The sequence below is a fragment of the Squalius cephalus genome (assembly GCF_949319135.1).
Source record: "Squalius cephalus genome assembly, chromosome: 12".
Taxonomy (NCBI): Eukaryota; Metazoa; Chordata; class Actinopteri; order Cypriniformes; family Leuciscidae; genus Squalius; species Squalius cephalus.
The window spans coordinates 5,623,407-5,767,585 of record NC_137133.1 but is presented as its reverse complement, the minus strand read 5'-3'; the positions used below and the strand labels follow the sequence as shown (position 1 = coordinate 5,767,585).

Sequence of the window (144,179 nt, the reverse complement as noted above, 5' to 3'; positions counted from 1 at the left end):
AGCGGAAGTTTATACGCGGTTGTGAGGTATCTGAAAAAAATAGTTCCACTATAGCAAATAACACGGATTGAAATCCTACATTGCGCCGATATATTTGTTTTTAATCATCAACGAACACCACTAACCACTCGGTGAGTTGCACAGTTTTGAAAACAAACGTTAAGGGTTGTTTAAAGGACATGTTCGTGCATGCCCGCAGCCAGCCACTCTGAAACGGTCAAAGGCGATTCTAAACGAGTCAAAAAGTCGAGACAGGACCCATCGTCAAAATTTCTGTGTCCACCTCTCTAGTTCATCCAAAACAAACCAGAAAAGATACTCAAAGTGCTAAATACCGGAATTATCCTTTAAGCCTTGTCTGGGAAACCAGGAACAAGTCTCCTGAACTATGAAACCTGTTTTAAATTATTGAGAGAAGCATGATCCAGAAGCATCTGGATGGCAACATATGAGCACAAACAAATATTTATTTTTTTCAACAATATTCAGCGTGGAAAAACCAAGCTGAAATATTTCATACTAATAAAGACACATCAGATATTTCACATTGACCTTTTCTCAAAGCAAAGTGCTGAGTGTGCAGTTCAGCCCCCTCTGTCATTTAAGCTCAGCCCAACAAACACTTATCTTCCCCCGCAGCAAAGAGCCTCGAGTGTGTGTGAGTGAGTGTGTTCATGTGTCTGCATGAGTGAGCATAATATACTGTAATTAATCACAATGCAGCCTGTTTGACTCCAGAGAAATGAGAGATGTCTGGTGCTGTCTACGTCTCCACATGCTCAGGCTGTTCAAGGACATCCAGAACTATATGCATAATCATATTTGGGCTTTTTAATTTGGCTTATTTAGGGTTTTGTCATTCCCATGCTGCAATCTTAATATGAATTTAGTTTGTTTTGTAAAAAATAGTGGCATCTTTTCTCACTCTGATTCAATGAATATATGTGTCCAGCACATTGGACCTCATTCATAAAACACAAGCAGAATGTGAACAGTTTGTAAAATCATTCTTATGCATTCAATTTAATGCTTCGGAATGGTTGCATGAACAATGACATTTCTTCTGCATGAATGAGGTCCACTGACTGTATTTTATTTGGCTGGGGCACAGAAGGCCTGACCTGATTGCACTCGACTCCTGCAGAATCCTTATCAACTATGCCGACACAATTTGTCCTGCTATGGGCCGCTGCCTTAATCTGTGGAGAAACATGACAAAATGATTGGGGGGGAAAAACAGCTCAATGGAAAATCTCTGCATCTGCAGAAGCTATCTGTGCAATTGTACAGAGTAAATGCCAGAAAGTTTGAAACATGTCATTGAATGTCAAAATCCCACCTTGTTTTTTTAACCAACTGTTCCGAGGGATAAGCACATAGTGGAAGAAACGTCAAAGGAATATGTCAACAACGTTTCATGTGAATAGAGATAAGCTTCAATTCGTTTCTTGACTCAAAACATATTTTTTAAAATCAAAGACCAGTTGCTGCATGTTCCTGTATAGGAAAAATGTCAAATAAATATTTTAGAAAATATTGCCCATCAAAGAAGGACACATCAGGCATGATTATAAAAAAAAAAAGTATAATATAGCACTTTTGTTGAAAGCAGTGAAAAGATCTATTAAAAATCATTATAAAAAATTCTAAAATAATAGTAATTATTTGTAGTAGTATTACTACGATTATTTTAGATTCATTATTTTAAGTATAACAATAATTATGATCATATCCCAGAGCGGTTTCTGAGGTATGCAAGCAGAACTTTTCAAATGTTCACAAAAATGTTAGTTGTTAAAATATTATACTTTGTATTAAATCATTCCCAGAACATTTCTAAATGCTACTGTACAGTCTGTGCGGTGGAGTACTTATGTGTCTATGGACATACAAATCATGTTGGTCTTACTGTCAGCATTTGCTCACACCTTTGTTTTGTTTGCTTTAAAAATTAAAACAGATCTAGACAAACATTCACATGACAGAATAAGTATTTTCAAAACTTTTTATATCTGAAATGTCAGATTTGGAAATATATACGAGGCAAACGAAATTAGTCAAGTCACATTTTATATTGACAATACAATTCAATTATTTACTGTACCACTATTAGGTAAATGTATAGTATAGTATTTGTATATATTACTATATACTTGTATATAGTATTGTAATTACCACAATTATATTGTTAATATTTTATATCACAGCTAATGCAATGAGCTTCATTCTTCTGTAACCGTGTGTTGAAAATGCATGATGGCATCACAGTTTGGAGATTTGTTGAGGGTGAGTCACGTTGTTGGACACCGGTCGACCCCAGAGCCTGAGTCTGCTGACCCCTCCGTCAGGAGCTATGACCAGACGCACATGAGTCACAGGCCCACAATGCACCACAGACTCCCCAGAAAACAAGTGCCTGTGGTGTGCCTTCAGCTAGATGAGGAAGATTGTGATCACATTTACAGAGAACAAAAAGGAATAAAGTTGAAGATGAAGGCAAATTAATTTGGGGCAATTCCTACTTTTTGAGGAGGAAGGAGAATTCTCCACTTGGGGCTTTTGTCAGAGCGCCACTGGTTAAGAATTAAATTGTTCTCCTCATCTGGGGTCAAACTGCAGGCCTCGATCTTGCAGGAGTCTGGAAAATTCCCTAAGACAAAAGTTGTTTTTTAAATAGCCAATATAATAAACGAAAAAGCACATTTCAAGCTTAGAGTTAAAAAGTTTCAAAAGTTTGGGGTCAGTAAGACTTTTTAAAATGTTTTTAAGAATCTTATGCTAACCAAAACAGTAATAATATGAAATATTATTACAATTTAAAATAACTATTTAGTATTTTTATATATTTTACATGTATTTATTCGTGTGATGGCAAAGCTGAATTTTCAGCATCATTACTCCATTCTTCAGTGTCACATGATCTTTCAGAAATGATTCTAATACGCTGATTTTGTGATAAAGAAACATTTCTTTTATCAATGTTGAAAACAGTTGTGCTGCTTAATATTTTTGTGGAAACCGTAATACATTTCTCTCAGGAGTTATTTTATGAATAGAAAGTACAAAAGTTATTTAAGATGGAAAACATTTAGACAGAAAATGCATTAAAGTTAGAATTAGCCTACTTAAAAAAATAATAATACTATTGAATACTTCTAGTACCTTTAAAATGGTTGGTGTCTAGCTCAATTTTGCTTATGATGCCAGGATGTCCTAGTCTGAGAATAGCCCACTCACAGCCTGGTACCTGCAATATGCCTTTCTCGTCCACCTGGAAAGCAAAATATGGGACCTGTGTGGGGTATAACTGATACCTATGATGTTTCCTAAAATGACAAGACTGCTTTTACCCTTAAAATTTTAGGCCGATCCAGGCGTCTGGCTGTCTCCCACCCGTCACCCATGTTGTCAGCTCTCCCTAGGGCTATGGAGAAGCACACATTCAGACAATCACAAAAGTACTGATCTAGATCTCAAAATCTCCATAATCCATAATTTTATTCCATAATATTCTCCAAACAATCATTAAATAGACCTTAACTTATTTATTGGGAAGTGATGTTTAGTATTCATAAAAATGAAGTATGGATTGTTTTTTATGATACGCCTGATTGAAAGCAGAGACTGTTGTCTATAAAAGCGGTCTGCATTTTAGATGTATCTCTTGGCTCAACTGAAAAAACAAACAAAAAAAAACATACTGCCTCTTTAAAATGTTTCTCAACTTGTCAGCCCAGACAGCAACATAGTTTCGGCCCAGATCCGGCCCACATCTGGGCTGTGTGGAATCCACGAGTACCAGATGTGGGCCGGATCTGGGTCAACTCTATGATGCTGTCTGAGAGTCCAAAGAATCACTCACCAATCATATTGCGTGGGTGACCGTAGTGGGCATCGCTGTAGCCTACGCATACGCCTCCATTAACCAGGGCAACAAGATCCACGGGGTCTTGGCCAGGCACAGTGGACCAGTCCTTCATCCCAATGCCATAAACTTTCAGCCTTGCAATGCCGCCATCTGCAAACATCAAACAAAAAATTAAAGCAAATGCGAAATGTTTTTTTGACGTTGTATTTTAATATGCAGAAACAACTATAAATGGGTTGATATTCCAGTTTACAGTGTAAACGCTGTAGCAAAATATTGCTTTGTTTGTTTAAGCATCCCAACCAGCCCAACACAAACTCATTGGCTCAACCAACAGAGAGCAAGAGTCAATAGAATATAAAAGTATAAATAAACGTTACATATCTTGTTTCTATATAGAGTTAACATCAAATAAATTGTTCTATATTTCTCCATCGTTTTACATTAAATTATGTAATTCACATAATTGGGGTTTATGGGGTTCTTTCCCCTCATTAAAGCCATTAGGTCCTCATTCTTGTACCTTTTGTCTCGTTGTCAGATTTTCAAATACTTTTATGCTTCAAATCAAAGTTTGTCATTTTGTGCTTCACCTCGTAGCTGGTTCATAGCTTAATACATTTAGACTTTTTTAAAAACCCTGTGGGCTACTGAAAAAAAGTTGCACTTTAAAGTATGGTTTAGTTCAGGACTAACAATTTGACCGCAATGGCAGGCAGGGTGAATGCTAATATATTTATTTTCTGTTTGGTGACTCTATTACAAACTTCAGCTTTAATTTAGAGCTACAATTCTTTCAACAATTCATTGAAAGAATCTTTTCCTGTAGGCACCTTGGGCAAGAAATCATCCGCTAAGATAAATGAGTAAATAAAACACCACATAAAAAAAAATCTGGAAAAAACATACTCTCCAGTTTTAAGGTGGTATATAAATAAAACGTTAATATTTTATTATCATTTTACAAGCCTTCATTTGTATTCATTTTACAAAATAAATGGCTCTCTAAGATGTTGTTCTGTTGTAGCATCTCTCCCCAGGCAATTTTTTTTATTATTATGAATGATCACATTCTCTGTTTTGTCATTAAAATTGCATCGAATGATTCATGTTGCGGAACATGTATTACCTGGATATATGTTGAGGCGGATATGGGTAACTCTGTGTGGATAGGTGACACTCAGGTAGTTGTGGCATGATTCAGAGTAACCCGGCTTCATCTCTGTCATCGGGACAATCTCCTTCCAGCGGTCTGAGTTCAGCTGTTCAACAAAAATTCAGACTGAGTGCTGTTCCCTCAGAAACACAGACTGTAGATTTTATGCATGATCTAGCACACTAGACATATTTTACACCTTTGCCACAGCTTCAAACTGGCTTGGGGAAGCTGCCATGCCTGTACGATCTCCTTCAAGAGTGAACAATGGAATCCGATCTGATTTAGAAGTGACATATATTAGATATAATCAAGGTAACCTTAAACTTTATCCTTTAACGTATACTTACAGGCCACGACCATAGATACCTACCAAGACATGCCACTTGAATGGAGGCGTATGGGGCATAGTTCCCCGTGAAGAACGATGTGTCCACATCAAAGCCATGAATAACTCCTGGAACTCCTAACTGTACAATGCACCAGTCGTGACCTTTAACACAAGATGAGAGACGCATGCATCTTTCATGAGATCACCAAATCTGTTGTAAGTACAGACGGAGCACTCTTTGAGATTAGAAAACATGCCCTGAAAGCCTGATCAGATGAGGAAGCATCTCAGTGTTGCAGTACATCTTTCTCACATGAGTTCATTTTACAGATCTTCAGAGAGACTGGATGGATGATAGAAGGATGTAGCCCGCAGCTATTCTGCTCTAACTCATACAGGTTCAACGGAACTCGTCATTAAAGAGAAATGAGGAACACACAGAGCCCTATTTCAGTTTTTACAGTGAACTTTGATTTGAGAAAATGGACTAATACCTGGAATTCTTTTCCTCCGGGTTTCCCAGCCATCCATCCATTTCCCATATTCAGTAAATGCTGAGGCTATGAATTCTGGAGGGTCTCGCTTCAGGTCATTTTAGAACAACATTTTTAATATCAGATAATTCTAGAAAAGTTTGAATGCATGAATATTACCAGAGTACAAGCAAAATGACTTTACCTTCAAAAGATTTCTGGCAGAGGCAAACCACTCATCTGTGGCAAAAATCACCTTTAATGACAACGTTAGTACTTTATTAGCAAATGCACTGTAACAAAGAACATCCGCATATTTAAAATGCACTGTTTTTCACCTTTCCTCCAGCTGTTTCACATGCGAGGTTGTTGAACTGCAGGAAATGTGGCTGACTGCTGGCCGCCTTCTGTATAGGTCGATTTGCCATGTTTATGCCAATTAGATTTGAGCTAATTCTTTTTAGTTTCAAATGTAATTCTTGTTTAATATTACAAGGCCCTAAGAAGAGGACGGTACAGAAGCGCTAACTCGCTGCGATATAATAGGCTGACTGATAATATTTAACTACCCTCTGCAAAACAAACTCTATAACAGAGCGAAGTCCATCATTTTTGATCAACAACTGTCACGTTGAACATTATGAACGTAAAGAATAGATTCTTAAATACAATCGCGGGTCATCTGTAGTAACTCGAGTCAACATAAATGTGCAGTTTATATGTTGAATTTCTGGCTTAGGCTACTAATACTTTAAACTTTCCCAACCATTACAGTAATGTGGTCTTTGTGGAAAAACAGCGCCCTCTGTTGCACAACAATTAGTTTCTTTACTTTTGAATTTATTACAATTATTTTATAAATCTGAATATCTGTTTTAACAACCTACATGTGGTGGGATATTTCTTTACTATCACGTGACATGGCTTGATTATGCACATTTCGTATTGTCACGAACAGACTGGAACACGGCGACCACAAGGAGGGACATTACAAGCTTGAATCCGGGAACAGTTGTAGTACTTAACTTTTAATCACAGTACTTTAAAATGATCGTTTAATTTAGGATCTTTTAAAATAATGTGAAACAAATAACCTAGTTTACTTATATAGTATAGCTATGATCCCACTGAAAAATGAACCCAGGTTAGCCTACATTGACATCATGACCATTTCATAAAATAGGATAAAGTCTTGTTCACCTGTTACATTGAAAAGACGATACAATCTTTCAATCTGAACAAATGCTTTGATCTTTTTTTTTTTTTCATTCCAATACTAGTACAGGGCATTGATCAACATGCTATTGGTGTATAACTACTGAAAAAATGGTCACCACCAATAACCACTGATGGACCGGTTTAGATGCATATCTGTTGGGAGCCAGGATTAGGCCAGGCATGAGTTTGGGCACTATAAAAGATACCGATCATTGTGGCCTCCATAAAAACAGGCTCAAAACGTTAGCCTGGGAAAACCCAGACAATTTCCGGCAAATTCAGATTTGCTCGAGTAGTCTGGCAAAGAGCTCATGTTCAAGCCCATTTCCATGGCCTAGAAATCGCGGCACCAATCAGAAACGTTGAGGCGGGCTTAACACGATGATGATCGCTCTGATTGGTTTTAGGTCTATCCAATTGCGCCCAGAGGCATTTAAGCGACGTCCGTTCAACTTTTAAATGCATTATTGTATTCAAATTGCAAACACACGAGGACAGTCTCCATGAAAGACCCACTGGCAGATGAACGTGCTACTACATTTCTCTCCGAAACAGTAGGAAATTAAATTAGATTTAATAGAGGATTTTAACTGTGACACAATGATTGACAGGGCAGTTAAAGTGACAGGATGCACGCGACAGATCCGTCCGATAAAGATGACGAAGTAGTATGTCCCAAAGCTTGCCTACTTTTTTGCTACATTCAAAAGCAAATACCTTTTCTTAAAAAAAAAAAAAAAAAAAAAAAAAAAAAAAAAACTTATGGCATAGTGTAACTTGGGACACAGCTTTACACGATGACGATCGCTCTCATAACTCAGTTACTACTGAGAATGGTCTGGTTTTAACCAGGCTATCAAAACGTGACAATCTGATGAACATTTATAATGTGTAGACAAGAGTGAAGTCATAGCAATCCTTACCACTTCAGAACACTGTCTTTTTCGGCCACAATGCTTTCATGAACTAACATCTTACTCATAAGACCACATTTAAAAAAACTCAGAAGTCACTCAATGACTTGGTAAAAGAATTGAAAAAAGACAGGGGACATGACAGTAAACAAATTTATTTTGTCATCTGCACTTTACAGTTGGAACTCCGGGAATTCAAATATCACATCCTTGCCTGTGAGCTTCTTGTAGACACCAGAGAAGGTCTCAACCTGAAACAAGAACCACAAATTAGTTTTAAATTAATATTCAGTGTAAAGACTAATAAAGAAATTGTGACAGTCACTTATAAATTGAAATGTAGAGCTGAAAATAAAGCTAAAGCATACTAATTGATGGTTTTTTTTCAAAAGGTTAACATCTCCAGTTAAAGTCAAAACAATCGGAGAACGATTACATCACACAAATCAAATTAGGACTGCCTGATAATTCATCACAAATCACAAAATAGAAACCCAACTTTAACAATTAATAGTGTACACTGCATGGTTTACCTCCCCAGTAACGGCCCAAAGGGCTCTGGGAAGATGTAGGAATATACAGGACGCCGTCCACACCAGCCAGAGGCCGGGGACAAGCTTGCTATCCAACGTCGTGGAACGGGACTGTACGTCATGGCACCGAAGTGCTGCGCTCCCTTACGCCACACGGACAGAGCCACATGAGAGCCATCTCACAGGATGTCCACGTTGGGTCACTGCATTTAAGAATAGTACTCACTTTGTGTTCAACATTGTTTTGCTGTGCCTTGTCGAGGTGGACCTTGATGAGCCTGCTGCTGTCCAGTTTCACGCGAATCCTTTTGCCAACAATTTCGCTGGGGAAGACCAGGTCCTCAAGGATAGCATCATGCACATTAGTCAGAGTTCGGCTAAAGGAGAAGACACAGATTAAGTGGACAAGTTTAGTGTTCATCCACTAAACATTAGGCTCATGTCACCTAAAAACATGAAACATCCTAAATATAACAGATTTGGATGTACACTGCATGGTTTACCTCCCCAGTAATGGCCCAAAGGGCTCTGGGAAGATGTAGGAATATACAGAACGCCGTCCACACCAGCCAGAAGCCGGGGACAAGCTTGCTATCCAACGTCGTGGAACGGGACTGTACGTCATGGCACCGAAGTGCTGCGCTCCCTTACGCCACACGGACAGAGCCACATGAGAGCCATCTCACAGGATGTCCACGTCGGTTTACGATACACTAAGAGGCCAATCAGCACAACTCTGATATGGTAGGCAAATTCACACTGAGAAAGCAAGCACTACTAACCCTGACTCCGCAAACACAGCTTCCAAAATGCAACAAGACGACATTTACCTCCTGGGACGCTTCTGCTTGTTTTTTGTGCGGCTTTTCCTTGTGGGTTTAGGCAGGATTCTTCTCTGGAAAAAAAGATCAATCAAGATTAAAACCATTAATTTGGTTGTCAACATGCTAATTCTTAAGCAACATCACATTGTTGAGGCTCTAAATGGCATGTACACTGCATGGTTTACCTCCCCAGTAACGGCCCAAAGGGCTCTGGGAAGATGTAGGAATATACAGGACGCCGTCCACACCAGCCAGAGGCCGGGGACAAGCTTGCTATCCAACGTCGTGGAACGGGACTGTACGTCATGGCACCGAAGTGCTGCGCTCCCTTACGCCACACGGACAGAGCCACATGAGAGCCATCTCACAGGATGTCCACGTCGGTAAATCAAAATCACACTAAGGTTAAGATTCGTTAAAGTCAAAGTTTAAGAACCCCATGAAATGACTTGGCAAGTGTTATCTGGTCCAGTGCCAACACTGTGCAATTGAAAAAGGATGTTTGGCAGGATGTAAAAGGGCTTGTTAACCCTTTAAAAATATATATTAGGTCAGTGCAAGGTGAAGATGAGCATTTTAAATCTAAAGAGCATTTGATTTGGACAAATTAATTTTAATAGAACATACCTGCATAATGTGACTGGACAAATAATTTTTACTCTAGAGAGGACTGGGATTGGACATTTAAAATGTTTAGTTGTCCAGGCAAACTTCACAGGTATGCACAGTTTTTAAATCTTAAGAGCATTTGAAAGTTACATCTCAATGTGTAGAAATCACACTAGTATAAATAGCCTCAATCAAACAGACATGGACTAAAAGCCACAAATTTAACTTGGATTTAATGAGGTCATTAAAATTCCACCCCAAATGACAATTAAAAATATTGCACTAAACACTAAAAGGACAGTTTTAGCAGCAACTAAATGTACAACATCAATAAATACAAAGGACAGCAGACCTAACACTTGTTCGTCATTAAAAATCAGATGCTTAAAAAGGACGAGTCTTACCTGTGCGATGAACACCACATGCTTGCCGCTGAATTTCTTTTCCAGCTCACGCACGAGCCTCACCTGGATCTTCTGGAAGGACTTCAGCTGGGGCACCGGCACAAAAATGATGATGGCTTTCCTGCTACCACCAACCTCAATTTCCTGCAAGAAAGAGAGAATGAATAGTGTGAACAAGCACACAATGCATAAATCTACAAAAGACTGAACCTAATGTTCACCAAGTTTTACAGTGGAGGGCATGTACACTGCATGGTTTACCTCCCCAGTAACGGCCCAAAGGGCTCTGGGAAGATGTAGGAATATACAGGACGCCGTCCACACCAGCCAGAGGCCGGGGACAAGCTTGCTATCCAACGTCGTGGAACGGGACTGTACGTCATGGCACCGAAGTGCTGCGCTCCCTTACGCCACACGGACAGAGCCACATGAGAGCCATCTCACAGGATGTCCACGTCGGTTGGGTCAATTATCAATTCAGCTATTTATTGTACTAATGCTGTAGCTGAACCACTGCAATGGTAATCATCCAAAATGAATGAACCCAAGTGTTTACCTTAGCAGCAGTGATGTGGAGCTCCCTCAGCTGAGCCTTCAAATCAGAGTTCATCTCCAGCTCGAGAAGAGCCTGCATGAGACAGACTGAAGTTTATCATAAGAACGGTAGAAGAGGATACAGATGCATGCATATCACATTTATAAAAAAAAAAAAAAATCATAAGTTGCTTAATTATACCTGGGAAATGCCAGACTCAAACTCATCTGGCTTTTCGCCATTCGGCTTTACTATTTTCGCACTGGTACTGAACATGGCCTGTGTCTGAAACACAGAAACAGACTTGTAAGAATAAAAACACAACATAGTATAGTAAGATTAGTTCATTTATTAACCCTCACTTTGTTCCAAACCTGAACTTTCACTGTTACACACAAAATAAGATTTTAGGCAGAATGCTGCAAACTGACAGCCTCAATCTCAATTTACTTACATTTTATAAAAAATGACTGAACAGAATCTGAGGCTGTCAGGTCATAACATTACGCACATCTCCTTTTGTGGTCCACAGATGGAAGTCATGGGTTTGGAAAAACATGAAGGAGAGTAAATGAACAAAATTGAGTGAACTACCCTTCAAAGATGACATACAATCTGATGCGTCTGTACAGGTAACTTAAGCAAGGTGACATGCTATTCATAAGACACCGTAATTTAATAAATTAACCCAAATGTCTCGGCATTTAATCAAATTATTAATCTCAAATTTAAAATTCTAACTACGCCTTTTCAAAGTAAATCACCAGCTAGGCGGCTACCGTTAAGAAAAACTATTTCTACTACAAGTGTGTTCTTAGCATGCCGTTAGCATTGATTAGCTAGCACAGAATCACTACATTTACATTACGAGTTTAATTCTATCACAAATATAAGTCTTCGAGATATAGAACTTTACTTAATGGAGGCATTTTCGGGGATATTATAACAGCACATGGGCCGCAATAATACTGTAGTACAGCCACGTCTGCTAGCACATCTTAAACTTATAAATTCCTGTTTGTAAAATAGCCATCCATTTACTTATATACTCGCATCTAACGCATCTCAGTGAAAACATCACATGAAGCTCCCGCATGGAGGAAAATATTACTTATTTTCTACATTTTAACTTGATATCCCTTTAGCTGGGCACATTCAGTAGACTCACCTCTTTCAACGACGGCCTGGGAAGAGACCGTATTCTCGCGAGAGGCCGGTAAAAGCGCGTTGGTGTGTTGCATGATGGGAAATGTAATCATCATCCTCGACTGCAGAGGGCACCCGTTCTTCTAATTTATTATGTTGTGTAAAGGAATAGTTGCAATATTTTGTTACTTTTATTAACTGAAGAACATCATTATACAATATTATAAATAAATAGTTTCAGGGATTCTGGCTAGTTTTTTTTTTTTTTAACTGACTTGCTATCATGATGAAGTTTAAAAACACATGTCTAATCATGTTTTACAGTTTTCCTCTCAAATGGAGTTCCGTTGTGATTTAAAAAAAAACAAAACTCTTTTTTTTTTAAAGTTCGCGAGTACGACTTAATTTCCTTTTTTGTAATCATCTAACAACCTACATGATTTACAACAAAGATCCGCTGTTCATACGCCATTTTTTACAGTCTGTTCATAAGAGTCATTCATTCGTACTGGTGTGCTGTGTGTTTACGAGTCACTAAAAAGAACCGGTTCATACGAGTCATTCGTTTGGGAATTGAGCTACGCTGTTGCTCCGTATGTTTGTGGTTCTAAAAAGAATCGGCTCATAAGAGTCATGTTTTGAAATCGGGCTGTACCAGTCGCGCTGCATGGTTTCGACTCACTAAAAATGAAATATCTCTCTGAATGAGTAGCATCTAACATAATATTGCTCTGAACGCCCACTTTTAATAAGACCGAGGCCATTATCTCAATGTTTTATTGCTGTTTTTATTATTATTATTATTTTTTATCTCAGTGTTGTCTCCTTCCTTCTTCCAACATGTCCACCACACTCCACTTCAGTTGGTGGCGGTAATACACTATGAACTGGATTGGGGGGGAATTATAAAATGAGAAGAAGAAGCTGTGACTCTGAAAAGCGTTTGGTCAGCCGACTGTTAACGTGGGTGCACATTCTGTGGAGGTTTTGCTAACGAAAGTGAAAACCGTTGGACCCATAAGCATTTTGTGAAAGTCTTTGTCAGGTTATTTTTATGGTTATTGTCATTACAAATGCCACGACTAAAGGATATTGTAATGTTAACTCTGCTCTGAGCAGAGACTATGTTGAGATTGCCTGGGTTTTTCAATGTTGTACGCAGGACTCTCTGTAACGCCGCAGAAGATATGGGCAAGAAAGGAGCATTTTTCTACGCTGTGAGGAAAGGATTTAAACCAGGAGTATACCAAACATGGTGAACAGGCAGCTATATGACTATTTTCTGTACTTGTGAGCGCTTATTGCACTGCATTGCATGACCACGCATTATTTCTCTCCTAAAGGGAGGAATGTAAACATCAGGTGGATAAGTTTCCCTATGCAAGTTATAAGAAGTTTGCCTCTGAAAAGGATGCTTGGGCCTTTGTGAGGAGCCAATCTGCAGCACCATCTTTTGGGAAACCAATTGGTAATATCAAAGATGTTATACACCCCTTATAAAGATCTGCCATAATGATGCATCATCAATATTTCAGGTGTACAAAGGAAAGTATACAGGAGGGAGAGGGGTAAGATGTGCCTCTATTTGTGTCATGTGATATGGCCATTCGAGAGAGCCAAATACAGCATGCTGAAACACTTTTATATATATATATATATATTATATTCTTCATAGCAAGTCATTTTATTTTTATGTGCTGGTTATATTTATCCAGATCTAAAAATGTATACCAAACATGTTGGTTTACAGATTCACCATGTAAATTATTTTACTAAAAATTAGCCATATGAATTTAAGCATAAATGTAAGACAATACAATACCGTTTTTTAAATACATCTTTCATTCATATATTCCAAATATTAAATGTTTTTTTTATTGCTAGTTTATGGAAAGATTAGAAATATGTATTTGTAAATAGTTTTTTCTCATATGTTCCAAGTTTTTTTATTTGAAATGTAAATCCTTGCCCAATACCCCATTATAAGAGACCGTTTACCTCTAATATTAGCAGATGTCCTGAGATATAATTAATTATTTAATTAAATGCATGTATTTGTGCCTATATGACAATTTATGTAAAGTTGTGGCACAGCTTACCCCACTCATTTTTGTCTTATCTCTTATAGCTGGTCACAGTTTCTTTGGTGTTTTTTTTTTAACCAATTTAATCAGCTTTTTTGCCTTCACTAGTTTATAAAATGGCATAACTAATGAAATGTGCCATGGGGTCTCTTAATAAATATGAGGCCATAAAATCTGTTAATGATAAAGAATATCAAATATACATCGCAGTAATTTACCCCAAAACTACTACACAGATAAATGCTTATCTATGTATTGATAGGCTGCTAAACTATACTACAAAGCAAGTGATTGCCATTATATTATGTTTGCATTTAAGGATGTGACTATGAGGTCCTGCCTCCTAGAAACGTGCCTGATTCCTCAATGGCTGTACCCCTTGGAAGTAAAAGAACCCATGAGGACTCTGAAGATGAGGGACCTTCCTGTCCGAAACGAGTGAAGCTCATTGAGGTCCCACTGCCAAAGACAGCTGCAGCCAGTAGTGATGGATTTACGTATATGGGTAACTATTGTGTGTACTATAGTCTTATAGTCTTGAAATCAAAACATAATTAGTAGACCAATATTAACGTTGTAAGTTTTACCATAGTTAAATGAAATGGGCTACTTTTTGCTGGGGATTTTTTCAGGTGATTCTGTAGTGGTGTACACGGATGGATGTTGCTCCGCCAATGGAAAACGAGGAGCACGTGCAGGAATTGGTGTATATTGGGGTCGTGATCATCCACTGTAAGTCATCTGTGATTAATGGCATTCTGGAAAAACAAACAGTGCAACTTCAGACAGCAATGCTTTCATATCCAGTGTTCAACAAATAATTATAGTTGGATTTTTACTTGCCTCACTGCAAAATATATATTTTTAGTTTTATAAATGTAAATACACACACACATACACATATATACTTTTTTTTTTTTTTTTAATTGTTTGAACTTTTAATTCTTTTCTCAGTAATGTGGCTGAGAGGCTTTCAGGGAGGCAGACCAACCAAAGAGCAGAATTACAGGTAAAAATTGTGAGGTGCTCACAAACAGAGTTCTTTCTTATACTCCGCTATCGATAACTGTATCATTAAACATTTAATCACAGGCTGCATGCAAGGCACTCGAGCAGGCCAGAGAAATGAATTTTAAAAAGATTGTGCTATACACGGACAGCAAGTTCACCATTAATGGTATGCACTCCCTGCTTTTCTGTTCAAAAACTTGGTAAGATGTCTGGTCATGAATCAATGTAGTACTGTTTTATTTTTAAATGTATTTATTGTTATAATATATATGTGCATGTTCAATTATTTAATTTTTACTTTCCAAAGGCATCACAAGTTGGGTAAAGACCTGGAAGTCTAATGGCTGGAGACTTAAAAGTGGTGGGGTCATAATCAACCAGGAAGACTTCCAAAAGCTGGATAAACTAAATGCAGACCTTGAGGTCGTATGGGTATGTTTTACCTGAACAATATGGCATCTGCTATTCTGTGTGTATAACTTGTGTGTTTCAAGCATGATGTCCCAACCTTAGTGTATAAACATTCTTTTAGCATGTAAATGTGCAGCTTAGACTTTCTCAGTCCATCAATTTTGATAAACACGCAATGAGAGATGTCTTGCATCTCTTTGAATCATTTTTGCTAAAGCTGATATCTCAGGTGATTAAAGGGTTAGTTCACCCAAAAATTAAAATTCGTTCATTAATCACTCACCCTCATGTCCTTCCAAATTGTAAGAGCTTCGTTTATCTTCAAGATATTTTTGATGAAATCCAATACGATTTTTTCTCTTCCGTGTCAATCTCTGACGCTGTTAGATAAACAGTGTCAGATAAAATGAAAAAAATAATAAATTCAGTTACAGAGTCCAACTCCAACAATATGAAATCAATATATGTAATAAATCTAATTTTCATCTATTGAAAACTATGCCATAACTTTGAAAAGTTGAGAGATACCTTCAGGCTATTTGTTTTAATTTTATATTTACATTTTTGAAGGAACAATTGTGTTTGTAGCATATCACGTATTTCTGTGGTACAAACATTTTTAGGAATGTGCCTTCACATCACAGCACTAAACATCAGAACCCCTCTGCTCGCTTTCCAATGTTGTCATCGGTGCTTGGCATTATACAACGAGCAATAAAACAAATGCATGGCATAGCCAGTAAAATTTCTCTCTCTCAGTGAATATCTCTCTTATTCCTCATTTCTAGATGCATGTACCAGGTCATGCTGGGTACACAGGCAATGAGGAGGCAGACAGACTGTCCAGGATAGGAGCAGCAAAGCCCCCATGTTAGCGCACTGTTGTCACATTCATTTTATAATGATGCATTATGTTTTAGGTGCCTAGGCTGTGGCTCTAGTTTGTTTATCCTTGATGGCTAATGCACTTTTTCATATTTTGATCTTGTTTTGCTAGTGTTGTGATGTTGCAAACAACACTTGAAACTATTTTCTGAAGAGTGATGCCTATCTAAAATGTTTGTTTTTGATTGTTATGTCAATTAAATTGTCATGTTCCTGAGATTGATTCCTTGTACTTATTTTTCCATCTCAGAAACTCTTTTTGCCCATAAGCACTTAGGACATTTTTTGGGTGCATTACAAGTGACAAAGAATATTTGTATTGAGTGTGCCGCTGTTAGTTTCCAACATGACTAATATTGTGCCATGGTAATGTATTATTGATCCTTATCTTTGAATGTGTCATCTTGCTCTTTTCACAAATGTGTTTTCAGTTAAAAAATGGTCATTGCTTCAAAATGCACTAATGCTGAAATGCCTCCACACGAACAGCAGGTGTCAGTGCAGTTCATGCTGATGGACTAGATCTTATCTTTACAAAAAACAAGCTTTGCTCTTATTATTAGTGAGTCTTTCCTTTTCTTCACTTGGGTTATTTGAAGTACATGATGGTTATCCTAATTAAATAGTTTTTAATATTTTTCCTGATACCTGGGGATAGCGTCATCACATTCCATCAAATTGTTTCACACGGAAGGATTTCTAAACTTTACAGGAATATTTTACCCAAAAATGTAATTGTTTACTTATCCCCATGTTCCAAATCAGTCTGTACAATGTAAGACATGCTTATGGGCCTCAAAGTTTATCAATAAAAAAAAAATACCTTGTGTGTTCTGCAGGGATAGAAAAGGTATGGAATGACATGAGGGTGAGTATATGATGACAGAATTTTCATTTTTGAGTGAACTTATCTTTAACAATAAACAGTGAGAGTCCTAGACTGTTGTCCATGTTCAATGTTCCAGAAATTCTCTCATTGTCATTTTTTCTCAAGCTTTATAACTGTCCTGTCCAATTCTCTGCTTTAAGCCTGCGTCTAGACAGAAGCCTTGAGTGTTGTCTTAAATACAGATAAGCTGCACAGCAGGCTGAGAATGAGTGGAGGCATCTTCTCTTTTATGAAATAAACAGAGGTGAGAATCTCAACACAAGGGCCTCAGTGCGGTCCGTCCTGACCTTCGCTTGCAGGGCTCGGCTCCTCTGAATTCCCGCTGAGATCCAAGACCTTCAGAGCGGGATGTACGGACAACAGTTATAGGTCAGGAGACTCAGACTGTCCTTGCCTGGTGAAAACAAGGAGGATTTAGTGCTCGTAACCTTTCACAGCTTTAGGTTTCTTGAGCCTACCTAGATTCTCAGATGTCTAATGAAAGTCTTATCTTGGGATCTGAAGCTGAAAACTGTCCTCAAGCCTAATGGAGAGTGTAGATTAGCTCGTTTTGTAATATTTATGGAAGTTGGTTGTTCCAACTGCTAACGTTTAGATCTCATCTGAAGGCTGTTTGATAATCAGACACCGTGATAATTTGTTGGAGATTAAGGGAAGGAGGAGGCACACACACCAACAAAAAAAAAAACACACCCCATCATTACAGCACATCTGGTCTCTGCTCTCTTCAAAAACCATGTCACAGCTGACTCAGGCCCTCAAATCTGGAAGGAAGTGTAGGGGAATTTCCACTAATGAATCCAACAATCACACGATGAGGGCTCTTTGTGCAGGGACTTCAATGGAAACCACATTCGGAGCAGACACAGCGAGTCACAATCAAAGCCGTTACCACGGGAGCAAAGCTGCAGCTTGTAACCGAACAGACATCTGTTTCCATGACAGCTGTCTGGAACGGCATCAGCCTAACTAACTGCTGCCTCAGAACTAGTCTGACTGTTTGATATCTCTTGCGATAAAGACAGAGAAGATTCTGTCAGAATCCCTCGCAGCTTCTTGTTGTGATGCGCTAATGCGAAGAGAGAAGTTTTCATTTGTGTTTATTTTGTTCTTCTTTGAAGCTGCCGGAATCAGAGGCTGCAAAATAGTGGAAAGGAGAAGAAACACCCAAGAGAAGTAAACATATGGAGCGAACTACCCCGGTGAGCTCGACGGAAGCCTCTTCAGAGCGGCTGAGCTTCTGCGAAGGGTAGCTACAATAAAGACAAACAACTTAAATGCAAGTTAAGCTGAAACGACAACATTTGTGGCATTATGTTGATTACTACAACATTAATTTCCACTCTTTTCTTTAAAAAACAAAAAAACATCTGAGTTGAGAACAATTGAGGCACTTACAATGGAAGTGAGTGTTCCAATCTGTCCCTTACTAAAATTAACCATGGTTTAACTACAAATAAAACAATGGTTTTGCTACACTAAGTATTAAGTAAGTTAACCACAGTTTAACCGTGGTATTTGTAGTAAAACTGGGTGTAAATGGTAATCAATCTGCCAAAAAAAAACATGGTTACTACACCATGGTTAATTTTCCCAAGCAGTAAACATTAAAATACTTATTAAAGGAGAACTCCGGTCAATTTTAACATTGAGCTCATTTTTTGTCAATTTGGAGTGCTGTCAATACAGAGAACAACGACAAAAATCGGTGTTGCCTACACCGTGTTATCCTCTTTTTAAAATTTGCACCCTGTTGACTTCAATGGGGCAATATTTAAACCTGCTTTTAGCCTCTTAACATCCTTGATGTGTCATTACAAGTGCACAGGTCATGTGAGTGATTCCTTCAGAGTGAACACGAGTGAATCTGACAGCAGTAGATGTGAAAGAAATGGATAAAAATGATGTTATTTAAGCCAGCGCAAATACCTGTATTTACATCCTGTTTTCGGTTGAAGTCCAAAGTAGTCGATTGCCGAGTTCACGCGCGTGATCATAGGTAACTAAACCTATGCGCGTGAACTCGGCAATCGACTACTTTGGACTTCAACCGAAAACAGGATGTAAATACAGGTATTTGCGCTGGCTTAAATAACATCATTTTTGTCCAAATTGACAAAAAAATGAGCTCAATGTTAAAATTGACCGGAGTTCTCCTTTAAGTCACCAGACGTGTGCACCATGCAACAACTATATGCATTGTAACACAATTTTAGTATGGAAAATTGTGGAAATTATGAAATTCACATATGCATTTATTATCTATGTATCTTAATGATCTTATTGTGAACAATTCGTCCACGCATAGACTGTTTTGGTTTGTTTTTATCAGAGTGTAATTTTATATCAGAATGTCTCAATCTGATCTTCCGGTCTGCTTAAGAGAAACTCTACATCTTTTTTCTTTTTAAATATAACTTACTTAAATATTTTGCTTGTGCTATCCCTCTTTAAAATGGAGATGACTTGGTTTGATCATTTTATTTAAATAATATTCAAAAGCTTGAATTCAGATCTGCCTCTCTTCAATACAAATGGGTTGAACCAAGTCCTGTCCTGCGTTTTTTTTTAATTTTATTATTATTATTCTATGATCCGTTTCACTCAGGTGTAGGTCTACTTCACAATATGGAAGACTTGATCTGTCGCTACTTCCATTACATTGTGACTTTAAATATTTTTAAAAAATGGTCCGATTTGCTTCTAACTACCTCACTCTAACCTCCATTTTTGCTTTGAAAATGAGGGTCGAGTCAAAATAAATTTTTGTGGCATCAATATTTCGCATTGATGTGTTGTCGGTTGAGCTTAACTCTTACCGAACCCAAAACATTCATTTTTAATAAGCCAGTGTTTCCGGTTCTGCATGGTTTAGATGCCCGCCTGGTGGTCTGCTGTTTGCAAGGGCAAGGCCTTCCCGCAGAGAGTGGCTTGACAAGGTGAGCTCCAGCACTGCGGCACTCTGCAGCTTTCGTTCTCTCTCGCTTCACCCTCCCTATCTCTCAGACAGTACACCTGCTTAGGAGCTCTCCCAAACCCTCACTACTCTGAGATACCACCTAGCATTAACCACTGCATGGTCTTATATGCACATCAGAACGCAAAGTCCTTGACCCAAATAGTGCAGATGGCCATGCTCCGAACTGCCACTTAAAATCAGTGAGCTCAGGAGAGTCTGCCGTGACGCCTGGCCTTCAGGCTGCCTCAGACTGTGTGCGTATGAGTCTGACTCATCAAGCTACCAGAGAACTCAATTTAATCCCACAGCAGGAGAATAATTCTCTTAAAGCTGAAAGTTCCCCACCACGTGCTCGCTCATATATCTCCTCACACGTAACGAAAGCGAACCAGTCGTGCTGGATTTTTAATGATACATTTGTCAAGCAGCTACCGAGCAATATTTTCAGCAATTGTAGTGGAGAAAAACAAAAGGAACATCTGTGTCTCTGTCACCCTTACTTGCACAAAAAGTTGTTAGATCGTTAAGAAAATCTTTCCTTGCTTTTTTTGCCTTCTTTCTTTCTTTCTGTTTTTCTGTGTCACAAATGTCTGAATGTCATTGTGTTACACATCACAAGAAAATCCCAAATCAAGTGGCATCTGTAAAAATATTATGTTGGAATTTTCTCAAATTTAAGTTCACTTAAAAAATATTTTTGTGCAGTTTGACTTGACTGGTCATTTTAGTGGATATGTTAAGTCAATATTATGCAGGTTTAGTTCTCACAATTACAACCAACCAAATAAGTGTCCAAATTTTTTATATATATGCTTATTTGGTTGGTTGTAATTGTGAGATATATATATAACAAAATATCAAAACAAGTTGCATTAATCATAAAGAAAGATAATAAGCAACAACAACAAAAAATATATTATAATAATATTAATTAATTATTATTATTATATATTTTTGTTGTTGTTGTTGCTTATTATCTTTCTTTTGATATTTTGTTATATATTGCAATAATATTCATACATGTGCCTTAAGTCTCTACATACTTTTTAGGGCTGTATATACTTTATATATGGTATATTTTGTAATCGTGCAGAAAGGAATATATGTAATTAGTTTGGAAATGTTTATTAAAAATAATTTTGGATGGACTTTTACATACATTTTCAGAGCAATCCACCTCACTTGGTTGTGTAGTTACTAGATAACTATCTGAGTCCTCACCTTGACAGGGCTGCCAGTCAGACTTGGCGTGATTTCAGCTGCCCTTGACCATGAGACGAGATACCACAGAGAGGAAAAGACAGAGAGTTAGAGAGAGAATGGTAGCGGGGGTGACAAGGTGAAGAGCAAATGATGCCATTAAAGGCAACAGCTGCTTGCTGAAGCAGGGGCTGGACTGGTCAACCCTGCCACCCATAATGATAACAAGGTCAGTGGGGTCACACTGCTCAGCATCCTACCACCCCACTCCCCCATCCATCAGATTTCCTACCTCTAATTATGCAGCCGCCTTCTATCCAAGCATGAGGTATTATTACACTTAGACGAGACCCCCCTCTCCTTAGATGCATAATGAATTATAGTGAGTCGTCTGTGAAGGGAGGCAGGTTGTGACGACAGCCAAACGCAGCATCACTGAGATGGTGCAGCATTATAGCATCTCTTTTTCAAGCTCAGAAATGCACCAGCATGGGCTCGTGAAGATATCTCATCCTCAGAGTTGTTTGTAGTCCTAAAACCCAAAAGAGAAAAAGCTTTTTTTTAACCATGAGAATTTCGGGGTTTTAGGGACCTAAGGAATACAATGGTATCCGATTCAGAAAGCATGTAAAACATAGGGCCTGTCCAAATACCCACTTCATTGCACTTGACCACTTGTCTACTTCCATGACGCATTTCCGGAATTTGGCCAAAGTGTTCAAGTGTGCGTGAAGACCGCAAATGTTTTCATTTTCACTTCATTTTCAAACGTTTTACAAACTAAATATAATCGCTGCAGTCTCTGCACCAATAAAATGTGCAACACTAAGTTTTACAAACAAATGATATGCAACATCTAATTAATTAAACTTACAGTGGAATGTTTTCCTAGACGTGATGCGAAATCTGGGCACGCAAGTTCCTGAACGTGATGATTGATGGGATACACTTTAGCCTCAAAGACCGCTCCGAAGCGGTATTAGAGATAGTGTGGATTCAGTGTGGATGCACTTTGGCATTTTTCAGACCTGGGACAGTCTTGCGCACTTACTTCTTGTTGCGTGCACCAGCTCTCAAGTGGCCAAGACCGCAAGAGTAGGTATTTGGACTGGCCCATTACTTCCATGTAGTAGTCCTAGCAACAAGTAAGCAGCTTACTTTTAAAAGCACATGACAGTTTCAAAATTCATGTTTGAGGTCTGACTGTGCATAATTCAAGTCTTTTGAGAGGATGGCTCCCCCAAAAAACACCATTTATAAGTCATTCCAAACCTGGATGACTTTCTTTCTTCTGCGGAACATTTTAAAAAATAAACATCTTAACATCTTAAAATGTTTTTTGCCCATAGAGTGATGATTTGGACCCCATTGACTTTCATTGTATGGGGAAAACAGTTAAAACATTCTTCAAAATATCTTCTTCTAAAAGCCCTTTTGAAATTACCAAGGAAGCAGAATTAGCCTATTGCCATGAGAATTGACACGATGACAAAATATGTCAATTAGATAATCTGTCTGAAATGGAAGCCTTTGTGATTTGTTTAGATGTAGAAGACAAACAGCCTAGGAAGAACAGCATATATTTTTTTAACCCACTTGTTAGGAATTTGCATGAGGAACACTGTGTTGTATTAAACACTGAGTCGCGCTCATGTTCCTCCAGTGGCACCTGAGGGGCTTTAGAAAATAAAATCATAATTGCCACAATCAGCTCATGAACCTGGGTTACCTCCATGCCCACAGCTCTGCCTGTGCACTGGTAGAGTCCCATGTTTAATCTTAATGAGCGTGAGATGCAGGCAGACACACAGTGGGGCGCAGGGCCCTGCTGAGCGCCAGAAAAGAGAGGGAGATAGCGAACAGCGATATACAGCAGAGGAAGCATGCAAAAACATGACAAAAGATGAGAGCATAAGATTTTTAATGTTTGGGGGCTCAGAATACATAGTTGTAGGATGTGAAATCAGGAAAGAGCTCTGCTGGACATGAAGCATCAACTGACAAAAATCCCACAGATATTTAAATACTCCAAGGAAATACTTCGTAGTTAATTACTTTGTTTTGTTTTTCTTTAATATTACCTAGCATTTGATATATTCCACAATATTTGTAGGCCTGTCTAATTATGTTAATTATGGTTTTAGCTGTGAGATCACTATATGACCAAAAGTATATGTTTAGCTGTTAACCTTCTAAATTACAGGTTTGTTTTTACCGATCATTCTTACCGATACACAATACAATGACTTTCTAGAGAATTATGTGCTTTCAGATGTGTTGCCTGTTGCCCATTTCTACCTCTGAGTAAAACAATTATTGTGAAATGATTTATTATAATTGTGACTTTGTATTACAATTTCAACTTTTTCCTCATAATTGCAAATTAATTGTAATTCTACAATTCTTGTAATTGTGACATTATATCATATATTACCTCACAATGTAGCTTTATATCTGACAGTTGCAACTATATTTCTCACATATGCAACCTTTTCTCGTTATTGTGACTATTTCTCATAAGTGTGATTTCATATATATCACAATGTGACTACGAAATGGATGTAGATGGTAGAGAGCTGTATATGCTAACATAAGAACCAGACATTTATTTAAAATGTATTTTAGCAGAACATGATATCTGGCGCATTAACAGCTACTTTTGTATTTAATAAATTTATTTCAATTCAGATATTTGAATAAATGTATAAAATGCTGAGCTTATATATACAAGATGGTTAGAAAATATACCCATTGTAAAAATTTTAATTGACCAATAATCAGTTCCAGGATAAATATTGTCCTTTAATAACGTTAATTTGTGATATTGCAGTATAGTGATGATATAAAGTAGATAAAAGAGGTGAGTAGAGCACAGCTGTATGGAGCATTTAGGTGGCTAATAGGGGATCTCTGGAAATTTGGGATCACAACAAGATCAGTGATGTCTATTAAAAGTTTAAAATGTGTGGCTTGCCTGATTTGAGTCGCTATAGAAAAACAACAGGCAATCTGGATGCAGCTGAGAACAGCACGATATGGGTTTAAAATGAGATGAGGAAGAGTGCTCTTGTGTACCCAAGCTGAGGGAGCCTTTCTGCACCATCGCCATGTTTTTCCCTTTCCTCACTCTCACTACAAAAGACAAGAGGACAACAATTGTTTTTAGTTGTTCTCTGAGGTATTGCTTAAATTGAAAAAATCAACAGACCCAAACGTTGAGACTTGTTGACTCCTTTAAAGAGAGAGGACCTACAAAATTGGATCCATTTGCCCTGAAGTCAGTTGTTGTTTTTTTTTGTTTGTTTTTTTTTGGCTAGTTAACATGGTCCTGTTAGCTTCTGCTGTTGTCATGCTATCTTGTCCCTTTGTAGAATCCTATCACCTTTCCTCAAACAAAATAATTCCACTGGCTAAAACTAAACTTTTTTTTATGGCTACTCTATACTCTATTTTAAATATAAGTACATATATGGCCATATATTACATTTTTGTAATATATGGCCATATATGTACTTATATTTTAAATAGCATGACATATATCTATACATATATTTGACTTATCTGAGAACACAATATATGCCTGCAACATATATGAACATTTATGTCCAAACATGTGAAGAAAATATTTGAGTTCATCCATATATGATACCATATATCTGCATATATTACAGTATAGTATTGGTTTCTTGCATATATGGACAACATTAAGTATAAATATGTGACATATTTGTTTTCCACATATTTAATAAATATATGTAAACATACATGCATGTGATACTGATGCATTTTTAAAGCTGTGGCATATGGTTATAGTACTTTGTGGATGTTTTTGTCAAAAATGACAAAGAAAACACTGCATTATTGTATTAAAAATACTATATTTAAGTGAATAATATATAGTGAAAGTATGTACTATGGAAATAAGTACATATATGCATGTATACATATATGCGTCTTACATATATTTCACCAAAGAACGGGCTGATTTCACATATATGGGAAAATTCGTATATGTGAAAGATTCTCAGCTAGATTCTCAGCTTTCTTTTAAAAAACATGTGAAGAAAGTGATAAACACAGTGAAATTTAATTTAGCAAATTTTAGATTTATTAGAAATTGCTTGACCACAGAGGCAGCAGTGCTATTTATGAATTCAATGATTGTTCCACATATTACATATTGTATGAGTACCTGGACAAACACATTCAAGTCATTTCTTAAGCCCATTGAAAACATATATAAACAAACTCTCAAGGTTTTAGATAAAAAGCTAAATAGTTTTCATCATTGTAGTATTTTAGCAAAGTACTCCCTTTTAAGTTGGGAACATTTGATTCAATATGCTGATTTGATACTTATTTTTAAAATTTTGAATGGCATTGCTCCTCCGGTTTTTAAGGATTATATTGATCAGCTAACAGGACGGTATACACGAGCTGGTATTAGGGGTGATTGTAAGGTGCCATTAAGAAAAACTACCTTTGGCCAGCTATCTTTGGCTTTTAGAGGAACACATGAATGGAATAGACTTCCAACGGAGTTGAAAGAATTAAAACAAATAACAGGTCATTGTGGTTTCTCAAAAAAGCTGAAAAGTTGGTTAATGTTAAATCAAAATTGTGAACATTTATAGGTATTTTGGTATGGTAGTTTTCTATTTGTTATTTTTTTTTATATTGTGCTGTATATGTCCTTAACATCAACCTGCAGAAGGGACAACGGATGAAAATTAGCCAGTGTTGGCTAAATCTGTCGCATTTTACATATTGGCTATGTATTATTAATGTGTATTGTCCCTGATTAAAAAAAAAAAAAAAAAAAAAAAAATATGGCACTTACATGAAACCGGCCATTTTTGCTATATTTTGAAATATATGTTTCATATATGTCTATGTGTTTTACATATATGAATTTTGCATATATTCTCATATAGGCAGCAGACATATATGGGCACTGACATTATATATGTAATTTACATATATTGACATATATTACATTTCTGTACGCTCTGCTTGATTGGTAGTGAGTTTAATTTATAATGTAATGTAAAGCTTTAATGTATATTTATGTATATTTATTCTTATTCATGAAAATGTTAGTTTTAAAACTGGTCTTTTAAAATGCATACAGTCTCACATTACATTACTAAAGCTAAAAATACTCAAATATCTCCCTTTCTTTGTTTTCAGTTAGCTTACTAGCTTAGCATTGTGCTAACTGGTTATAAAATCTCTTAATTAGCTAGAACAAGATAATGATAATGGGATACGTTTTTGATCAAGCATTGTGGAAGGCAGATATGATTTTGCTAGATGTCCACTGACAGCCATTGAATTGAATTGCCATTTATTGACTAAATAACTTAATAACTAAATAAGTGCAAATAGCATTTATTGCTAATTTTTCATTATTATACAGTTCAACTGTATAATATGTTTTACTAATGCTCACAGTTGTTTTTATAGGGTTCCTACAAGTGAGAAATAGACTATTTTTCCCAGTGAGCTGCTTTTCATTTCACAGCTGGATATAGTTGCTTGTGAAAGTTTTGTGGTCGTTCTTGTAGTCACACCCATAGACTGTAAAAAATATGACTCACGTGTTATGATTAGTCGCATGATATTTATGTCTAAGGTAATTGGTTAAAAAAAATATTGATACGTCCTGGCTTTCTCCATGGCTGTATGTGTATCATTCACTATTCGCTGCATTACTCCAATAATATTCCACTCAATGATTGAATGAAAACAAATGACTGAATTCAGACACTGAGTGCATCGGAAGTGCTGCGGACATCTTCTGGCGAGACACGGGGAATAAATTCAGACCAGCATTAACAGTGCATGTGTATTCTTTAGCGGTAAGCCATTGAGTGTACATCGGTTGTACACTCGTTATTGAGGTGCATTATGGAACTGAATGAGTGCACTCGATAATGTCTGCTATGGTTTCAAACACCATTACAAATGGCTGTCACCTTAAATAGTGCACTATATAAGCATATGGGGCAATTTCAGACGCAGCCCAGATACTCTAGAAGTGTGCATCACTTCCCTACTGATATAATAGCATGAAATACTCAACAGCGCCCCCTATCTACCCTCTGACTTCTCACAACAAGCTCTAGGTCTGATTTATCCATCTTCACACTCTCTTTCAGTCTCTCTTTCTTCCTAATCTTCCACTCCTAGCCAGTTATGCATGAACGACAGACAGTAATCTTCTGACAGACAGAACCGAACTATATGAAGGCAGTGCTGTAGATAATACAGGCAAGTTATGAGAAATCAGATGCTGGCTATAGTCTGAGTCTCTGCAGCTCATCAGCAGACAGCAGGGCCTGCCTTCAACTTAATTAGCTTCCCCTGAGATCCTCGTCTGACGGCATCAACCTGAATGAACACGAGCATGTCCGTGTGTGTGTGTGTGTGCAAGCGACAGAAAGAGGGAGAGAGAGCGACAGAGTGTGCAGATCATGTCCGGTCAAGTGAACGGAGAGAGGGGCACCATTATCAGCCCATCAGATGTGAAGGAATGTCTCCCCGCTGTGGGGCTGGGTCTCAGAGTGGTCCTGACATGCAACGATAGATGGATGGAGGGAGGAAAGCGAGAGAGGGAGGTTGATCTTGGCCCACATCTAGCTGTGCAGTGGGGAAGATGCAAAGAGAGGGAAGGAATATTGTCTCTGTTTCTTCTATGAGATGAGTCAGAGGGTTTGTTGTGCCTCATTTTCTGTCTCGCTGGAGCATGGCCTTCTGCAGCACAACTGCACCAAACATGTGGGCAAACAAGCAGACAGTATAGCACACCATTATTTTCTTTTTTTAGAAATGCACTCCCATATTTCCATAACTCTTAAATGAAAAAGAGATGACTGTGATCTGCTAAATAGAACATACTCATTGATTCTTGTTGGTCATAGGTGTATTTGAAGCATATAGTTAATGGTTATATATATGATCAAACGCACCATGGTTGGTTGCTTAATTCATATATAGCCTATACACACACATACACACAATGTATAAATTACAAGTTAATTAGCCGATTGTAACCATAGTAACAGTACACTGCTTAAGTGCTTTCCATTGTAAGTATCGGAATGTTAGTGCTGTCGTAATTTATCACATTATTATACATTAACAGAATACAAATATCAATGCCAAAAGACAAAATTCCTCAAAAAAGCAAAGCAACATCAGTCTCATATTGTTTTCACACTAAACAGTGTGTCTGCTGCATAACAGAGCTGCGGCTCTATGAGCATTGTGTTGTCCTGCACTCTCTGCCTGAATGAATGCTCCACCCCTGCTGGTCTACCAGTGCCCACAGTGTCTGATGTGCCCGCTGTGCCCGCTGTGCCTGCTGTGACCCCATGGATAACTTTGCAGTGACCGCAACCACTGCTGATTGATCATCAGAGAGAAAGAACGAGAGAGTGAGGGAGGGGCATTCCACTCATATATAATGTTAAGCTGCCAAGTTGAGCAGATGGCACAACTCAGTGCATGAGTATGCGTCAATTCTCTCTCTCTCTCTCTCTCTCTCTCTCTCTCTCTCTCTCTCTCTCTCTCTCTCTCTCTCTCTCTCTCTCTCTCTCTCTCTATCAGCAAAGATTATAAAGGGCATTATGGGGTAAAGCAGTAGCCTTGTTTACTACATGTTGTAATTTTGCATGCTTTCAAACTCTAAGAACATTCACCTCTATTAGCTAAAATGCTATAGTGTATGTACAGTATATATATATATGTATATGTATATTTGTATATATATATGTATATTTATCAGTGGTGTATTGTATTGTAACGAATTAATAATACTTCGTTACAGTACTTGAGTATTTTTTTGGGAGAATCTGTACTTTACTTGAGTTTTTATATTTCTGTGATGGAGCAATAGGGGTGCTTGTAACTGCTCTTGACTACGCCACTCCAATTTTGGTTGGGTAGGAGATCCCAAATCACTACGGGGTTTCCCGCTCGGCTATCCAATTAAATGAATAAACTTAAGGCAAAAGTGACGATCAAATCAAAGCATAGTTTTTATTAAATACATGAATTCTGGTCTCATTTGATTCCACTCAAAAGCTGGCCAAACAGTACAGGATGGCAATACGAGTAACTATGGAGGGTAACAACACTTCAAAAAGAAAATATACACAACCAATAGATAAATACAATAACCCCAAAAGAAATCAAATTTCCTACACAGCAAACTTAATGCACAATTACACACAAAAAAACTCTTTCCATACACTGTAAGAAAAGATACACCATATCTACTCAATAAAAATGAGGCAACAGATTACAAGCAATATTATTAATTAAATTTCACAAGGTTTGGAATTGAGTAATTATTAATTAAATGAGACTCTTAATAGTTATCCATTTAATATTAGTAGATTTGAATAGATTAATTATATAAATTAATTAAAACCTAAACAAAAATATTGAGTTGATTTGAAAAAGATAAACTCCCTAATGTGTAAATAGTACTAATAAAAATTAATTTAATTCTACATATCATAATTGAGTAATTATCATCTACATTAATCTGCACATTGATTCAAATTCAATCAATGCAATGAATTAAATCTAAATCCTCATTTCTTCTGAATAATATGGCCCAGAAAGTACAGAACTCAAATACTCAAATAAGAATTTTATTAACAATTAACTTTTGTGCTTTCAACACACTGTAGCACATCATTGTACACAGCAACAGTCTCATTTCAAGCCAGAAGTTGGATCTTGCATTTCAAACCAGACATTTGAAAAGGACAGAATGCTGACTTCAACTATTTAAACAAAAAAGACCAATAAAGATTTTTAAGAAAAATACTCCATAATGGCATGTGCCAAAACATAAATTATAAAAGTGCATAAAAGTTCATTAGTACAACAATTGAAATGTCACGAGATTCGTGGGACAAATTAGTGCCAACTTACAAACGTAGCACTTTCAAATGTGCAATTTTCAAGCTCTGTAGAAGATGGACATTGTGTAGCACAAAAGTCTGCACTGCAATACAGTCTCATTTCAAGCCTGAAGTTTGCTCTTGAGGGACTGGACTTTGTTTGAAAGCTTTGAATCATCCAGTTTCAAGAAAAGTTTTTTGTACTTCAGCTGTCTGTGATAATCGACATTCAGCGCGTAGGTCAAGCTAAGGAGGACAGAGCAAGCCCTTGCAATATCTCCAAGTCCTGTGATGACTTCCATGCCCTCTATGACGATCCCAATGTTCTTTGGGCTGTTGCTTGTAGAAGGTCCAGGCTTTGGGGTCCCAGTAATGGCCATTATGACCTGTTCAAGTTCCTCCAAGTTCTCAGTGTACTGCAACAAGAAATTGTTATTGTCTTAGTATAAAACTGTTAGAAATATATTGCAAGCATATCACATTACTAGAAAATTCATTATTGTTTTCATAGCTTATAAATCTATTTTATTAGATTTTATTTTCTCACAGGCCTTGGTGTCAAATTATTCTTTGTTTTGTTTTATTCTCTATTTTGATGTTTTTGTACAGGGTTCATGCAGGTTACAATAAGTCAAATTTAAGACCTTTTTAAGACATTTTAAGACCATAAAGATGTCAATTTAAGACCTACACGATGCATTACCAAAAAAATATTCAGATCAAAGAAATTCTGAAAAAATTATCATTAATTTACAGATAAAGCAATCACATTAGTAACCTTCCACACCCAACAATGTGCCAAATGACCTTAGGCCCAAAATGAAAATAGCCTAAAACAAAATTTCAAAACGTACTAATACTACACAATGAAATCAAATCACCAAATAACAAATAAAATTAGCATCAAAATGTACTTTTTGCAAATCAGATATGAAACAGTATTCTGTTACTAAAATGTTTTCAGAAACTTTTAGTGTACGGTTTAGCTGTAAAATGAGAGAGTTTGTGCCATGTTAAGCGTCCTCCCCTCCTGCTAAAGTTACGTTAGCTAACTACGTTAACTTAACGTTAAGTGCTAGCCTCTATGGACGGACATTACCACACTAAAATGAACAGATTTATGCATAAAAATAAATAAAATTGCGGCTCTAAAACGTAACACTGTTAATAGACTGACTTAACGTGGATTTAGCTAAGTTACCTTCACATTTGCAAGTTGAAACAAACAAAACAGTGAAACAACAGAGAGAAGTTACGTTACCTGCCTCGGGAAGACGAGCTCCACACACGGGAAGTAAAGCCAACGGAAGTGCGTCAAGTGCCGTCTGAAATATAAGATGCTCTTCCAGCGATAACCCCAAATATGTCTCTTTATGGAACCTTAAAATTAAACACAACTTACTTATTTACGCAATTTCATAAAAACATACTGAGGATACGATATTAACACGCAAAGGACCTAGGAGGAACCATGATAGTGGAAAAGCTAACTCACATCCTTCAAAATAAAAGTTTGACTTCGATACATAAGAATTCTTCCAAAATGTATAATGCTGTGTTCATATTATAGCGCAACAAAATCACACTGCTACATTAATATATAGCCTTCCAACAGAAACCAACTTTGTGTTGCTGCTGAGTCTCTCTTTCTATGATAACTCATTTTATATTGTAATATACCACTAACGTTACATGCATTCTTCTTACTAGCCCAGTGATAACAAAAGAAGTTTTCTTACCTTAGTCAACCAGTTAAATTTAGCAAGATGAGCAATGTGGAAGAAGACGAACATTCACTGTCTGTAGCCTACTCTCTTCAAATGTCTTGTGGTTGTGGCTAAGTAGCCTGCTGCATTTTTTTTAAAAAAAGGCGCAATTTGACAGGAAGTGCTTTTCAATTAAAATTTGCCTGATTGCATTGATTTGAATTCACTCAATATTCTCTCAATTTGGGATTAGATAAATATAATGCTTAAGTTTTATTCAACTACAATGGGTAGATTTTATTCCAAACATTTTTATTTGAAATTTAATTAAATATTTGCCTCAAAATCAAAAACACAATTATATTGAATACATTTTAACCAAAAACATTAATTCAAATCTACATGACCACAGAATCATTTCTTACAGTGTACCACACTTGATGAATCAAAGTGAATATCTTCCCCCCTTAGTTACAATAATGGAACATGTAGATAATGACCAAGCTTTAATTCACAAAATAAACCTTATGAAAAATATATATACAACCGATTAATGTCTGGGCCAACAAACAAACAAAGATATAATTATAAATCACAAAACCATACAAAACAAAAAATAAAATAAAGGCAGGGAAAACAGTGATCAGTTGCACAGGACGAATCAAACTCTACAAAGAAAAGACAATAGTAAATAAAGCAAAAATACACACATTAAAACAACTGTAATTATTATATCTAAACATAACATTGAAAACTAGCACCACATTTCTCTCAACTTTTACTAGTTTACTCCACTACATTTCCAAAATAAAATGTATACTTTTACTCCGATACATTTCCCCAAAGCATAGGCCTATTCGTTACTTAGGCCTACTACAAAAAGCTCGGAAGAACACAGACTGCAAGCAAGCATGTCTCGCAGAACCTCGGTTGCGTCCGTTGTCCGTTGGGTCGCTGCGCTGTCAGTATACAGTACAAGAGCGGCCTCTAGAGGCGAATTAAAAACGATCACTTCGTGGTGTTTGTTTTGACACGGGACATGAGACTGCGCTGCACAGAACGGGACACTTCAAAAACGGATTTTAAACACAGACAACCAAACGGTATGTTTTATACAGTCTACACTACAGTACATATTTTCATATCATTATAAAGTAATTAGTTTATTGATGCTGCATTAGCGGAGAACAGTCATCGAGGCTGAGAGGATGCTTACATTAGCCTTCCTCAAACTGTTAAAACAATGACAAAGATACACGGCTGACCCAAAAGTTTAATGTCACGATTGTTACCATCTATTTGCATTAGTTTATATCCATTTGTTCGCTTTTATGCATTCGATATGCAGCAACGTTGCATATTTAAAGATAATGACTGTATCCTCATGCAGCCAACAGAAACATTACAAGTCAGAAATGCATTTGCCTTCAGTTCTTTTTTATCGTCACTGTAACACATGTTTTGATTAGATAATCAAGTGTTCTAAAATAGAAGCAAATAACACGTATGTGTCTAATTTCAATGCTATGGCCTTTGTGTAGATATTTGAAGATGCCCATTTTTAAGGATGACTGTTAAATAAATTGTAACACTTTACAATAAGAGTCCATTTGTAACATTAACTAAGGAATTAACAATATTGTTAATTTCAACATTTACTAATACATTTTCACATTTTAAAGTTGTCTCTTACATTTGATAATGCACTATGAATTAGCATGAATGATCAAGGTATAATTAATATATTAATATTTTTTAAACTTACAAAAAACATTTTGCTATTTTTTTTTAATTCAAAGAAAACAAAATGGAATAAACTGAACACAATCTTGCTGCTCAAACTGTGTATAGAACTATTTTTAATAATATTGTTGAGCTTCTTTTGTATTTTGCATTTATATGTACTTTTACTTTCAATATTTAAGTTAAAAAAAAATCATACTTAAGTACAATAAATATTTTCAGACTGAAGTAATGGCTGCTGTAAATTCAACTTTGCCATCACTAGAAAAAATTACATTTTAAAATATATTTTAAAAACAGTTATTTTAAATTGTAATAATATTTTACAATATTACTGTTTTTAATCTAGTTTGATCAAATAAATGCAGCATTGGTAAAACTTGGAGATTGGACTTTTAGCCAAATTTGTATTTATTTTTTAAACAAAAAGTTATATCTAATAAATAATAAATAATCTAATATTTATCTACTTAATCATTTATAATAATTTGTAGTAGTTTGGACTTCAGAAAAGCTTCTATTGTGTTCCACAGGCATACAAGTTTGACACAACGTGCAGGTAGGCCTAAGTAATGACATTGTTTTCAGTTTTGGGCAAACTAAGTTGTTAAATCTAATGTTGCAAAAATATATATATATTTTTAAATGCATCATTTTTAGCATGTTATTTAAGCAGTTTGACTTAAAGCTACAATATTAAAAAAAAAATCGCCACTAGGGGCGCCACTAACCTCTTACAAATATCAAAGGCATAGATTGATGACAGTGATAAGCGGAATCATGGAACTTGCCTTCATGCAGATGGATCTAATAATGTTTATGGATGAGTGAAAACATTCATGTTCTTTTACATGACTGTGGTATGAAGCAGAGCGAGATTGCTAATGAGTGACAGATATCAGCGCCACACGCGAGTCCCGCGGATATTAGGGATGTGCACGAATTTTCAAATATTCGATCTGTAATTATTAATCGAAAAATAAAAAACTATTCGAATTTTACTACGTTGCTTTGCTGGCCGTTAATGCAGTGAGTCCATGATAAATCCCAAACACTAACTCACAGTTATAATTAAATTTTAAGTTGATTTTTAGCAAAAAACACTTTGTTCTTTCAAAATTATACGTTCTCATTAATGTGTAATCACTTCAACCAACTAATTAAGTATTCTCGTAAGCGTAGAATCTGCCATTTAGAATACATACGAGCGAGTCGCTCAAATGGCGGCAGCCATGTTGCGCCTCCATCTTGAAAATACATTAGCCAAAGAGGGACATACCTGGAAATTCAAGCTTCGCCTTTCGCGTTTTGACACTCAGTAGCACCGTGACGAATGCTAGAGGGAGATTACTCGCGACTGCCGGCAGATTTGAAATAATACGGCCACCGTAGGAGTTAAAACGCCCTCAGAATGGGAGGAGCTAGAAAGTAATATTCAGTTGGTACGGTAGTCATATACAATTTCACTGCTAGATGGGAGTAAATCCTACACAGTGTAGCTTTAAATGCACTGGGTGGCGCTGTGGAGCGTGTTTAACAAGTTGATTGTATTTGATCACATAATGTTGTCGTCTGCCTCGCGAAGTTTGGAATTACTTAGATGAAAATGATATTACAAAATGGAATTACTTTTAATCAAATGAATGAATGAAATGAGTTATCATAATATCACCACCACAATGAGAAATCACATGAAATCCAAACAGCAGTCAACTGAGGAAAGACAGCTGTCCATCACTGCTGTCCGTCTCTGCAACGTCTGTCAGTGCAGCGCGTTTTCTCACTCGAGCATGTGGATATTATTGTTTTTCTCAACATGAACGTGAAAACATACAACAGGATAACCATATGCTGACTCGAGTGCATGTACAGGTTCTGTACGATAACAGCGTAGTCTGCTTTATTAGCGTTTTTTCCCGTTCACACTGCTTGAGCTTATGGTTTTGTTCTCTATATTTTTTTGTTTACACATATTGTTTAATGTTTTCAACTAAAATAAAACCTTACGATATATAGTAAGCTTGTTCAGAAATGGTGACAAAAACTTTAAAAAAACGTACTCTTTCTCGTTAAACGTCATTTAAAGCTGCAGTCCGTAGTTTTTCCTCTTTGTCGCCATCTCTGTTCGGAATCTGCTATTGCAGTTATTCGCGGAATTATCAACTTTACGTGTGTTGTGCCTTGGGACGGCACTGCGCGGATGAATCCAATGTTTTGAGGAGAATGTGCGGCTGTCAGACACCTGTGCCGGTGTGGATACTGTCATTCGCAATCACAGATTCTACTTTTTGGAAGTATGACCAGCATAAGAACTTTCACCGGAAAATGTTATCTGAACAAGTAAGTAACATCCATTTGTTCTGACCAACTATGGGAAAAAAGCATTGCAGTAAATCGCGCTGATTAAATCTAACGATTGCATATCATATCACGTCAAACCGTGCAAATTATACTTTGTTCTCAAATTGTTAATGTTAACAACATCAGCATTGCGTGACTTCATTTAATGCCCTTCCGATATTTATCCTTGTTTTCGCATGGGCTGGTTGCAGTCTCTTTTTTTCTCCGGAGTCCGTAGTCTTTCGCGTTTGTTCGGATGAATCTCCAGTTGTCACTGGTGATTGTCGTTTGAACCTTTCTGGATCCGCCATCAAATTGTAAGTTTAATTATATCAAGTGCTGTGAGAAAAGGCTATAAATCTCCACCTCCAACATCCTCACACGCAATATAGCCTACTAGCCGAGACTCCTTCTTTATGTGGACAGATGTGACGTAATGACGCAAAGACATGCTCGAATTTCCCGCGGAAATCCACCAGTACCACTGGAATTAAAAACATTATAACAAGCTTACCGTTTTGAATCGAGCTAAGGCAAGCAGATAGTTTTGAACACTGGCTGGTTATGTACTTGCTCAATATAATAATTAATTTTTATATTGAGATAATTTATATTGGATAATTTTTTTACCCAAAAAAAGCTACGGACTGCATTTTTGAAAAATGGCCATCCCGTCGGATAGAAATAAGGACATTTCATTCTACCGAACTACCCACAAGTGCTGAATTCTCACACAGGTCAGTTTATTTGACAAATGTTTCACTTGGTCTAACATTACACTGTCATACTAAACAGCATTTGAGTGTGTTGAAAGTTATAACGTTATTCTATGTGTTAGTTTGTTGGCTATATGAGACTAGCAGTAAGCTAGATCAAAATTAGAATAACATACTGATCATTTTCTAACATTTCATCATGTTGAGCTATATAACATTGATTTGTTTTTTGTACATTTGCTCACCTGTCTAATAAAGTGCATGCAAGAGCGGCGTCTCTATCAAGTCGTGAAGCTCTGTCAAGTTGAAGTTTGTTGCGAAGCTCTCGGCATCTCGAAAACGCCACGCCGATATTGATCCTCATTTTAGTTCTCCTTTTGTCCCAAAGTCTGCTTGCAATGATCCATGATGTTTGAATGAAACAACAACAGCGTGCCGCTAAACATTACGCAGTTGTCCACATCTGTCGCCATGGTTACTCTGGCAGTACAAGCGGAAACCAGGGATAACGCGGATATTACGTCACTGACAGGCGACAAGTGACAAGGGACGGGCACTATTTAAAATTGTGAATTTCTCTGAATTTACAAATTCTTGGAAACATTTAGGATAATGTAAGTACATAATTGAAAGAAATTAGGGCTGTCAAACGATTAATCGCGATTAATCGCATCCAAAATAAAAGTTTGTGTTTACATAATATATGTGTGTGTATGGAGTATAGTTATTTTCTATATATAAATACACACACATGCATATATATTTAAGAAAAATGTTATTTATATATAAAATATTTATATATAATATAAATTATATATAATATAAATATATATAGACAGTATATACATGCAAATATTTCTTAAATATATACATGCATGTGTGTGTATTTATATATAGAAAATAATTATACACCGTACACACACATATATTATGTAAAAACAAACTTTTATTTTGGATGCGATTAATCGCGATTAATCATTTGACAGCCCTAAAAGAAATATATAACATTATGCAAGTGGTCTTTGGATATTTTGATACAAAATTCTAACAAATTGTACCTTTAAGTGAAGATCAGATCAAGTTCTTGCATAATTTTATACAGAAATGCATGCCAAGGTTCACATACTTTTACCTGCAACTGTATATACAGCTATTTGCAGACACTGACTAAATTATCATCTCTATGTAGCCTTAACAACCATATTCCTTTGCTGATTAGATTTACGCGCTGATCGCTGCCAGACACAGTCAGGCTTGTGTAAGCATCTGTGCCCACTTCTGGCCCTGGCATGGCGAAAAGCGGCTGGCACGAACCGAGCTGGTGTTGATACAGTAGTAGAAGGTGTGCGCCGCAGGTTCACTCAGGCTGAAGAGGAGCAGAGCAGTATGGGTAGCATGAGGTCATTCAACCGCTGCCCATTCATCAGCCTGCGCCACCAAGCCCCATAGCTCCTCTGTCACCTTGACAACACAGCCCACAGCAACCTGCCCTGCATGAAACCTAGCTATTGATTTCTTTCGCTCGTTCTCGCTCTGTGTTCAGCCGTTCGTTATTTCTCTCCCTCATTCTCTTTCCTCTCCTCACCACAATGTCCCTTTTTGTGTTTCGAGCTCTGTATACTACCACCAACATAAGCGAGCATTCTCTTTGTTGATTTGGGATCAGTTTCAATTAAGAACCAGAGGAGAGATTCAGGATCGGAAAAGCTCGTTCTCTTAGTTTGGCTTCAGGTCTGAAGTCAGTCTGACACGAAAGGCAGGAGAGCACTAAGAAGTGCCATTACCAACTGAGGGCACTGCGGCATTTCAGATGGAAAGTCACTAAGGGAGAAAGAGTGGGAGGCCAGTACTTGAAAGATTTCCTACTAATGGGATGGGATACATGGGATCACATGCAGCAGTGCACACGTACCTAGTCTCGTGTTGACTAAAAAGCTAAAAATCTGGTCCATATTGCAGCATATTGTGGCCAGTCTTAAATAGATAGGCTACTACTACAATAATAGACAAACAAACAAAAATGCCTTTAAATTAGTGTGCGGTTGTACAGAAAACACTGGAAAATTTTAGAAAATGTGAACAGACTCAGAACAGGATTTTGAACAAAAGTAGTAATAATTGATTTTCATAGACATTATTCAGAAATAAAGAAATAAAATATATGGTTCATGGATGTCGAATGCTACTTAGAGCTTCAAAATTCATCTTTTTTGTCTCTAAACCTGTAAATGTTTGCATATCATTCATTGTGAACGACTTTGTAGACTGTTAAAAATCCCTGTGTTTACTCAATGGAACTTAATGGAAGTTGTCAGATTCGAAGAAGTGCTTTACAGATATTTTGTTAGCGATGTAGAATATTGGATTTTTGCAGATATTTTTCAACTCATTTTTGAGTTGGGGGGGGGGGGGGGGGGTGACAAGTCTCTCCTGTGCAGGAATTATAAATTAATTCTTTTTCATTTCACTTATATTGATGCCGATTATTACTCACCCAGATGTTTACTCAATATTTTAATCATCATAATTATTATTTTTGGGCTCATCTTCAGTTTTGGTGGTGAAATCAAACCTTTACACTTCCGTTCAAAAGTTTGTTTTATTTTTGAAAAGTATTTAAAAAATGTCTCTTATGCATACCTTAGCTGCCTTTATTTGATTCAAAAAAGATATACAGTAATATTGTGGAATTAATATTATTTCAATTTAAATGACTGTTTTCTATTTTAATATATTTTAAAATGTAATTTATTGCAGTGATGGCAAAGCTGAATTTCATCAGTCACATGATCCTTCAGAAAATAGTCAATGATGAAAACAGTTGTGCTGCTTAATATTTTGGTGCAAATCATGACACATTTTTTTTTCTTCCGGATACTTTGACGAATAGAATTTGAAATAGAAATCCTTTGTAACATTATCAATGTCTTCTCTGTCACTCCTGAACAATTTAAGGTATCCTTGCTGAATAAAAGTTTAATTTCTTTAAAAAATACTGACCCCAAATTTTGTACGGTAGTGTATATCAGTAATTTCTTTGACTGCATTAACATTGTGTGCAATATGCATCAGATGGTCAGCGAACGCACTGTCGACGGTCTATTTACTTTCATTCTAGATGTAAAACTCAAGAATCCTTTTATCCTAAAAGCAATGAATTTGCATTGCAAACGAACAACTGTAGCTTTCACATTTCACTCTCTGCTCTTTTCTAAGCTTAGCCCTGCTGATGTATTGAGATGCGCTGAGCTGAAGGTTACGTTTTGGTCACATGACTACCGGCTTTGTGGGCGTACAAATCAATATGTGACTTGTCGGCAGCAGGCGCGCCCTTGCCGTAGTGCGTTGAGCTCAGAGTGTTAAAGGTTAATGTACATTTGCTTTTGTCACAGTGGCATTGATTTACATCTGTGTAACATGTGAGAAACATACCACTGTTGGTGGAATGCAACAGCACACCCTTGTCCAGGTCTGGGAACAGAGAGAAGGGAGACTGTTAAAGGGAAGAGTGTAAAGCTGTGCCCTTGCTTAATGACCTTTTCCTCTTTCGTTAGTATTGAGCGCCCATCTCCTCTTCGCCTGAACAGCAGCCGTCTGGGCTGCCCACTGCTCCAGTGTCATCCAGCCTGGCTCATGGATCTTTATTAAATGTTAATCAGCCTCCTACAGCCTCACCCTACAAGATTTTTACTCTCACTCCCTCTCTCTTCTGTGGGCTTGCTCTCCTTCACCCAGCTCTCATCCTTTTGCATCAGTTTGAGAGCAGTGGAATTTATTTTGTTCATTGTAAAGATGCCAGATTGATTATTTTTTGTCTTTTTCACAAGAGAGATGTTTATCTGTAACTGCACAGATGACCTGCTAACTCTACATGCACTGAAAGAACCAACTCAGACTGGCAAAAGTTTCCATGCTGGTCCAGGCTGGTTAGAGCTTTTCTGGTTTTGATCGAGCTGTTGGAGTCAAGCGGTTAGGGATTGACTTGTTAGTATGGCAGTATACCATTCTGTTTGTGTTAGAGCTTTGCATAACTAGAACTTCATTATATAACTCTCCATGGCAGATACAAATTTGATCCTTAACCATGAATTTTCTACAAGTAAGACTTTTAAAATTTCCCTAATATAGATACTATTTGAACCCTGGTTCTTCAAACAAACAAACGAACAAAACAAAAAACGCTATTAAAGGGATACTTCAGGATTTAGCATTAAGCTTTGTATTAGTAGAAAACCTGTAGTATTTTCGAATTACCGTGCTTTCCACCCTCATATCCCCCTTAGATGAGAGATTTATGTATTTTTTGTCTGGAAAAAATCCTCCGATGACGCAAAAATCGTCATTTTGCGTCATCAGAGGATTTTTTGGCCAGAGGATAAAGACTACAGCCAATAGGAGGAGCTGTCCCGCATGTCTTCAACCCGCCCATAGAGGGTGGGATCTCACTCACAGAATGTACACACAGTATCAGCCGTCTTTCTTTGGAAGCTAAGCTAGCAGGCTCTTGTTCTGTGGAGAAAGCTGAGTAGTAGGGGTTACCAGTAGGGGTTACCATCCTCCTTTTCCCGGACTTGTCCGGCCGTCGAGATCGTCCAAAATGTCCGGGATTTGTCTTTTGCTTTCTGCTGTCGCCATTCATTGTTTACATGCACACTTTTTGTTTCAATCTAACTGAATTCATTCCGATCGGTGAATCTGAATGTAGTGTTTACATGAACGCTAAACAAGTGATCGGTTGATGTGCGTTTTACCATTGCTAAGAAAATTCCCGCTCCTCCGTGAGAGATACGAGACCGGTGCGTCTCAGTAATCACGCCACCGGCCTCGCGCCATTCTCCCGCGCCCCTCAGCCTCGTCCTGCTCGCCACAGTAAACATAATGAATGGCGACTCTAGAACGCAAAAGCAGAATCCCGGACATTTTGGGTGAAATCCCTGTCAAACTCGTCACGGAGTCTCACGAGCAGCCTAGCCTTGTTGTTTTCAACTGCGCTCTCTTACCGGTAGGCGTGGCTTGGGAGTGGCCTCCTAGGGCAGCGAAGCAAGTGCATTCTGGGAGTATCCACATGAGCCAAAAATACATTTTCTGGCTTTTCTCAGTCTAGAAAGCTCCAAATTCAAAAATAATTTCACATTTCTTCTACATAAATGACCTATTTTAAATACACATTCATCTTTCCAGAGGTGAAGTATCCCTTTAAGGAGGCAATTTAAAATATTCACTGCTTAAGCTTTATATTTTTTAAGTCATCCAGGCCCTGTTGTAAGCTTTCTGAGGCTTGGTTTAGAAAAACTGATTTAGACTATTGGCTATTTATTGGTTAATATGGGTGTAACATGAAATATTGGCTTATCAGTATTGGGTAAAACTTTAGAACAATGGCCTGTCATTAATAGGTAACTACTGTATGCAGGAAGTAATGCAGGACAAAAGAGTACTAATTAACACGTGAGCTACTATTAACTAATATGGAAACAAGATTAACTAATCAGTAAGTAATATTAAATTTAGGAATTCATTTTTAGGTTCACAGTAATTACTGAATGAGATTAGATTAGCCTCATTAAGAACTATTAACTATGACAAATTATAAAGAATTGGCAGATATTCCTAGAAAAACAACGAACAAATTATTTATGCTGCAAATAAGACCCAAAATATCGCGACCTGCACCTGCTCACTTTAGTAACCACTGATCTATATAGATCAATGTTAATAACTTCATAAACTTTATTATAAGTGTACATGGCAACACTACTAGAGCGTGCTCTGTTAAGCGGTCTTTTCAAGAATAAGCCAAACATGATGACTCCTTTGACTGTGCTTTAGTTAATATTGCTGAACATAAGTATTTTGTCGCTATAATATTTCTTTGATCAGTATAGTGGATACCAAACACACAAGATGCCAGAACGTTGCTATGGTTACCAGAGTGTCAATTATTGCAGTTTCGAGAGTGAGTTGTGTTCCATACACACATGGAACTATAATTTATAGGACTCACTCCTGAAGCTTTACAGTCTGCACGTGGCCAAAAAGTCAAAAAAAGAAGAAAATTGGCCAAAAAATGTGACTAAACCATTATACTACAGCTAAATACAAATCGACCTTGTCACTAGGTGGTGATAGTGAAGCTGAAAAAAGCAACAAAACTTGGGAGTTTTGTGTAGTTTTTGTATTCGTTGCAGACAGATACGTTTGCAAACATCTTCATTAACTCCCATTTAATGCAGTGTACTTTATTCTTGATTTTATATTAATTTTAGTTCCTGCTGGCTGAGCTACTGAAGCAGCCTGGCACAGACGCCAACACACCAGCATCCAAACACGACATATGCTGCCGATCATTACTTTGGTCTTTTCGTCAGTGAAGTATGAAGGTTTTAGGTCTTTCTTACCAGCCAGTTGGCATAAATACCATTTACGTCACTCTCATTCACAGCTTTTGTTGCCGCAACTCTCTGCTCTACGGCTCCCCTCACAGTAACTTCAATTCCTGGTGTATTCTGAACCACCTCCAAGCACGATTGTTTCATTCTCGTTCAGATGACCGCCCGAGTTATTTCAGTGCGTGCGTGCCGTACACCCACTCACCCATCAGCACTATTCTACTTCAACACCTCCACTAATGATTTCTCTCATGTACCAGTAATGGTGTTGATTACACTGACTAATTCCTATAGAAGATCTTGATTATTTCACAAGTGATTATCCTAATTTTGACACACAGTTGTAATTGACATGCATTGCAGTGGATAAAGCTGCAAAGCAGATATTCAAATCTATTAAGAGTTGTTTTTCTTAGGAAGATTTTTTTTTACCCTGCTTTGAAATGTATTAAATGGCAGTTGTGTTATCTTAAAGATGTGTGTGTGTCTTTAAATGATACAGAGAGAAATAAAGGGCGAGAGAGAAAGATCAGGGATGGTGTCGCTGCAGGGCTCCTGGGATTGATTGATGGCAGCCGTATTTATGCCATCAGGTTCCCTGTGTGGAGCCAAAATGGCTGCCTGTTCCCACCGTGAGTACAGACGCCCCCCGCTGCCGCAGCAAGCTAAAAAGCACGCTGACTTAGAACCATAATGAAAGAGAAATATGAGCAAAACTCACAGTTTAAACCCCGAGAACCAGGGAGAATTTGTCGTAATTTCACGCAGGTTTGTAGGTGCCATCAGGAAATGTAGGCATAATGAAAGCTTTCTAAGGTTATTATTACTAATATGATTACTGTTATTAGCATTATATCGCTATACAGTATAATCGCTAAATTTTGTGCATCCTTACAATTTAATTTTGTAATAAAATGATCATAAAATAATGATTATTATTGTTGCTAAATAAAAAATATTAAACAAATTAAGAAATATTACTATTTTAATATTTGTCAAATAAAAATAAAAAGACTACTATACTGCTACAACGACTACTGCTTCTAATAATAATAATATCTAATATTACAATAACAATACTAATATTCATTTGCTGTCTAAATTTATTAATTTTCAAGCGTTAAACATTAAGCTTTCATACCAGAGAACCCTTAAAGCTTCTCTTTTGTTGCTGATTTATAAGTGCTTCTCATTACAAGTTTGGTAAGATGATTGAAGCATGTTGCGTTACTAAGTGCTCTTTATAAGTGACCCAAACTCACAGTAGATGTAGAGATGAGTTCATATGAAGCAGCATTGTTGTAAACCGAGTCGCTCTGAGACATTGAAAACACCAGGGGCCGTGTTCACAAAGAATTTTAAGGCTAAAAGTAGCTCCTAACTGGCGAATTTAGGAGCAACTCCTAAAAATAATGGCCGTGTCACTCGTAACTTTAGGACTCCTAATTTTTTTGACTAAGAGTAATTCACGAAGCATTTTAGCCCTAAAAGTAGCACCTAAGCCTGGGACAGCTTAAAAGAAGTCGAGAGGACTCCTAACTCACTAAGACCTATTCACAAACCGCTTTTTGTGGCATTTCACGTTGCGATGTTTTGAAATGCGTATATGCGGCGGCTACAGGAGCTTCCAATCGCGAGGAACAATTTTGCATTGTAGGCATAACTAGGGATGCAATAACGCCACCAACAACAACCAAAACTAGGCTACTCATTGCATGTAAACTATTTGTAATGTTTCACTGTGAATTAAATTAAAATGTTCTTCTCTTTGCAAACATAGGCAGAGGCATATAGTGACAGATTAATTCAATAATGTTGCAAAGATATTGCTTCAATCCATATGTTTCATTAGGCTACTAGGCTATTTGTTTTGCCTTACTCTTTATTCATTTAGGCTATTTATTCAGTTATTCATCATCTTCCGTCCTTCGCACTACTTGTGTAGCGCACGCATTCTCAGACCTGTCACCTGTCACTCATCATCGTAGGGGAGGTGTTAGGAATCATTCCCGCGTTACAATCATCAGCCAATCAAAGTGGTCACTTCAGTCAAGCTCGTGCATGAGTAATGACGTCATCCATAGCAACGAAGACTCACTCTTAGTTTAGGAGTTGTCATTTTTCTTTACTAAGAGTAGGTCTGAAAGGCATTGTGAATAACTTTTAAGAGAAAACTCCTAGCTAAAATCTTTTAGTGCGATTTAGGAGTACTCCTAGTGGTAAGAAAAAATGCTTTGTGAATACGGCCCCTGATCAAGAACCGCTGGCATGTAAAAAAAAAACAAATAAACAAAAAAACACCCAGTGCCACGCTTCACTGAGAAACACGCAGCACATATATTTATTTAATTAAATTGCTGCCTTTGCGATTTGATTATCATACTAGCCTATATCGCGATTTCCGTTTTATTTCGATTAATCGTGCAGCTCTAGTGTAAATCTATTTTGGTACATACAGGGCTCCTGGGTTCCATCGCATGCACTGCTGCATCAGAAACCAGACCTGAGCATGACTATATCAGGGAAACGGAGAGGTATCTCCACTCCGGTGGAACGGAGCTTGATTTGAGCTTTAAAAGTTGCAGCCGGCTCCAAACTGAAGTATATACAAACTGAAAGTGCAGCAGTCTTGGCGAGAGCTTCCTGTCATCAGTATTCCTCCTGTGGGGCTTCCTAGCCGCAGTTCCATGGTTATGCTGCAGTTAAGCACTCTCTCACACTGTCTGTCGCTTTCTCTTTCTCTCTCTCTGTGACTGTCGGTTTGGGGGGTGGGAGAGAAGGAAGTGACCTACATAGCACCGTTCCCTCGCCTCGGCTGTCTTTTGCATTTCAAGGGATAATGAATAATTTACAGCTCCTCTCCCTCCTGTGAAAACGTGACAGCCTTCAATACAATTAACGAATTTAACAAGCCCCGGTGACAATCAGTGCACTGCCACTCAAAGGACCCGGATAGAGGCTTGGATCCAAGAGCCCGAGGCACATCATTGGAAAAGAGAGAGAGAGAGAGAAAATAACAGTGCCACAGGTGAGACTTTATTGGGAGCAGCTCACAGGAAGCTCAATGGGGCTGTGCAGCACACAAACATCAGAAAGGTTTTTACTATTCAACACAACGCCAGCTAGAGAGGAGTAAACACTTTATAGCGCAGCTACTGGAGAATTACAGTCTGCTTTAGCAAGCCTTGTTTGTTTCTGCTCGCGTTTGTGCATTCGCATGACTCCGGCCTTGAGGAACATTATCAGGTTCCTCGGTAAGGGATATAAATTTTAACTGCGCTTTCCGGTTGGAGTTCAACTGAAGTCAAGGATCTGTGCCAGTGTCACCACAGCCCACTGCCTCGCTGGATTCCAATTATACTGCAGTGGTTGGAGTTTCTGGAGTGGTTTCACAGTTTCTGATTCGGAAACAAACACGCACACACACTCGTGTCATGCGCCGCGCACACACTGAATCGCTGGGGGAGTGTGTAATAGTTTTATCAGGGTGAGCACAGGCACACAAGTTCACTCCAGCCTGCAGCTATGGCTGGGCTCCATGGGAGAAAGTCAATTACGGCAGGATGAGCCAGCCCGGGGTGAACATATGGGAGAGAGATAACGCAGGCAAGATGGCCGCTACACACTCCCAGCAGCCCCCGGTGCCCAAGTGTCACGTGCCGCTGTCTGCCCTCCTCCATATTTACCTCACACCGCAGCACCAAACAAAGACCATCTGGAGACTGTTGAACAGAAATACAAATTCGTAGAAAAGCCACTTTTTATTTATCCATTTGGTTTAAAGGTGCATTGTGTCATATTTAGGAGGATCAGACAGAAATGCAATATAATATACATAACTATGTTTTCAGTGGTGTATAAAAACCTTACATACTGAACCATTATTTTTTTATTACCTTAGAATGAGCCATTTCTATCTACATGCACCGCGGGTCCCCTTACACTGAAATGTTTCTATGTTTCTAAACGGACAAACTACTGCAGAGCGCGTTTCGTCATTATTCGTGTAAAGAAGCAAGCGAGTAAAACACTGACACAATGATGAACAAGTAACAATAATATTCACAATAACATATTGTTTTACTGAATAATAAAGTAAACATCATTTCTTAATTTATCTTTGTAAAGAAACCTCAGTGCTTAACTGGCTACTCTCTGCTGTCTCAGACCATGAAATCTTTTCCTGTCGGCCACCGTAACTTTTGTTGTTTGCCATTCGTAACCTCACCACTAGATGCCGCTAAAAATCACACACTGCACCATTAATGTAACAAAAATTAAAGTTGGACCTTAAAAGATGAAGGGAGGATACATTTTATCCTTTTTTCCCCTCATTGAGCTCATCACCAGTAGCCTATATTATTTTTTGAATGCTAGTGTTACTAACATAACTCTGCTGTTGTAGGTAGTTACTAATATAGACATCAAATGATTATGATCATTGGAATGTAGCCAGTTAAGCTAACTGATAGCTACATCATTCCCATTCAATTATTTTGATCATTCTGATAAAGTTAGTTAAAGGAATAGTGTAGTTAAAAAAATGTTTTTGATAATTTACACATTTCATTCCAAACATCAATAGCTCTCTTTCTTCTGTGGAACACAAAATATGTTTTTGGAAACACAAGGAAAAAAGACAGATTTTTTATTTTGGTGTGCACTGTCCCTTTTAACTAGTAAATAATTGCCACATCACTCTCATAAAATGATTCTGATCATCCTGATGTAGTTAGTTAAAGGGATGGTTCACTGAATTTTTTTTTATTATGTCATCATTTACTCATCATGTTCATGTTCAAAACCTGAATAACTTTCTTTCCTCTGTGGAACACACACACACACAAATGTTTATTACATAGACGGAAGTTGTATTTTTGGGTTAATTATCCTTTTAATCTTGTAACTAGTTGCTACATTATTGCCAGACAATTGCTAAATTCGGAACCGTATACTAATCTTACTACTTTAACAATATCTTTCTATGACAGAATTAGCAGGAGTAGTATGCTAGTGTGTGACTAGGATTAGTAAAGCTAGTAGCTAGCCACATCAATGATTCAGATCTTTCTGATGTAGTTATTAAAGTGCTGATTCACCCAAAATGAAACCCTAACAGTCTACTAATACTCTGAGATTGTAGTACAATTACTTATAGTTAGTTGAATGTCTAAGGTGGACTATCGAAATAGTGTAACCCAAAATAGTTTGAAAAAAAATTGGATGAACTATCCTTTTAAAGTTGCTAGTTGCTACATCATTCCCAAAGGATGATTTTGATCATTCTAATTTAAGTTAAGCTAGTAGCTAGTTGCTAGATGCATCACAATGATTGCAATCATTCTTATAGCTGGTATATAGTTGCTAACTGGTCTAGCTAGTTATCCTGCATAAACCTTCTTGAACTAGCAAGGACATTTATGCTGATCTAAGTTGTGATCTAAAAATGTCTTGGTATCCTGAGGCCTAAATGTTTGGATGCTCAGCTGACAGTCTTATAATAATTGCGACTTCAGTAGCTTTAGCACTTATCGGCTTAGAAACCATTTGCTGCATTGTGTAACCGAGGAGAAGGTCTTTGTTCTTCTTTGCTTTCTTGTTTGTTTGTGGGTGATAGACGTGAGTTGCGATTCACTGCACGTCTCATCATAGCCAGCTCTCAAACAATTATGAGGAGAGAGGATGAGAAGAGTTATATTCTCTCTCTCTCTCTCTGTTTGTCTCTCATACACACATGGATGCAAACCCGTTCAAGTCCACACACTTATCCCTGTTAAACGGACACCGAGAGCTGCCCGTTGGCACAGTGAACAAAGTGGCGGGGGGGCTTAACCAAAATTCCCTCTTCTGCAAAACCATAAGTTCTTCAGTGCTTTGGATTAGCCTTCTTCCATTTCATACTGTGCCTGATGTAGATTGCTCCTACAACAGAAAACAGGGAGAGAGAGAGAGAGAGTGAGGGAAGCGGAGAAAAGAAAAGCAGCATGTCAGAGCGTGAGTCTGTCAAAAAGCAATCAGCAGCGTGAGTGCCTCGCCTCCTGCAGACCGCTGATTATGGCATTAGGCTGAGCCCAATTCTTCCCCTTGTGAGGCAAATCATTCCGCCTGCAATAAAGAACTCTGAGACAAAGGAGAAGTTAATTAAGATTAATTAACTTTTTTAATGACGCTTGTACACTAGAATTTGTGCGTGTGGCCAAAGGCGTTTTCAAGAATACTGCCATACCTTCATATTGTTCTCTCTTTCCCTCCCTTCCTCTCTCTGTGCTTACCTTTGTTTTATTCCAGTTATCACCCCTTGGTTTTATTCGGCAGTAAAAAGACTCTCAATGCCGCATAACTAGTTAAAAATCTACATTACTATAAATCTGGTTAGCCTTGTTCTACTTTGTCTGCTTCACAGTGCTGGAATGTTCCTCCACAGGCTTTAATGTGCTTGTCTTCAGAGCCTGCTCAGTGCTTTTAATGAAGCCCACAGCACTGGAAGAGCAGTAAAGGCAAATGAGACCCTCCAGCTAATTCCCCATTTCTTGTGCTTTCTTTCCTCATGGTCAACTGATAGTGGTTTTTGTACACTCTCTGGAATACTGCAGGCTCAGAGAGAACATTTTCATGTAAAAAGTACACCAGACAACTGCGTTCACATAAGTCACTTTGCAAGTAGATATCAACTTATCCCACTAACCCTAACCCTATCCTAACAGTCTACTAATACGCTAATGAGAGTTAGTTGACATGTAGTCGCAAAGTTATTTATAGTTAGTAGAGTGCCTGAAGTGGACTATCGAAATAGTGTAACCCAACATAGTTTTTAAAAAAATTGGGTGAACTATCCTTTTAAACTAGTAGCTAGTTGCTATATCACTCCCAAAGATCATTCTAATTTAAGTTATATTAGCTATTTGCTAGATGCATCATTTTCATACAAGGATTGCAATCATTCTTATAGCTATTAATCATATAGTTGCTAACTGGTCTAGCTAGTTATCTAGCATAAACCTGCTTGAACTAGCAAGGACAATTATACTGATCTAAGTTGTTGTTGTTTATAGCAGGGAATTGTTCCATGTCTTGATATCCAGGGGATCCTGAGGCCTAAATGTTTGGATGACAGTCTAATAATAGTCTATTTGTGAACTACTTTGCAGTGCATGTGCACACACTGCAAAAAAACATGGGGTTAGTCTAAAATATATTAGTAAATTTATCAAGAATTTTTTTTAGTATTTTTATTCAGTAAGGGGCGCAAAAACTTTTACATTTTAAATTTTCTTAAAAAAAAAAAACTGTTCAAATGCTTTTCATTTAAACTTTGTATTTATCAAAAAATCCTGGAAAAAAATACTAAGCAGCACAACTGTTTTCCACTTTGATAATAATAATAATTTCTTGAGCACCAAATCAGCATTTTAAAATGATTTCTAATGGGATCATGTGACACTCAGCTTTGCCATCATAAAAAGTAGTTACAATTCAAAAAATATTAAAATAGAAAACAGTTTTACAATTTTGCATTGGAATAATATTTCACAAAACTATGTATGTGTATATATGTATTTGTGTGTGTGTGTGTTTGTCATTGAAATTCATCATCTATCCATCTTTCTTTTCAAAGATTCAAAATTGAAGTAGAAAGACTAAAATAGTATTTTCTTTTAAAACATACTCCAATAATCTTTGTTTCATTTACAACTTTGAAAACTATTTTTTCTAGTGTACATAAAAACAGATCTAGCTGAGCTTTGTGCTGTTGTTTGTGTTTTGTGTATTTCCATCCACACATTAGGAACCCTTCTAACAGTTTTCCAGTGTTTACATGCCACCGCGCTCATACCAGCTCTCAGCCCAACTGACTGTCCGAGATGTGAAAAGTCTGCAAAGGGAAAATGGCTTAATGGCTTGCCATCTTTCGATTGTGTAGTTCTACAACATTTTGCACAATGATTTAGCTGGCCCTGTTTCTGATCATTTTACTCTTACAATCCTGTTTCAATGAGTAAAAGAGAGGAGGAAGGAGATAATATGAGGGAAAATGGTGTGTGTGTGTGTGTGTGTGTGTGTGCGCTATGTGTTTGTGTTCATGCCTGTAGGGGGCTGGGACAGCCGCTGCACCCCAGTGTGCCTGCTGCTGCTTTACATTCTGCCGGTGTAGGCTGAGTCTCTCACAGCAGCAGTAGCAGCCAGCCAGCCATGCACATCCCTCATTCAGCCTGGCTTCTCATTTATCAGCTCACTCAACCAGCAATCTCTCTGTCTCTCTCTCTCTCTCTCTCTCCCAAATATCCTCTCTTTCTGTTCCCATTGTTCTAAACCTCCACATCCATCGTGGTGTGTGTGCCTGTGTGTGTTCATGCCTGTATAAATATTCAAGCCTCTTTCACTCGGTTGATTCCTATTTCACAGAAAGGAATTCTAACATTACTGCCCCCTTGAGGACAGACAAAGCAATTACTCAATATGTTTCTTTTATTAAACATTCTTCCATTCTTCCTCAGCAGAGCGCAGTGTTATCCAACGCGAGCTCTTGCTTTGCTGCAGGCGGCTCCGTCCCAAACCTCAGCCCTATCTTGAGCGAACATCACACAGCCGAGATGAAAAAGAGGGAAATCGATCCAGGGGAGAGTGCGCCGTGTAGAGAGCCTGCTTTGCTTTGATCGAAGGTTGACTGACAAGACCTTCAGCCCTGTGATCTCCGGTATTATGAAGGACCGGAGCCGTGGTGGCACAACAACGTGTGTTTGTTGTATTCTGTGTGTTGCTGGTTTTGTGTATTTGTGTCCATATGATTCTTTAAAAAATATTTACTGCAAAACCTAGCAAGCCGCCTACGGAGCCGGCATTTTAAAACTTCATCGGCGGTCTCCTGACACGAAGTCTTTTCATAAGGTCATCGTAATTATGCCAAAGATATTCTTTCTTCTGCTTAACACACACACACAAAAAAGATATTTTGAAGAATGTTGGTAACAAAGCGGTTTTGGTTCCCAACGACTTGCATCCTGTAGACAAAGTACAATGGAAGCCTATGGGAACCAAAACTGTTTGGTTACCAACATTCTTCAAAATATCTTTGTGTCGCTACATACGGTAGTAGACAATGAGGCAACTAGCTAGGTTTTGGAACAAGGCTATTTATATAGCCTACGTAACAAAATTGTACACAAACACACAACTGGCACAGCCAGGTGGGTCAGGACAAGCCTGTACTCTCTCCTCTTGCCTTTCCATTTCAGACGAGTGCAGAGGGGGTGTGAGACAGAGGGCTCTGTCTGTATTTAAAGCCTGCTGGGAAAGGCCATACTCTCATCTCCCACACAGTAGAATACATATGCACCAAAATCCTCTTCACTTTAAAACAACCTTCCCCTTCAGCCTCCTCCGGTACTACCGACTAGGGAGGGAGGGAAGTTTTACGGTCGTCTGATGAAGCGTGTCCTCTTGTCTACCTTTGCTGGGGATGGTGACCTCAGCTGAGGCTTTGAGAGATGCCTTGGCCCAGAGCATTGTGGATACTCTAAGAGTGAGTGACACACACAGCATAGAAGCACTGGAGACGTGCTTTGCTGAACCATGTGATCCATGTCACTGCCATGATGGGAAATATACAAATATAAATCCACTGACATTTACCTTGCACTGATGTTTACATACAAGAGTTTTCAGATGAAAAGCTGCATTACCACCGAAAGAGTGACCATAATGCGTTTTGGTTCAGAAGATTCATGTCTGTCTTAGCTTAAAGGAGTACTTCGTTGACAAAATGGGCTTTCAATAAAACTTTTTCAATAAACCTTCATCACCCATAATGCACTGGGCATGTTCCCAGTTCAAGACCACCCCCACCAATCTGGATGCGTTTACCAGAGTCAAAAACCGCCTCGCTTTAGGGAGGAAATACTTCTCGGCAAACTTTTAGTCAAAAAGGTGTCGACTTGTATTGTTCCCGGGTGCAAGAATTCAAAGGGAACGTTTAGCGGGAATGAGTTACTTTCGGTTTCCAGTGGCAGTGGCTAAAGGCTGCAAAGAATTGGAGCGAATGCCGCAACAGAAAATATGAAAAGCCTCTGTTTTTAGTCAACATTTCAAGCTGGATGACCAAAAAAACAGTGTTTTAGGCGAAACGGAGGGGAAAATCTGAAAGAAACTGCCGTTCTGTCAGTTCCGCCCAACCCCCCCGAAGCAAAACGCTGTTGTAATAAACCTGTTGCCATAGCTTTCAGTCTTTACCATATGCATTTTAAAGAGTATACATAGTAGCCTACAATAAAAAAAATTGAATAAACCTATTCTTAACTGTTCTGTCCTCTGTCGATCTGAACATCTGTAGACAGGGATACAAAATCGCGGAAGTTTAATCTGTAGTTTTCACAAAAAAGTGGCAGACATTTGCTGAGAAATAAATGTGAATTTCTCTGTCCAGGTAACACGGAGAACAAGTAAACATTGTTCATTTACATGTTTTTGAAAGAAGTCTCTTATGCTCACCGAGGATGCATGTATTTGATCAAAAATACAGTATAACTGTAATATTTTGACATATTACTATTTAAAATAACTGTTTTCAAACTTAATAATATATTTTAAAATGTAATTTTATTCCTGTGATGGCAAAGCTTCCAGTCTTCAGTGTCACATAATCCTGCAGAAATATTAATTGTAATATGCTGATTTGGCACTCAAGAAACATTCTGATTATTATCAATGTTGAAAACTGTTTCATTTTTAATATTTTTGTGGAAACCCTTATATGTTTTTATATTGGTTTATAGATAGAAATTTTTAACTTTTTAACACAAATATTTGTCTGTTTCCAAACAGGTTTCCCAAACACTCCAAATGCCTTTGCCCTGGCCCTGTCTTCCAGTGCGCAGAAAAAAACAGGTAGTCCAAATGGCTCACTTCTAGTTGTCTATGCATGTTACAGTGTATAATATAAGAAGAAATAATATTTGATTAACATAAAAAAACACCTTTAAAATAAATTTATATTTTGAAACACTGCTTTCAGTCTGCTTACATTATCTTATGATCATACACGTCATCATATACACCAGGTAAACAGACAGAACCCTTTAGCACCCCTGGTTTCAGACTGATGATGTGGGTCATTTTGAGCACGTTAGTCTTGCAGCCAGGCGCCTCTAAACACCATGGGCAAGAATCTCACACAGAGAACAGACTGAGTCAGTGGTATTACTGCAATTATCCAATTAGCCACCATATGTATTAGTCAGTGTGCACCTACACCTCTTGAGCACATATGGCTGTTGAATGAGACTCCATGGTGCTGCTTAAACCTTCTTCACACATTGCAGACAGACACAGGGTGGGGCTCGAGAGCTTAGGGTTAAATGAAATATATTCTCCAAGCTTTATGCAAAACGCTTTCCTTTTTTAAAATCTTGCTAAACAGCTTGAATGTACAACTATCACAAGTGATAAAAGAGTGGCTTTCTTTCTCTATGTTGTCTTTTTTTTTTTACTTTTTTGAGTATCATATTTTGTTATATCAGGCTTTTATGGCTCATATATAGTGTAGGAGAATATGGAGCTCACACCCGAGGAGGAAAAATATATTTGATTTCACAATTTCTCTGAAAATTATGTATGGATATTTAAGTAAACCTAAGTTGCTTCAATCCAGTAAGTGGTTATCTTGAAATATCACTAGCAATATAAAAGTTACTCTTACGCTGAGTTTTTAAAAGTCATTAAAGATTTCACAGTGTACCATGACCTGAAGTCCTTTACTTGCTAAAAAAGTATGAACTATCAATCAGAGAGCAGAAGGCTTGTAGAAGATTGTGTACAACAGGTTTTTCAAGACAGTTTTGATCACGTTGATAATTTAGAGGCTTTAGTATTATGCGTATCAAACATGATATTAGGCTTAATGGGGTCAACAACATCCTAACAGCAGATTCTATTGAGATCAATAGCGCATCAAGTCTCCCATGCTATTCGTAAGGAGGGCAAAGTTGCTGCCTTTTTGTAGAAAATTCCAAAAATATCACTTATAAGGTTCCAAGATGGCTAGGATTAATATGTGCCTCACTCAATCATCTTCATCTGAAAGAACGGACATGTTTCACCAGCAAAGTGAACAGCAAGGCTTGTCCTACTGCTAAAAATTCATACTAGTCTGGTCTTTTCAGCAGGGGACTTAAAGAGGGACTCATGTTAGCAGAGGTGACAAGGAGGTGCTGTGTAAAGCAGCATTTGTGTGGATGCTCGCGAGCCGTCTGCACCCCCTCCCCTCCTCCCCTGCACTGCAGACTGTTAAAGACTAGGGGTGGGGGGGAATTCGATTCTTAGATGCATCGCGATGCGGACTATTCTGAATCGATTCGAAAATGTAAAAAATCGATTTTCAAAAATAAATAAATAAATAAATAAATTCTTTCTAATAACGTAATATTGACGGAACTCTGAAGCACGGATCAGTGCAATCACAAAAAGTTACATTTTGACTGTGCTTTCTGCAGATTACTTTTTTGTATAACCTGTTTTTGGTATACAGCAACAATTTCAAGTCATACGTCTTAGACTCTTTATTATTTATTTGTGTATAAGAGCAGCTTTGTATGTTACAAATTTTTCAGAATATGCATACGTCCACAAGCATTATTTTTGTAAATAATTCTATATTTTTGTATGAAAGCTGTTTGTGATTTTGCTACAACAAAATGTTTACCACAAGTATGCTGCTAGTACAGGCACACATTTCTTTTCCTGTTGGTTCTTTGCAATGTTGGGACATATGCTGGCAAATTTAACCTTACAGTTGACTTGCCAAATCACTTCAATTTGTTTTATTAATAAAATATATTGGAAGTAAATTCTTTATAGGTCATTATAAATACTTTGCTTTAAAAGTACCAATTAGTCACACACACAAAAAAAAAAATGCATCGATAATCGTTCTAGCATCGCATCGCAGCCCTCTGAATCATAATCGAATCGAATCGTGAGGTGCCTAGAGATTCCCAGCCCTATTAAAGACCCGGGCTTTCTTCTCATATCTGAACCCTGCTCTAACGCCCTTTCTTTCTCTCCCTGCCTCATTCTCTCTTTCTCGCTCTATCCAGCTTTGCTTTTAACTCCACGCTGGTGGAGACTGTTTGTTGACACTGAGGCATATCGACAGAGATGTGTGAATGACAAACCGTTCTGTGGGTTTCTCTGCTTTCCTCCTCCTCTTGCTCTCTTTTTCTCCCTCTTTCTCACACTCATTTCACTCTCTTTCTCTCACGCCTCTTAGCCCCCTCATCTCTCTCTCTCTCTTTCTCTCTCTCTCTCTCTCTCTCTCTCTCTCTCTCTCTCTCTCTCTCTCTCTCTCTCTCTCTCTCTCCATCTCTGCGAGATACATTATTCAAGCCAGGCAGTTAAAGTAGGTCACACCGCCATAGCCTTCAAACATGCCTGGATCGGGGAGGTAGCAGAGGCATGTGCACACACACAAATATACACACACAACACGTTCTCTCTCACGCACAGAGGTGGTGTCTTTTCCAACTCCCTTGTTGTGAATCTTCACCAAATCACTGATTGATGTGTGGAGTTCAATCGCACAAAAACAGGGCAATAGTGCAGGAATGAGTGGGGGTGTGTGTGTTTGTGCATGTGGAATCACCGTTCGCTGCATATAGAGGAAGTTCATTTGACTACAGAGAGGTTGATCGATAGATAGATAGATAGATAGATAGATAGATAGATAGATAGATAGATAGATAGATAGATAGATAGATAGATGAAAATGAAATCATCCATCCATCCGTATTTACATCAGTCACTGTGCATACAAATGTATACATATGCACATAACTGTATGTGTGTGTATATAAATACATACAGTATATTTATATATAATCTATATGTGTGTGGGTGTGCATTTCTTATGTATTCTGTGCACACAAATAAAGAACAACACAGACTCAAAAGAAAACTTTACATACTTCCACATAGAAGACAACAATTTGTTCCGTCTAACATTCACTTCCTGTTTACAAAGCTTCATATGCTTTCTCCAATACCATTCACAGTAGGACCGAGCCAACACAAGCTATAATCATAAGAAAAACGCAATATGGTGGATGAAACAGACATAGGAAGACACTCGCACACACATCCAAACACGCACACATACAATGGAATGCTAAGACCAGCACCTGTCACTGTCACATGGCATCCAAACCCAAAGCTGATGATGGCAGTTGGGTAAATGGATCTGAACCACCCTGCCTCAGCCAACCCCTCACACCTCTGACACACTCTACCCTTTCTCTCCACCTCCCTGCAGCAAATGAGTGTGAGAAACGCTCCCTCCTCTCTCCTCCATCATCATCTCTCCAGCAGGCCATCTGTCAGCGCTAATGAATGCACACTCATTTGCATGGCTGATGAGCGCTCCTCGTTTGGCGCAGCCTGAACGGAAGGTCGCGTTCTGTCGCTTCTGCAACAGCAAATTTTGGCAGCGAAAAAAGAGAGGGAGAGAGAAAGCGAGGCAAAGACCTACAGAGAGATTAATGATGGAGAAGACGAGAGGAAAGAGAAAGAATCGTGACTGAAAACGGATCTACATCTTTGAAATATATCATTTCTTAACATGCCTCTGCTAATATATAAGTGTTGCTTTCCATACTTCATATATGTATTTTTATGCGTGTGACACTGCGAGTAGGCCCATGTGAATGTGTGTGTCTGTGTGTGAGTGTGTCACAGCCCTACGAGGCGTCTGTGGAAATAAATCAGCTCCTATGAGGCTTCCCAGCCTATCACAATGCATTTGTCTCTTTCACTAGGGAAGACATGTCTGCACCCCTCCGCTCCTCTCCCTCGCTGCCTCAGCTCTTTCCCTTAGCGTGTATGTGTGTGTGTGTGTACATGTCTCCTCCAGTCTCCTCTCCTCCCAGCCTCCCCTGCCTTTCTCCTTTAATTACCGCTCTTTCCTCTCCCCACCCACCCCTCCACCCCCCCCCACCCCACACCCCCAAATCCCTTGCTCTCCATGGCAGAGGCTGCTCTCGTTCCCCCTGCCTCTTTCCGCCTGTCTCCTCACTTCCCACCACAAAGCCTGTTTCTGCTGGTCCTAGAGCAGTGTTTTTCATTTTCTCGGGTTTAGGATTAAGAATCTGATTTCTGATCCCACACCATCTCTTGCAGAACGTCGAGATCTGTTGGATCGGTGGGTCCAGACAGGCTCCTCCGAGCACTGCGGCTACGAGAGCCTCGTTATTGGTGTGATTTGAACGTGCGCGTGTGTGTGTGCGAGTTTGTGTGTACGCTCACGACTGCGTTCGGAGTCTATCGATCGGTCTGTTTTTCCAGGCAGACAAGGCGTAGGCCATTCTAAGAAACCCACTATGGCACGTGCACATTGAACGACGCGTGTCGCATGTTCCTCGCTTTAGAGAAAGCCGGCGTCATGCATTCATAGTCACAATGGTTAGCCTTGCTTGTGAATACTGAATGCGAGAGACATGGGTTCTGGGATATCAGCCAAGTACATATGCATTTCGTCTAATGGGAGTCTGCTCTCGTGTGCGTAATTGCCACAGGGTTGCGTTTCACTGCGGCCCCACAAGAGCAATGCCCATGAGGAACAGCACCCTTAACGCCTGTCCCCAGCACCGGCATTTTAGACACTCTCCCTTTCCATTAATTAGCTTCTCCATTTTCTGTTGGCCACTCTGACATTTTCCTGCTGCTAATTCACTGATTAAACCTATTAACGTGATTAGGGAGGCATTTCCAAGACAGCTGCCATTATATGTGTCACGCCGTTGAGAGGCAACTAGGCTGCCTTGTTTTTCTGGGGTTTACTTGCATGGGTAGAGAAAAGACTGGACTGATTTGTTTCAGGACCAAGAGCTGTCCAATATGTTTGTTATTTCAGCACCGGGAGCTGTCCAGTGTTCCCCCTTGTTTCAGCACCAAGAGCTGTCTGTTTGTGTTTCAGCGCTTGGGGATCTCCAGATTATGCAAAAAAAGGTAGTCGTCCTAAAACGCTTTTCAAATCGTGTCGGATGGGTTCAACATTTCGAAAAGCACTGGAATTTTTTATGCTCATCCTTTTGCATCTTGCTTTTTGATTAAAAATAGAACCTAACTAAATCAGTTGAGATTTTATTGAAAGAGTTTGTAAATGAAGCCATTGTCAGCAGGGATTTAACACAGACGTGGCCGTTGTATACCACGGTGTTTGCTTAATTTTCAATGAGGCACATTTTACTGGCACATAATTCATATTCTATATCAAATACAGACTCCCACACAACTGCACACGCTAGCGCACTCATATGGCTTTGTAGACTCTGTAGTCTGTGGGGAGAGCAGAGCAGAGAGTGACTAGAAACAGACTGTCTACAGCTGAATTAATATGGGAGAGACTGATTAAGGTTATACATTTCCAGCCTGCCCTTTGTTCTCTGGCTTCGGGCAGACTGGGTTTGTTTATTTCGCAATGCATTTCCTATTTCTTTTTAGCTTTTTAGCCTGGCAGCCTTTGCGTCTCCAAAGCCGGGGGTCTGTGCTGTGCGTCTGTCGGTCAGATGAGGTGGGTAAGTCTGGCTCTGCATGCTCCACACTCGCTGCTGCTGCAGTGTCGCGTCGCTTCTGGAGACTGGCTCACACGCTTCTCTCTCTACCACCTCACACATTCTGCTCACAGCTCCCTCCCTACGCTCCAACTCTCTCACTCCCCTCCTCCCTGTCTGTCTGTGTCTCTCCCTCCCTCCCTTCCTCTCTCTCTCTCTCTCCCGCTCTTTCTACTGCCTCTCCAGAGCGGCTGCAGTTCCCTGCTCCTCCACTCTCTCTCCCTCCATCTCTCTAAGTGCTGGCGGAATACCGAGCTCAGACAAAGAAAGCTCAGGAGAACAGACGAGAGAAGTGAAAGAGTGTGCTTTGAGGGACAGAAAAAGCATTTTAAAGAGAAACAGAGAAAGACGGGTGCAGACTTTCAGACCTACGGTTTGTGAGGAGACAGAGGGAGGGAGAGAGAAAGACAGTGTCGCCATTTCAGTAGGTTTCACTTTGTTTACTTCTTGTTCTACTTGTTTAGCCATGCTGGCATGTCGTGGCCTCATAATCTATGTTCGTTTATGAACAAGGAGTGTGCATGTTTGTCTGTGTGCGTGTGTTTTTAAGAGAGGAAGACGTTCTAACGCGTTCATGAAGACATCACTTTTGCATTCCAACACACAGAGCTGCAGAGTAGCTGTCTGACAAAGTAAGCTCCGCTACCTCTTTGCCTTTCAAACTGCAATGCTATGGCTATCTGACCGACTAATGGTTGTTCCCAACTACATATACGCATGACACTCAATAATTAGCGACCATAAAATTGATTTTTTTTTACCTTAGTCTGACAGTTGAATCTTATGTAATACTTTTAAGCAAATCGTGATTTTGAACACTCATCTTTTTGGGCTAATCGTGCATGTTTCGGGGCGAAATGAAACGTCTGTCTTAACCATCTTCACCTCAGGAGAACGACCGTGACTCTGAAAGTTGAGTGATTTGAAGTTGAATGTGAGTTGCGGCAGGGCTTTTCTGGATGGGGCTGTTGTTGATTTACCTGTGGAACAAAGAGCAGAGAAGAGTTGCTTGTACAACTGGGGCTCATTAAACAGCCACTGATAATGCAGCCATAGGTGTGAGTATATTGCACAGAGGTGTTATATAATGTCAACCAGTGGCACGGCACAGGCCGATGTGATTTAGTATGCACTGGACCTCCATCATGGACAATTCACATTTTTTATGTTTCCTTTATTATCTAATAATAATAATTATTATATTATAAATAATTATAATCATTTATAATGATAAACTTTATTATTATTATTACTATTGTTGATGTCACAGCTGTTATCTGTATAAACAAATTATAATAATTTATAATTAACTATATTACAGTCATTATTATGAATACTATAATCATTTAAAAGTATTATGGTAATTTATAATGATTCACTTTTATTATTATTTAAATATGATAATTACATTAAAGTAATGTTTATAAAATAAAGTTATGTAATTAAATCTTAAAATCAACCAACAAAAATAATAAAGCATAATTTATATTAATAATAATCATTCTTCTTGTTAGTTGGTTGTAAGATTTCTTAATGATATTAATGACATGTTTGCATAGATTATCGGGTGTGCAAATCTCACACACAATGATTGAAGCCAGTGCCTATCTGCATCAGTGATGGAGTATAATTCTAGAGAAAGATTTTGTGCATTATTCATACAACCATCTGAGCACATGTTTATGCAATGATGGGTGATATTGTTGACTGGGGGTGTTTTGACGGTTGCCCTTTTCAGCTGATCTGAGAACAGTCAAATCTAGTCAAATAATAGCTAAGGAGAAGTTCAGGTGGGAGGTTCTGGACCTGGATCAGCAGTGAGACATCTCAGCAGGAGTTCAAGAGAGAGCTGTCACACTTATGAATACTGTATGTGATCTCACACGATTCCAGCATATGATCTCATTACTCTTATAGGTACCTAACGATGCTTGTTAGTTAAGTTAATCTTACCATAGCAACATTCTTAGAAACGCAGATATGACGGTGACAGTGTCGTTACACTTGCAAAATGACGCGTTTCTGCTTCTTTTTTCACTTCTTTGTATTCTTGTTTTTCCTTTAGCTCCTGGTTTGGTTTGGGGAACTAACGGGCTAACTACAAGAGATGACATTAGATTATTGCAACGCTTCAGTAGAGAAATTACCATTTAAAATGGCCTTACTTGTATGTTTCCTGTCAGAAAAGTGCCGCATTTAGGATCCGAACCTGAGCAGGCTGAGGGTAAGCTTGGGTTTGAGGTGGAGAAAGAGTCCTCAGGAGAAGATGTGATTTGTCTGGCTAGAATCTCCATGACCCCAGAGGGTTTCCTTTCCTCAGTGAGACATTTATACGCTGAGGAAGAGAAAGGCAGTGAGAAAAAGAGAGGGAGAGGGGAAACAGAGGGAAACCTTGCCCATTTCACAATCTTACAGGTTTAATGAGTCGCCAACCAACCCCCACCACCCCTTAACCACCCCATACACACACACACACACACACACAAACACTAACCACTCTGTCTGATGTGTGGCATTGGCTCAGACAAAAATAGCATCGTTGGTGAAGGCAGCTTGGGAAAGAACAAAATTGAATGGATTTCATTTATGTGTATATTATATATACATGCACATAATCCTGACCTCATGTAGTATGTTTAGTATGTTTTGCTCATTTGTCTGTAGCCTTTTTTCTGAGTTTGTGTTTTCAGATTATTCAGATTTTTTTTTTATAGTGATACAGTAGCGCATGGACTCTTTTTTGTTACATTCATTGGAATGTCACAGATGTCTATTCGGGAATCACATTCTAGTCATAATAATGCCATCGCAATGCTAACAATTCATTTGAGTGCATTTATATGTACAAAAATCAGCTTGTTATAAAACCAGAAAACATGACATTTTTTGGATGTTAAAATGTAAACAGACATGAGAACATTAAGTTGAAGTTCAGAATGAAACTGAGATAAAATGCATAAATATGCCTCAGTTTTCAGATTATTTCGCATAATTGGCTATATTGGCTCGTTGTTATGCTGCAGTCTTATAGGGCGATAACATAATGCTATAGCATTATGTCAGTGCTAGTCAGCGCTTATGCTGTCAAAGTGAGTGAGATTGACTTATTCCAGCCTACCTATCAAACTCTGCCAAACTCCCGTCCAATTCCCCCTGTTTCCAGCAGATGTTACTTCAAGCTGGAGTGAGACTCTTCAAGGCTTCTTGGTGCATGGTGCTAAGCAAGCCATTTAATAATATATTCATGGTTTAGTGTTGAAGTTGAAAGCTGTCACTCAATCTACTGTGTGTGCGGTACCAAAAAGTTTACAGGAAGTTGAAGTAGCTCTGGTGGTATTAATGGTGAAGTTTTGCTGAATCATGTGGTGCTACAGGAATGTTGTCAGGCTGACAGACAGACTTTTATTGGCTGATGAGCATGGACACACACATACACACCCAGCGGGCCATTCAGTGCTCATACCATGCTCATTAAGACTGAAGAACCACAATATCTCAATTGCTTCTTTTTTTTTTTTAACAGTTTATGAATATTTATATGGGAATTTTTGGCTGAATCAATGAATTTGGTGCTGGCGAGTTACATGACTAAGGTATTCACTCTGCAGTAGTTTGTGATGATGATGTTCGTACATCAAACATAATTCTTAAGGATATTTTACAACAAAAATACATGAAAATGTGAAAGAATTTAAATAAATATAATTACAATTATAATAATTTTTTTTATAAAGAAATAAAATCAAATATAAAAATACAATATTTTAGAAAAAAAAATCCTTTACATATTTATTCAAAGTAAATATTAGATTCTCTTAAATTTGCTTTCACTCTGAATGATTTAGCATCACCAAATATCCTTGACAGACTGCAGTAGTGAATGGCAAAGTATCACTATATTGAATGCTTGAAAATGAATTGAAAAACATCTTTTATTCTGAGAAGAGAAATCCAATCTTACATTTTTTTTTTTACTTTCCCACTAGTAAATTATCTCTGTGAACAATGCAAAGGAGAATTCGGTAACGAAAAAAGACCAAGCACTGAATCAACAGTTGCATTATGAATAAAGGTGGCTTTTTATTTATATATGGGTCATGGTGTAGACTAGAGGGTTCTTGGTTCTTCGGAAAGCCATGAATCTAAGATTTTATCACATACAAACATGTTATTGTATATGAAGGCTATAACACTCTTTTAGATTATTCTATTGCCTTTTTCATGGGAAGCCCTGATCTATATTAGATGCTACTGTGACCTAGTTGAGTAGAGGGAGAGAGAGAGGGAGGTAGAGGGAGGGAAAAGAAAGAAAGAAAGAGAGAAAGAAAGAAAGAGAGAAAGAAAGAGTGAGACAATGAAAGACGGAATGAGAGATTTGTGTGAGCGTGAATAAAACATTCAGGATCAGCAGGCATGCAGTGTAAACAAACCCAGACTTTACCTCTTACCCCTTGTAAACATCTGCAGCCCAACAGTGTTTCAGGCTAAATTAGGACCATGCCAGTTTTAAATAACAATATAGCTTCAAAATTTAATTTCTTTAATGGATAATTGTTCTGTTCAAGGGAAACATGGACAATGGGGAATATTAGGAAATATCTAATCAGTATCAAGGATTCTAAAGGCTTATAGGCTTATAAACCTTTTTTAAGGTGAAAAATACTATCGTCAAAGACCCTGCGTCCATCTAATGGTATTTTACCTAAATTCTTCAGTCACATGCTAGAAGCAGCCAAATTACAGTACTTTAATGGCAACATGGACAAGTTGAATGACATGGGAAGGGTAACACTTTATTTTGATAGTCCAATTTTGCAGGTTTAGTCCACTACTTACTATAAGTAACTTTGCAACGGTATTTCAACTGGCAGTCTTTAGAGCAGAAGTGTAAAGAGTACCTGAAAGCCATACCTGAGAGTGAAAGTACAGATACCTTACAGCGAAAATATTCCCATTACAAGTTACAAGTCACCAATTCCGATACAACTTTAGTAAAAGTCTTAGAGTATCTGATTTTAACAGTGCTTAAGTATTTTACTTATACTAAACGTAGGCTGAAAGATGCGCTAGTCCTCAACACCTAAGAGACATGTCAGTGAAAAACAAGAAACAGTTGATTTGTGAGGAGAGCAATCACGTTTATTTTAAAATGGAAATAAAACTGAACACCACTATATTGCAGCATCTATACTCAAGTTAGGCTCAAGTGCTCAAAAAGAACATAAGTAAACCAATATCCTTTAAAACATTCTCTTCAATATAACGAATAAATAAAATGCTAAGTGAAATTAAATTGTCAAAGCCTACTAGAACTTGGTGTGCTGGTTTCTGCCTCATCACTGGCTGCATGTCCTCATCTCATATATGAAACACCTGCGATTCAGCAACTACCTGCTAATGCACTCACATATGCATAAAGTACACTTTATTTTGATGTTCCCCAAACAGACATTCTTCTGACTGTAAGAAACTTTGTACCTACATGTCAACTTATTCTACTACCTAACATTAACCCTAACCCTAATCTTAACAGTCTACTAATATACTAATGAGAGTCAGCTGACATGTAGTTGCAAATTAATGAGAGTTAGTTGACATGTTAGTTAATGTTTAAATTACATTAAAATGAATGAATTAATTTTGTTGCAAAGTTACTTAACAGTAGTTAGTAAAATGTCTAAAGTGGACTATCGAAATAAAGTGTGACCGAAGAAGTTAAAGATCTGAGTTGTGTCCCAAATGACATCTGGCATCAGAGCAAGATAGCTTCACTTCGGAAGTAAAGTTGTGCAAGTGTCCAATGTTCCTTTTTTTTAGATAAACTTGCAAAGTGCATAATTTGGGCAGTTGAAATGTAAAATCTTGTAATTGTCAGTGTTTTCAAAGTCAAAGACAGTAGGCCTCCCTTTGGACACAAAGTACTTCTGCTTTTTATTTTCTTTCTTTATAAATCTAGTGTGTCAGTAACTTTAAGCAGTCCTGCGCTGTGTGGACACATTTACATACAGCCATCAATTGACACTTGTCGCCAGGATGTAGAGCCCTACTCATTCGTGCTGTGCCTCCCCTGACGTGCCCCAGACTTTGAAAACCCCTGAAATAGAGCACAAGTAGACAAACTGGGATTTACCTTTGCTCTCACAAATACAGAGTCAATCGTTCTCCAGCCATATCCACGAGTCTGATCATCGGGAATCTGATCATCGGGACATTGTAAAGTTGGTTGCAGCCTTTGAAAACGAGCATTGGTATATAAACTCCCCATAGACTCCCATAGACCCCCCCGTTCCCCATAGACCGCATACACTCTCCAAATCAGTACTGACCTGATTTTCCCATATATGCACAGTGACTCAGGAAAGCTATCGAGTCTGTGTTGAAAGCGCAACGCATACACACGGCTATCCGATAATGGCGATGATTCACTCCAATCGGTGAGAGCATCTCACAACATGAGCTGGGGCCACATATGGAGGCCTATTTCCTGTTGCATTTGCAGACCCGTGGAAGGGAGGGGGGAGTAAATGGAGGGGCCTCATCATCTTTCTTTTTGAATGTGAAAAGGATTCCTTTTGTATGTGTGTTTGTACAGCGGGGGCATTTTCCTTAATAACTAATCTGGGGTGATTACACGAGTTCAGCTCTTAAGAGATCATCTGGTTTCTGCTCACTCTTTACTTTGTGTTGTTCTAAAAAGAAAGTAGGATGGAGTACATTAGAGAGCTCAAATGGGCATGAGTATTTTGTGTCTGCAGACATGGACACGGGTTGCTGGGGTTGTTGTTGCAGGAGTGTGTTAACAGAATACAAAGCATTTTAAAGAGGTGAACAGGTTCTGCTGCCTTGGCATAGGAAGAAGATATGGCTCTCGAATTCTTAGAAGATGCCAGAAGGATGTTTTGTGTGTGTGTGTGTGTGTGTGTGTGTGTGTGTGTGTGGAAGTGCTGTCTTAATTGCTTTTTAATGTTTATATAATCAGTCACGCTTCCTATTGTGCACTGCAAAAAATCATTGTGATTAATCAATCAATCAGTATTTTTGTCTTGTTTTCCAAGAAAAGCATCTAAACATCCTTTAAACAAGATCAAATTACTTTAGAAACAAAATTGCATAGGATATTAAGATGTTTAGTTTATTTTTCTTTCTCTATTTGAAAATCCGTTTCAATAAACCTCACTTGTTTTGTCAAATTTATGCTTAAAACAATTTGCCAGTGTGGTAATTAAAGTTGACAGGAAATGAAAATATCTATCTTCTATATTTTTTAAATGCATGCTATTGATCTTATGGTAAATTCATCCATGCACCTTGTAATTTTTAGCCAAAACGTCATAACTCGACAGACTTCTCCAAACGTTTAGTCTGCACTCTGCCAGAGCTTGCATTCACATCTTCCTCATCCAATCAACAATCAATGGATAGAACCAAGTCCCCACCCTAAAAAAAAAAATGTCCCCAACCTACAATTATGGATTTTAGCTGTTTTTCTAGTCTGTCACAGTAAGTCCGGTCTCTAGTCTGACTAAATCATGTGCGCACTGGTGGCATCTGTGTTCCATCTGTCGTTCTCACCTTCGGTTGTCATTGTCGACCAGCCCGGTGAAAAGTTACATAACAACATCATACTGTATAACAGGGCTGGCATGATGCTTCAGTAGAGCATCACATCTTGCCTGTACCAAGTAGCTATGGGGATATTTATATAAAATGTATAGCAGCACACACACACACATAGGTGCTAAGGAATGACCAGTCAGTAAATTAAGGAGTTGGCTCTAGGGTTTCTTTCCAGACACTGTTTGGGAGTGTCGGACAGAGAGCTCATAGAATGAGTCATGAAGTGGGAGAGCTGTTATTTTTAACACGCGCGCTCACGCACACACTCCGCCGTGCCTCACACAGGCTGCTATGCAATTGGTTCACTGGGGACAGTCCTGTGATGGAAGACGTGAGGCAACACCTCCATTAGAGTCCAGTGCAGGCCCTCCAGCACAGTGACTCAGCTAAAACACACTGCTAATTATTCATTAAGACCAAATGTGCCCACAGTACACAGCCTGAGTACAGCTCTAAGCACACTGAACAACATCAGATTCCCTTATCCCACATACACATTGTGGTGGATATGGGTTTTTAACAAGATGAGTAATTTTTGTCATCCTTTGGTGAAGGAGAGCTAGATGAAAATGGCTCATTATTGCAATTATTCATTTTAGGGAAGCGAGAGAGAGCGGGAGAAACAGAGAGTGAGAAGGAAAGAGAGAGAGAGAGAGAGGGAGTCTTGGCTGGTGGTAATTAAAGCACGTCCTTCTCGATAGGACGCAGCGGAGGTCTGGCTGATTGCTCCATGGTTTCTCCGTCTCTGAATGCGTTGTGAATGAGACAGACATGAGCACGAGCGCTGCATGCTGATTAAAATCATATTTCCTCTCCATCTCTGCTCAATCCGCGCTGATTTGCCTCACTGATTAGAATTCGCTGGTGACAAAGCTGGAGACAGAGCCCAATGCAACATATAACTAATCACATTCCAGCGCTGCACCGAGCTCATAAAGATGGGGAGAATTAGCACTCATACGCTTTTGGACAGATGTGCGCTGAACCGAGCCTGCAATGACTCATTAGTTGACAAAGAGCGCTTTGGACAGCCGTATGGGTTTGGTTATAGATGTCAGGCTCTCGTGTGGTTCGGTTGGTTTTAAGCAGATAAAAGCTCAAGCTCTGTTCCAAAACCTAGCAAGCCGACTCGCTGCCTACTGCCTGGAGAGGCGTCCTAACTGTAAGTCTGTAAGTGAATGATTTGAAATGCTATGTAGGAAGAAACGGTATGCACCACATATAGATGACGCTCTACACGCAAAGCGCACAAGAGACTCAACTCACAATTGATTTCAATTCATGTGACACCAAAGGAACAGCACAATACTCATAATAATAATAAATATAGCCTACACCGCACACATGAATTTGAGGCAAAAGTGACTCTTTCATTATGTCACATTATCATGTTATCATGAATTAATTCATTATATTTCTAATACATTTCTAGAGTTGGAAGTACAGTATTTATGAGTTTCCTACTTTTGAATTACCAAGGGAAGTCGTATTGGGAAACTCAGAATTGTTGCAGAGTTGCGTGTCAATATGAAATTGGCTTCATGGCTTCAAACAAGTCAGTTGTGAATGGTAATGAACGATTTTGCAAAGTTTATGTACGACAGAGCTTATAGCCTATGCATGCTGTAATACTCCTAATATAGGGAAATTCCTATGCTCACTTCAGAAATTGCACTTATGACATGGTGTGCGTTCAGGTGCTTTTTGTTGAAGTAAATGGAGTTATTCTTGAAAATGATGGGGAATTTAGTTTGGTCGGTCAAGTCTCCTCATAAACCATATGAAAAAATTGTATTTGCTATTCTTCTTCATCAACAGTACATAAAATGCCTACAAACTAAATTGTACAGTCAACGTTCACAATTTCATTTTATCGTGATAACATTTTTCTTATGCCGTAATTGACACGGACGTCAAACATCACAGTTTTCGGGTACAAACACTCTATCAGATCCCATGAAGCAAACAACAAATGGTGCTTATACACACTCAGTATTTAATACGTCACGAGATTCAGAAGTCTTTGCTTTTAGAAAGTAACTCATTTCCCACTTGACTTGAACGCTGCATGAGCTTGTCGCAATGCATTTTTGGATTGCTTCTGTAAAATGTCTACTTTTTGGAACATATCCTAGGACATCTTAAAATGCAGCCTTCGTAAGCAGCTTTTGCCTTGAATTGCTTTAACAATCGAATGGCACTTTTACCTTCACAAATCTAAACAACCTCTTTGACGATCTTTGGAATTGTTAACACATATGAGGTTCCAGGCTCTCTTGCACGACTACGCGTGTTAGTGTGTGAAATGCACGTCTATGTGTAAGAACTGGCCGAGCTTTGTGCTATCCCAAATGCACACAAGAGCACATCGGCTCTGCAGCTGCAAGGGTGAGGCCAGCAGGATACTGTAGTGTAGAGGAGGAGATGTAATTAACAGGTATGGTGTGAAAGTGGCCAGATCAAGCTGCAAGGTGCCCCGCATTGAGAACAAGTTCATTATGACATTTTCACCTCCATTATGTGTCATGGGATGGCATTTGTGCTGTATATAATAGATGTTTTGTGTGTTTTTCTTTGGGAAATTGCTTGGTGTACTTAGTTGGATTTTTCTGTTGTTTTGTTCTGAGTTGCCTTTTTTGTTGTGATATAATCATTAAATAGGACATAAATAAAAGCGACAGAAATTATTCCACTAATTCTGGAATTAAAACCTGTTCACAACAAGAACGATAACGATAGAGATATGGTTAAAAAAAATCATTCTGTACTTAAAAGAGTCCACACCACAACTATAACACCTCAATACAATATCAATATCATTGGTATATCAATATCATCATACAAAACAATATCATTGGAATCACTTTCAAATCGATTTTTTCCAACTGATGGATGATAAAAACATTGACAGCCAATCAGAATCCAATCTGCTTTAAAGAGCTTTTAAAGCAACAGATGACAAAACTGCTGCGCATGCATTTAATAAACAGAACATTTTTGTGCGTTGGTGTAGACGCTAATATAGATCGTTATACTGTAGTTATCTTTATAGATCTCGGTCTTGATGTGAACGGCCTTTTTAGTATTGAATAAATTATTTAAAAAAACAAAATCTCACTGTTGCCTCAACGGCTTTCAACTTGGCATTTAAGTGAGTCGGAAATTTCAGATTTATGAGTTATCAGCACTTGACTAAGGGAAGTTGTGTTTTACGAGTGGTGAAACTCAGAATTTGAGATGATACTGGAGTTGCTGCGTTGTGACAACAGAAGTTCATGGCTTTAAAGTCGGTTGTGAATGTCAATGAATCATTTTTGCAAAGTTTATGTATAATAGAGCTTTTTAAAGCCCCCCTGTGATGAAAATCAAGCTTTTATTGTTGTTTATATGTCTATGTGGTGTTTTTAATATGCTTTAAGACAAACCATGTGCAAGTCAATACCATTGTTGAGTATTTTCTCTTTAAAACTGCAGTGAACCAAAGACGGTTTGAAATCGCTGGTGTTTCTGACGTCACAATCTACCTGGTAACCAATCACGTCAACCTGTGATTGTCAACAAGTGTGTGTGTGGAGGCGGGGAAATTTGCATATTCATAGAACCGTGTTTATTAAATGAGGAATGGGTGTAGAGTTACATTCAAGCTATTTTAAGGCATGAATATTTTTTTTTCATTTTGGTGATTATTTTATAATTGGAAAAATTATTGACTACAGGGGGACTTCAAGTTAATCGCTCACTTTTACAGTTTGCTTTTATGTTTTTGTTAATGGTTAGGCAACAGTATTTTTTTTTTGGCTTTTTTGTGTATTACTGAATAGGAAAATTGTGAAAGTGAAATTAGGATTCCACAAATCCAGGAATAAGAGTTACTGGGGAAAAAAGGTGATCACATTTGAATGCAACCATTAGCTCTCAGCTAGTCATTGCTGGTATAATTTGATGGGTAACATGCGATTTCTTCCTGTCAGACGTTTCTGGCAGTTTGGGTGCCCACGTCTCCTCCGGGCCTGGCACCAACTTAGGTTGTCGAATGAGGGGCCAAAAGCTATTTTCCGCTGAACTGCTCCTCTCTCTCTCTGAGGACATGAAATCTCAGGAAGCCTTCGCCTTTCCCGTCGCTGGGAGAGAGGACTTCTGGTGCCTCCGTTGCTATTGACGACGTGTTGGTTGGATCCCACGCGGTTGCCAGGCATCATTAAGACCTGATGGCACGGGTTTCTCTCTCCATAAGCAAGCCTCGAGAATGGCAGGGGCAATTAAAGCTCTTCTCTGCCTGATGGAATAGAATGAGGCCTCAGGAGAGAGAGAGAGAGAGAGTCAGGAGTCAGAGAGGTAAAGAGCGAGAGAGAGAGAGAGAGAGAGAAAAATGAGATGGAGAGGGAGGCATTGTTCTCCAACCTTACCTTTGATGAGGATGCGTTAGAGTGCATCAGGGTGGAAGATGGGTTTGTTTCATTGTTTAGCGCAGAGTGCCTTCGTGGATTGCATCCATGCCATGCGCTGTATTTGCTTGAGTCAGACTCCAAGCTCTGAGAGCCCTCCATGCAAGGGCCATTTGTAGATTAACTGCATCTGGCAAATCGAGACCATTTCCATTAGTACTTAAATTAGGAAACTTACGATAAATATCCTCAGAGCTCTGGTACCATCTCAAAACAAGAGATGTGCCAGCATATGTTTTGAAGGAAAGGGAGCTTTCTTTTCAAAATACCTGCAACTGCAGGCCTCTGATGTAATTGTAATTTCAGGCTGATCTAGTTTTCTCGCTCGCATTCTGCTTGTAACCTATGGCTTCATGGCTAGTCATGTTGCTAAGAATGAAGAGCTCTACTGTGCATGTGCTCTGATTCTAAATGAGGGCTGGAAAATGTGAGCAGCCCACACTCTCTACTGTGTGGAGATTGGGATTCTGGCTAGACTCTTTGCAGGCATCTGCATTACATGTGCACACACATACACGCTCAAATTTGCATTACCGTCGCATTCACACCGAGTGAGTCACACCGACTGATAAGGTAGAGCAGAAGTCTAGACTCTTTAAAGCTATTTGAAGTATTGGGTGGCCAAACATTTTCCAACACCGGACTTTATTACCCAGTGGACGGTAGGGTGCACTACTACCATGCTACTCTCACTATTGCTGCAGTACTACTAGATTTGCCAAAATGTGTTGTATACAGTACATACTGTTTGAAATACAGTATCATGCAATGCAATGCCATTGTGATAGAGGAACGGGAAGAAATATACACTACCATTCAAAAGTTTGAGGTTATTTTTTTAAATAAATTAATAGTTTTATTCAGCAAGGATGCAGTAAATTGATCAAAAGTGATAGAAGATTTCAAACAAATGTTGTTGTTTATTTCACATTCTGTTCATCGAAAAATCCAGAGAAAAAATCAGTTTCCACAAAAATATTAAGCAGTACAACTGTTTTCAACATTGATAATAACAAGAAATGCTTCTTGAGCACCAAATCAGCATAATAGGGTGATTACTGAAGGATCATGTGACATGCTGCTAAAAATTCAGCTATGCCATCACAGGAATACATTATATTTTAAATGATTAAAATAGATTACAATTATTTTAAATTGTAATAATATTTCATAATATTGCTGTTTTTACTGTATTGAAATAAATGCATCTTTTAAAGACATTAAATATATTTTTTCAGACCTTTTGAACCTTAGTGTAGGTCACAGTTTTAATATCTTTTCTTTACTCGTTATTTGATCAGGCTGACAAATGTAAATCATTTTTACATAAAAAATGTATTTTACAATTCAAAATGTTTTTGTTTAAGAGCTGATAACTGGACACCAGGTCATGTGACAACAATGGAGTATATTACTGTTTAAAATGTTTAAAGTAGAATAATGTTTACAGTTTTGCATACTATTTATAATAATAATAATAATGGAAAGTATAGACTATATACTGTGCCGTGTTCAGTGTGTAGTAAGCAAGTATTCCATACCGGACATAGCTGACATCTTTTTAACCAGAGAGTATATTAAATGAATAATGTCTCATGACGTGATTGTTTCAGGGCTCTTGTAGACATGATGCCATCTGAATTGGGGCCAAGCAACCACCAGCCAAGCAAATCTGACCGGTCACACCACATAAATCCAGACCAATCTCAGGGTCACTGACACAAGCACACTAACGTAACATGGACAAACATGTGTCTTGAATCAACAGTAAATATGATTTTGGATTTCTACGTGCCATGTTTTTTTTGGACTGTCCGGTGGGGTGATGTTAGGCAGGGTTGAGGGGAAATTAGCTGGAGAGATTGCATGCCGAGCCTTGAGGGTTGTAGGGTCATGTCTCTCTGACTGGGTCACTCTGTTCCTGATGACTGAGCGTGATGCACACTCACACAAACACACATGCACACACTCTCGTGGGGGCAGAGAGGCTCACAGTGGTGCTGTGCATCTGGAGCAGTTTTTAGATGAATGGGATGTGACAACAGCACTGCCAGGCGAATGCCTGGGCAAGAGTGGGGTTTTTTTTGGTTTTTTTGAAGATTTTGAACTGATGCTAAAATAGTGAAAATTCTTTAGCTGGATCATTTGAACACCATCTTGATACACAGTGACTGTAGTCTGTAAAACTTATTTTGATATCCTGATAATTTATTAAAGTATTTTTCCCCCACTTAAAATGCAGAATATCCAATACTGTCAGCGGAATTTTGTCTGATACCCAAAAACCATGCAGTTAACAGCAAATATTGTCTGATACCCAAAAACCAGTTAACAAAACTATTTTTGTCTGGTACCCAAAACTGTATTAATTATTGCTTCACAGCATCGACCTGTGACGGTAAAAACATAATATCTCTTGAAGCCACACAATCATTTAAAATCAAGATTAAACGACAACATTGCAAGAGCAAGAGAAATAATAAATAATATAAGAAAAATGAACAAATTATTCTATGATTAAATGGAATTATATGATTATGATGATTATAAATGAAATACAAAAAAACGAAATAAAACACAACACAGATGTGTGGTCACTCTTTTGAAGCAACAAATACAAAGGTTGCTATTGAAAATCCTTAGATCTTTCATTACCTCCAAAGTGTCATTACAAATCAGTATGCCTCTCTTTATTCTGTGGAAAATAAAAGACAAAATTAAAGAATTATACTAGTCACTCTTTTCCATGAAATAAGATGCTTCAGATAGATGCGAAAGTACTATAAAAGTATCACTTTTGGACATGGTCCATACGTCTAGGCTTGCTATGTTCCAAGCTATATATAATAGATTTGTGTGAACAAAGCTATTGTGCCCCCCCCCCCACCCCCCCTGGCTATTTAAGTTGTAATTTATTGCCAATTTTCCTCTTCAGTGAGCTTTTAATGCTGTGACCAGTCAATGAGCTGAACTCACAAACCGAATCAGTCTAATTCGTGAACATTTAGACTGGTTTTGTGAAACGCATTAAATAATTCATTGAAAAAGATCTGACTCAAAAAAGAAGGCGTTTCTCAATATGCGTTCTTAATTGATCTTGCGTCCTTGTGTTCTCGTACTAAGTCATCATCAACCGCCAATGCCGCACACAAGAGATTCCTTCTGAGAACTCTTAACTCTGTTGGGTGGTGCTGTCATTTGAGCAACAAGATTACAGCACATCTTAATTCTCACAAAGATGCGTTCTGTGTCCTCGTTTTCTTCCGAGTTTGTTCTTTCGAGGTAGCCTGGCTAGGCCAGTTCCATGAGATCAGTTCCTTGCCTTCTTAGAATTAAGAAACAGAATGTTTTTCCAGGCATAACTACTTATCCCAAGCTAGGGCAGATAGCTAAGTAAATGAAGTAAATAGCAGCTCCGTTAATGTACCTCAGAAGAAAAAAAATGTCACAACCTGAGGGGTTAGTAAATGATGTCAGAATCTTTGGGTGAAGTATTCCTTAAAAATCAAAACCTTGGCAATCTTATATAAACCTGAGGCTATAATGTGTGCAACGCAGCCCGCAGGTATGCAGGATTCGCATGGGGAAACGTTGCTTTCGGATAGGACGTGTCGTGCAGAGCTCTGAGACTGCAGACTCTTCTAAAAGAGCCCATACTTCTCCTCTCAAAAGAGAGAGAGAATTAGATTTTAAAGCTGTATGTCTCACTTTATGTGAGACAGAAGGGTGTTGGGCATGAATACTAAACAGTGTTTTCCCCCAATTACAAGCAAGCTGGGCCAGTTCGCTGCCGCTGGGGGACAGCTGGAGCTCATATGCTTTGATTTGACCAAGTGAAGTTCAGATGAGAGCTTCCCATATTGCCCCAGTACGAGTGATTCTGCGTTCTATCAGTGGAAAGAGGGGCGGTGTGAGAGTGAGCGCATATTTTGTCGTGCGAAGGAGACCTGAGAAGGTGTTACGTACAAAGATCCGTCTTTCTAAGGAAATTCGTTCAAGTTTGTATTTCTGACATTGAAAGGTTTTCAATAGACATCTCTAGCATTTGGAGAGCACTCTTTGTGTCACTGGCCTTGGCGCTGACAAATTCTTCCATGCACATGCAAATCTGTGTCTGTTCCTCTCTCTCTCTCTCTCTCTCTCTCTCTCTCTCTCTCTCTCTCTCTCTCTCTCTCTCTCTCTCTCTCTCGCTCTCTCTCTCTCTCTCTCTCTCTCTCTCTCTCTCTCTCTCTCTCTCTCTCTCTCTCTCTCACATACACACACACACACACACACCAAATGCACCAACACCACACATTAACAGGATTTGCAAGGAGCATGAGATAGAAGTGTTAGCTTGTTGACAGATAGAGGACTAGAGAACTCAATATGTTAGTGTGTGTGTTTGTCTGAAAGCGTATGGTTTTCTGAAAGAAAAGTTGTTGTTTATATTATATTATATTATATTATATTATATTATATTATATTATATTATATTATATTATATTATATTATATTATATTATATTATGTATGTCTTTCCTTATAAGTGTACCTCATTTCAGTCTGCAGATTTAGGCTAATACAACTGCAGTTCCTGATAAATGATTCTTTTCCTTTAACAGAAAATGAGTTTTGAGGAACAGCTTTGAGGGACACACAGCGGACAATTCTGCCTAATCACACCACACAGGAGGCGCTCCTCAGAAAACACATCTGTCCCACCATCAACCAGTAAATCTCAGGTAATGTGCTTTGCATTTCGTTTGTTCTTGGCAGTAAAGTTGAATTGTTACACTACTGTTCAAAAGTCTGGTATCAGTACGATTTTCTTTTCTTTTTTTGCCATCACAGGAATAAATTACGTTTTAAAATAGAATGATACAATTAAAATAGAAAACAATTATGCTAAATTGTAACAATGTCTCACAATATCATTTTTATTTTAACATTGAAAAATCTTATCGACCATCAACTTTTGAATGGTGGTGTATATTGAATCATCTTTTGTTGTCTTTGTTCTGCTTTTTTTTTTTTTAAAGCAATCTTGCACTCTATTACACAAGAATTAAAGTAGCTTTGTTCATATTTTTAATGGCTAAATACCGTTATGTATAATAAAAAATGCCGGATAAGTGCATATTTCGTAATGATACTGTACTTTTTAACATCTACAACAAAGAGGCACGATAATATTGGTCATGGCATGCTATACAGTGATGTTTCCTTATGTTTAGTGTGCAAGGCCCTTACAAGTGCCCAATTTCATTATAAACTGATTCACATTGTTGGCAACTAGAGTGCAAAATTATGCACAGCATAGATTTTCATACAATATAAACCGTGATACATTATGGCCACATGTACCACATGACCAGTGTAGTTATCCATGGCTCACAGTCTGTATTTTTCATAATAAACATATTCTTTTATCATCTATGATCTGTCTCTCATGCAGTTCATAACCATCCCTTCTACAGACATCATTGCCCTTTTACTCTTGGTTTTACAGTTGCTCATATAGTTGACGAAGGTCAGGCTAATTGCTGCTTCTTTTCTCCAGATGGAGGTGGATGCGGCCGAGAAGCGTCATCGAACACGATCTAAAGGTGTGCGAGGTACAGCGCACTCACATGGTATTAGCTGCAGTCTCAACCTACGGTCAAATCCATTTCCCCACTTTCAATCCATAACTGTGTCTTTATTGCCTTTCACGAATCATCACTGACGTCAGTCAGTAGTGATTAACATGGACTATTGATTGGACAGGTGAAGCAGGATGTGTGAGGCCGGAAAATTAGTCTGCTTATAATAATATGATTCTATTATGTGATGAATCTCATGTTGAGATGTTTCCTCACTAATTGTTCTCGCTTTCTTTTCTTTCTTTTTTTCTTCTTTTTTTTTGCAGTTGCCGTGGAGGCTGCACAAGAGCTGTTCAGGTCAGTCTGCATACAGTATGGGAGTCATTCAATTAAACTCACTATTCAAATCAGTCCCCAACCTTTACTTTCATAATGGGATTTCTGAGCAGAACAGGATATTCAAGGTGAAGCAGCAAGATATTGCATTTTGGTATACACTGCTGTTCAAAAGTTTGGGAACAGTAAAAATGTTTTATGTCTTTTGAAAAAAGTATTCTATGGTCACCAAGGCTGCATTTATTTGTGTAAAAATACAGTAAAACTACCGTAGAAGTAAAACTGTGAAAAATCATTACATTAACTGTTGTCATGGCAAAGCTGAATTTTCAGCATCATTACTCCAGTCTTCAGTGTCACATGATCCTTCAGAAATCATTCTAATATCCTGATTTGGTGCTAAATTGTTTTTTAAATTATTATTAGGATCAATTTAAAAATGGTTGTGCTGCCTAATATTTTAGTTTTTCTTCCACAATTCTTTGATGAATAGAACAGCATTTATTTGACATAAATATCTGTGGTACCTTTATAAATGTCTTTACTGTCACTTTTGATCAATGTAATGCATCCTTGTTGAATAAAAGTATAATTTATTATTATAATTTTTCATCTTACTTACTCCAAACCTTTGATTAGATACCTTATAATTAGATACATTTTAAGACCAGAAATGCGTATATATATATACGAAAGTAAATACGGTTGATTTGTTGTATCTCGCCTAGCAGTTTCTGTCTTTAAAGACCAAGGGCCAGATTCACTAAACAGGGTAAATTAGCGTGAGAGCGCAATTCCAAAAAAGTGCCAATAGGAGTGGAAAGTTCTGCGCATGATCTACTGGTGACATGCAAACTAAAGAACACAGATGCAACCTGATCATTTCCATTATGACCTACCAAGAGCAGCCCAAATTAGCATCTGGTTTAAGACATGCTTATTTGGCCGGTAAATAGTGGCTCAAATACCAGTAAATTGACTAGCGCAAACCTTAGTAAATCACCTTGCATGATTAATTTAAATACTTTCCACCCATACATTTTGCTTCTGAAAGGAAAACTCCTACAAATGCATCTACAATAAGGTCAGCCGCAAAAATAACCCTGTTAATTTTTCACTGCATGTCTTTAGTCAAGCTGTTTGTAAATCTGTCCCTAAAACAGTCGCATGACGCAATATGCATTTCCGTTCAAGATGGCATCAAAGGATAATTTTGCTAATGGATAGTTTTTTGTAATTTATACAAAATGGCAAGTACAACAGGCAGAACCTATAAATAGACCTTTCAGTGAAATTGCCATAAGTGAGAACATATGATCTCCCAATTAGTATTAGTAAATATCCCTGCACTCCTAATGAAATCATGCATCATGATGAGAGTGAACGGTCTGTTTTTCCTCCGGGGCAGTGAGTCGTTTTACTCATATCTGCCTGTCACTTTTCCCCCTGCATATCTTTCCCTTAAGCACAATTTACAGGCCTCCTAAATCGCAGCATTTTCCTCATTAAGAATGGTTTAACACCCACGCTGTTGTTAAAAAAGATTCTTTTTTTATATTTTGTGGCTACGTGTCCAATTACAATGACAGCGGCAAGGACACAAGGGTGTGCGACTGTGTGAGTGTGTTATGACCAGTTTTCCAGAGGCACCTCTACCATGTCATCTGTATTATGGTATCAGACCAAGCAGAGAAGTGAGATTCCCTCTCTCTCCTTCCCAATCATCAGGGCAATCTGCTTGATCAGCAGGTCCAGGCCTGTAGCTGCAGGCATCTTTAACACCAGTTACACTCACTGATGGGTCACCAGCTTGATCAGACACAGATCCCTAGCCAACATTACCATGGGTAGATGCAACTCATGTGATAGGCTAGACATGTTCCCACTCAATTTCCTACTCTTTTGCTACATTTTAAGCTTAAAATAGCTTCAGGTTTAAACATGTATTGTTAAACACGCACAGTCCAATTTCAAGACTAAACGTGGTGTGGGGAATCTACTTTGAAACTGTAGCTTTCCTACTCCAAATTGGAAGTAGTTAAACTTCTCTCATGCCATCTTTTGCAGAAAGTAGTTAGTTACACTGTAAGCTACTAACAGAAAGTAGCTATCTGTTGTACACTGAAGCTACTTAAAGGGCAACATAGTTTTCAATATATATAGCTTCCGATTATATTATTTATAGACATATTTACAAAAACTAAAATACAGCCTAATTTAATTTGAATATTAAATTATAATATATATTATATTATAGTGTATATTATATTATATCATATTTAGTTTTATATGTATATAAAGTTTCATGTGGCAGCAGGGAGATACGTGTGTGTGTGTGTGTGTGTGTGTGTGTGTGTGTGTGTGTGTGTGTGTGTGTGTGTGTGTGTGTGTGTGTGTGTGTGTGTGTGTGTGTGTGTGTGTGTGTGTGTGTGTGTGTGTGTGTGTGTGTGTGTGTGTGTACACCCTACTTTATGGGGACAAAATGTGAAATTTTTTGGTCCCTATGAGGAAAAACAGCTTATAAATCATACTAAGTAATGTTTTTGGAAAATGTTAAAATGCATTTTTAACACTGTGTGCGTGTAGATGGCCACAGTTGCCAATGTGCAGAGGGAATAATATTTAAAAGTATAGTGTTTCAGGTATGGTATTGTATGTTCATCTAGTTATACTGTTTAATGATGCTTCTTAGGCGATCACTGTGCCGTGATGCTGGTCTCTCACATGCTGAGAGAGAAGCTGATGTATGTGTGTGAGGAACATACATCATATGTGTGTTAAAATTAATAAATGACATATTCTCTGTTTTTATTTGAGCTCCCTCAGATGAACATGTAGGAACATTCGGTTGCTTTTTACTGTTAAGGACTATTTTTTCTAGCGGAAGGATGGCATTTGATGATTTTGACTTTGCTTCACATCATGCCTGACAAGCCCTTCAGCCGTGACTGTATTCACAATACCTACCACAATTCATACCTTATTCCTTACATGTTAATTTTTGCGGTTGGAAAGTCTTTTGTGCTCGTCAAGGCTGCATGTGTTTGAGCTACAGGAATACAGTAATATTGTATAACAATATTATTTAAAATAATTATTTAAAAAACTATTTTAAATAAATATTTGGTATTTTTATACATTTTACCATCACAGGTAATTTATTCCTGCCGGTGTCACATGATCCTTCAGAAATCAATCTAATATGCATATCTGGTGCTCAAGAAACTTTTCTTATTATAATCAATGTTAAAAACAGTTGTGCTGCTTAATTTTTTTGTGGAAATATTTTTTTGATCTTTGATGAATATCCAATATTACGTTTAAAAGAAAAGCATTTAATTGAAATAGACATCTTTTGTAATAATATTTTCTGTCAGTTTTTATCAAATTTATGCATCCTTGCTGAATGAAAATATTTTAAACAATGTTACTGACCCCAAACATTTGAACAGGAATGCATGTATGCGGTTGTTCATCAATATAAATAATAAAACATTTGTGGGTTTTCTACTTCATTTAGTTCTTTTAATGTGAATGCACAATACAAGCATGCTGTGTCAGTTATGCGTGTGGCGTGAAAGCAGGCTTCACTCTCCAGTACTGGTAGAACTGATAGACACACAATTACCACTGCCAGTCAAGTAAGTGCTTAATGAATACTTTAGGCAATCAAAAACTGTAACTAATCTGGCTAGTTTTATATCAATGTCTTGGATACTGGTTTGCTGGTCTGATCCTTTGCTCAAGCGGAGCAGAAGTTCTAAACTTGGATGTTTTCCCTCATGGCTTTTAACTGGCTGTGGACCTAAATGGAGCAGCCAGAGAGCGATATACAATATGAAATATGGAGTCTGGTGAGTCATCGGCCTGGAGGACACCAGGAGCTCTCTAAATCTGTAATGAAGGCTGATGTGCCACGGTTCGAACATAGTCAGCAAGAACGAGCGTATGTGTGTGTCCGTGTGCGTGTGTGTGACGTCAGCCTTGTATTAATTATTTCTCTTGTCCGCAGCTGTCCCACACCTGGGTGTGATGGTAGTGGACATGTCAGCGGCAAATACGCCAGACACAGGAGGTAAGAACTGACCTCTCATTCATATGAATGTGTGCTCATCCATCTAAAAGTCTCTTTACAGCTGCAAGAATGAAGGCTTTTGACCACTCACAGAAAAGCTCAAGACCAATAGCAAGATTATGTCAATTGAATTTGAATTAGGCCTTTTTTCTTCCCTTTACATACATCCTTTTACCAGCAAAAAGTTGTTAAAGTGCAGTCAAAAGATTTAAATGAAGAGACTACAATGAATTAGAGCTGGCATTTACTAAAGTGGAGCATTTTAACAAAGTATGATATGTTTTCTGGATTGTAGCGGTAAAGGATTGAACAATATTGTAATTGTAATATTGTAAAAACTCTTACTTCAGAGTACTTAGCATTAGCAGTTTTTGCTTTGTAGCCTAAAAACTTGTAACTGGACTGTTAGCTTGCAACACAACCTTAGCTCTTTAAGCATGGCTGTTATTGGGTTCACTCAAAAATGTATCCATATGATTCAAGCGATCCACATGTAACGAGACAAGATCGTTTTATATGATGAACAGATTTAATGTAGCCTTTTATTCAGTTAACAGTGATCAATGCACAACATACTTATATCTCATCAAATATGGTAAACTGAAGCTCAAACATGGTTGCTTGGAGCACAAGAACCAATAAGGTTTGTTCTCACATGTCAAGCATGTACAGTATGTATTATATGTTGTTCATCATATAAAACAATTGTGTCTCTTCAGAAGATTTTTACAATCTCTTTATGAACTTCTTGAAGCATCAAAGTTTTGGTGGAATAGATTTTCAATGGATGGACAGAAATCTATCAGGTTTCATTAAAAATATTTTCATTTGTGTTTTAAAGATGACCAAGAGAGACATGAGGATGAAAAAATTATGACAGAATTTTTCTTTTTGGGTGAAGTATCCCTTTAAAAATAGATTAAAGTGGACAATGAGCCACACTGCAATATCTAACTTTATATTAATATTCTAATCAGCTTGTCAAACGTCTTAGCAGGATTGTGCTGTTTGTTTCCTCTTTGAAAAAAAAAGCCTTTTTGAGGACGAATTGTGGAAGGAATACAAAGGGCACCGTTACACTAACAGGCAACTTGAGATAATTAATGTTTATACTTTAATACTGGTACAAGTCCAGGGTTTGAAATATAGGTTTTCATTAAGAAAATATTCTTCACTAGGAAGCTAATATTTGATTTGACAACTGTTGTCAAAGTCACTCTCAGTCTGTTCCACTTCCATGTTTAACAGTCTCAATCCTCTTGATGCTATTTACTGTACCTCAGAAGAAAGATACAAAACAAGAAAGGCATAACAGAAAAGATTGATGGATACATCTACTGTGTCACCCCATCAGCCAAGCCCTGTGAACCACCAACCAGAATTGCATTTCTGCTACAGACAAATGGTACCTCCAGCAGACCTCACTGAAAAGGCAGGGAGAGGGCGAGAGAGTGATGAATTACCCCCAAATGAGAGGGTGGGGAGAGAAAAGGCGCTCCGACTGTGCTGTCAGAGCACGCTAACATTTGGGGGGCATTTGTGGGAACATTGTGGGAATGGCAGGGTTGTAATGAGGACACTGTGTTACCTGTGCTGGCTATGCAGTGTCTGCCGCCCTTTACCACTCCATTAAAAAGTAATAATGACAAAACAACAACAGTGTTTGTCTCCTGCGGCATACATTGGGTTATATCACAGCAGAGGTTCGCACCCCTAATGTATAGCTGCTCTGAAGGGGGTGTGAACTGATCTAATGTATACATTGTAGGTTCATGTATTGTAATGGCCTCTCAGGGCAAAATATCATTGAAAAACTGATGCGTACATCAGACTTTTCCAGTTCATAATGTACACAAAAATTGCACCTTCGTAGGTACAACAGCTTGTCACTGGGGCAGTACCCTTAGAGGGACAACTTTGCACCTTATTACCGTGAAAAGGTTCATGGTAGGGTGCATATTACTACTATAAGGTACTAATATGCACCTTTTAGGGGTAGATAACATACAAAGTTGCCCCTTTAAGTGTACTGTGCCAAGCTGTTGTACCCTTAAAGCTACACTGTGTAATTTTTTAAGTTGATTCTTAGCAAAAAAACACTTTGTTCTTACAAAAGGATATCTGCTCATTAATGTGTAATTACTTCTACCAACTAATCAAGTATTCTCGTAAGCGTAGAATCTGCCATTTAGAATACATACGAGCGAGTCGCTCGAATGGCGGCAGCCATGTTGCGTCTCCATCTTGAAAATACATTAGCCAAAGAGGGACATTCCTGGAAATTCAAGCTTCGTCTTTCGCGTTTTGACACTCAGTGGCACCGTGACGAATGCGAGGGGGAGATTACTCGCGACTGCCGGCAGATTTGAAATAATACGGCCACCGTAGGAGTTAAAACGCCCTCGGAACGGGAGGGGCTAGAAAGTAATATTCAGTTGGTAGTCATAAACAATTTCACCGCTAGATGGGAGAAAATCCTACACAGTGTAGCTTTAAAGCTTTAAAGCAATTAAAGGCAGTATAAGGGATTTATTTTGTGATAATGACTGGCTGACTGACTGTACATTAAGTTATAGTGTAATTCTTCCTGTATATTATTGTAATACTTCGGCTAAGATAAAAATATTACAAGATAAAAAAAGAGAAACACCGCAACATTTTCGTAACTTTAAAGTTGTGATGAAACGGAAGTATCTATCTATCTATCTATCTATCTATCTATCTATCTATCTATCTATCTATCTATCTATCTATCTATCTATCAGTTGTTGATTGGATGGAGGCAGAATGTGACCTCGCAGTCGATTGTAAGAATATGGATATTAGGAACAATCTGACCACTGAATGTCATGATCGATGTACACGAGAGGTCCACAAAAATATTAATAAACCGAGTGGACTGCTAATGGTGAACTGAAGTTTTGTCTGAAATAAGGCCTATTGTCTATAGTGTAGAGATGCATGAAGCACAGCTCACACTGAAGTCAGAAACCAAAGAGCTTTCTGTTGATCAATGCTTCAAATTTGCAGAACGTTTTCACCCTCAAGCGAAATTCACGTATTGAAATGAATGGCGGAAAACTCATTTTTTGCAATTAATGAAGACATCATTATTTCATTGGAACGATCAATAAATATTAATTAGATGAGATAACGTTCACCCAATAGACATACCTGATTTGAAAAGCAAAGTAGGCAAATTAAGTTTTGTTTAATTATTGAGTCCGAAAAGTAGTGTGACAAATTTAGAAATGTCATGTCTCTCCTAGTTATAATTATGCCCCTGCAATGGACCAATGGTGTTGCATTCATGTTAAAAGGTTAGAAATAACATGTGTGAGGGACTCTTTAATGTGCCATTTTCTCGTCATCTAAAAATACCCACCTTTACACCCTCCGTGATGCATACCCTTCCTGAAAAAGCGTCATGTGCATATTCTCCATTTTAATATAGCCCTTTTAGCAAATGTAGAGGCTTGTAATAAGAGGATGTGTCAGTACAGGTGTGACTGCTATGATTTTAACAGGGTGTAGTAATTGCTTTGTGCAAATCATGTTTAGTACCCCTTCTTTCTTTTTCTTTCTCTCTCTTTTTTTCTTTCTTTCTTTCTCTCCTCCTCCTCTCCATCTGTGACTCTCTCTCTTTCCACTTCCCTATTTTTTCCTATATTCCTATTTTCTCTTCATCCTTTTTATCTTCACCACATCCTGGCTCTTTGTTCCTCTACCTTTCCCTCACTTCTTCTGCGGCTCTTTTTCCATCCCTCTTTCCAGTCTTATTTCTCCTCCTCCCTCCTTCTCTCCCTTTCTGATGGATGACTCACATAGGCTAAAGCCCAGGGCTGTATAATTCAGGGCTTGACAGGTAGCACTCACTAAAAGAATAGGAACTGAGCCAAGAGTTGGTGGCAGTGGCCAGAGAACGGTATAGCTGTATGCTCTCTCTCTCTCTCTCTCTCTCTCTCTCTCTCTCTCTCTCTCTCTCTCTCTCTCTCTCTCTCTCTCTCTCTCTCTCTCTGTCTCATTTTTTCCATCAATATAACACCTGGCTTGCTCTACACAAGTCTGGCCTCTCCTCTTTTGTGGTAGCTACAGTGCATAGATTTTAATGCCAGCCTCTTTTATCCAGCATTGTATTTTCTCCCAACCAAAAAACAAAGAAACCATGTAGATGCAGAGTTTTATAAGGGAATATGTCAAATGTGAAAGGCCAATACATGGGCTAAAGACAGAAAAAGCAAGTTGTACTAAAGCTTGTGGGAGAGACCACGAAAATCTAGCACAATTTAGACATTCAAAGGATGGATAAGCATAATTTCTGATAATAAACACTATTGAGTTTTCAGACCTTGACATGACAAGTTTGTTCATTCTTTGTTAGAAATGAGATGAAATGGAGAAAAATCATCTCTTAAAGTGTAAGGTTTGATTCTTTTGGGACACGTTGTTTTCATTGAGAAATGATCCGAATGACTATTGAGAAAGTAACATTTATGAGTTTTCGCCGTTCAACAAACAGCTGTTTGGTTGCGTCTTAAATTGCCATTCATAAAAATTCACATTGGTTAAAATAAAACAGATGTGTTTAAATGTCCAAATATGTTTGAATCGAAGAGAGACCACCTTAATGGCTTGAAAATGATCGGAATACACCAAATGTCTGCATTTTTGAACATACCATAGCACATGTTTAACGCTTGCATCTCCATTTTTAGTATTTTTTTTAAGAATATGTTATAGAATATGTTATAATGCAATTTTTTTTAAATGTTGTGTTCTGAGGTATAAAAAAAAGTCTGTGCATCGGTTACTTAAGAACCACTCATGTAATATGCTATTTGCACTAATGGAGTTTTTTATCAACATTAATGTCTTTTGGGTTGAATGGAAGTCAATGGAACGATGACCACAGACGTTGAGATTGTTGAGCCAGAGCTGCTGATGGATCCCTTTGTCTTTTCCTTTCTCGAGAATTTATTGTGATTTTTGCATGATGGACGCTTACAGACGGCATTCATTTATAGCCTTAGGCCATAATTTACACCTTCATTCTATGTAGCAGGGAGAAATCATATTTGTGTGCCGGTAACTCACCAGCAGCATGCAAGCAGATGGGCTCTGGACTGTGTGGGCGGCACATGCAGTTTTGTCCTCTGTCTTCTCTTCTCACTCACTCGCTTTTTTTTTGATGGGTCTTCGGAATGCAGTCTATGCGGTCTGTTGGCTTTGTGCTCGTCAAGTCATTCTAAATGATCTGTTCTATACATGCCGAGGGCTTGTTTGTTATCTGTGAGGGATTTGTAATTCGCCCAAACTGTTAATTCAACTGTGAGGCTGAGCCAGATGTCTTTTTCATGTACTGTAGTCAGGACGGCGTAAACATTATACAACAGGATATTTCAAACTTTTTTGAACCAAGGACCCATTTCATAACCCCAAAGTGTTCACTTGCAAGCATTACAAACGGTATAATTGAATCTCTTGTGTGCAGTCTCTTTGTGATATACAATGTGTCTCAGATTTTCAATCAACTTTGCAATACTGTATTCTTAGATACAGAGTTTTGGAATATGTTGTAACCTCTGCTAAAATTCATTTTATATAATAGTCAGTTCTAATTCTCGAAATTTGAATGGCTGAGCGTTCCAAGAATTTTGAGACATAGTCCACTCTGGGACTTTTCATTGTTTTTTTTTTTGTTTTTTGTTTTTTCAATCCACTTGCTTATTTTTGCATATTTCAGACAGACAGTCAGTCTGTGCATTTATTTTTTCAGTGGCTGTGTCCGAAATCGCCTCCCTGTACCCTTATATAGGGCATTATTTGTGAGGACAGCTATTTGTAGTGGTGTCCGAAATCATAATGGATGTTATCGAGTGCACTCATTCAATCCCATAATGCACCACAAAAACAAGTGTACAACTGATGTACACCCAACGGCTAGAGAATACCCATAATGCACTGTGAGGGTTGTGCTGAATGAATTCCTGAAGATGACGCCCGCAGCTGAATCATCCATCCATTCATTTTCCAAACATCTGGTCCAATGTGGGTACAGTGTAATATAATACAGGTATCAACTCCTTTTTAATGTATTATTAAATTGTTTTATTATGGTTTATACATGCTAGTTTCCATGACAGAGTTCAATATAAATCTTTTCATTACTACTGGAGCTACCAGTTTGCTAAGTTTCAAATTATTATTAAACGGCAAGCACATACTATGCAAAAGCGGCAACCCTTCCAGCACACTTAGTGTCCGAATTCACTCACTCGTTTTCATTCACTATATAGTGGACTATATTATTAAAGTAAAGTAGGGAATAGTGAATGACGGTATAGGGGCAATTTCGAACACAGCTAGTGACTCTTTCTGCAGGTTACATCGATAGACCAGTAGGTGGCGCCAAGTAACTGTCTTTGTGTGTGAGTCATTTAATCATTCATTCAAGTGATTCGATCAATAACACTAATTCATTCAGGAACAAAACAAGTGGCTTGCTGTATTCTGAACCATGTACTAGCATGCTGCTCACTATGTCTGCCATAGAAAGATATGATAAAAATAGTAATGGAGACATACCACTAGAATGCGGTTCTGAATTCATCCGCTGTCTTTATGAGCGAGTCATTCATTCATTGATTCAAATGATTCGTTCATTAACAATGTTATTAAAATATAGTAAAATTAGTACACTTGAATACTGTTCCAAATTCAGCAACTTTCTGTCATTATCAATCATTGAGTCTGTCTCCTTCCATCATTGAATCATTCATTAAAACGATTTTTTTCGGTAACACTGATTCATTCAGGAACAAAACAAGTGATTGACTGAACTCGGATAAGCATACTAGCATACTACTTTTCGATTTTTGCCTTTCTGTTCTAAGTAAATTCACTAATTTGATTCATTAAAAACACTGATTCATTCAGGAAAAAAACTGACCTTTATGAGTGATTCATAGTGAATAGCTGATTACTTGCTGTGTACTTCTGTTCTAAATATAATCTTTTCTTTTTTGTCAGATTTATAAATATTTTGTGTTTTGAATATAAAATAATACTTTTTTTATCGAAATATTCTTCTCTCATATTGCTTGCAGTGCAATTTTTGCTCACATATTCAGACATTTCCCTCTGCAGGCCCCTTGGCTATTTGTGACAGACCTCATTGCTACACAAGTTTCTGATGTGCATCTATGCGATCTTAACCAATGTAACACGCCTTATGACAAAAAGGATCTCTTGATAATTACTAAGCGAGCCGCTTTTCCCTCTGGATGAATCCTGCAGTCAACACCCAGTAAATTTCCAATCTCGCCTTACTGTATCTCTTTATCATCCATATGATATCTCACGTAGATCTGAACCCGTGTGAATGGCAGCATTATGCCTCCGAACAACATGGCGAGATGTAAAGCCTCACTCCAGGGTCAGACTTCACGAGTCTCTCCGGTAAATTGAACCACCAAGGACATAATCACCGCAAACAGCCTCTCAGCATGTGTGGTAGTGTGATTGTGCGCTGTGTTTTTAGGCAGAGGGGGAACCGGGCTCCGCAGTGACAGAGAAGGCAACTGAGCTGCAGAGACAGAAAGAGCCCTGCAGAATGCACAACACCAGCACCTCCTTTGTTCTGCTTTTTGGGAGGGCGCAGAATGAAGGGAGGTTAGCTGGGAGATGTCTGTCAGGCACAGAATCACTGATCTCTCTCTCACTCTGTCTGTCTGCTCCTGAGGGGGAGATCACCATGGTGACAGCGCCTTGCCACGCATGCCTGTGGATGCTGCAGTGTAGGAGCGTAGAGCAGCCGCATGCTCCTATGGCGAGTCCAACACGAACAGCCAGCTGTAGCTGCTGAATTCGCCTCCACGGCCCAAAAGTTTCTACTCCGCAACAACACACCTGGTGCCAAGGCGGCTAATAGACCACAGCCTGAACGGCACGTGTGTATTCTTGGTATTCAGGCCAATTTAAATCAAAGAGCATTTCTATTGGCTAATCTGCGGTCGCTAATTGTAACAGAACGGCTATTTGAAGTCTTTTAATTAAAAAATAATCTCTTGTTTTTAGAAACAGACGGAGAAATTATTTTCGTTCATCTTTCCTCCACTTTGAGACTAATATTTGCTCCATTATTATGACGGTTGCTGTGGAAATGATCAAACGTAGCTGGTCCGGGGCTAATATTCTGGCCATTGCTGGTATTAGTAAGTTCATCAGAGGATTTGTCCACCAGGAGCTGTCTGACTGAAGTCATTATTTCTCCCAGCAGTTCTGAAAGGCTCGCAGATATCTCTCTCTCTCTCTCTCTGTCTCTCTCTCTCTCTCTCTCGGCCGTAATTACCTTAGTCCCACTCAAAGCCTGCCTCCACCGCTCCCGTATTCAAATATGGTTTAATTACCTGTGGAATTTTAATTGGCGTGGCCTGCCAGTGGGAAACGCGAAGGTGTCCAAGGTCATTCCGAGTCGTTCGCGAAATGCTCTCACCCACACAGACGACGCTGGCTGCCTGCCCGCACAACACGGCATCACATAGAAGCGCAGGCTCTATAACCAGCACCTGCTTTAACAATAAAACAATAAAGTGAAAATGGGCACCTCACACCAACAGGCCGACTGATGCATTGTAGGGTTATGAGGTTAAAAAATGTGATTTTTATGGTGCACATATTTTTAGGACACAATGTGCCTACCACAGTTTTTGTTAGTACTGTGAAATCATAATTAATGATTATGACTTTAAAAGAACAGATTTTAAGGTATTTTTGTTGTGCTTTAGTTGTGGCCATTATAGGTGTAATCTCTACATATAGCAATTCACTTTGTAAAAATAGCTTTTAATGTGAAATTTGTATTGTTTTATAATTATATCATTTTTTTACCTTTTACTTATAATTGTATTGCTATTCAATTATTGACATTTAGGGTTTGACTTGGAAATTATCAGTGTCAAATATTATTTATTACTTAGGTTTTTTTATTTATTTGATACTGATTTTTTACAAATCATCCATTTTTTTTTCACAACAAGTTTTTTTCTCTGTACAGATCTCGCGGATCCGCAGAAACGACTAAAAACGCTGTATTATACGTGCCAGACAAGTAATTTGGCGATGTCACTTTGTAAAGAAAGACTACGCGCCTACCTAAACATGTAATGTGCATGTGCATGCCGTCACCGTTTTTACAGAGTCACGTTTTTGAAGTTTACACGGAGATTATAACGGTATCGGTTTCAAAACTCGTTTTACAAAATGTACACTTTGATACCTATTTCAAAGTTTGTGTTCTTAGGCCACCAAAACACCGTTGTCATGTAAATAAACGGCCAGAACAGTTGAAAACGGTGTTGTGTAAGCGGACCCTAAGTTAAAGGGATAGTTCACTTTGAAATTAAATTTTGGTATGTTTTAGCTTACCTCAAGGGCATCCAAGATGTAGGTCTTTTTTTCCGCAGTAGTTTCAATTTTGATATTTTTAGGTCAAACCGTTCTTGTCTCTCAGTCAGATAATGCAGGTCTATGGTCACTGTCTCAAAGAGCATGCACAGAGTCCAAATTAAAACAATTCCCCATCGTCCAAATTAAACAATTCCCCATCGTAAGTACACATTGATGGCCTAAGACACGAAACGAGCGGTTTGTGTGAGAAAACGAACAGTATTTATATCGTTTTTACCTTTTGTACACAGCCACGTCCAAGTGATCTGAAGGCGCGGGCGCTTCCTATTGTGTGACGTGTGTGCAGACTGGTGCATAGATATATACAATAGATGCCGCCTCGTTCCAATGAACTGCCGTAGCCAAGGCGGCATCTATTGTATCCCTTTAATAATAACTAATGAATTTTACAACGGGAATGAATCAATCAAATACTTACTTAAGCTAGACAATGACTTTCTTCTAGATATGCTGTACAGCCAAAATAATATTTACATACATTTCCTATTATAACTGTAAAGCTGCTTTGAAACGATCTGTATTGCAAAAAGTGCTATATAAATGAAGGTAAAAAAAAAAAACACATTAATGGTTACTGATACCAACCACATGTTTTGTTATAGTGTGAATAAGCGTAACAAGTATGGTATATTATTGTTTTAAACACTGGTTGGTTTCCATGTCATCTTTTAAGGCACAGCCCCCTCTTCAATTACATTATAAGTCACGCACAGATCCATATTGCCAGAAGTCCTTGGTCCGCTGGTGCTGATTTGTGCACGTTAAGGCAGAATCTGAGGATGAGGAAGATAACTGCCTGCAAAAGGGATTTAAATCTAACAGACGTTTCACAGTCCGTTGAGCCCTGACCAAGCGCAAGAGCCACAAAAACAGGTTATAAAAACACAGCTCACGTTTTTTATTGTCCTCTCGTCATTCAGAATGTGTGAGAGTGTGTGTGATGACGTGCTTTTCTGATTCTAGGCAACCCAGTTTATATCTACAAAGCCTCACTCTGATGTGAATCTCAACTCCCAGTTGTTAACTGAGCTGAAGGTTTGAGGTTATGACTTAAAGGAAGCTCGAGGATAAGGTTAAATGAATAAAAGTATTAGCAAGAAATATTCTTTGAAAATAGACTCTCTATGGTCTGTTCAAAAAATCCCATAGATGGGATAATATATATATATTTTTTTTTTTTTTTGCTTTTTTGCTTTAGCAGAGGCCAGAAGCCAGATTATCTTTAGCAACACAGTGTTTACAGCACTTACACATTATCAGAGATAATTATCATCACATCATTGAATAAGTCAAAAAATACAAATAACACCACATATAAACCTTTTTTGTATGAAGACTAAATAATTGATTAATTGGATGCCACATTCAAACCACATATGGTTGCACATGCTGTTTAAGTGCAATTAAAATTGAATTTCTCAAAAACCCAATGATTATTATGGGATTTGTATAATTGAGGGCTAAGGCTAGAATGAGCTTTGCCTTGTTTATATTTTGGAGGATGAGTCTCATAAACGAGTCTTGGCGGTTTAGGAATAGCACTGTCTTGTGGGACCAGAGTTCAAGCAGCACACGCATTTACATGAATAAATGTGCCAGTGGTTATTAATGCTTTGTTATGTCTTAAACAATTCTAATACTTCTTATCTCTGAGGGCTGAGCTTTGGCACAGACACTCTTCACACATTCAAGGTAATTTTTCAGAACTGTTGCGCATAATTCTCTGGGTTTTTGTTTTCTTTTTGTTGTGCAGTGTGTATGGATGCCCCTTGGCTAAGAAAAGGAAAACCCAAGAGAAACCTCTGCAGGAGCCAGCTTCCAAACGCCGTCCGTTTCTAACCATGGCTGATGGAGAGCCCGCCATGTATGAAAGCTATGAGCCAGAGGCCATGGAGGAGGGAGAAGAGAGGGAACAGGAAGTAGAGGAAGTGGAAGAAGAGGAGGAGGAAGGGGATGAGGACGGGGATGATGAAGAGGAAGAGTGCTCGGATGACAATGACGAACCAGGAGAGGAAGAAGAGGACGAGGAAGATGGAGAGGTGGAGAGAGGGGAGGCAGAGGAGATAGAGCAAATGGAGGAAGAGGTAGAAGAGGATGAGGAAGTGGTGGAGGAGGATGGGGATGATGAAGAGCAGGAAGACGACGAAGATGAGGACGATGAAGATGAGCACGAGGAAGAGGAAGAGGAATACTATGAAAATCAGAGTCATCAGCAAGGTAAGCCGATGTTGTCTGATTTATTGCATGTCCTGAATGTTCGTATAACCATGATAAAACATGAATTGAAACTTAAAGAGTTTATGTTTATTATGTATGAATATTATGTTATGAAAATGTGTTTAAAATTCCAAAAACGTTCAAAATGTCCAAAATGTTTGTTTTTTTTTCTTGATTTTATGTACATTCTGGAAAACGTTAGGAAATGTAATTTTTAGAATCTACAGGAAGACATGTAGTTGCTCTGGCACACAGAATGCTGCATGAAATACGAATCAAGGGCAGCTTATTGTAGGTCAACCAACATTTCAAAGTATAATTGACAGAGTATGCAGTCATTAAAGTCAATGTTTTATTTCCTAAATTGCCTGTTTTCGTTTCAAGTCATACAGCATATGTAATTTGCGGAATCACAATGAAATCTACATACACCCTGCAGAGAATGGCCGGCCCTCGCCATCCTAATTAATGTGGATTTTACAGCAAGGAACGATCCAACTCCCCTTACGAAATTGAGGGAAAGCAGATGTGACTGCTTCCTTAGTATGCGTCTCACCCTCATTCTCTGGTGTCCTCAATCGCTTGTGACAGTGCTTCCAGAGTAATAGAGAGAATAGGCTCTCTGAGTTATTAACTTTGGCCCCCCTCCACACATGCACGCCGCCGTCCCGGAGGTGTCAAACACACTCAACCCCACCCCCCACCCCTCCCCGGTGAAAATGGGCTCCTCCTGAGGATATTTCTGGCTCTAGAAACAGAGCACCTCATCCTCTGCTTATCCCTGCAGTCTCATCCGCCTCTGTCCCAAATACTAGCAACACTAAAATCTTTTCAGTACAATTGAGAGGCTTTCAGAGCAGCCTGTGCTGCTTACATGTTGTGAAACATACATATGTCTTGTGAAGCATTTAAAAGGCTGCCTGATGATTCATGTACAGTACAGCTTACCATATTGCAGTTTCTCTAAAATCCATCCGTTTCTTCTCCGGAATACTCAAATGTATTGCGGCATGGTGGCAGTTACCATCTTACTAAACTGCATTTGATTATTTAAATCAATTTGCACCTGTGTCATCGAGCTATACGTGAAACCCTGGCATGACATTTGTCTTAGATTTGCTGCATCAATGCTATCACTCATGAGACGTTACATTTTCATAATGATAGTGTTCAGGCGGCTTCAGATTATAGAGAGGACTGACATTTCGTTTGTGAATTTATCTTGCCGCACAAGCCGCTTGCTTCTGAAATAAATCGAAAGGCCCTAGTGCGCGACGTATTCGAGGGTTGTATTTTTGGAGCGGTTTAAGAAAATGTCTACAAATCTTCAAGCAAATTCCATGTATTGTTCTCCTTTCTCTACAGACGACAATTATTCCTGTGGTGGACAATCAAAATCCAATCAAATAGTTGAGAAGGACAATAACAATAACAACAGCATGAACAATGAGGAGTATGAGAATTATGACGAGCTTGTGGCCAAGTCCCTCCTCAACCTGGGTAAAATCGCAGAGGATGCCGCCTACCAGGCCATGACTGAGTCAGAGATGAACAGCAATTCCTCCAACAGTGCGGGCGAGGATGACGACGAGGACGAGGATGATGGGAGCGAACAAGGAGGCCATAAGGGAGAGTTGAGTGTCGACGTGAATAGCGATGTGGTACGTGAGACCGTGGACTCCCTGAAGCTTCTGGCCCAGGGACACGGGGCCGTGCTTCCCGACGAGGGATACGCGGACGGCGGGTCTGGGGATACTTGCCCAGCTGGCCACGCTAACGGACGGGGCCACCCGGAGGAGAGCGAGGAGGAAGTGTGTCTCAGTAGCCTGGAGTGTCTACGAAACCAGTGCTTCGACTTGGCTCGTAAACTTAGCGAGACCCAAACGTCCGAGCGGCCCATGATGGACCACCAAGGTCACCAGGCCATGCTGCACCATGTTGAGCAGCAGCATCTGCATCCACATCAGCCTCCAATGCATCACATGCCCAGGTATGACAGTTGCCAGATGGACCAGCATAGACCCCTTGAGAGGAACTACTCAGACATGGTCAATCTGATGAAACTCGAGGAGCAGCTCAGCCCCGCTTCAAGAGGCTACCCATCTAGCTGCGCTCAGGAAGGGGATGAGGACACTACATCAGTGGCTTCCGAACGATCAGATGAAGCTTTCGACATGACTAAAGGCAACCTGTCCCTGCTGGAAAAGGCCATTGCTCTGGAATCCGAGCGTGCCAAGGTTATGCGAGACAGAATGGCATCAGAACAGATGGTGGCTCGGAGGGACAATCAGCGCCTTCATGGAGAGCACAGCCCAAGGCAGAGCAGCAGTGCAGAAGAACGCAAGGCCCGACTCCATCACGATGGCGCAAAAAGAGCATATTACCCTAAAGGTAAAAATAAAACTTCTAATTAGATTTTTGCATTTCTGCAGAGATTTCAGTAGCTAGGTCCCCTTCATTAATATGGAAGCCATATTCTGCTACTGAGGAAACAAATAAAAATGGTTATTCTGGTCATTTCTGGCAAATAACTGTGAGAAATAAAGTCACAACTGTAAGATTTTTTCTGGTAATTGTACCTTTAAATCTCACAATATGACATTATATCTCACAATTGCAACTATACATCTCACAGTGTGGCTTCATATCTCACGATTGCGCCTTTATTTCTCCTAATTGTGATATTATACTTCTTGATGTGACTGTATATATTCCAGTGTGACCTTTTATTTCTTATTTTAAACATTTTCTCACAATTGTTAGATATAAAGTCAGTATTTCCTTTTTTTATTTCTTTATTCCTGGTAATTGTGACTTTAAATCTCACAATGTGACCTTATATCTCATATTTGCAACTTTATATCTCCTAATTGTGATATATCTCACAATGCGACTTTTCACAAACAAGGCTTAAACCTAGTCCCAGACTAAAATGCATATTTTAACTGTTTAAACTGAAGGCAACTAACACTAACTTATCTTAAAATATGTCTGTACCATTGTTTTGTCTCAAGATGCACACCAGTAATGTTTTTTTCTAAGGCTACTTAAATGTCTTAATTGAACTAAAGCCTAATCCTGGCTTAATCTAAGCCCTGTCTGTGGAACCAGGTTCATATCTCACAATCTCACAATATTTTTCCTATTTGTGATATAATCTCACAATGCAAGTTTATTTCTCATAAATGTGAGATATATTCCATTGTGAATTTTTATTTATTTTTTAAAAAATTGCACACTTTACAGATTTATTTTTTATTCTGATTGAAATCAAACGAGTGTATTTGTTTCCATAAATGAGCGTATTTGCACAAACAGTGATCTTTTGAATATGAAAATAATTTTCGCATCCTGAAAGCTGTTGCAGCATTTGTTCTCCAGTGTCTTGGGTCACTTAACATTCCGTCACACACTGCGCCAATGACACTGATGACTATGGGGTCACTTTGGTGAGACAGAAACATTTTTGGGGCTTGTTTTAAACATCCAGGTCTCCCTGGTAGCAACTTCCATAATGACAACAGCTTATGTTGCTAAAATAGGTTGACATGGTAACATCAGAGACTTACCTTGTCAGGCATGAGTAATGGCAATCTGCATGGCCTGTTTGGAAAGCAAATCTCATCCCTAGGATTCCATACATGGTTTATTACCACAAATCCTTCCCAATTCACACCCACTACTTTTGGGAGTGAGCCATCTTCTCTGATATATGCAGATATTAGCAATCAGAAACTACAGAGGCATATAACAAACAGTGGTTATGTTATTGAGGATCCTCAGATTACCCGTAGTTACCCAACCTAACTGCTCTTCGTATCTAGTATTTCAAAAGGTTCATCATTTGTCTCTGCTCTGAAGGCGCTTCTTCATATGTTTCATTACCTCCCATTTGCTCAATTTGCTCTCTGTTTTCCATTAAAGATAGTGTCTCTGTGCTTCCTATCGCAGTTTGCTGTTGTTTTCAGTGCACGACCACAGCAAGTCAGAGGGTCGTGTAATTATAGAATTACACCACGATTTCACACCTCGTCTCCAGAAACTATTCTTGGCTCTAATTATTGGAGCGTCGTTATTAAACACGTCGAGTGATCTCACTGTTCTGACTGACAGGGTGCGTTATTATTGCATGCTTGTGGAGTTTTACAGCAGTTATTTTAGTCTAATAAAAGAGGGAAGTATATTACAAATGTGTTCTCTTAGCTAAACCGATTTGAACAACAGAGAATGCATGTATTGTATTCACAACTTTATTGATCAGCCAATGGGTGCTATGATGGTTCTCTGCTATCATTTGTTGGTTTTCCCTTTTTGGTCTCATGGTAGAGACTACACACACCGCGAACCAGAACCAGTGAAAGTGTGAGAGTGTAAAATCAGCTCTTTTTTTCTCAGTGTGCACAATTGTATATTCCATCTATATATAACCATTTAGGATGGTAGAGATTGTTATGATAATCACCCACACATACTGTATATATGCATGTTGTAAGGGCTGATATTATATTATATTATATTAATTAAATTACATATAATTAGTTGCAAATATATCTAGAATTTTGTTAATATATTCAGATTTTAAAGCTACACTGTGTAGGATTTTCTCCCATCTAGCGGTGAAATTGTTTATGACTACCAACTGAATATTACTTTCTAGCCCCTCCCATTACGAGGGCGTTTTAACTCCTACGGTGGCCGTATTATTTAAAATCTGCCGGCAGTCGCGAGTAATCTCCCCCTCGCATTCGTCACGGTGCCACTGAGTGTAAAAACGCGAAAGGCGAAGCTTGAATTTCCAGGTATGTCCCTCTTTGGCTAATGTATTTTCAAGATGGAGGCGCAACATGGCTGCCGCCATTCGAGCGACTCGCTCGTATGTATTCTAAATGGCAGATTCTACGCTTACGAGAATACTTGATTAGTTGGTAGAAGTAATTACACATTAATGAGCACATATCATTTTGAAAGAACAAAGTGTTTTTTGCTAAGAATCAACTTAAAAAATGACAGTGTAGCTTTAAAGAGAATATTTTCTATTAAGTTATCTGTAATAATGTGGATATTTTGTCCTGCTGGACAGCAAAATTATAATGTTAAATGTTATTTATTTGGACAATATTGAACTTAATTTAGCGAAGTATTGCTTCAGTTAAAAAAAAAATTCTACATATTCTAAATTCTGCTCAGAATAAATAGACAAAATTCATTGAAATGAATGATTAATTCCTCTGTGCTGTGACAGGTGGATTCATTTAATTACAATCCAGTAAATTCTGTCATTCTAATTCAAATCAGGGCAGTCAATTAATAAATTGCTATTTTTTTCGAGAACACTGGTCTCGTGCATCACTGTCCCTCCTCTCAGCCACAAGTCTCATTCAGGCTATATCCTTCCAGTGTCCAATTTCAAAGCAAACAGCAAACAGACAGTGATGTTTGAACATAGCTGTAACAGGAGCATAACTGTTATCACAAGGAATCCAGCAGGTTAATGGGATTTGCTTACTGTGCCTGTAACAGGATATGCCAATAACTGTCTTTGCTCGCAGACTCAAGGGGAGAGAAAAAAGAAAGCAAGTGTCCGACCCCAGGTTGTGATGGCACGGGCCATGTCACGGGGCTGTATCCACACCATCGAAGCTTGTCCGGCTGCCCCCACAAAGACCGCGTGCCACCAGAAAGTAAGCCGAATTCAGATGGCCGTTTGCACTTGATAAATGTCCCCATACGTGTTTGCTACGTGCTGTCTGTGCTGTGGGCATGTTTTACCTCTCTTTTCTAGCATTTCTGTAATGCATACGAGTGCATTTCCTCCTCCACCCAAAGCGGTGGCGCTCTTTCTCATACAAACAACCTTTGCTTTTCTGAATGTGCCGATTGGTGATTGTGTAATTTTAGCCTGTTTTCTCAATATGGCTGCACTGATCTCTTGGACGCAAAGCATATTTTTCATCCCTACCTTTAGTCACACCTCTAATTGGATGAGGATCATGTCACAGTCAGTTTGCTGCAGGCCCAGAGACGTAGAGCTGCAGGATGTGTCATAGACAACCTAATGGCTAGACTCATTCAGTTCACCAAAAATAAATCCGCTGTTATTGAAGAGAGATTTATTTTTCCTCCAATGCCAATGCTTTCACACAACGTGCATGCCATTAACACATTGCATGCCTAGAATCTTCTTTCACCATATGGTGATTAACTTTATGATTAACTGATATCAGCTGGAACGTTTCTTAGGAGCATGTGCATGCTGTTGTCACTGAGCCCGTTCAGCTTAATGGAACACAAGGCTTTCATACTCACTCTGGATCCTCCTAACCTTCTCTCGCCCTCTCCTCTCTGTTTGTCCAAGTTCTTGCTATGTATGAGAATGTTCTAAAGTGCCCCACGCCTGGCTGCTCGGGACGCGGCCATGTAAATAGCAACAGGAACTCCCACCGCAGGTGAGTGGCTGGAAGGGACGTGGAGAGAAGAAACTGGCGGCACTGTGGGGACTGATGTTCCAGTCTTTTTACACATTTTATACAGGGATATAGATGGAGCCTTGCTTTCAGGAAGGAGAAGAGGGACTGACTTGTTTGTGTTGTGCTGAGCTTGACTAGATGATAGAAACACATAGCTCCAGGCTCAAATATTTTATTTGCACATTGGCATTTTGACATGCAGACTGGAGATTCAGGATTAAAATTCCCATCTGGAAGGAGGGACATGGTGAACCTACAAAAAAGCCTCTACAATTAATAAAATAAGCTAATATATCATATTTATTTAATTATATTTAACTGACACTGTACATAATTCTAATATACAATTATGTATGTATAAGAAGCTGTTTGTTACACATTTATGCTCTCTTCATTTGTAAGTCGCTTTGGATAAAAGCGTTTGCTAAATGATTAAATGTAAATTTGAATGCTTCTAAAAATTTATAAAATAAATAATTTATTGATATATATATACTGTATATAATTCTAATCTAGAAATTTTATATATAATTGAATATATCATATTTTTTTGTTTTGTTATAAAACTGTAATATTTTTACAATTACAAGATGAAACGGAGAATTTGGCCTTTCCAAATCTGAATTTTCTTAAGAATGAGAGCTCCACACATACAGTACAACACTTATGCAGTTAAGATGTGCCTCCATGTGCACATGGTGTACATTCAGACAGATGCAGTCTCCACCCGAAGTCGCTGCAGGCCATGTTATATGGAACAGCTCCTATGGGACACACACACACACACACATACACATTATTAGAAGGGTTGAACTGAAGAAAACAAAATGTATAATAGGGGAATATAACAACCTTGTACATTATATATGGTTTGTCTACACATTCCTCATTGCATGGTTGTCATGGCAACTCAGCATAGTGACAGTCGTCCTTCTATCTGTCAGTCACCACTCACTCACTTTTTTTCCCCCTTAAAATTCCATTCCTGTAAATGCACAAGTACCCTGTGCTTATAAGCTTTATGTGTTTCTGAAATTGCAGAGCGTGTGTTTTTTTTTTGTCTCATTTGTTTATTTTTTATATTTTGAGAGTGACTGAATGGTTTCCGTATTACCCGAAGACAATAAGAAAATTGCAGACGATAAGAAGACAGTTTCCAACCATACAAAGGATTACAGAGAGAGAGAGATGACAGAAAAGTGTGGGAAAAAACAAACGGAGAGGGAGATAGAGAGTAATGAGAGGAAGAAACAACAAGGGAGAAGGAGTGCGAGTGAGAAAGGAGAAAAAAGGAGAGCAAGGGAGCGTAGCTGGATGTTCTGAAGCTCAGTTTGCTGTAGTGTGTATCTCTGAAATGACTGCGGTATCTCGCTGTGAGGAGCTTTCTGAAGCCAGCCAGCCAGAAATGCCCAGCAGATATCTGCAAAGCTTTGCCTTCATACTATAGAACTAGGCCACATGAAATGCATAATTCATACATAAATATCCCCATGTACCCCACACACGCATACCAGGATTTTGCAAACACGTTGGAAGTCTGTATTCAGAGAATGTCATAAAAAGCGGACTATTCTCTCTGACAGACTCGTCTCCATATGCTGGTATTATACATTCCCTCATATCTCACTTTGTTCTTCAACTTCTGCTATCTGCTAGGGCATGTGTGTGCGTTTGAGAGTGTGTGCACGTGTGTGTGTGTGTGTGTGTGTGTGGTGTTTGTGTGTGTGTGTATGTGTGTGTGTGCCCTTACATGCTGCTCTTAACGTAATGTTAACACTACATAAATTGCTCTGCTGCTGTTGCAGTCTCTCGGGATGTCCCATAGCCGCCGCCGAGAAGATGGCAAAGGTTCAGGAGAAACATCTCCCCTGCGACAGCTCCAAGTCCAACCAGGCATCAGACCGAGTCTTGAGGTACTGCGTGACCCTCCGTGACATATGTTTAATAAAGATATAATGCAATAAGTCTGGCTTTGACTTGTTGTTGGAATGGTACATTAAATCAATTCACATTTAACTGTATTTGTAGTAGAGCAAAATTGTTCCAGTGCAGCTTTAAAAACAATATTATTTATTTATTTATTTATTTATTTATTTATTTATTTATTCTTATCCTCTTCCTTTGAAAATGATTTAAAATCTATCTATCTATCTATCTATCTATTTATCTATCTATCTATCTATCTATCTATCTATTGATTGATCTATCGATCTATCTATCCTCTTCCTTTGAAAATGAATGAAAATCTATCTATCTATCTATCTATCTATCTATCTATCTATTGATTGATCTATCGATCTATCTATCCTCTTCCTTTGAAAATGAATGAATATCTATCTATCTATCTATCTATCTATCTATCTATCTATCTATCTATCTATCTATCTATCTATCCTCTTCCTTTGAAAATGAATGAAAATCTATCTATCTATCTATCTATTGATTGATCTATCGATCTATCTATCCTCTTCCTTTGAAAATGAATGAATATCTATCTATCTATCTATCTATCTATCTATCTATCTATCTATCTATCTATCTATCTATCTATCTATCTATCTATCTATCCATTTTTAAATCCTAAAAGTAATTTGAAGAATTAAAAATAAAAAAATTGGGAAAACCAAATGGGGGAACAATCCATTTAAGATGAATCTGTTAATACAATGTTAATACAATCAATACAAAACAGGTTGCAAGCAGTAATTCATGTTGACTTTAAGTACAATATGTCGAGGCCTCTGATACCCAACGTTGATTCCCTGTCTTTTTACTTGCTTCAGGCCCATGTGCTTCGTGAAACAGCTGGAGATCCCACAGTATGGGTACAAAAATAACGTCCCAACCAGCACTCCACGATCCAACCTGGCCAAGGAGCTGGAGAAGTACTCCAAGGCCAGCTTCGACTACAGCAGCAGTTATGACAACCAACCTCATGCATACGGCAAGAGGTCCCTCACCCCAAAGAGCCATGGGCGGGACACTTCACCCAAAGGATATGATGGCAAGCCCGTCTTTATTCTTTCCTCTGTCATTGAAGTTGGCAAGGTAGCAAGAGTCAGAATTGATAAACTCTAGGGGATCAGATTGAAATAAGATTAGAGTTAGTTGTGTACTGCCTGACATCCTTGTGGTATTTTCCATTAAAAAGATTACTTTCTGTATTCTATTTTGAAGTAAAGGCCTTCTCTTAATAAACGCATTAGTTTGGATTTTTTACATGCATTCGTCGAGTTCAGGGCTCCTTTATTGGAAATCCTACTTTACTTATTGGCTTCTGAAATGATTAATAACCTAGGTACACAAACCCAGTGAGGAGATTTCCCATTTGCATGCAGATCCTTTAATAGAATTATGGCTGGATGGATATTTTTGATCACCAAATGCATGTCTGTGAAGAATGTAAAAAATATATAGATATGTAAATATCATTTTTCATGATATTCTATATATGCATACTGTATTAATGCATATTGATGGCGGTTATGTAACCTTTTTGCATGATGCCTAATGTCTGGGTGTATGTTTTTCAGTTTCAGTTTCAGTTGGTTCAAGTTTTTTTTTTTTTTTTTGGTTTTGTTTTGTTTTGTTTGGTAATGTTCAGCGTCGTAGCTCTCAACTGCAGCCCTGGTCTTGATAAATGAGTGCACTTACATTTGTGAAGGAATCAAATTAACTGGAACGATTTTGTTCAAAATGGTAGCACTTGATTTCACGCCCAAGCCAGAAATCGTAGAGATTTCCTGTCAACAGAATTCGGCTGGATATTTTGGTACGGTTTCATTAGCTGTGCTTAAAATAACTCATTTTCATTATAACTCATGGTTATTACATCAGGACAGTCTTGATTGCCCATAAGGAGCATTACAGCATGCCCTGCAGTGATAATATAGACAATGTTATTGAAATCAGAACACATACCACATCTCTGAAATTAAAGAGCATTCTTGCAAGTGATGTTACTTGCCTGCATGCTTTAATCGTAGAAATTCTGTTTTTGATAAATGAGACAAATGAAGAAAATTAAACCTTGGGAAAAAAATAAATAATGAGAATAACATTCAATTAATGTTAGGAATTAACGGCACTTCATTTAGACTCAGTTGGCAACATCAATTAGTTACACCCAGTTTAGTTGTAATGGCAGCATTGCTATTTGTCTCAATGCAAAATGAGATGAAGAATAAGATCGAATGGGAGAGTAGTATACATCATGAATAAGTGATTATAACTGCATTTTAGCAGCTGATTTGTCAGCTTCCAGTATTCGAGGATACTCAGTTTCTTAATCGGTAACTGATTTTTTTTCTCAGATATTTTGTCTGGATGCAGACCAGAGTTTGTCTATGAATGTGGATTTATCTAAAAAAGAAATGCTGTTTAAATGCTTTCCGTGCAGGTCTTAGATTTCATGTTAACAATGTGTAGCCCTCTGCATGAAACCTAGATACACTGTCAAACCATTTCTCCTCCTCTCCTCTCTCTCTCTCTCTCCCTCTCCCTCTCTCTCACACTCACTCACTCGCACTCAATTTCTCACAGCATTCATCATGAAACATCAGCTCATCTAATAAGCCTGTGTGTGTGTGAGAGTGTGTGTGTGTGTGTGTGTGTGTGTGTCATGTCTTTCTGACATCGTTTTGTCTGTCTATCTATCTATCTATCTATCTATCTATCTATCTATCTATCTATCTATCTATCTATCTATCTATCTATCTATCTATCTCATTCTAGTATTCCATCTCTCTCTCTCTCTCTCTCTCTCTCTCTCTCTCTCTCTCTCTCTCTCTCTCTCTCTCTCTCATTCTGTCTGTCTATCTGTCTATTGCTCCATCCATCCATCCATCCATTCATCCATCCATCCATCAATCCATCCAAGTGCAAGCAGCCCGTCTGACCTGGTATATGTGTGTGTGTGTGTGTGCAGCCAAGCGCTACTGTAAGACCTCCAGCCCGGCCAGCAGCACCACGAGCAGCTACGCTCCCAGCAGCAGCAGCAGTCTGAGCTGTGGAGGAGGGGGAGGAGGAGGAGGAGGGGGAGGAGGAAGCAGCGCCAGCAGCACCTGCAGCAAGAGCAGCTTCGACTACACACACGACATGGAAGCCGCCCACATGGCTGCCACCGCCATCCTCAACCTGTCCACGCGCTGCAGAGAGATGCCCCAGAGCCTCACTGGGAAAGGCCCGGAGCTCCTGGCACAGGTGAGGGTCGACAACTTTTTCCTGCCAGTTCCTCTCTCTCATGCTCACCCACTTGTACTGCTAATATATTTTTCTTTCTCTCACTGAGGATTTCTTAGTTTCTCTGCACTGCCTTCCTGTATGACTGTGCTTTGTGCCGGTAAAGCCAGGTAGTGCGGCGAAATGAGGGCATGCCCATTTAGAGTCATTCTGGGCAAACCCCCTGGTCCTCTCGTCCGAGCTACCGAGCTCATTTGCACAGGGTGTGATTTAATACATTGAGTGACAGCGGCACCTCTGTAAGCTCCTGCGGGTCCTCTCTGCTACAGTCAGGGTCATCATATGAGCCTAATGGTCTGAGCGAGCCATGATTGCTTTAGTGACGCATCGATTTCAGACATAATCTGTATGGGGATAAAGAGAGCAAGGGGATGGAGAGGACCAGAGGAAGCTGGCAGCTGCAGGAACGCTGGAGTAGTGGTGCCCATACCCTTTCTCACAGAGGCAAGTAGAAGTAATGTCGATTTCAGCTGTGGTCCAGGCCAAGCCAGCTCTCCCAGCATCCCTCTGGGTACATAGGAAAGACAATGACCTCTCTTTAAGGACAGTGAGGCAGCAGGCTGAAAATGAAAGAGAGAGAGAGAAAGAGGGACAGAGGTAGTGAGCTGCAGGGCTCTATATATTCACTAATAAGCAGCTGTACGTGGAGATGTAGGGCAGCGCAAAGAAGATGCTCGCACTCTCTTCTTTCATATCTTTTTTCCTCCAATCCTTTCCCACACTGTAAAAAATGGTGGTTGTAGAATTTATAAAAAATGAAGAAAAATGAAGGCTACTGTTTTAATGGGTTTTTTAATTTTTTTTTAGTTGAATTCATCTACTTTAAAATTGTCATTGAAAATCTAGAAAGACTATTTTTAACGTCATTTCATCCTGTTTTCAATGAGTAATGTACTGTACAATACCATATAATAGTTTGAGGTCGGTGAGACATATCAATGTTTTTAAAAGAAGTCTCTAATACTCACATGCATTTAAATGATCAAAAATAAAGTAAAACAGTAATATTGAGAAATATCATTTCAATTTAAAATAGTTTTTTTTTTAATTAGTTTAATATTTTTTTAAACAAAATTTTCCGTCTCCAGTGTCACATTAGCCTTCAAAAGTCATTCTAAATGATGATTTGCTGTTCAAGAAACATTTTTTATCAATGTTGAAAACAGTTGTGCTTCTTAATATTGTTGTGGAAATATTTTTTTTAAGGATTCTTTGATGAATATAAAGTTTTAAAAAGGACATAGTTTATTATTTAAATAAAAAAATTTTATAACATGATAAATATCTTTGTCACTTTTGATCAATTGAATGTATCCTTGCTGAATAAAAGTATTAATTTAGTGTACATACCGAACAAAGTATTTGTTGTCCAGAATATGCCACATACGGACCTTTGTGCAGTACTTTATACTTGACAAGGGTAGCTAACAACTAACTAATCATTTTAAGGAGAGGTACAAACACAGCTTTACATCAACACAAAATCCGCTACAACAGTGTAAATAAAACTGGCAAATGGTCAAACAATGCAACCATATTAATTATTCATCCCCAATGCAGGGAAGGGGAAAGAAGCGAGAAACTTGTGCATATTTAAACACACAAAAAAAGCTACATTTGTTGGTTCAACTAGGTATATTATAACAGAAAATCACCTTCGAGATCCTTTGCTTGTGTTCCTGTAAGTTGTTTAACAACTGTTTAAAGTCGGCATAAAACATTCGTCTTTTCTTCCCTATTGTGATGTATATCTGAGTGAAATGGCTTCTCGAACGAGAAAAACAATGATGTTTACTAATAAATAATTTCTGATTTTTATGATTTCATAAGTAGACTAAAAACAATAAATAAAAAAATACAATTTATAAATAATGTTTATTTTTACAAATAGTAATTAAAATATTAATAATAAATAAAATAATGCATTTTTTACTTGATGAAAGAATCGATTTAACAGTGCGTATAAACCATGTACCCATCCTCATCTGTCATTCTTCCCTTCCATATCTTACTCTGCTTCTTTCTCATCCTTTTACCTCTTAATTATTCCCTTTGCTCTTTATTCTCTTATCAATCCTCCTCCTCCCTCTTCTCTTTTTCATGGCAGAGCCCTGATGACAGAGATGGGGATGAGAACGGAACCCTGGATCTGAGCCGGGCTGGAGGGATGGGGGAGGGCAGTGGGGGTACAGTGCTGACCCCCCTGCAGCCCATGTCGCCCCAGCGGCAGGCCTTGCTCAACAGCCACTGCTATCAGATGAGCACAGCGGAGTGCTGGGACCTGCCTGTGGACTACACCAAGATCAAACGCCTGGACGAGGACCACAAGGAGGTACTGCCCCCCCGACAGCCCTCGAGTCTGGCTGGAGACGGACCGCAGCTCGCGCTTTACATAGTGAATTTAGATCATTGTCAGCAGAACTTTGTTGCCCACTGTCTTTGTTGCACTGTAGAATGTGATCAGTATTTAAAGCTACACTGTGCAATTTTTTAAGTTGATTCTTAGCAAAAAACACTTTGTTCTTTCAAAATGATATGTGCTCATTAATGTGTAATTACTTCTACCAACTAATCAAGTATTCTCGTAAGCGTAGAATCTGCCATTTAGAATACATAAGAGCGAGTCGCTCGAGTGGCGGCAGCCATGTTGCGTCTCCATCTTGAAAATACATTAGCCAAAGAGGGACATACCTGGAAATTCAAGCTTCGCCTTTCGCGTTTTGACACTAAGTGGCACCGTGACGAATGCGAGGGGGAGATTACTCGCGACTGCCGGCAGATTTGAAATAATACGGCCACCGTATGAGTTAAAACGCCCTCGGAACGGGAGGGGCTAGAAAGTAATATTCAGTTGGTAGTCATAAACAATTTCACCGCTAGATGGGAGAAAATCCTACACAGTGTAGCTTTAAATAGATCAGTATATGAGAGTTTGGGAGTAGCAATTACCAATTTGTATATTAATTAGAAGATAATCCAAATGTGAATAAATAACTAGAAGTTATTTTTGTGATTAATTGTGTAACATAGTGTAAATACTATGGAACTAACTAAACATTATTGTGTGTTTGCGCATCCCGACACAGCAACGTTGACTTAACCAATGGCGTAAGCTTAGGGTGGAGCTACAGTCTCTGTTTCTCTAACCAATTCAGGAAACCTGTTTGAAAGCAATCATTATTTGTGAAGTTCTGTTAGTGATGATTCTAGTAGCAAAAGTAAGAAATTACACACTTCACATTTAAAAAAGAAACTTTCTAAATGTCAGTCATATTTTTATCGTGAAAGTTTAATACAATATTGTTGCAACAACTAATATTACAATTACTATAAAACTATGACTTCAAATTCTTAAGAGACTTTTCTTTGGTTGTTCACATCTTTTTTCACCAGGCATTTGCTTTTTGTTAGCAACTAACTTGCTTGGTATGGGATTTTTGGGATTTTTCACCCAAAAATGAAAATCATCCCATAATTTACTCACCCTCAAGCCATCCTAGGTGTATATGACTTTCTTCTTTCAGCCGAACACAATCAGAGTTATATTAAAGTAATATCCAGGCTTTTCCCAGCTTTGTAATGGCATTGAATTGTGCCCGCGTTTTTGAAGCTCCAAAAAGTGCATCCATCCATCATGACAGTAATCCATACGACCCCAGGGGGTCAATAAATGCCTTCTGGAGCGACGCAATGGGCTTTTGTAAGAAAAATATCCATATCTAAAACTTCATTAGCTATAATCACTGGCTTCCGTGAATGTCCGTGCTCATGATCACGAGAGAGTCGGAAGAGTGACCTCTGACCCGACGTATGATGTAGGACGTAGCTCCTCTTTTATTAAAATCCTCTTACATTTTTATTTAAAATTTCTCATTTTAGAATTCTAATTCGTGACCTGTGTTTTGTTTTGCTCTATCCTCTGTGCTTCTGCGTTCTTCATTTCTCACCGCAGCTTACGCTACGTCATACGTCGGGTCAGAGGTCACCCTTCCACTGGAATTCCTCTCTCGTGAATGCGCATACGCACGTTGCCGGAAGCCAGTGATTATAGTTTATAAAGTTTTAAATATGTTAAAAGTAATAATATTTTAAAAATATTTTCTCACAAAAACCCTTTGCGTCGCTCCGCATTTATTAACCCACTGGAGTCGTATGGATTATTTTTATGATGGATGGATGTACTTTTCACCATCAAAGATTCAGGAACAATTCAATAGCATTACAAAGCTGGGAAGAGCCTGGATATTGTTTAATATAACTCTGATTGTGTTCGGCTGAAAGAAGAAAGTCATATACACCTAGGATGGCTTGAGGGTGAGTAAATTATGGGATAATTTTCATTTTTGGGTGAACTATTCCTTTAAGAAAGCTGTATTTACTCCTAGTGTAGTGATTTGAAGGACGGTAGGACTGTAAGGACATCTAGTGTACAGTACTGGAACTGCATGCCTTGAAATAGGAATTGGAATTATTTTTATTTTAAAAGGGATTTGATGTTTTTGCTAAATTGTTGGGGAAATTTAATTCATGTAAATTTGGCTTTTTTTGTGTAATTTTTTTTTTTGTGTGTAAAATCGTATATATTGTGAAATTACTATCAGGCCACTGTATTATTCTTCCTTCTTATTCTGCATCATAACATGCATTGAAATCTCTCTTCCTCATTTTCAGGATGACCTGGACCCCTTTCAGGATCTATTAGAAGAGCAGCAGTATTCAGGAGACGTGTCCCTCCCCAGCCCCAAACACAAATTTGCTCCCTGCAAGGAGAGCAAGAAGGAGCTCCTCACGTAAGCATAACATCTGCACTGGATAAGGACTATTCCCTGTTGTTTACATGCGATGCTGTAGCATGATTTTTTTAATATAATATTTAGTGTACACTACCAACGTTTTTTAAATAATTTTATACTTTCAATCAGCTAGGATGAATCAAATGCGTGAAAACTAAACTAAAGATTTCGATTTTAAATTAATGCTGAAAAACTTTCTCCACAAAACTATTGAGCAGCACAACTGTTTTCAACATTGATAATAATACAAAATGTTTCTTAAAGCACCAAATAAGCATATTAGAAGGATTTCTGAAGGATCATGTGACACACATTACATTACATTACATACATTACATTTAAAAACATATTTAGAAAGAAAACTTCACAATATTACTTCACAATTTTACTGTATTTTTGATCAAATAAATGCAGCCTTGGTGAGCATAAAAGGCTTATTTAATAAAAAAATAATAATAAAAAAAATCTTTTAAACTGTAGTGTCTACAACCTAAAACAACTGGTGCCATCATGACTAATATACATGATATATATATATACTATTCGCAGTCGGTGATGATAATTTATTCAAGATCAAGTTGGTAGTGTTCAACTGGTCATGTGACCTCAGCATTCATGTAAAATAAAACAGTTTTTATTAGGCTACTAATTCATTTGTTTGATATTTTTTTTTACATATTTTTATTTATTTGAATGTAAATCTTTTTGATGATAAATATGACCCTGAGTGCATGTTAGTAGCAGCTGTGCAAGTATACCATGTCTCATACCATATCCTCTCTCAAGGCTATCAAGCTGCCAACTGGCTGACAAGGGCATGCGTGGTATGATGACATCTAACTCCCAGGATCTGAAGTAAGCCCTCACGCTCTCATGTTTACACGCCACCTCAGTTGACCTTCAAAAATGAGGTCTATCTGAGGTTACACTAATCTTTTTCATGTTTTCATTGCTTGCAGGTGTCCTACTCCTGGCTGTGATGGCTCTGGGCATATCACAGGCAACTATGCCTCACATAGAAGGTGAAGACTCGCATATATGCACATTAAAAATTGATTTGACCGCCAGTTGATTAAAAAAAGTTTTTCTTGCTCTGAAGTCTGTCAGGTTGTCCCCGGGCAAAGAAGAGTGGTATTAAAATAATGCACAGTAAGGAGGACAAGGATGACCAGGAGCCAATCAGGTGCATTTTCTTTAAATTCCCTCATCTGTCCAAAGTAACGTGAAGTTGAATGTTACTTGCAGTAATTTACAGTTGTAAAGTTGAAATCGACCAATTGTACTGCAGTAGGAACTTCACTACGTGTGTCTGTGTGTGCATGGCTACTCGCTCTTGCTTGTGTGTGTGTGAACTCATCCCTGCTGTGCCCAATGTCTGTAGGTGTCCTGTGCCAGGCTGTGATGGCCAGGGTCATGTGACTGGGAAGTATGCATCCCACCGCAGTGCATCCGGCTGCCCGCTGGCCGCCAAGCGTCAGAAAGACGGTTATGTGAACGGAGCGCCTTTCTCCTGGAAGTCTGGCAAGACAGACGGCATGACCTGCCCCACCCCAGGCTGCGATGGCTCTGGCCACGTCAGCGGCAGCTTCCTCACCCACCGGAGGTACACCAGTGTGGGATTGTTTCTCAACAAGGCCATCATATAGCAAGAAATAATTTCATTAATCAGTGTTTTTGCATTGTTTTTCAATAAAAATATCTAAACTTCCTTAACTTCGTTAACTATTCAAATTGCTTTCGATAACTGAAATAAAGCTGAAATAAAATAAAATATAAATATTAGATTAGAAAACATTAGAAATGTTGGTTTCGCAACTAACTAAAATAAATAAGATAAATTTGAAGTGCTAAAATGAGTAAATTGAAAACTTAAATTAAAATAAATTAAATCTAAATAGATTTTTTTAACTAATAAAAATGACAAACAAAATTAAAAAAAACATTTTAATTTGAAAACTTAAAATTAAAAATGGAAATATGAAAAATGAAAGCTAATTAAAAATATTACTTTAATAGTATATAAATAGTACTAAAATAACAATGGATATTAAGACAATAATGTTTGAATCCATTTGAATTTTTTGAAATGTGTTTTTTCTAATTCCATATTGACATTCTTTTTCTTATTTTTATTATAAATAATAAAAAAGTTTTTTAAGTTTAAGGGATTTTGTATGTTTATGCTTAAAACAAGAAAAAAAAATTGCCAGTGGTTTAAGAAAAATGCTGTTAATTTAAGATATATTTACTAAAAACAAATTAATTTCATAATTATCATATAATAATTTGTATAAGTAAATGTATCTTGTTTATCTCATTTTAAAAATTGCTAGTGGTTTAAGACAAATACAGTTAATTTAAGATATATTCACTAAAAACATATCAATTTCATATTATCATACAATAATTTGCATAAGTAAATTTATCTCGTTTTAAAAGACAAGACAAAGATGTTGCAGTAAATGTATGTGAATCAGTTAATGTTTTTCTTAGCCTTGGAAAACAATGTAACATTTGTTCATCATAGTGTTTAATCTTTCTTATGTTTTATTTGTCTGTCTGTAGTCTGTCTGGCTGTCCTCGTGCCACATCTGCTATGAAGAAAGCTAGGATGACAGGGGTTGAAATGCTCACAATCAAGCAGAGAGCAAGTAAAGGTACATCATTTTTCTTTTATTATATAATTAACAATGGAATTAAATTAATTTTACTCGCCATCAATGGCATTTTTCACAGTGAATGTCTCCATGTCTCCATGTTCCCTTCCAGGCATAGAAAATGATGAAGAGATAAAACAACTGGATGAGGAAATCAAAGACCTGAACGAATCAAACAATCAAGTAGAGTCAGACATGATCAAATTAAGAACTCAAGTAAGAACATTTGCCATCTCTCAAAACGGGCATTGGCCATGTGTTCAGTCACAGAGATGCCTTTGTCTCTCTCTCTCTCCTGCCAGATCACCACCATGGAGACTAACCTGAAGTCCATCGAGGAGGAAAACAAGGTTATAGAGCAGCAGAATGACTCGCTGCTGCATGAGCTCGCCAACCTCAGCCAGTCCCTCATCAACAGTCTCGCTAACATCCAGCTCCCTCATATGGTAAGAGCCAACGGACATGTGTCCTCAACTAGGGGTAAGAAAATATCAGTGATCAAGGGACTACAAAGTCAGGATTCAAATGTTTGAAGGAAGTCCTGTGAATCTGAATAAATTCAAATGAGTTATTAAAGTTTGTTCATGTATGACCTACAATAAATGTTATATCTGCATAGAATAGTCTTTTAGATCATATAGACTGCCTCTTGTTGAAAGCCAGGGCCTGAGTCTGCATTTCAGACGCTACCAGTAGGGATGAAATTCCGGTTTCTATTGTTTCTCCCATCTGCTTCTTTATGTCTGTTGTTGAGTTCCTCGCAGTTCCATATGCTTCTGTGCTGAGGTCACTCCCCTTTACTGACCATTGTAGAAAAACAACCTCCACTCCAACGACTGCTTTTCAGTTGAGTAACAACATGGCCGCTGTGGATCAGATGGTCCAACATGATGGAATCACAGAGCCTTCATATACGCATTGAGACGGGGCGCGATTGGAAAAGCCTTGTTCAAATGTGGCAGCCATGTTAGTAAACAACTGAAACATGTCTTCTTGAATATGGCTCCTGAATTCTCCACCCCCACTGTTGATGGATGCTATTTAGAGTGCGCACGAGGGGTCCTCAAGCTGCACAAACATCAGACGACTGTTGCCTATTCATGTGTCATGCCGCTCAACCACTTGCACTGCAAAAAATAATGTTCTTCCCAAGCATTTTTGTCTTTTCTAGTACAAATATCGAAACTTTCTTAAATCAAGCTACATTTACTTGAGAAGCAAAATGACTTTATTGAAGTGACACCTTGCAAAATGAAGGTATCAAGGGACAGATTTACGAAACGGGGCGAGTTAGCGTGAGAGCGCAATTCCAAAAGAGTGCCGACGGGAGTGGAAAGTTCTGCGCACGATCTACTGATGACACGCAAATTAAAGAACGCAGACGCAACCTGATCATTTCCATAATGACCAACGCAATACCAAATAATGGCTCAAATACCAGTAAATTGACTAGCACAAACCTTAGTAAATCACCTTGCATGATTCATTTAAATACTCTCCACCCATAAATTTTGCATCTGAGAAGGAAACTCCTACAAATGTATATGTAATAAGGTCAGCCGCAAAAATAACCCTGTCCACGCCTTTTCAGCTCTCATTTTTACTGCGTGTCTTTAGTAAATCCTGACAGTAGTTTTTACGCCAAAAGAGTAATAAAAAACAATCTGCCAATGGGGTCTTGTTTCCCCTTTGAATTAAAGGCTTAGTTCATGTCATCATGTCAGTTACTCACCCTCATGTCATTCCAAACCCGTAAGACTTCAAAACACAAATGAAGATCTTTTAAATGAAATCTGAGAGATTTCTGTCCCTCCATTGACAGCTACGCAACTACCACTTTGTCGCTTCTAAAAGTTCATAAAGAGATCGTAAAACTAATTCATATGAATTTAGTTATACATTTCTGAAAAGAGACACGCTAGGCTTTTATTCACATAAACATTGATCAGCGAACATGAACAGAAGCTCAACCGTACGTGCTTAACATAGAAGCTCAAATGAATGAACCTCGTTGGTTCTTGCAAGTCAAGCGAACATGCTTGAGCTTCTGTTTATCATAACTGATGTGTGCGTTGATGATGTAAGAAAATTTGGACTTAACCACTCAATTCATATGGTTACTATTACGTTCTCTTTATATCATTTTTAAAAGCATATAAGTGGTAGTTTCATGGACTTTCAGTGGAGGGACAGAAATCTCTCAGATTTCAGGATTAAAATATCTTCATTTGTGTTTCGAAGATGCATGAAAGTCTTGCGGGTTTGGAACAACATATGGATGAGTAAATGATGACAGACAATATTTATTTTTGGGTGAACTATGAACTAAGTTTGTTTTTCTCACCCCATTGGCAGCTATTTTGTCTTATTTTATGCTTAAATTCACTTTTTTTTTTTTTTTTTTTTAAACATTTAGCTTCTTAAGTAAATGTGTTTTTAGATATCTGTACTGGAAAACAAGACAAAAAAAGCTGAGGAATAGCAAATGTTTTGCGGTGTGGTGTTCTGTACTTCCACATGTAAAGTCGAGTATGTCAGTTTTATTGAGACCACTGACCTCTGGCTTTCAGCCAGGCTAATAGTCTTTTCTCTACACCTCTCCCTTCTGTAGAAACCGATGCCACTGAAAGAGGCCCCTGTTAAAAATTACTGCTGTTTACAGATGCCCCACAGAGTAAGAGATTCATTTTCCATAGTCTAACTTTATCCTTCTCCTCACTATCATTTTTCCTCCCCCTAGTCCTCCCCCTTTTGTAGCACACACTACGACGTGTATGCATCATGAAGTGTATCAGTGCCACACATATTGACCACTTCAGGGTATAGCGATAAGAAAGCTGGGGTTGCAATATGAGCCATATTTATTTTTTGGTAGTAAACTCATGTAAAACACATTATTTTATCAGGCACAGTGATGCTCATCGATATCTGTCTGCTACTCATGGCGATCTGTTTGATATCACTATAACTTACATACTCATGAGCATGAATCTCACACCAGTGCATGCATACATAATGTATGTGCATTAATTCTTTTGTTATCCATCAGATATATATTCTTTTAGAAACATTGCAGTAGCTCTACGTTTGATTTCGACCAACAAACAGTGACCGTTTTAATGTGACTGGTCAAGCCCTGCATTTCCAGAGATGCATTTTCTCGAAAACCCTAGCTGATATTTAGTTTTAAAGGCAGCGTTGTGGGTTCATTCCTCCCTAAAATATCCTCTTTTCCCTTCCCTTTCTGTCTTAATTGTGTGTTTGATTGAACATTCTATGATCGATTTTGTTTTCAACCTCCAATGATCCCGATCTGTTCCGCAGGAGCCGATGAACGAGCAAAACTTTGACACTTATGTGAGCACTTTGACAGATATGTATACTCACCAGGACCAGTACCAGAGTCCGGAGAACAAGGCCCTTTTGGAGAACATAAAGCAAGCGGTTCAAGGCATCCAAGTGTAGCTTTGCGATTGGCTATCGGCCGAGTCATGGGGTCACGCGATAAGAGCGTTAAGAATCGCTAAGAAACAAAAGAAACCCATTATGTAAAAAAGTATGGATAACTAGTATGATTTTTTTGCTGCTGTAATTTATTGTATTATTTGGCATTATTTATGATTCTGTTATGCTTTTGACAAACAAAAAAATACATAACTTATTTGTTGCCTTGCTTTAAGATGACGACTACCAATGGCAAATGTTTTGAGGAACATTCATGTTTTGTACATTTTTCATATGACCTGACATAATGTGATGTACTGTTTATAGCTGCTAATGTATGCACATTTTATAGTGTATATGTATTTATTAATTGTAAACAAAAACCATCCATTATTTTAAATCTAAAGAGGTGCAGAGGGGATACACTGAGGGAATGTAAGGGCAATCAGCTTCGATCTGAGCTTCTCTTTATGGAACTAATGGGAACTAATGTGCTGTGCAGGCTGTTCAATGGGTGTACAGTGGTACATTTTTGTGGTTCGATTTTGGGTACATTTTGTAACAATATTGAGAAACGTCTTTTGGTTTCGGAATCATATTTATAGTGGTCAGTGTGGGCACTCTAATGCAGTATGTGTATTGTTTCATTTTTTGCTTGTTTTAGTTTTTTTTTTTTTTTTTTTTTCGTTTTAATTCCCAAAATAGATGGAAAAATAGAAAAAAAAAAAGAAAAAAAAACTTGTGAAAGCAAACATCATGACACGGAAACTCACTGGTGTAAATCCCAAGAAATATTTCATAACTTCTCAAATATTTTCAAAGTCTGCTCTCTAAATGTAACGCCCGGCTGCTTGAGGCCAATAACCACAGAAAATTTCAAGGAGACAATCCAACATTAATGATTAATTTAATGAGCGTAAAATGTTAGTGGTAGTACGATAGAATATCAGCAATATATGACAACGAATCAATCATTTATTTAGATATGGGATGCAAAAGTTTGGGTATATGCAATTTCTTATTCTTACCATAGTAGAAAGCTGATGAATCTTTTTACTAAATGTAAAGTATTAAGTTTTATATAAATCTTTTAATACAGTCATGTTTTAGGGTTTAAACATGGATGATCAAGTCCAAAAGGATGAATGCATTATGATTTAACATTTCTCATGTTCGATTTTGCACAGGGACACCTTTGTTTCCATGTTTTGGTGTTTTTATTTGTTTCAGGAGACCAAGGAGGTGCCCAGACGTTTGAATTGTGGGAAGTTTTTTGGTTTTGTTCAGTTTTTTCTTTGAAGAAAGTAAATATGTGTGTGAATGTTAGTTTACCAGTGTGCTGGATATACAGGGTTAATGTCACCATCCATACGTCATTGTGTCATAGTAATGGAGCACTTGTCTTGTAGATTTTGTCCAAGCAATCATGTAGAGATTTCATCTGGTCACCAGTGCACAACAAATACGACTATATCAGCAATGCAAACAATTAATGAACTCCAATCAGTTGTACACAGTATTAAGAGAGGTCAGCTTGCCTTCTGTGGTTACCTGCGATTCACTTTCATTGATTCTTTTTTTTCTTTTTTTTTTTACGTTCATGAGAAATCAGCGGCACTTTAAGCTCTACGAATCAAGGAAATTGAAGCAGGATGCTTTTCATTTTTGATAACTAAACTATGAAGCGACGTGGCACGTGTCTAGATAACAGTGAGGGTCGTTTACTCGCTATAAGAGGGTTGTTCACTGACACGACCGGTTCATATTACTCCATCATATCTTAAGGACATGTACAGTTATAGTCTGGGAACCCCACGTTCATCTTCATTTAGTCAAAGCCCATTGAAAGCATCAAGCAAAGCCAGAAATAGGGATGATTTTAAAGTTATTTGTATTTATCGAGCATGAGTCAAAGCTGTCACAGTGATTTTTAGTGTGAAATGACTCTGGTTGATGCTGAACGTCTACGAAAATCTATTCTTTTCTATTAGTAAGACTAGCATTGTGTTTTCCGAGAGCTCATGCAAAAGGTGCTAGTCTTTCTTATTTATCATTCTGTAATATCCAGACATCTCCTCCCCAACAACAGCACATTTCTCTCTCCGAAAGCTTTGTGTATGCAGCTAATTTCCAAGATAGTAACGCTTTTAACACACTGATAGCAAAATACAATATCCTCTCATCCACTATCATAACTGATTTGACAGGAAAAGGGATTTTAAGCACAATTCCGCTGCTCATTTTCAGTTGGCACATATTGTACTATCTACTTCAAAAGGTTATCTGTGACTATTTAAATAGAAACTATCTATGGTGTCACATGCTTGAATGCAGAATACTTTTCTTATTAATAATTGTGAAATCATCAGGTTACAAGTTTCCATTTCAAATGGATTTTAATTAACCATTTTAAACCAGGATTTTTCTATTAAAAAATAAAGAAGCATAGCTTTCTTAATGTCTCTTGCTCTCTTCCTCTATCCAGCTCTTTAGCTATATCTTTTTCTCTCTTATTTTAATTTTCAACCACATGGCATGATTTCTGTTGGTATGATACTTTTTTTGCTCTAAGTGTTTAAGATCACAAGTTGCAGTGATATTTCATTTTGAAATTGTGAACTTTGTACAATTTTTATCATGCTGGTGTTGACATCTCTTACTCAATAAAAATTGTGTTGCCACATTACATGTCCCTTTTATTCAACATACCGGTATAAGTTTGTAATGACTTTTTTGAATTATGTTTAAATCATTACTTAGTTTGCATCAAGGAGGTCTAAAGAAACAATCCATTAGCATTAATCTCAGTGGAAGTTGCTCGACTTGCAGAATCAGATCCCCCAAAAGTAGGCTTGCTTACCACTGTGTAAATAAGCTATCATTAATAGTCACCGTGCCAGAGCTTAAGCAAAACGTATTTCTAGCATAACTTTTATACCTTTTTTTATTTATAAATAAATGACAACATTGTAATATTCGTTTTCAGTTACACAGAAAGACCTATGAGAATGACCCATACAGGAAATAAAAGGAATAACCCATATATAGGAGTAAGGTTTCCCTAATTTGTTGTGAAATGGTAAATACTATGTGTGTGTCAAACGTTTTCAGTAACTTCCATTTTTTGTCATGACAAAAAAAAAGTCAGCAATTTCACTTCCATTTCAATGGCAGCTGACTGCACAAGCACATGTCCACAATTTCACTTAAGAAAAAGCGCGTTTCAAAATCATACAATTTAGCCTATTTATATATATATAAGTCACTGAATACGGTTGACACAAGTAATTCTATAAAACTAGCAGTTGGAAGAACCTGGAGGTGAATTACAACCATGTTGCGGGTTTGAATATTAATTGGAGAACGTATGGAGACCCCGCAGGACGTCCATCAAGCAGCTTGTTAATATTCATGAGCTACGGCGAGTCCCAGGCAATGAGGTCTTATTTATATCTGCAGAGAGCTATCTGTATGATTCCATCTCAATGGCAGTGATGTATATAACTGCTGACTCTAGAACAATCCTTGAACACCTGGTTGGAAACTACACAGCAGCACTTTGACTGCACACGTCCACTAATATGAACCCATTTGCAATACCGTTGACAGCCGCCAAGGTGCGCAGGATTCCAGCATGAGCCAGTCTGTCACATGACGCAAACTAAAGATGTCTGCGACGGAGGAGGACACGGAACTCAGAGACCTACTGATCCAAAACTTGGAAAACAGTGGTGTTTTGAATAAAATCAAGGTACCTTTTCTGTCTATTTCGAAACACGCTTAAAGTCTTTATGAGGCCGGAACAACCCCTGTCTCATACGGGACATATTTCGTTTACTAAGCACAATGTTTGTTAGCAGCATAGCATAGGGATGCTAAAGTTGTTATGGGAACAAATGGACAACAGCCACTGTTGTGATAACATTGAGTTATGGCAGTGCGCCCTTGTTTAATTTCCCCTCATATCACTAAAGAGGAGACCTACAGTGTCATTGTTTTTCTCGGCTGTTTTAATATTAAACTAATCATGATTCTTATTTAACCGGCAAGTCTGCAAAAGTCTCTTTATTTATCTTATTTGGCCAAGGTGAGGAAGTCATCTGAAATGATCAGGCCGCAAATAATCTGGTTTAACCTGTATTGCAATTCATTTACCCCGCCACCTTTTTAGATCTTGTAATTATACCGTATTTGTATAATAGCGTTTCTTTATTGACTCTGCAGCTACAGTAACATCTCTGCAGTTTGAGCTGTACTGATCCCGGGTCTGTTTGGTGCTGTACTTTTATAAATATGTCTGATTAAAGGACATATGGACTGATGATAAGTCTCTCTGGTTTACAGGCAGAGCTGCGTGCGGCTGTTTTTCTTGCCTTGGAGGAGCAGGACAAAGTTGAGGTAATTATAAGTAGATTATCTTGCTGATTAAATGCTGTTACATTCATTGTATTTTTTTGCATGAGTGATCTGCAAGATTCAATGTGTCATTTAGATGTCAACTCTTTTAAATAGAATAAAACGCCTCTTGTGAATGAAAACCTGAAAAAGTCCCTCAACACGAAGGATGGTAAGTTTGGATTCCAAAAAGTTTTGCTTTGATGAGATTACTTACAGGTGGAATACATGCATTATACAACTTTTATATGAAGGTAAAAGAGTAGCAAAACTTGAGAGCACGTAGATGTGAATTTGAGAACTTGTACAATTAATATTCATACTTGTACGTGAACATTTAAACTCACAGCTCCGATGTGAAAACCTGTAAAATAAAAATCTGAAGTTGGATGTTGAAATTTGCACTCGCAGACAACAGTCACTCACAACCCTGTATTCTGAATTTGAAGCTGCAGACAAGTAGTCACAAATGTGTAAAATTCTGCCATTCACAGAAATACAATGACAGACACAAACTTGTAATATTTGTATTTATTATTACATTCGCAGTACAACCTCAATTAGACACTTGCAACTTCTCAAATCTGTCACTGCAATTTCAAATTTCGCGCCTTGACTTTTGCTACTCTTTTCGCGATATATCAGGTGCAAAACTAACTTGTGCACTTGAAACTCAGTAGGGGCGGGAGCGGGGGTGTTCAAAGGAGCCGATTTATTGGTTGGCGCCTAGCCAATGAAATAGGACTTGTATTGTACGCGATGATGTCATGAAACCAGCGTCCTCAAGGACTCTCTGAAACGCTAACATGGCTCAATCAGAGCCCGTCTACGGAGAGCCTGGCCACTCCCTATTAAGTCCTAATGTACCGAATTTTGGTTCCACCAGAGTTCCACTGGGGGCGATCGCCAATGAGTGCAAAATGAATGGGAGTCTATGGGGCTAGACGGCTAAATTTGTCTCTTTCACCCGATTGCCATTGAGAAATCTCAGATTTGATTGTAGGTTTTGCAAGTTCAACATGGGTTATAGGTCAAAAGTTGAATGAACGAGTACTTATGTCCTTTCGACTTCTTACAGGTTGAGTTGTTGTTGCCCATAACACGCTAGCATTCTGCTAATGAACGCTGATTGGTCAGTGAAGGACTGATTACGACCAGAGATACCGCTTGATGGCATCGTGTGTGTGTTTGTGTATTTTTGGCGTGGTCTTTTAAAACAACAAAACAAAAACTCTTCTAGCACGTGTGTTTACCTGTGTCGGCGGTGTTGTCGATGCCTCGAGAGAAAAGAAAGTGCAGAGCGCAAAAGCACCAAAGTGACTGAAGGATTGCTGTAAAGCAGTGTTGAAAACTTTTTCTTCGTCGAAGCAAGAGACCAGGAGACGTTGGGGATCACGTTCAAACAAAGTTATTCTTTATTGAGGACTTCGCTGTACGCGGCTGCAGTTCTTCCCAAATCATTCTAACTAACATACTTCACATGGTTTCTTTATAGGTCTTTCAGTGGGCTGTCCTTAAAGGTGCTAAACATACACACAGCCTTAGAGGTAACCACTAAATCTAATCATCTAAAGACAATAGAGGCAATTGCCCCCAACTGAGATAATGGTACCCCCCCCCCCCCAAATGGTATACACAACAAATGGTCACGAGACCTTAGACTAGGTAACATTCACACACAGTCCAACTCTTAGTTGGAAGATCAAAGACTAAAAAACCCCCCGACTATTACAATGTTTAGACAGCTGACTTAAAGCTGACTTCTGATCAGTAAATTGATGCCATCATGTTCACCTTGAATGCCCAATACAGTGTAATTCACCTTAGTTTTTCATGTGATGTTATGTAAGGAAGTAAGATCAGCAGATCTTAAACATATTCTTAAATTTGGATCCTTCAGTCCCCCGTTTGAGAGTTCTTAAAAACTCTCACAAAATCCAAATTTAAACACATAAAGTTCATTCTTGTAACTTGTGTAAGTTACAGGCACATATAACTTGCTCTGTGTTTTTCATCTGTAATTGCATGTTGACACAGAAACAAACATGCACTTAGGGTCCGTGAAATCTTACGGGTGTACTGGACGTGAGTCATTTGTTGGTTGACACACTTGATACTAACAGGTTTCTGAACCATGAAAAGTTATCTTCAGTCATATTAACCAGGTGCAGCACTCAGATAATGGTGCAGGCTTGTAGCCTTGATCATATCGATGGATGACTGAAGGTTCTTTATATCTCTGCGTTGTGTATTTTTTCTTCTTTTTCTTTTGTGATTGGCTCGTTCAGCAATGGGTGTAGTTGTTATCTTGAGGTTGTGGCTTCATATGCAGGTGAGACGTCGTTGCATATGGATTTTTGGAACAGCCATCAAGTGTTTATCTGCACAGAGGAAGAAAGAAAACAAAAGAGAGCAGTATTTCTTCAAAACACTACGGTTGTAGCAGTTTAAACACAATGGTTCTATCGTTTTCAGAGTCTACTGTTGTCGTTTCATTCTTTCCCTATTTCTTAATTTATTTGACACCTATGGACCAGTGAGGTGGGGATAAGAGGGGGGATGAGGAAATCTTCACCACATGGCTGACCCCCGAGGCCTGTTGCACATCGGTTCTTCCATTGGCTCCGCCCTGGTCTGTGTGTCCTATTCTGTCCCTGTTTCTGTCCCTGCCCACTGTACAGTGTGTGAGAAAAATTGGCACATTTCCATTCTCCAGTGAAACATCAGTCCTAATAAACATCATTAACAGAGGATGGTTGTCTAACTGCAATATTCTGTGGTATAACATTTTAAGGCTGTGAGTATACTGAATGTCCCCCAAACAAAGGCTGTGACAGTCAATAAGTCTTTCATCTTTGTTGTAAGTTACTGGGGAGATTAAGCAATCACAGCCCAAATTGTTAACACCTCAAAAAGCTTACCCACGAGTCCAATGACGAGGGGAGTGGTTGCTTCAAAGTAGCAAACAAATGTAGTAAAAGCTGCATAACATTGTTAACTTGTCTTAAGTTATTTTTATTTTTTCGACATTCTTTTCCAAAATGTCCATGCTTGCCACAGTAAGAACAACTGGCTTCTCTAGGACTTTTGCGTTTCTTTGGCTTCTCTGAGTTAACCTTAAAGGATGCTGCTGCAATTTTTACTCTTGCCTTGACATCAAAGTCTCTTTCCCAAATAGCTAAACTGTCCAAGTTGTCTTGCAGGGTTCTATTTGACCATGTAAGATCTAAGAAAGGCAATGCATTTCTATGTTCTGACAGAAGACCCTGAAACCAAGCGCGAACTAGAGGACCATTATCACCTAGCACCTTCTCTGAAGTGTCAGCAATCCCGCTGTAAGCGGCAGCGGTCTGGCAAAATCTTTCTGTGTACTCACAAACAGTTTCATCCTTCTTCTGTACACAACTAGTGAGCTTTGACCAGTCCACTTTCGGTCCAACAATGTTTTTTAACACTTTAACAACTTCCTCTCTCAATTAATCTTTACTGGCCTGTTGCAGTTCAGAATTATTTACAGCACTTTCAAAATCATTGAATTCTGACTCAGTCAAGATCTGTGATATTAGCTGGGTGACTTCAGCTAGCGTCATATCATAGAGCCGCATTTTGCTGATAAATGCTCTTCTAAACTCAGAAAAATTTCTTTGCACTGATGGCAAACTTTCAGCAATTCTCTCAATCTCTTTAGGACCTAAAGATGTTTTGATTGCTTGTGGCTGCAATATGGGGGTTGCAAATGGAACTGTATCAACACCTTTTCCCTGAGGCTTTTGTCTAGCTACGCACACTTCAACTGCATTTACATCTGTATTGACATTGTCCTCTATACTATCAAAAGACTGTAAATCAGGATAGCTTTCATCTGACTGTTGGTCTTCTGTGTCACATTTGGTTGAGGCCTTGAGGCCCACCGTTTTCGTGAAACAGGACACTTGAGTAAGCAATTGTTTGTTCTGTTCTTTCAACTTATCTATAAAACGAGCTTGTTCTTGTACAATGGATAAGCTAAATTCTCTGTGACAGAAGATAATGCCTTTAACATTTTTCTTCCTGATACATGCACCCAACACTTTCTTGCAATCTTCAATTGACCACACTTCGTCTGCCTTAATGCCAAATTTCTTTGTTAAATTCAATCTGACTTGCTCAGTCACTATTGTGTCCATGTGTTCTGATAACAAAGACTTAAACTCATTGTCTGTCCATAAAGGGGTAATCTCTCTAGTACTTTTCCTAAACATTTTGTGAATTTCTGTTACCACAAACAAACACTAAAAAACTTCTCTCTACTGTCTTGCAAACAGAGGGTACAATCTTATTAGCACATGAGGCTAAATCTTCTCTAGCTTACAAAGGTACAAACAATATTAACATGTAACTGTTAATCTTCCCTGTCAACAACAGAGGATCAATTTCATCTCTAAAAGAAAACTTTTTAGAGGCTTATCTTTAGTTAACCAAACTCTACAGCTGTTTGTTAACTACTTCTCTGAACGGCGCAGAGGAAAACATTTGTTCTGGTCTGCATTGGTTCTTTTAATGGAGTGAAACTCACCGAATCGTTGGTTGTACAGAAAACATTCGTCTGGAACTCAGTCAGCTTTGTTGAGATCTTTGAGCTTGAAGTTTCAAGATTCAGTCTGGGACTCAGTCAGCTTTGTTGAGATCTTTGAGCTTGAAGTTTTCAATCTGGAGGAAGCTGGAAAGCTTGAAGTTTGAAGATTCAGTTCTTTGAGTTTCCTTTTTTTCCATCCGGGTCGCGGCAGCAAATTGTTGAAAACTTTTTCTTCGTCGAAGCAAGAGACCAGGAGACGTTGGGGATCACGTTCAAACAAAGTTATTCTTTATTGAGGACTTCGCTGTACGCGGCTGCAGTTCTTCCCAAATCATTCTAACTAACATACTTCACATGGTTTCTTTATAGGTCTTTCAGTGGGCTGTCCTTAAAGGTGCTAAACATACACACAGCCTTAGAGGTAACCACTAAATCTAATCATCTAAAGACAATAGAGGCAATTGCCCCCAACTGAGATAATGGTACCCCCCCCCCCCAAATGGTATACACAACAAATGGTCACGAGACCTTAGACTAGGTAACATTCACACACAGTCCAACTCTTAGTTGGAAGATCAAAGACTAAAAAACCCCCCGACTATTACAATGTTTAGACAGCTGACTTAAAGCTGACTTCTGATCAGTAAATTGATGCCATCATGTTCACCTTGAATGCCCAATACAGTGTAATTCACCTTAATTTTTCATGTGATGTTATGTAAGGAAGTAAGATCAGCAGATCTTAAACATATTCTTAAATTTGGATCCTTCAGCAGTATCTCTGGTTGTACGATGTGTATGACGTCATTGACATTTTAAAATACTTTTTGAAGCAAATAAGTGACTCTAAAAAATCTAACACCCAGCAATGTGTAATTTCTTTGCATCTCCTTTCGAATACAACATTCAAATTACTAGACAAAAAATTATATCCTGAGAAAAGTGGATTTTGAGGGGTATAGCGCCATAGACCTCCATTCATTCTGCACTCGTCCTGTGAGCGCCCTCATATGGAACCAGAGAGGAACTGCAACCAGTTCAGAAGCCGGAAAATTACTGAGAGTGGAAGTTCTCCCCTTATTAGTCATTAGTGATGAGTCGTTCATGAACGATCCGTTCATTGCGTCTGTCACGTGAAAAATGAACGAAAGACTCGGAAGGTAAAGTAATTATTTATGTTCCCTGTAAATTATTTTTGACTGCATTATAATGATTTCTTAATTCAGAATATGATCAAGATTGCGTAGGTGGATGTGTTCGGGGAATTTGCCTGTTAAAAGTATAACATTTAAAGCCCCTTAAATGAACGAAAAGACTCAAAAAAAGATTCGTTCATTTTGATGAACGAGATCGAACGAGAGAGTCAGTAAAATGATCCGAACTTCCCATCACTATTAGTCATTCTCTGGCTCAATGCATTAGACCAGTGGTTCCCAAACCTGTCCTGCCGGCACCCCAACACTGCACGTTTTCTTTGTCTCCCTAATCAAACACACCTGATTCAACTCATCAGCTCATTATCACATGGGTTAATGAGCTGATGAGTTGAATCAGGTGTGTTTGTTTAGGGAGACAAAGAAAATGTGCAGTGTTGGGGTGCCGGCAGGACAGGTTTGGGAACCACTGCATTAGACTGATATTAAAAGATATAAATGATATTATCAAACTCACTAAACACCATACTAATAATGCATACTGCAGATGAGCACAGATGACGAAAGAAATCAAATTTGTGTTCAGTGCAAATAAACCTGCTGCCTGTGTTTTATTAAAAATTGTATAACGAATTTAAAAAATATATTTATATTTTTTTATAACTGTTGGTCCATTAAAGCAGCACTCAGTAGCTTCGGGATTTCTTCGCTGTATTCTAGCTTTTTGCTCGCAGGTTTCTCTCTAGAGCTCCCCCCCACAGCTTCGGAATAGATATTTGACAACACTGTTGTAAAAACTCGTTGGTGATTCTCAGACACCAGAGGCTATAGATCAACGACATCAAAGCAGATGGGACATTCTTTAAAACGTCTTCTTCATTCGGGTTCGGACAGCGTGAGGGAGCGCAATAATGACAGCATTTTAGCAGATTTCTTTTGGCCGTAAAGCAATTGTTTACATCGCGAGACCTGATATCATGCGAGACTTCCTGACGCGGCGGCCGGCGGCCCGCCGGCTCAAAGTTGCAAGTGCGTATTTTCCGCTCACGGCCACCAGGGGGGTGCGAAACGACCACCATTCAACCCGAAATAAGTAATATAACCATTCCAATGACTCCGAAACTGTTCAGTTAAGGTAAAAAAAAGTTACTTAGTTCACCTTTAAGCCTCATTAAGCATTTTCTTGGTTTTCTATGGGAGGAAAATGCTTAACGTACAATGAAATGTGTTGCGTTCATATTCTGTGCTCAATTGCTTTTCTGTACGCTTTATTTGTATGGTGTTTCTTGAGTTTGGTCTTTTAATACCACTGTCTTAATTAAACGCGTTGCGTTCATATTCTGTGCTCATCTGCTTTTCTGTAGTATGCATTATTAGTATGGTGTTTACTGATTTACTTTGATAATATCATTTATTTCTTTTAATATCAGTCTAATGCATTAAGCCATGTTAGCGTTTCAGAGAGTCCCTGAGGACGCGGGTTTCGTGACTTCATCGCGTACAATAGAAGTCCTATTTCATTGGCTAGGTGCCAACCAATAAAACGGCTCCTTTGAACACCCCCGCTCCCGCCCCCCTTTCTCTCTCGCCGTCACTGAGTTTCAAGTGCACAAGTTAGTTTTGCACCTGCACGTGAAATTTGAAATTGCAGTGACAGATTTGAGAAGTTGCAAGTGCCTAATTGAGGTTGTACTGCGAATGTAAGAATAAATGCAAATATATATTACAAGTTTGTGTCTGTCATTGTATTTCTGTGAATGGCAGCATTTTACACATTTGTGACTACTTGTCTGCAGCTTCAAATTCAGAATACAGGGTTGTGACTGTTGTCTGCGAGTGCAAATTTCAACATCCAACTTCAGATTTTTATTTTACAGGTTTTCACATTGGAGCTGCGAGTGTAAATGCTCACGTAAAAGTATGAATATTAATTGTACAATTGTAGAGAGATATTATACACTACCATTCAAAAGTTTTAGATTGGTAAGATTTTTTTTGTTTTTAATGTTTCTGCTCACCAAGACTGCATTTATTTGATCAAGAAAAAAAAAATATTGTGAAATATTTTATAATTTAAAATAACTGTTTTCTATTTAAATATATTTTAAAATGTAATTTATTCCTGTATTGGCAAAGCTGAATTTTCAGCATCATTACTCCAGTCCCCAGTGTCACATGACCCTTCAGAAATCATTCTAATGTTGATTTGATGCTCAAGAAACATTTCTTATTATCCTCAATGTTGAAAACAGTTGTGTAAAAAATAGTCCGTATTTTCTGATGAATATAAAGTTCAAAAGAACAGCATTTATCTGAAATAAAATATACACTACCGTTCAAAAGTTTGGGATCAGTAAGATTTTGTCTTTTTTCTTTAAAGAAATTAATACTTTTATTCAGCAAGGATGCATTAAATTGATCAAAAGTGACAGTAAAGACATTTATAATGTCACAAAAGTTTTCTATTTCAGATGCTGTATTTTGGGTCAAATCAATGCAACCTTGGTGAGCAGAAGAGACTTTTTTACAATATATACTGTAAAGTCAGTATCCAACAATTTATCTTATTTTTTTTTTCTTCTTAAATGTATCTACTTACCTTATGGTGTTTGATTGCCAGCCGATTAAAGGCCCGGGATGAACTGTGTTTATAAAATGATGAGAAAACAGAATAAATTCCGAAAAATGAATAAATAATCTAGTGCTTGTCTAAACTGTAGGCAAGGCATTACACGATTTAGACTTTTTAACAATATTTAACAATATCTTTTATTTAATAAATATGCAAATTCTGCATTTTCAGCTTGTCTTACTCTTCTTGCAGGGCGCTTGGTAGCAGGTCTTATCACTGACTTCCTGCAAGTCTTCAATTTAGACTTCACTCTCGCTGTGTTTCAACCTGAAATCAGCACGGTACGTCAGTGTCACATAATACGCAACGCTGTCATATACACGCAGTAAGGTTTGAGTTGTCTTTCAGAAATTCATGCATGCATTCATTGATTTGAATGTGATATACTGTATCCTCTGTGATCCCACATCTCTTTCATCTAAAACTAACGCACCCCATTATGTGTTGTTTAGCTGAATGGGCTCGACAGTCGTGAAACTCTGTCTAAAGAGCTTGGCATCTCCGAATCGGAGGTGAATAAAAACACCCCTCTCCTGCTAGAGTTGGTGAAGAGGGGCCGGCATAAGGACAAGACCTCAATTTTCACCGAGGTGATTTTTGATGCTCTTCATTTCAGCCAGTCTGATCAACCCATGCCTTTCAGATTGAGTGACTCTCTCACTTTCTTCTCCTGTCTTCTTTACTCAGGGAGATCGGGGGACTGAGAGAACTTTTCCCAAGGTACTTTACCACCGCTATCTGGTCCAGTCCATACGTTATCTCTCTAGATCTCTTTGTAACCTGTTTTTGCACCCACACGTACAGTAAGCACAGGTAGGGTTGATGCACTCGGAGAAGAAGATCCAGTCTCAGACTAGTAATAGTGCTAACCCACTTATTTCACTTGTGGTTAGAGAAGCACATCTTGGGTTGATTCATATCACCGGTTTACCCCCACATCACAAACCCCAGGCGATTTATTCAGGTCACACAAGGGAAGCATGATGTAAATGAACATCTTTAGGTGGTGCTGCAAAAAAAGGTTTTCCTGTTAAGATACTTGTGCAAAACAAGCTTGTCCTACTTCTAGACTTTTTGTCTTGTTTTGCGGGCGCTTTACGTGCATTTGTTTAATCATGCCACTTGCGCTGCGTGACTTCTGTCGTGTCAGACGATACTTCAAATATTATAGTCTCATGATTATACATTGTGATATTGTGTCTTGTTTTTAGGTGCTCAATGTGCTTACCCCAAACATGTGATTTATATGAAAAATGTATATGAAAATAACAAATTTTATATATTTAAATATGCATTTTAAATCATCTTTAATAGATAATCTAGATATTCTTTAGAGTGCAATCTGCAATGATTGTATTAATGTTTGTGGATGGTGTTTAGGAATTATTGCCACGTCAAATTGCTGATGCCCGCAAGAAATTTGACAGTCATGACAAGGTAACTTTTTAAATGACTTTATAATTAATACAATGCACCCTTATAGTATATAATTATTATTTATTTATAAAATAATAAGTATTCATTACTTTTTAGTTATTTTATTATTAATTTGGAAATAAAAAATCTATATAATAATAATAATAATTATAACTATAATTATAATTTGGTAATTAATCACCATAGGGTTAAATAAATATAAACACATTAGTAAGTGATCTGATTTTTAATCTTTTGATTTGATTTTACAGAACAGAAGTGGGGAGATCAACAGAGATGCGGTTGTTGGCATTTTCGCTGATCTTTTCCCACAGTTCAGCAGGTTTGTTCAGCATTGTGGACTCTGAATGCCACGAACTCTAGGAAATATCTGAACTTACTGGTACTGAAACTGTCATTTATGTAACGACTGAGAGTGTTGACATCTTCCCACATTGTTGGTTTGCTCTTCTGTAATCATGTCTGATTGAGGTTCTTGTCGTTGTGGTCATGGCCTTTCTCATGAACAGAGTGTGTTTCAGAACTCCATTAAGGCGGCCCCTAAGTTAATAACTAATGATCTTTGCAACGGAAGTGAATCAATCAAAACTAACTTTAGCTGGACAATAACTTTATTCTAGAGCTGTTGTAAAGCCAAAACAATCTCTTTTACTTTAATTTCCTATTATCACTGTAACGCTCCTTTGAAACAATCTATACTGTTAAAAGCGCTATATAAATGAAGGTGACTTGACAACTATTTCGGCATACAAATCTGAATAAAGGACTCTTAAAGGAATAGTTCACTTAAAAATTTAAATTCTTTCATCATTTACTCACCCTCAAGTTGTTTCAAACCTGTATGAATTTCTTTCTTCTGTTCAACACAAAAGAAGTAGGGCTGTCAAACGATTAATCGCGATTAATCGCATCCAAAATAAAAGTTTGTTTTTACATAGTATATGTGTGTGTACGGTGTATAATTATTTTCTATATATAAATACACACACATTCATGTATATATTTAAGAAATATTTGCATGTATATACTGTGTATATATATATTTATAATATATAATTTATATTATATAAATATTTTATATATAAATAACACATTTTTCTTAAATATATATGCATGTGTGTGTATTTATATATAGAAAATAATTATACTCCATACACACACATATATTATGTAAACACAAACTTTTATTTTGGATGCGATTAATCACGATTAATCGTTTGACAGCCCTAAAAAGAAGATATTTTGAAGACAGTTGATGGACCCCATTGACTTCCATAGTAGGAAAAAAAAATACTATGGAGGTCCATCTACTGTCTGGTTATCTTCAAAATATCTTCTTTAGTGTTCAACAGAAGAAAGAAATTCATACAGGTTTGAAACAACTTGAGTGTGAGTATATGATGACAGAATTTTCACTTTGAAGTGAACTAATCCTTTAATGTGAAGGCATTATAAAAGATCAATTGATAGTATTTATTGTTCTGTAGTTTTAGCCTAGTGCATTTCTGTTGCGATTGCTATAAATTGCCACATATTTCACTAATTTGATTCTTTTCATATTTGCATATAAAAAGAAACATGCTGGACAGTTACGTCACTGAGGAACTCCGAGCCAAAGGCAAGGACACAAACGATAGTAAGTTTTTATGATCGTGTTTATTTGTCCACCATTTTAGGGTTTCTTGTCAATCTTGTCATTCATTGTTGCTAATGGAGTTTTGTCTTCCACTTCTTTCTGTTTTCTATAACTTTACATAGCTATAGACTTTCAGGACTTCCTAGGAATGTACAAATGCTTCTTCATACAGTGTCGAAGTGTGGTAAGCAACCTTAAATGCATTCTTTTTCGTGATGTCTGTTGTGTACCAATATAATGAGGTCAGTAATATCCTTTATAGGTTACCAGTGACAGTAGCGATGCACTTAACTCAAGTAAAACTGCTGAAGATAGAATCATTTCATCTTCCGCCAGCAAGGTAAACTGACTTCCTGTCCTTCTGTGTTTGTTTTTCTGTCTCTGCTTATCTTTCTCTCACACACTTTCCTCTCACCTTCTGACTAGATTATAATCTCTGATCTTTGTTGAATATCAAATATGAGTTGCTTTTTGTCGCGTCTAATATCACTTTTGGTTGGCTGTTGTCCCGCAATATGTTATCAAACATTTCTGTTTTATAGCATGCACAATTTTCATCTCTTTTTCATTTTCATTTCATCCAGCCCATTAAGTTGAACCCTAAAACATCATTTGTTTTATGAATAGAAGATGCGTGTAGTGATAGGTAGCAGTGTTTCCTGTGTGTGATTCATCAGATTATCTTATATCATTCATCTAGATGGTGGGTGATGGACAATAGTAATTTCATGCAGTTAGTGTATTTTGACTCACAAAGGGCAAAGGGGTTTTACCATAGCGCAGGCAAGCACTTGTGACCTGCACAGAATGTAGTCTCACACAACAAGATGATTGTTTTTAATTAAGATTTATACACGCATATGCCCTCGCTAGATTTATTTATTTTTATTAATTTTCGACCATAATCTAAAAATATATATCTGCATATACAGTGCCGGTCAAATGTTTGGAAGCATTTATTTGATCAAAAATACAGTAAAAAAAAACGTAATAGTGTGAAATATTATTACAATTTAAATAATCGCTTTTTTTTTTTTACTTTAAATTCATCAAAGAATCCTGAAAAAAGTATCAGAGTTTTTAAATAATAATATTAAGCAGCACAACTGTTTCCAACATTGATAATAAATCATTAGAATGATTTCTTAGAGATCACGTGACATTGAAGACTGGAGTAATGGCTGATGAAAATTCAGCTTTGCATCACAGAAATAAAGTATGTTTTAAAGTATATTAAAATAGGAAGAAAAAAAAAATCTGTATTTTTGATTAAATAAATGCAGGCTTGATGTGCATAAGAGACTTCTTTCAAAAACATTAAAAATAGTCTTTTTTTATATATATATAATTCCAATTGTGTTTACTATGGCCTAAATGAAAGAAAATGAAAATAAATACAAAAAGCCTATTCATTGTTAGAGATGAATTACTTCTTCCCAAATTTCATGTCAGTGAACGTTCTGTGAATAGATATAGGTCTTGTATCATCAACTTTTGCCTTCATTTTTTTGTTGCTTGCAGTCATCTGTGCATTTTCAGTTTTCTGTGCATTTGTAATTCTGTAGCAGGTCATCCTGTTTTTTTTTTTGTTTTTTTTTAACTCGTCTCCTTCCAAATCTGTGTATGATTTAGTGAGGCTAGCATGTCATTGTTGTATAAGGGTGGTTGCAGCTGATGGTTGTATTCTGGTGCTCAGATACCCAGGTATAAAGGATTTGTTAAACACAGTTCAGCGCAGGAAGAAAATGCTGGCCCAAAGGTAAAGCACACGCGCGTCAACTCTGATACAGGAGCTTTTGATCAGCTCAACCATGTGGCTTTCTTTAGGTCACATAAATGATTCATAAATGGATGGTGTCTGCACACATTTAGCTGTTACTTGGTAGAAGTAACCAGGTAGATTTGTGCCTCTTTCCATTATTGTTATCACATGTTCAAGTGAAATTCATGTCTCAAGACACAATTACTGCTTAGTAGTCAAGATGGAGATTCAGAAAGCGCTTCTAATGTGTAATGGTGCTAAACGTAGCCCATGGTTGAATTGAAACCATCTTAGCACTTGATATAGTAAACTGGCTATTGCAGAGCAGATTTAAGATAATACACAATAAAAACGAGATCAGTCTTTAAAAAAAAAAAAAAAAAAAACCCCTTTAAGGGCAAAGGTACTGACCTGGCTTCTGCTAGTCACCCAGTACTAGTGTGAAAATATTTTAACACTTACTAACACAGATTATTTACCAGATTATCTGCATGTGTCGTCGACTCGTCTAATCACTTACTTTTAGATAATGTACACTAATTCTGAAACATTTCATCTCAAGTAAAAACCCTCTTTTGAAGTTGTCCTATACAAACTAATGGATCAATTTGTGAGTGGGTTGAATGACGCTGCATTTTTTTTCAGCATAAGTTGAAGGTTAACATTGATGTGGGTCAGTTTCAGAATGTTCATTTTGACAACCCACTATTCTTGTAACTTAAGTCAAATATTCTTTACTTTTAATCTTTTAATCCTCTATTAACAGGAAGTTCAGGCAATTTTACTTGAGAATGTCATGTTTTAAAACTACGCGGGTTATGGGGACTTTTTCTTCTTTGATTTCTTTTTTTTTTTCTTTTTTTTTTTTTTTTTTTCTCTTGCTCATAATACACCACTCGTAAACATAACACTCAAATTAATTATGGTATACCATTGGTTCCAAACCTGTAGCTACTTTACATGAGCATAGCAGATGATGCTCATTGTTCATGTTGATCAGATGAAATCTGTAGCTTGTGGCCTTTTGATGATGTTATTATTACAGTATGTTGATTATATTGCGTCTTTGCCATAGGCTGGAGAAAGAAGACCTGGTGAAACACTGGGGTCTCAGAAGAACAGAGGGTCTGTTCAAGTGTTTGAAGGGTCAGAGGAGGGATTAGGGAACGGGAAAAACCTTCCCACCCCACTGAGGAGAGCACTGGAATTTGGACTGGAGGATGAGGATGAGGAAGGAGACTCATTCTTCGATGATCCTCTTCCTAAACCTCAGAAGACCTATGGCTGGTAAGGATACCTTCACTAGGAGAAATCAACAATCATGGCTTCTCATGTAGACCATTCACACTGACAAAGTATCAAGAAGTCATTCAATTTAAATGAAAGTTGGGAATTATAGGTGACAAACTGTTGGTATTGACTGCAACTTAAAAGAAAATGAAGACATAAATTATGTTTAATTCAGAAATGTATATATTAGGGCTGTCAAACGATTAATCGCGATTAATCGCATCCAAAATAAAAGTTTCTTTTTACATAATATATGTGTGTGTACGGTGTATAATTATTTTCTATATATAAATACACACATGCATGTATATATTTAAGAAATATTTGCATGTGTATATATATTTATATTATATATAATTTATATTATATATAAATAACAAATTTTTCTTAAATATATATGCATGTGTGTGTATTTATATATAGAAAATAATTATACTCCATACACACACATATATTATGTAAACAAACTTTTATTTTGGATGCGATTAATCGCGATTAATCGTTTGACAGCCCTAGTAAATATATAAATCTCTGTTCAAATTGACAAATAATAACAACTGCATTTAAAAAAAACATGAATTAAATTAACCGTTTCAAATACTTATTTAATATTTTAAACGAATACATTGATAATTACCCTACTAATCCTCTACATGTTGGAAACTTGACAGCTTGAGGCCGTCTACACTGGACTAATCGACATTTGCAAATGCATTTGTGCTTTGTGTCAGAAGTAGCACGAGCACGGGGCATCAGTTAACTGTTGGGAATTTGTCGTGTCGCATTGTATCTAGTGTAGACCGCATCACTTATTATAATGGATTCTATTTGCTTTTGTCTGCTACAGTCGCTCGCGTTCAGTGTAGACACGGTGTAAGGCATTTGAATACTGCGTGTGGGTAGAAATGCCTACTAACAACCAACAGTACAGCATCCTCAAGCCATTTAATCCTGGTTTGAGTGTCGTTGTGGGAGCAGATTTCCACTCTAGCTTTGAACAAGGACTGTTTCAGTGCCCACATGTTCTACTTAAACTGAAAAAGCAAATAAAATTGAAATGATCTAAACCACTGACACCTTTGATTGCAATTTCAGAAACATTCATCTGGGTTCTTTTTGTTTTTGAAGCACATAACTGTAGTTCATGTTTTACTGTTTAAATATGATGGGGCCCCCACCCATAAGTTACAATTATAAACAAAGACCTCAAATAACTGCTCGTAGATGAGATACAGAGAAGTGTTTTGTTTTTCTGACCTGTATCTTCTGCTTTTCACTCTTGCCTCTTAATCCTGCACGTGAAAACAGTGGTTTATCTTCGGCAGATATGCCTTATTCAGGACAGAGACATTCTGAAAAAAGCTATAGTCAAAAAGAGTAAGTACTTCCTGTTTTCTGAGTGTATTTGCATTTTTACTATGATTTTGACTGACCCATAACGGGTAGATCTTGGAGCTTTGTTGTATGTTGCACCTTTTCCCTCTTTTGCTTTTTGTTCCTGTCGCTCTTTCTCTCGCCCTCTTTCTGTAACCCTGTCTGTGTTTTCCCCCTCCTGAGAAGTCAGCCCTGGCAGAGGGAAGGAAGCCTGTCAGGGCGATCCTTATCCCAAATGAGGAGGGGCACTAGCCTCAATGAGTGAGTGTGCATGGTGTGATCACACTGCCATTCAAGCCCACTGCATCCATCTTAACCCATGGGTGCAAAATCAGGCTGTTTACCCCCACTGGGGTTGTGTGTTTGTTAAGTTTGATCAGTTTTAGAGAGCTAAATAAGCTTACACACAGAGTAACAATTGCATTCAATAACTGAACCGCCTCCTTTAAATTTTCAAGACTCACAAATTTTGACTAATTAAATAATGTCTCGTTTATTAAATAACATCATGTTAACTGTGATAAGACTTTCCAGTATTATAAAATCTTTTGAGTTTTACTTTCATTACAAGTGTTGTTTGCGGCTATCACAATTTTGTGATATAGTTCGTACCATAACGCCATTACCCGATACTGTCAAAAAGAAACTCCAATAACTGGTACAGTACCAAAATGAATGGCGTCATAATTGTTTTTTTAAAAAGCTTTTATCCTTTTTCTTTCTTTCCTTGTCTGCATTTGTTCTGCATGTTTCCTATGTATCTCTCTCTCTCTTAATATCCCTGACCTTGTTCTTCTGGCTGTCATGTGTATGTGTATGTGTGGATGAACATACAATGTTGCTCTGTCTGGCCTCAGCCTGTCTGCTATAGGCAGTGATAAAGAGGGAGATGGAGAGGACATGCTCTCTGACTGTGATAACAGGCCGAGACCTGACTTTAAACCCAGGTGAGCTTGGGATAATTCCTGTCTGTCTCCTGCCATATAACTTCCCTCTCCGTCCACTTCTCTTATGGATGTCAGCTCGCTTTACAAAGTGCATGCGGTCTCATCCTGTCTGTTTTTCAGGAGAGAAGGCTCGGGCAGCAGTTTAGGAAAAGCTTTCACCACAGACGCGCAGCTAAAGAGCGTGGGAGGATCCATCTCTGCCGAGAGCAGCCAAAAAGATCATTCATCTGACAAGAATGGTAGCAAGCCAGTTGTGAAATCGATCACGATTCCTTCTCAGATGATTCTGGATCAATAGAAATCGAACGCTCAATATGATTATTTAAAAGTGCAAATGAAGTTGTGCTCTGCAGCAACATCCACCGTACGGTGGCTTCAGAGGTGGAAAAAATGCTTTATTTTACATCATATGAAAGGAAAGGATGAAAAGTTCAAAATATTTAAAGGGAATGAACGTATTTGCACAGAAATTAGGTCAGTCTGAACCATTACACAAAATGAAAGCTGCAGAGATGCTTCTGATTTTTAAACCCACTATTTCTATTTGTGGGCGGAGCTGACATATTTTAGAATGCCATTTAATCTTTACACAGAATTTACCCCATCCAAAATTCATGAATCATCTGAGTCAGATCCTGACTCTTTGAATTGAAATTGAATCAACTCACAAAGTGCATAAAGATTCCCCTGACTGAAAATATTTTGACAGTAATATCTTTTCTCTTTGATTGTTGTCTTAGGAACATCTAGTTCTAAAGATAAGGGCATCAAAGACTTTCCCACACCAAATGAGAAAACCAGATCCCTTTTGCAGGGTAGGAAATATCATTATATATATTTTTTCAATGACTTAAACATCAAACAACCCGTCTAAATGTCACATCTCGTTTCTTTTTGAAAAACAGATGCAGATGAAAATCTTGACTATGACGATGACTTCAACAGGTAAAGACTGTGCCCATGAGGTGTTTTACAGGTCCCATGTTATTTTGCTCCGTCTGAATCTAACGAAGTGTTCTGATCTCTCTCGTTTCTCTTCAGTCATCGTTCTGAAAACTCTAAGAGTGAAGTGAGCATCGACGAGGAAATAGAGGTCTCGATAGAGGGGCCTGACATCAGTGATAAGGTATCGTTGTCTCCATCCTCAATATTTGTGTTGACATTGCATCTTAAACCTTGTTTCAAAAGGATTTTAAATGATTATGGATCTTGATTGTTTTTGAGGTAAACTATTCCAATAATAAAGCTCGTAAAGAATGTCATTTAATTATGGTCCCACTTCACCATTCTATGTGAAGAGGGACAAATGTTAACAGTGGCCTTATTGATAAGCGTGCATTGTGTAAAAGGCAAGAAGTGAGAGTGGGATGTTTTGTAAATGGAAAAGATGGGTGGTTAAAGAGGCCCAATGAGGAAGTGACTTTTGAGCAGTTTGACCTTGACTGTGATTCTTGATCTTATTGATTTGGTTTCTCTCACTTTTTTTTTTTTTTTCTTGTAGCTTGATGAAACCACTCAGGATGTGAGCGTTTCACAGATAAGTTTGGGTGCAGACTACATGGAAGATGTTGCTTGACATCCGACTAATCAGTTCCTTATTTTGTACTTTATGTATTTATGTATTTAGTTGACAATAAATGATTAATTACCATCTGACTGTTGCCTCTTCCTGTTTTATTTATTTTTATTTTTTTGCCATTACAAAAAAAAAACAATGGAAGGACAGAAATGAAAGGATAGAAAATGTAGTTCTCATTTAAAAAACAACAACAACAACAACAGATCATTAAGTTGTGTAACTGTTTTAAAGTCTGAGAGTGCCGTAGAATTGGCACTGATATAAGACTTTGAACTGTGCATAAAACATTGAAAGCAAATGTCTGTTGGATGGCTCTTTTTGAAACACTACACGTATGTCAGACAGCTTTGATGGTCTGACATTCACACCTACACCAACATGTTCCTGTAAAGCAGCAGTGAAGCGCCGCCTCCTGCTTACAGGTCAGATAATTGTCATTCTTATTATGTAGCGTGGCCCTGCCCAAGTTGTCTTTCCTCATCAGAAACCAGAAGGAAGAGAAGTCTGAAACTCGTTCTGCATTCCTTTAGACTTGTTGGTGTAGATACGGGTAAGTCGCTTCTTTTTTTGTTTGTTTCAGTCACATGCTAAATTTTTATTTGGAAATGCAAGTCAGTGCCTTTTTTGTTTTATTACCTACATATTTAATTATGCAGACTGGAGATTTATGTTAGTCTTGAGTTGTGGGCAACTAATTAGAATCAATTTATATTTAAATTGGAAGGTTTTAGTGTGAAGGATGTGTATTCCAGTGAGACACTTAACTTTATTGGCCCATTAGGGGAAAGACTTAAGTGCTTTTGTCTGAAAATATATATATATATTATTGATTTATTTTTGTCTTTTGAAATACTTTTTTCCACGCAATGAATAGATCTGCATAGTTTTGTATGCCAGTAACTACTTTAAAAAAAAAACAGCAACCCTGTAAAGACTTAAAATATTTTTATATCTTAGTTCCTCTAAGTTTTTTTCCATGTGCACAAAGCTCTTTCTCTGTATGTGTTCTTGAATTAACATTGCCCCTGTTAAACAACTATGACATGCAAACATAAAAAGATGCTTTTATGCTTATTGTTTGGATCTATAAGCGCAGGGTTTTTTCAATTTATTTGAGCTTTTTATGTTTCCTGGAATCTGCATGACATGACAGGTATCAGATCTCCGGCTTTCCGTGTTTAATGCTTGCTGTAAAACTTTTTCTAGACGAACATCCTCTCCAGGACTAATGGCCACTAAATAGGTCGTATGCATTGAATCTCTTGCTGTGTACGTGACCTGATTTTATGCAGATATCCTCTTTCTGCAAAGATAAAATGTCAAACTACAAAGCCATGTTTGCACATGAGCTTTTTCGTGGTCTAGAGGGAATTGTTGGATTTAACATAATCAGTCATATAATTCACCCTCGCATATTAAAAATGTATATGACAGCGACAGACCGATGACAAACTTCTGCCTCTGCATTCTTAGAAAAACAATTTAAGAACAAAACTATTTGTTAATTTTTTTTTAATATCAATCACTCATATTCTAGTCTAATATTATTATTTTCCTTTTTTTATTTTATTTTATTGAGATAGGATAGTATAGAGAACTGACAGTAAGTGAAGTGGCAGACCGAGGGGGGCAGGATTGATAAATATACCCATGCGGGGACTCAAACTCGCCCGAACTGCGATGTCAGATCAGCTTGGACGTTCCACTATTTTTATTAAGCTATTAAACAAGCATCTTATTCAGTTATATTCAAAAATCTGGTTGAATATACCATCTTTAAACTTTTCACTGAAGTGGTTTTATCTTGACACGTGAGCTCGATTTCGACTGATGTTCTTATTCTTTTCTTTCCTGACAGTCTCAAAAGATAAAAATGGATTATTTTTACCATGAAGACCTCAACGACACTGATTATTCAGGCATGTATGATGAGATCGTGGAGCCGTGTACGACAGAGCGCAGTGTCAGCATTGAGAACTTCCTCCAGTTGTTTATTCACCCCATCATTTGTTTAGCTGGTTTCATCGGCAACACCCTCGTGATCGTGACGTATGCCTTCTACAAGCGAACCAAGTCTATGACTGATGTGTACCTGCTGAACGTGGCCATAGCTGACATCCTGTTTGTGGTGGCCCTGCCTTTGATTATCTACAGCGAGCAGTACGGCTGGACCATGGGGAACTTGTCCTGCAAGCTGCTGCGTGGCATCTACAGTGTGAACCTGTACAGCGGCATACTGCTCCTGGCTTGCATCAGTGGAGACCGCTACCTCGCCATCGTGCAAGCCCGCCGCTCTTACCGGCTGCGTTCAAGCACTCTGCTTTACAGCCACCTGGTCTGTGCAGCCGTCTGGATCCTGGCCTTGCTCCTCTCCCTTCCCACCTTTGTGTTTTATGAGCGGTACCTACCTGGCCCAACCGAAACCAGCATTGCAAACAGTACGGGCGGCGACGACGCACATTACGTGTGCTTCTTCTGGTTTAAGTCGAACGAGACGGCGCGTGCGATGAAAACCGTGGTGCCCAGCTCTCAGGTGGCGATAGGTTTCTTCTTGCCGCTGCTGATCATGGGATTCTGTTACTCCAGCGTCATCGTCACTCTCCTTCGGGCCAAGAACTTTCAGAGACACAAGGCAGTGCGTGTGGTCCTCACCGTGGTCTTTGTGTTTGTGGTCTGCCATATGCCTTACAATATAGCGCTGTTGTATTACACCATCAACATGTTTGAACTGCAGGAATGCAGCCACGAGGAGGCCGTCTCATTGACCATGGCCATCACGAGAAGCCTGGCGTACCTGCACTCTTGTCTCAACCCCCTGCTGTACGCCTTCATCGGAGTGAATTTCAGAAACCACTTCCGTAAGATCCTACGGGACATCTGGTGCTTGGGGAAGAACTACATGTCAGCGAGACGGTCCTCACGCGTCACCACTGAAATGTACCTTTCCACGCGGCGCTCTATGGACGGCTCGACCAATGACAATGGCACTTCGTTTACCATGTGATTGGGTGCTGATTAAGGGCGGCGTACCCAGCATCGTAACTGACAGACTGATTAGCATCAGTCAAAAATGATCATCATGTTGTTCCACACCTGTTTGACTTTGTCTTTTTGTGTTCATGTTTTGACTGGAACATGATGGTGAGTAAGTGATGACAGCATTTTTCAAGGAATATATTTTTCCTTTGATATTTTTGATTTTGAAAAATCCAATTACAAGCAAAAGAGGGACAAGTGACAACCACATACAAACCATTACCAGATGAGATCAGTGTGGTCGTTCCTTCTATGTAAAAGTGTAAAAAATCCTCTGTATTTTTCAGTTGAAGTGCACTATATGTAGTACTAATGCAGAATATTTTTATTTTTCTATTTGTACTGTATATTTACCTGTTGTAACATTGTCTTTGTACCTGAGATATAAACACTGTTTTATCTAAATAAATTAGGCAAAGAATTAAAATACAACTATAATGAAGGGTGACATTCTGAAATGAGAACAAGTGCTGCTTTTATAATTCACCAAGCCCATCTCTGTAACAAATAGATCAAATGAGTCAACAACTTTTTTTCTTTTCTTTCTCTTTTTATAGTTTGTCTCTGCTGCAATAATGCATGAATATTATTTCTGATCTGGTTAATATTTCACATTTTTTGAAACTCACATAGGTTTTGGGTGTTATTGTTTCTACTAGAAGTCAAGCACATAAAAGACTTGCACATCATGCCATGACTTTTGAGACGGTACCTTGTTTTTTTACCTGGATACACCTTCGCATACCCATTTACATTACTGTCCTCTACAAAAATTAGTCCCCCGCCGGTTACAGTAAAGTTACAGATAGTGTTGATTGTCTATTTCGCTCAAGCTCAAAATTGCGTATATTCACGTTTTTGCCTCTTTTACCCAAGCTTAGGGTTACAGGTTAACATATTCCTTTTCCCAAAAAATCAAGCTTACAGGTTAACTGCTTTGATTCAGAATGAACTTCTCCATTACGGGAAGAACACAGAAGTACTTTTATTTGTTTTGTTGTGTCCCAAAGCTCACTTCTACAATCTATATAGTGCATGTCTAGAAGTGCATGAATAACACCTTTCCACCATTTAGTCCTAATTTGTGTCTGTGTGATTTAACTCACACAGCTCTTACTGTCCTTCACAGAAAATCAAGCTTTGGAGCTGCATGAGGGTAAGTAAATGATGACTGAATTATTTCATAATTTTTTTTTTTAGGTGAACCATCCCAAAAACTTAGTCCTGTGATCATCAAAATATTTTTTGTGTAACACTGTCCTTGTTAAAATGAGACTGTGGTGTGTTTTCTAGTCTAACTTCATTTGAGTGCTGAGTAAAAGCATCCTCTGTTGCCCCCTATTGATGTTGAACATAAGAGCACAGAGAGCTCCAATATAATTGCCGCTCAAAACTAGACATAACAGAGACAAACATAACCAAAATTTCAAGGAACCTGCTATTTTATAAAAATAAAAATAAATCCTATCGTGACAGATAGATAGCTGTTGCTATGTGAAAATGATCATTAATCAACATCTTTATTCTCAGTATGGGATTTTACAGTCCATTTTAGTTCAGGGGCTGGCTTGCAAAACTAAATTCAAAACTATGCATGAAGAGATTTATAGAGTGTGGGGAAATATAAAAAATTATTATAAATAAAACATTTATAAATAAATTGTTTAGCCTATTACAACGCTTGTCGTAAAGATAATGGTTCTTGATGCTTACCGTTGAGTAACGTAGTTGTCATCTCTCTGTGATATTTTATACCCGGTCACGCTGCATTATAATTACATTTACACGGTAAATTAGTTTACATTTACATTATAAACATTATTCAAAGCACAAAAAAATTACAAATGCGAACGAAAAATAAGCTATTCCACTTAAATATAGCGTCGAATAAAGCGTCGACTCATCAATAGCGTAAATTAATTATGAATCCTCCTTGTTCTTTAGTCCAGAGTCCAGACAGAGACAGTTGTACAAATAAGCTACTTTAACTAGGCGTTAGCATTCGCTACTTCACGGCGGTGAAGTTAGTTTAACGTTAGACATTCTTTATACCCATTAAACGTTTTCAGGTAAATGTTTTCAGCCATAGTAATGGGAAGTTCGGATCATCTTACTGAATGGGATCTTTTAATCTCGTTCATCAAAATGAACGATTCTTTTTTCCAAGTCATTTCGTTCATTTCAGAAGAAGATAATTAAAAT

The 144,179-nt window shown here is 38.1% G+C and overlaps 6 protein-coding genes across 18 annotated transcripts; 4 read left to right on the top strand and 2 right to left on the bottom strand.

Annotated features, from left to right (window-relative positions):
- Positions 1-1,789: 1,789 nt before the first annotated feature.
- Positions 1,790-6,381, bottom strand: allc (allantoicase). The gene is made up of 11 exons (XM_079888918.1): positions 6,167-6,381; positions 6,034-6,084; positions 5,850-5,937; positions 5,398-5,517; positions 5,224-5,303; positions 4,998-5,130; positions 3,863-4,018; positions 3,351-3,424; positions 3,163-3,271; positions 2,523-2,650; positions 1,790-2,433 (listed from the first exon to the last, which is right to left on the bottom strand). Exons 1-11 carry the CDS (start codon positions 6,254-6,256, stop codon positions 2,263-2,265), a joined length of 1,200 nt encoding a protein of 399 aa, XP_079745044.1. The 5' UTR covers positions 6,257-6,381; the 3' UTR covers positions 1,790-2,262.
- Positions 6,382-8,099: 1,718 nt separating this feature from the next.
- rps7 (ribosomal protein S7) lies at positions 8,100-12,098 on the bottom strand. 2 transcript variants are annotated; one of them, XM_079888291.1, is made up of 7 exons: positions 12,034-12,098; positions 11,067-11,150; positions 10,887-10,958; positions 10,331-10,474; positions 9,324-9,388; positions 8,720-8,870; positions 8,100-8,211 (listed from the first exon to the last, which is right to left on the bottom strand). In XM_079888291.1, exons 2-7 carry the CDS (start codon positions 11,139-11,141, stop codon positions 8,134-8,136), a joined length of 585 nt encoding a protein of 194 aa, XP_079744417.1. In that variant the 5' UTR covers positions 11,142-11,150; positions 12,034-12,098; the 3' UTR covers positions 8,100-8,133. The 2 variants fall into 2 exon arrangements, with proteins under 2 accessions (XP_079744417.1, XP_079744418.1); XM_079888292.1 differs by lacking the exon at positions 12,034-12,098 and adding an exon at positions 11,320-11,376.
- An 817-nt stretch (positions 12,099-12,915) lies between these two features.
- Positions 12,916-17,181, top strand: rnaseh1 (ribonuclease H1). 2 transcript variants are annotated; one of them, XM_079888916.1, is made up of 9 exons: positions 12,916-12,974; positions 13,174-13,266; positions 13,355-13,479; positions 14,415-14,600; positions 14,728-14,827; positions 15,050-15,104; positions 15,188-15,272; positions 15,414-15,538; positions 16,306-17,181. In XM_079888916.1, exons 1-9 carry the CDS (start codon positions 12,922-12,924, stop codon positions 16,390-16,392), a joined length of 909 nt encoding a protein of 302 aa, XP_079745042.1. In that variant the 5' UTR covers positions 12,916-12,921; the 3' UTR covers positions 16,393-17,181. The 2 variants fall into 2 exon arrangements, with proteins under 2 accessions (XP_079745042.1, XP_079745043.1); XM_079888917.1 differs by having other exon boundaries at positions 12,916-13,056.
- Positions 17,182-60,046: 42,865 nt separating this feature from the next.
- Positions 60,047-118,862, top strand: myt1la (myelin transcription factor 1-like, a). Of its 6 annotated transcripts, none has more exons than XM_079888288.1 (24): positions 60,047-60,281; positions 60,408-60,489; positions 76,523-76,642; positions 77,461-77,506; positions 77,809-77,839; positions 81,831-81,893; positions 93,115-93,578; positions 94,944-95,969; positions 99,128-99,259; positions 99,934-100,024; positions 101,851-101,958; positions 102,829-103,049; positions 104,973-105,247; positions 107,394-107,618; positions 109,958-110,076; positions 110,866-110,934; positions 111,039-111,101; positions 111,179-111,262; positions 111,461-111,682; positions 112,645-112,736; positions 112,849-112,952; positions 113,039-113,182; positions 115,348-115,410; positions 116,061-118,862. In XM_079888288.1, the coding sequence occupies exons 4-24, from the start codon at positions 77,461-77,463 to the stop codon at positions 116,199-116,201; spliced, it is 3,783 nt and encodes a 1,260-aa protein (XP_079744414.1). In that variant the 5' UTR covers positions 60,047-60,281; positions 60,408-60,489; positions 76,523-76,642; the 3' UTR covers positions 116,202-118,862. The 6 variants fall into 6 exon arrangements, with proteins under 6 accessions (XP_079744414.1, XP_079744413.1, XP_079744411.1 ...); XM_079888287.1 differs by having other exon boundaries at positions 77,461-77,515; XM_079888285.1 differs by having other exon boundaries at positions 77,461-77,533.
- Positions 118,863-119,772: 910 nt separating this feature from the next.
- Positions 119,773-139,013, top strand: cep43 (centrosomal protein 43). 6 transcript variants are annotated; one of them, XM_079887905.1, is made up of 21 exons: positions 119,773-119,931; positions 120,525-120,578; positions 120,693-120,747; positions 129,109-129,197; positions 129,369-129,506; positions 129,604-129,636; positions 130,297-130,353; positions 130,605-130,675; positions 131,928-131,989; positions 132,112-132,173; positions 132,252-132,329; positions 133,686-133,748; positions 134,827-135,038; positions 136,350-136,418; positions 136,602-136,676; positions 137,273-137,362; positions 137,483-137,601; positions 138,103-138,177; positions 138,268-138,307; positions 138,404-138,488; positions 138,864-139,013. In XM_079887905.1, exons 1-21 carry the CDS (start codon positions 119,848-119,850, stop codon positions 138,936-138,938), a joined length of 1,686 nt encoding a protein of 561 aa, XP_079744031.1. In that variant the 5' UTR covers positions 119,773-119,847; the 3' UTR covers positions 138,939-139,013. The 6 variants fall into 6 exon arrangements, with proteins under 6 accessions (XP_079744031.1, XP_079744032.1, XP_079744033.1 ...); XM_079887906.1 differs by lacking the exon at positions 133,686-133,748; XM_079887907.1 differs by lacking the exon at positions 136,602-136,676.
- A 397-nt stretch (positions 139,014-139,410) lies between these two features.
- On the top strand, positions 139,411-142,665 carry ccr6a (chemokine (C-C motif) receptor 6a). Its single transcript, XM_079889208.1, has 2 exons — positions 139,411-139,491; positions 140,800-142,665. Exon 2 carries the CDS (start codon positions 140,815-140,817, stop codon positions 141,943-141,945), a length of 1,131 nt encoding a protein of 376 aa, XP_079745334.1. The 5' UTR covers positions 139,411-139,491; positions 140,800-140,814; the 3' UTR covers positions 141,946-142,665.
- Positions 142,666-144,179: the final 1,514 nt, after the last annotated feature.

Coding starts and splice junctions, on each gene's coding strand:
- myt1la (XM_079888286.1), top strand. CDS start 77,461: ATGGAGGTGGATGCGGCCGAGAAGCGTCATCGAACACGATCTAAAGGT. Junction 105,248..107,393: donor GCCCGGAGCTCCTGGCACAG/GTGAGGGTCGAC, acceptor TTTTCATGGCAG/AGCCCTGATGACAGAGATGG. Junction 113,183..115,347: donor ACATCCAGCTCCCTCATATG/GTAAGAGCCAAC, acceptor TCCCTTCTGTAG/AAACCGATGCCACTGAAAGA.
- ccr6a (XM_079889208.1), top strand. CDS start 140,815: ATGGATTATTTTTACCATGAAGACCTCAACGACACTGATTATTCAGGC.
- rnaseh1 (XM_079888916.1), top strand. CDS start 12,922: ATGAGAAGAAGAAGCTGTGACTCTGAAAAGCGTTTGGTCAGCCGACTG. Junction 12,975..13,173: donor TTGGTCAGCCGACTGTTAAC/GTGGGTGCACAT, acceptor TGTTGTACGCAG/GACTCTCTGTAACGCCGCAG. Junction 15,273..15,413: donor CAGCAAGTTCACCATTAATG/GTATGCACTCCC, acceptor TACTTTCCAAAG/GCATCACAAGTTGGGTAAAG.
- cep43 (XM_079887905.1), top strand. CDS start 119,848: ATGTCTGCGACGGAGGAGGACACGGAACTCAGAGACCTACTGATCCAA. Junction 119,932..120,524: donor GTGTTTTGAATAAAATCAAG/GTACCTTTTCTG, acceptor TCTGGTTTACAG/GCAGAGCTGCGTGCGGCTGT. Junction 138,308..138,403: donor TATGACGATGACTTCAACAG/GTAAAGACTGTG, acceptor GTTTCTCTTCAG/TCATCGTTCTGAAAACTCTA.
- rps7 (XM_079888291.1), bottom strand. CDS start 11,141: ATGTTCAGTACCAGTGCGAAAATAGTAAAGCCGAATGGCGAAAAGCCA. Junction 10,959..11,066: donor TTGAGTCTGGCATTTCCCAG/GTATAATTAAGC, acceptor TGTCTCATGCAG/GCTCTTCTCGAGCTGGAGAT. Junction 9,389..10,330: donor ATGTGGTGTTCATCGCACAG/GTAAGACTCGTC, acceptor CTTTTTTTCCAG/AGAAGAATCCTGCCTAAACC.
- allc (XM_079888918.1), bottom strand. CDS start 6,256: ATGGCAAATCGACCTATACAGAAGGCGGCCAGCAGTCAGCCACATTTC. Junction 4,019..4,997: donor CCGCCTCAACATATATCCAG/GTAATACATGTT, acceptor TGATGTTTGCAG/ATGGCGGCATTGCAAGGCTG. Junction 3,425..3,862: donor TCACCCACGCAATATGATTG/GTGAGTGATTCT, acceptor GCTTCTCCATAG/CCCTAGGGAGAGCTGACAAC.